General features: G+C 44.7%; 1 protein-coding gene across 1 annotated transcript; it reads right to left on the reverse strand.

Annotated features, from left to right (window-relative positions):
• Positions 1 to 8289: 8289 nt before the first annotated feature.
• On the reverse strand, positions 8290 to 112451 carry LOC121046904. The gene is made up of 4 exons (XM_042294593.1): positions 111816 to 112451; positions 8678 to 8851; positions 8379 to 8574; positions 8290 to 8297 (listed from the first exon to the last, which is right to left on the reverse strand). Exons 1-4 carry the CDS (start codon positions 112449 to 112451, stop codon positions 8290 to 8292), a joined length of 1014 nt encoding a protein of 337 aa, XP_042150527.1.
• Between the last annotated feature and the right edge of the window lie 31728 nt (positions 112452 to 144179).

Below are 144179 nucleotides of genomic sequence, written 5' to 3' on the forward strand. Positions count from 1 at the left end.
AAAAAAAAAAATCTAAAACAAATAGCACGTATATGTTTGTCAATGCATTATTTTTGGAAATTTACTTGGTATCTTTTATATAGATAAAAGGAACGCGTGCTGGAAGGCCTGAAATCCTAGTCCCTTTCGAAGTACTCCGCCTTGGATGACACATACTTGTTTGAGCATTTTTTTTTTTATCGAGTATGCTCGATGAAATGTGCCAAATGAGCCAGTGAAGGCGAATCATGTATCCCGAGAGAGAGAAATAGTGAAATACACGAACATGATCGCAGATATCTGTGTAGGTTCGTCCCGTCCGGCCTGAGTCGTGGTGTGCAACGCTTCATACTTCACTGCACTTGCAAGCAAAAACATTGGGTACGACAGGAGCGCAAGTTCGGCGGAACGGGCGGAACCGAGGAGGCCACTTGCAACTGAACTGCACGCAGAACTGACCGATCACACCTTTATTGAGAGCACGCTCTTTACTGAACCGCACAATAAAAGACGACAAGAGTATCTCGTCCGACGAACATTCAAGTCAACTCACGCCTGTGCGTAGCTTTCTGTGCTTTTCTAGAGATTTGGTTAAATTCCTCGAGCACGACGCCAGCTGCCAGCTGTTGTTTACTGTTGTACATCGTAAAACCCGCGACGGAACCAAAAAGGACAACCGCGATACTTTTTATCTGCCTCGGGTTTTAGTAGGTGCGTACCAATGTTGCCTGTACTTGTTTGTTTTTTGCCAGTTTAGGCGAAATGAGCCACACGCTTGTTTCGAGCGGTTTAAATTTGAATAAATAATAACCAACGCACAAAGAAAACAAGTTTTAAGTACTTTTTGAGATTTTTGAAGTGACTTTTACTATTAAACGACTGCATGCACTTGAATGTTCAATTCAAGAGTTTATAAAACGTGACTACCCCATGCTTGTCACCTTCCAACAGGGTGCTAACTCTCAATGGCTCGAGCCGAGTGTGTAGTTAGGTAAGCCTGTGGGGTAGTTACAGCCGTCAAAACGCACGATGACTAGGGGGGGTGCTCACTTTTTCTTAGAGTGTACACGAAAGGGGCTGCCGGTGACATTCCTGTGAAATTTGTTTGCCGGCAAATAATTACCAAGGACTGGTAAACTGGTTTGGGATGAAAACGGGTGAAAGTGCCCTCCTTTTTGGATCGTCAAAACAGTTCACTGCACGCACTTCTTGAGGATTGCAACGTCGTCCCGAGCTAAAACTCGCACTCACGAGAATGCCGCTCGAGTGGTCTCGTACCTGCGCTGGTCCAGACTTTTGCCTGTCGCAAATACCAAGTTGCGGTGATCGCTGCCCACCTCTTTGGGTCGTCAAAACAGTTCGCTGCACGTACTTCTTGCAGAATTGCAAAGTCATTTCGAGCTAAAACACGCACTCACGAAAATGCCGCTGCATTGGCGGCCGCCATTACATACACAGTCCCCCTGCTCGTTTTGGCTTCCTTGACTTTAGCAGTTCCCCTTGCGTCGGCTTCCAGTGATGTTCGGTGTCCGGCAAACGAGAGTGGCTTCCCATAGGATTCAGCGGCGGGTAATCGAAAGTGGTTCCGGTATAACTCCCAGCGAAAGTGGCTACGCTGGTTTCTGGTGAAAATGAGTGGAAACTAACCCGTTTCCGCCGAATGTCACGGGAAGTTTTTGCCGGATTTTAGCCGTAAGTGTCTCCGGTAAAAGGTCCAGCGAAATCTGGTTACTGGAAGTAACGGCCGGTAATATTTCCACAAAAAAACTGGTAATCTACGCTGGTTTCTGGTGAAAATGAGTGGAAGTTAACCCGCTTCCACCGAATGTCACTGGAAGTTTTCGCCGGATTTTTCAATAGGGTAGGACTGACAATACACCAAAACGTTTTAGTGCATTCAGTTTTTACTTTCCTGAGATCACCTTTGGAAAACGTTTGCCTTGCTCACTGAATTTCACGTTTGCATTCTCTGAAGAACGCTTGAAATGGAAGCCATACGTCGTCTGTGATTAAGTTTACAACTCAGCGGTATAAACGTCTCTTTTTAATTGGGGTTCGCTGTATTTTCACTGAGAACCATGGAGATGTGTCTCAAGTAAATATTTTTCTAGGAATAAATGAAATCGCCGAGCTAAGCGGTTTGTCATTGAAAACAATCCCATTGGCCTCGAGTGAACGATCATTTACAGAGTTTTCAAAAACCTGCGAATGCCCAAAGAAGCGAGGAATAGGACATTTTAAATGTTCGTTAAGGTAATCCCACATTGTTTTCGAAGACTTCTGCCTCTCTGTGACCTTTACCAAGAGTGATAAGAATTGTATGGAAGAGATATGTTCAGGATGGGTTATAAAATACAGGTATAATATTTTTTACCGTCACATGTAGGATCAGCAATTCTGTTATGAAGTCAAAGGTAGAAAGAAGGTTTACGAATTCCAGACACTCTAAAACGTTACTACACGTATGAAGAACAGTATCATCGACACAGTTTATACCAGGGGCCAGTTGAAAGTGCCTGCTTGAAGAAAAATGCTGTTGTAATAACTAAGAAACACTTTTGGCACCAAGTTTATCAACAAAATTTATCCCAGCGCGGGGGGAGGGGGGAGGGGCGCTAACATACACCCTAAACCAATTTTAAATGCAATATTTCAAATTTAACCCAAACAAGTTCAATATTAGTGGCGACGTCTACAGCGGCGGACTCGAAGCCTTTAATAGCGATCAAAACGCCTGCTCCTCTGCGTGCACCGCGATCTTTACAGAATACAAAATTACTTAACGCTGAGAGCAAGAAAGCGAGGTGGTGAGCACGGGAGGCACGATCGGTTGACCTTGTGAGATGTAGTCAAGGTTGCATGCCGCGTTCACTGCATTTCTCAATAACGCTTTCGCTCTGAAAGTCGTAAACAAAATACCTTATTGCCTACGTACAATTTGCCGTGCGCAAGTCTGGCTCTCACCCCGTCAGCTGGAAACGCAAAGCCGTATTCCCAAAGCTTGCTGCGTGCTATAAAAATCATCTTAGAATCATTTTTTAATTCACAACTTTCCGTTAAGGTTTTTCAACTTAAGAGCGTTTTTTAGCATTGCCATATTGTCCCGAAAGACTAAGAGCGTTATCATGATTGGTCAGTGGAAATTCTGACGCTTCCGGCCTAAACGGTGAATATGCTCAAAGACGCCAAGCGTGACTTCAATATTATACCGAGACCCCCCCGCCTCCTCTCTTTGTCGGGCTCTCCTTCCCCCTTTCCTCCCTCTCCCGAGCTCTTCGGAAAAGCAAGTACCATCGCCTCGGGAACCTCTGGGTGCACCTCCTTATCCCCATCTGTGCGTCCTCGCGACCGCACATATCGATAGCTGGCGCCCAGTGGATAAATAAAAATGTATCCGCTCACCAGCTCTGGTCACTAAGTGACCAGCGCGGGTGAGTAGATAAATTTCTCTAAATATTCGCGCACTCCTGTTCGAAGACCCTACATTGTATTACCAAATACGATAAAGGGTAGTGCGGGATATTCCTTCGAAAGCTATTCGAAGTAGTTGCGGATGACGACAGTGGTTCCTCTATAGCGTACCCTGCAGCCTACGGAAGTAGACGACATAATACGTTTTGTAAGCCCCATTTCGTTTTCCCAAACGTTGAAACAATTCATTATGTCAGTGCGCTCGAAGCCCGGAATTCATTGATTGCAACTGCAATGACAGCTAAATTATGGTTTTACAAAAAACTGACATTTGTTTAGGTAACATGCCGTCAGCACGCTTATCCTACGTTATCCAGGGGATTACACACGTTTAAAACGTCTCTTTTAAGCAAAAAAAAAAAAAAAATTAGGCGTTTAAAACGACAGCTTAGAAGGTTTTTTTTTTGTGTGTTCTCGGCACAACGCAATAGTCTTGTAATGATTTCTTGGCTGCATGCGAATATCGTCGGTTGTGAGAGGCTGTTCAGTGGCTCATGCCACTACCGTTACGGAAGTCGAAGTAACAAGAAAAATGAGCCTGCAGGCGATTCGAAAACGTTATAGAAGAGGCATTTGTGAGGGTCACTTCTAGACGAAAAAAAAAGAAATAGCAATAAGAAAAATGCACCTGATAGAAAGTACGCACAAAACGACTCCCTCGGCGCCGGCAATGGTTTAAGCGGTATTGCAAAAAAAAAAAAAAGAAGCTTGGGCACTCTACATTTATAATAATAATAATTTATTTTCCTTTTTTTTACAAAGGAGGGAGATAGGGCAAAAAGCTGCGTGGCTTGCAGCTTGACGAGGCCCTGCTCCGTGTAGCAAAGCAGCAGAGACATTTCAAAACAGGACACGCAAAAAACAAAGTACTACACCTTATTGCATCGATTATCTACAAAAAAAAGTCTTTAACACTGTTTTCCAATAGCATTTCGCGTAGCATACCCTTTGATTTTTTGTAATGTCAATATTTTCACCTTCGAGCTCATTTAAAAGTGACGGTAGTGTATGTTTTAAAGAAGTTAGTCCATAGTTCGTGCGGGAAGTAGTAACACACCAGCCCTCACTGTGTCTAGTTTCATACGTCTGGGTTGTTCTCTCCAGGCCCGACAGCACAGAAAGAAAAAAGTTGTTATTTTGTTTTACTGCCGTGCTGTAGACTCCCATCAAACGATAGTTGTACAAATGCTTAATTGTCACAGCTTTATGTTTACGAAAAAGCTCCTCAGAAGAATGCAAACAAGAAACATTTTCAATTATGCGAAATACTTTCTTCTGTGTTAGTAGCAGTGTTGTTAAGTTTTGTTTCGTTGTGGTTCCCCAAACCAGGTGACAGTACACGTAATGTGTGTAGATCAGAGAGTAATACGAGAGCAACCTCACTCGCGCGGGAAACATAAAACGAGTTTTTGATATTATTCCTATGGCTTTGCAAACCTTCCGGTGGATATACTCAACGTGTTCAGTCCAAGAGAGTGATTCGGTAAAAATGACACCAAGAATTTTAACTGATTTTGCAATCTCTAAGGGAGATGAATTCATCGTGATATTTAAAGGCAACGATATTTTACGATTCCGTGGTCTAAACAGTACGCATTTAGTTTTGTCTGTGTTTATTTTTAGTCCATTGACTTGCGTCCATAAGTTTAGATTTTCAAGAACAACTGCCGCGGTACTTTCGATCTCAGAAGTTGTTTGACCTTTAATAAAAAGAGTAGTATCATCTGCGTATGAAAAGAATTTGACGTTTGGTGCGCATTGTTTGATATCATTTATAAACAATACAAACAACAGCGGCCCAAGTACACTCCCCTGGGGGACTCCAGTCACAATTCTTTTGGTTGCTGAATTATAATTATTTATGCTAACAAACTGCGTACGATGTTCCAAATATGATTTAAAAAGTTTAAGTCCAATTCCTCGGATGCCATAGTGCTCCAACTTTTTAATTAGTAGTTTATGATTAATTAAATCAAATGCCTTAGAAAAGTCAACATACACACCTAGAATAAGCCCTTTATCCTCGATAGATTTGAGTATTTCTTCCTTTTGCATTAACAGCGCTGTTTCAGTTGAACGCTTCTTCCTAAAACCGTGTTGAAAATCGGAGAGTATGTGATGTTTTTCTAGATAACAAGAAAGTCTGTGATGCATTATTTTTTCAAGACCTTTAGAAAAGATTGATAACAAGGAAATCGGTCTATAATGTTTAAATGTGTTCTTGTCGCCGCCTTTGAATATAAGCACAACTTTCGCAACCTGCATAGCGTTTGGAAAGCAACCAGTTGACAGGGATACGTTAAATATATGCATTAATACAGGCGCAATTATCTCAATAGCATACTTGATTACTTTGATGTCAAAGCCGTTAACAACGCGACTCTTGCAATTTCTTAAGTTCCTGAACACGGCACAGACCTCTCTTTCGTCCGTCGGATATAAAAAGAAAGTATCTGTAAAATAACGATTTATATAACCACAAGGACCAAGCTCACTTTCCAGCACCGCAACATCATCTGCTATGCTAACTAAGTAATTATTAAAAGCATTCAACAGAGAACACCCAGAGAGAGTACCCTCTTCACAGGTCACTTCATCTAAAGTATCTTCATTCGTATACGGTTTAATTACGCTGTTAATTCTTTTCCAGAGTATTCCTGCCTCTTTATTATCATCTTTTTTGAAGAGGTTTATATAATAACTTGACTTTGAACGTCTCAGTAGATTAACAAGTTTATTTCGATACGTTTTAAAAGCCTTTAAATCATCTGGGTTTCTTGTTTTCAAGAAATGCTGAAACAGACTGTTTTTTTTATCTATTTTATTCAAAAGCTCCCTTGTCATCCAAGGCTTGCGAATTCTTTTACGCTGCTTAACCGTCCTGTATGGGAAACTCTCCTCGTACAGATTTTGAAATGTCTGTAGAAAGGTTTCGTACGCGAGGTTCGCGTTTGTTTGCAAATATACTTGGTTCCAGTCAGTTACGCTTAAGGACGCCTTAAAGTTTTCTAGAGTAGTGCTTGTTATGTTTTGAATTTGAAGAGTACGCTGCGCTGAACGTTTCTTATGTTTACGAGATTTGTGTATCAACATAAATATCGCCAGATGATCACTGATATCAGTAATAACAGCGTTAGCGGTGATGGAGGACACGTCATGGTTGCTAACAAAAAAATCAATGAGTGTGGACGTAGTACATGTAATTCTTGTTGCTCCGGTTGCCATAATTTTAAAACCATTAAGGGCAATGACTGAGTCAAGTGCTTGCCTATAAGTTGTATTTTCAAGCATGTTGATGTTGAAATCTCCGCCAAGAAAAAGAATGTACTTGTTTTCTACTACAAAGTTTAGGAAGCCGTCAAGGAAGTTAAAAAAAGTCGCCGCGATTCCAGATGGTGGACGATAAACCACAGCAAATACATATGTGCCAGAGCGCAAACACAAGAACTCAAAGTCACCCGTAACTTGAGTAAATTCTGATACAAGTTCGCATTTGTACTCATTTTGTACAAGCAATGAAACACCACCACCTCTTTTTTTATCTCGGCGAAGTGAATAATGCTGATACCCCGGCAAAGTAAAAATGCAAGACTCATCAGTGTACCAAGTTTCCGAAAACATAATAACCGAGAAAGAAAAACCAAGACGATCAAACAATAGATGCAGATCGTCATCCTTTTCTTTGGCTGATCGAACATTCAAGTGAAAAAAAGATAAAGAAACGGGTTGCTTCGATTCAATAAAGCGTGCAAAGTCAAGCGGGGCGATAGCAACTTGGGGCTGAGATACAAGGCGTCCAGTCATTGAAGTAGCTTTCCTTCCTGCAGCTTACCTAAAGATGGGCAATGTCGCCTTCGTTTTTTATATGAATCGCCCGTGCCCCTTCAGTTTTTCGCACAAGAACCTTTCCGCCTGTGTACTATGCGAAGGCATATCCTTTTTCTTTTGCCTGATCTTTCGCTTTTTGAAGAAGCTCCCTGTTGCGTCTTGTCAGGTTTTCTTGAATATAAACACGTGGCATACTGTTCTTTAAGGCATTTTTTTTCTTTAGCCACGCGTCTCGGTCCTGTTGCCTGGTAAAATGAACAATAATACCGGGGACGTTACCCTGCCTCGCGGGCAGCCTGTGAGCAGAAACAATATCGTTCTGTGTTATTTCGGGGACCTCAAGTTTATTAGCAACTTTGTTTAACAAGACCATCAGGTCCTCGCCCTGCTCCCCAGAGACCCCGTGGATTTCAAGATTCAGTCGTCCACTCCTGAATTCCAGTTCGTTCACCTCCTGCAGGAGCCGCTCCTGCGTTACTCTGTTCTCTTCGTCTCTCTCCTCCAGCTCTGTCACTCTTTTTTTAAGTTCTTTGATATCTGTTTTATGACGTTTGATCTTTTTCTCAAAGTCGTCGAACTGCTTAGACATGTACTGGATGGAATTTTCCATGGTCTCTACTTTTGCGTTTAGGAGGGGCAAGCATTCCAGCTTCTGGTTGATCGACGCTAGAACAGACGCTATATTAAGTTCAGATTGGTTGTCCTCACTGCAGCTAGCACGCGGGGACCCGCTCCTACACAATGGACACCGCCAGGTCTTTTTTGCGTCCGCTTTTTTTGCCTTGTAAGATTTCTCAGCGATACCTGCACATTTTCCGAAATGGTATGTGCTCGTACACTCCGTACACTTTAGGGACCCCTCCTCGTCCTCCACGATGGGTGACCGACATGCCGAACATATACTGGACATCCTAGCAAAGCACGAAAACACGGCACTAACAATTCGGCAGGGGCAGTGGCAGCGGCGGCAGCGGCAACATGGGTTACGCCAGAGTTGTAAAGAAGGAATGTTTACCGACCTGCAACAGTTGATGTAGTCAGATTAGCGAGGTTCTCCAGTTGCCGCCGCCGCTGCCAAATGACCACCGTGATGGAAACACCGCGCTTATCTGCTGTCGATGCCCAGAAGTGCGCCTGCGCCGGCAGAGTCCGTTGCAGTTTCAGGGTTTGCAGAGCAGCACAGTAGGACCGCCGACGAAAAAGCAGCAGAACTTGGGCGAGAGCAGTCGCCACAGCACCGGCAGCTTGGTTGAAGGAAGCGAGTATGGCAGAGTCCAGCGCGGTTTCAAGATGACACTGCAACAGTCGATGTAGTCAGATTAGCGAGGTTCTCCAGTTGCCGCCGCCGCTGCCAAATGACCACCGTGATGGAAACACCGCGCTTATCTGCTGTCGATGCCCAGAAGTGCGCCTGCGCCGGCAGAGTCCGTTGCAGTTTCAGGGTTCGCAGAGCAGCACAGTAGGACCGCCGACGAAAAAGCAGCAGAACGTGGGCGAGAGCAGTCGCCACAGCACCGGCAGCTTGGTTGAAGGCAGCGAGTATGGCAGAGTCCAGCGCGGTTTCAAGATGACACTGCAACAGTCGATGTCGTCAGATTAGCGAGGTTCTCCAGTTGCCGCCGCCGCTGCCAAAATGATGAAGGTGATGGTCGGGTATGATGCATAATGAAAGCAGAAGCAAGACGAACGCAATAATAATAAAAAAAGAGCTCAGCTAACTTGACTTGCCCAATGCACTGTATTGTATTATCTGTTTCTTTCAGTCGAGGCTCCGCTCCCGGTCGTCTTTGAGTTTGAGGACACCCGACTGCGATGGCTTTGCGTGCTTTGAAGGCGGCCTTTTTGATTGTCTCTAAGAAGCTCTTTCTTGATTGGTAAAGAGCGTGGTCTCTGGTCTTTACGGGCTCCGTGGATGCCATAAAAGGGCATATAATGAAGCGCTCCCCTTTCCTTTCCGTTCAAAGCCTACTGACCAGACTTGTGCTCGGTACTTGAAAAATGTAATGGATTACAATTAGAAATTGCCGTGCCTCGAATGTAATGGACGACCGTTACAAACTCTTTCGCTGAAAAGTAACGGACTACTTTACTCGTTACGTTACAAATTACTTTCACGTTACTTTTTCTGTACACTTATCCAGAGAACAATAAAAACCTGTTTGATATTTTTCAAGAAAATTCTGCAATACTACTTTTCATTCCTCATACGCCTTTATTATTTGTAAAAAAATTGTATTATAACTTACGTCCGAAAAAAGTAATGTGGCAAATACAAAATTACTTGAAGAAGTAACGGATTACAAGTAATTTGTTATTTGTAACGGATTATTTCCCAAGTCTGCTACTGACCGACTTCCTCGGCGAGTCCGCGTCGCGGTCCTCAGGAGACCGCTCAAAGCCGTCGAAAGTGCTCGCCTTGCAACTGGACCACCACCGGCTGGAATGACACCGTGGATCCTTATGTTACCAACCTTTTTTTGTTTTTTTTTTCCTGTCAAATCAATGCTCGGATTTCTTATACCGAAGATTCATCGGAATAATCTTAGTTAGGTGCCTGTTCCTCAACGGGTTATTAATATATAAGTGAATGCTATTTTAGCGAATGACACTTTAGCGAGTGAAGTCCTTTGGGTGAAGGGAAATTTTCGCGAATGAAGGTTTAGCAAATAGGCTGCTGTAGGCGGCGGCACACTGTAGGGCGTTTCGACAGGCGTGTGTCACTGGTATGCATTTTAACCCGTGCGGACCACCCGTTCACGCCGCTTCGTGGTGACAGACAAGGCGGCTCATTACAAAAAGAAGCTAAACCGAACTGTGAACAGTCAATCTAACTGCTGTTTGTACGTGGCAGCACGCTGTAGTGACATTTTGTCGCGGGTGTATCACTGAGACGCGTGTTAACCCAATTGCACCAGCTGTTCAAGCCGCTTCGCTACTACAGACAAGGCATCTCATTACAAATAGAAGCAAATCTGAGCTGTCGAGTTTCCTATAACCATGACGAGATAATGTTTATAGTTTAACATAATGTTTAACTATAGTTGATAGTTAGAAATCATGTTTAACTATAAACATTATAAGATATAGCAGTGCAAAAAATCCATTTGCGCTGTTTTAACTCATCATGCTTAACAACTACCAACAAACCAAGCTCTAAACCTTAATATAAATTTTACTATACAATTCGCTAATATGAACGCCGCCGTTGCGGTGGTCATAATAGCGGCGTGCGAATTCGCAGAGCGCGGTAAGTGGTGGTCTACAGTGCAGAGGAGCAGTAAATGCACGTTTTATAGCAGGCTGCATAAATTAATACCATTTTCTTTCACAGCGTGGTAAGCAAACAAAACTATCGCGTTTAGGAAGCTGTGGTTCTAACTGGTCCACCCCTTCGACGGATAAATGTCAGTTGGAACAGAACAAAACGAAACTCTGCACATTCACGGCTCAGGCAAATAAAACCAAATATGCGGCCTCCTTATTTCACGATGCGCTTCCTTATTTCGCGACGCCATACAACCACAACTATTTAAGTTAGCTTCTTGTTTGACGAAACATTTAACAAAATGACGTGTCAAAAAGATTAAAGACTAAATTTCTTCTACCTTTTTGTTTTTGATTTGCAGTGAGTGACCAAGACCAAGAAACGAAATGCTCTGGGCGAAGACGGCGACAAGAGCAGTTCCACATCCAGCGTCGCAAGCTCAGCCATGAAAGAGGCTCGTCGAAGCGCTGATAACACCACACCGAGCCTGTCGTCCACTACAGAAGCAGGACCTTCCGGCATTTGAACCGTCCATGAAGTTTCTGATATATCATGCTCAGAAAAACAAAGACCACGTTACCAGCCCATTTGGAAAAATACCGACACATAGACCTCCCGCAATGCCGAAAGTAACAAGGTGTTCTGCGAAACCTGTCGTGTGGCTTCCTAGAAAAAACTGCCGCTTTCTAACACTTCTCGCGACTAGGATACTCACCTAGCTTGTTTGTTACAAATGCCTTTTCCAAATGAAAAAAAGCTCTGCTCCGGTTTAAGAGTAATAACAGCTCTAACTTTCATTTAGAGGAATGCGGGGCCGTCGCACCTGCAAAAGGAGGCGTAAATGTCGTCTTTGCCTGTGTCAAGGGGAAGGTGAAACAAATTGCAGATGCGAGGCAGGTTCTCTGAGCAATATTGCCGTCTCTGCTCTACTTGTCAACCCCGGCGGTTGGCAATACGTGGCCCCGAAGACACAGAGAGTTTATACTTTCTGTTATCTAGTACATCTTACCAACACGCTCGTTAGGAATATAATTTGAATCAGTTGCTGAAACTCTGTGCTAATGACATGCCGTCGCTGCAATCGTTGCCTTAACGAAAAAAATACAAATAGATTTCCCATCAGACTCTAAACGATAACTTTGAACTCATGATACACGAGTTCAAAGTGCGTGAGGTATATCACTATTCGGTTATCCTGGACAAAACAGCACAAATTTCTGCCAAAGAACAGCTCTATTTGTTTTCGGGTCGTTGCCGATAGCTCTGAAGTCTGGGAGTTGTTTTCCGGATTATAAGCACGGCCGGCTGACACAATATCAGAGAGCCACTTTACTGTTTAAAAACATTCTTTGTCGGTTTAACTTGCAAGTGAACAAGTGCCGCGGCCAGTGCTATGACGGAGCAGCAAACATGGGAGTAAAACACTAGAGGAGTACAAGGTCTCATGCAAGAAGAAGAGCCACGGGTGCTGTATGTACACCGCCTAGCTCACGTCCTCAACTTGGGTTTGCAGGACGTCAGCCAGAAAGTGGATATGCGGCGTGACTTTTTGTACTTCGTGACCGAACTGATCATTTTCGTGACGTGCTCTCCAAAGCACGTGGACCTTTTTCAAACACTACAGACGGAGGAGGATGTGAACTTGCGAACATTTTGTCCCACGAAGTGAGCGTTAAAGGCCGCTTCCCTGCGATCACTTCTTTTCAATTAGGAAAGTTTTATCACATTGCTGCGGGAGGCAGCATCTGAAGAGTGAAATTAGCCTGGAGCAAAAGCAAGTGAACTTCTAAAATAGTTCTTCAAGTTTGACACTTTTTTGCACTCAAGCTTCTTACGATGGTTTGTTTCATGGATGGAAGCTCTGAACAGCGCCTAGCAGAAAAGGACGCTCAGATTTCACGAAACAGAGAAAATGGTGAAAGCCGTCCGCGAAAGCATCACTGAACTGCGGCAGGTCTTTGCCCACTTTCGGGAGTAAGCATTAAGAGAGGTTGACAAAGTGAACGTTGAGGATCCCTCTGTTACAGTACTGAGTCAAACAAGACCCCGCGCTGTTATAAGGAAGGCTCTGCTGCTCACGTATTTCCATCGGCGATGGACATGTACCGCCGGCGGTTTAACTAGGTGCTTGATACCATGCTGTCGTCATTGAGGGACAGGTATCCGCCTGGCGTATGAAAACATCTGGTACACATCCAACAGTTTGCCATAGGAAATGAAATATCACGAAATTCTCCGGGGACGATCTAGAACCAAGACGTTTGCTGCTACACAGTGACACGGCAATAGATATTGCAAAGCAGCACAACTCTGCACCCCTACAGACATTCCACGGCGTAGTGCAGATACTTTCGGGTGACAAAGGAATCTTGAGGAATCTTTTGAGGAATATTTTGCCGGAAATGGCAAAGTTAGTCAAAATTGCGTTGACTATATCCTTCACGTCATGCACCTCAGAGAGCTAATTTTCTTTTCTGCGGCGACTCAAAACCCATTTACGGTCGATGCTGGGGCAGACTCGATTGAACCACCAAGCAGTTCTTCACACTCACAAAGAGCTCTCCCGCAAAATAAATTTAAATGACGTGGGCCGCGAATTCATTAGCAGATGAAAGGCTCTAAACTCGTCAAACCCTAAATCGGGGCCAACTTTCACGGAGAGCACCGATTGGACCAATCTCGACGATGGCTTTGCACATTTGTCGCCAGCGTCCAGTCGGCGCACTCCGCGAGCTTTCGGCTCCAACTTTGTGTTTGACAAGTTTAGGGCCAAAAGTGTAAGAATGTTTACGCACTCCGCATCAGCGAAATCCTCACATTAAATAACGGACTGTCTGATGCGGCATTATGCTATCGAGTGTTTGTTTTGCGCTGTGTCGTTTGTTTGAACATAGTTTTAAATACTCACTTTTTGGACAATCTATTGATGAATGAAACAAGCTACCGTCCTGTGCTGTTAATTGGAAAGATATCGTGTCGTTCAACAAATAACTCGATGTTTTTTGTGCCTGAAATTATTACCCTTGTTGCGCTTTGTATTCAATTTTGTACCACTTTTGCCCTTGCCTAACGGCTATCAGAAACAATAAAAAAAACACGTTTTATCGATGATGTTACATAGTGCATCGGCAGATTAGTAATGCAGCTGAAGCAGTTTGCGTTTGTGTTTTGTTCGATCTCCAGTTCCTGTTTGTGTTATATTATTTATTAATTTACCTGAGTTAATATCATTCATTCTGTGTTTGTTTTATTCCCCCTAAAAATAAATGCACAACTTTTGCAGGTAGTCAAAGTATGCCGGTGTATTGGTTTATTTTATGTTATTACGTCAAGTCATAAATTACGCCGTTGTGCAATGCAAGAGGATGACCCATAAGTTTGACTGAGAATTGTGATATAATATATTTATATTGCTCTGGTAAACGCGGTGGTGGCGTAGGCTTTCACACAAAGGTGGTATTGAATATGATATATTGGAAGAATGTTTGGTAGCTACTAAATATTATGGTGTCTTTACTGTGAAACATGAACTCAATGTATTTTCGTTTTTTTACCGCCCACTAGAATGCAACATTACACAGTTCACTGAAATTATAAAGTCTATTTTTAGATTCATAGGTGGAACAATTTAAACTTTAGCTTTGGAGGACATTGTAATACCGATATGGTGAACAATTCTAAAGAAATGCCATAGTTTATTATGCTGATTGAACCTTTTGGACTTACTAATACTATTAAATACTAATAATTTTGGGCCTCTCCTTTTCCTAATATACATATATGATCTCCCACGTCACATTCTTTCCTCTCTTCGTCTCTTCGCTGATGACTGTGCTGTGTACAGAAAAATAACAACCCCTGATGACTCCCTAACTTTACAAACAGACATTGTTAAAATAGCTGTCTGGTGCGTTACGTGGCTGATGACTCTTAACATCGATAAATGTAAATACATGTGTTTCTCCGTCCTCCATCTTGCCCCCAGCCGAACCTCACTCTCCATGGTACAGCCCTTACTTATACTTATGAGTGTAAGTATCTAAGTGTTCACGTTACTTCTGATCTCTCCTAACATACTCATACGAATACTATCATAGCATCGTCTAACCGCAGTTTAGGATATTTACGCCACAAGTTCAAGTCTGCCCTTCTGTCCTTAAACGTCTTCTCCATACTACCTTTGTCCGCCCTAAATTAGAAAATGCATCTTCTATTTGGAGTCCTCATCAACTATTTTTAGGAAACAAAGAAGAGTCTGTCCAGAATTGCGGCTCTCGTTTCATCCTGTCTGATTACTCACGTTTCTCCAGCGTGTGCCATGAAAGCCCAGCTTGACGTCCCCAATCTTTCTGTTCGTCGTAACATTTCCCGTCTATTTCTTCTGCCCAAGATTTGTTACCGTTTAACCTTACATCACTCCCTGCTTCACCCGCCTACTTACAGCTCTCCGAAGTTTGATCATCCCTGCAAGATAGCCCGGCTCAAATGCAACTCAACGGCCTATCTTTATCCTGCCCTTCAGGACGCCATAGTGAGCTGGAACGACCTCCCGGAGAATATCTTCACCATCAGCGACGGCACATTGTTTCGGAACGTTAGATCTAATCGCCTTACTAACCTCCCCTCCCCTGTGTAATGCCAATTGACCTTCAGGGTATTCAAAATAAACAAATACCCTACCCACGTAACTTTAAAATGTGCTACACATATCGATATGTTTATTAGAAATACTGATTCATCGCTGTTACAGATTGATATCTTGTGCTGTTGAATTAGAAACCATCTACCCATATACACATTGGTTCAACGAATACTACCCAACGTACATATAAAAATGTAAGCCTATATATATTCCGAGAAATGTCAACTAACGCCTTGGAGATGTTTAAACAACAAATCCAACACGCGAAATTAATGTGGTGATCTCCAATAGTTCTGTTGATGAAGCGTATGATTGTTTTATTGAGAAATTTACTGACATTTACAAAACGATTTCTTAATATAAATCGCATCGGGCACCAAAAGTATTTCACAAACCTTGAATGAGGTCAAAATTTTGAAGAAAATAAACGCAGGAGATATTTTTATGGGACGTCGTAATGAGGTGACCAGTTTATTTTGGAGGGCTAAAATCATGTGAGAATTAAACTGTGACTGGAGTAAAAGAGAAAAAATCAAAACCTCTAATTTCTGTCCCTTGTAAGTTTTTTATGCTACTCTTCTACCTCAGACTCGGGTTAATTCAACATGGTTAATATTCACCCAAATTTATACTCAAATTCAAATTCTTTATTTCTCTATGCTTGGAGAAGGGAAGCAGGGAACAAAGCAAATAAGTGTTGCTTTTTTTTTTTGCTTCCCTTCCACAAGTGGAGAGAGGAAGCAGAGAACATCTGGCCTGCACCCTTACAATATTTTCTATTGGTTAAAATTGTATTTATTTTAATACCTACAATTTGTCACTGCATATAAATTGCAAACTATTTTGCAATTTAAATGCAGTGACATTATTTGAAAGAAACTAAACTTAATTTCAGGGTGGAAATCTACGACTTCTCTTATTGATGGTGAACTACAAATAAATAGAAAATTATTAGAACTGGCCAACACATGTAATTGTTATTAGAACTTAATGGCTAATAGCCAAGGTAGAGTTCGTAAAACACTGTTGCACGTGTCACGATATGTGAGAGAATATATCTTTTCACCTTACAGATTTTTATAAAATAATTTATCTGCCATATAACTTACTAATAGTAAAAGTTGACATATTAATAAATCCAAATAAAATTTGTTAAATACGTGATTAGAGAAGTCGCACCTCTATTAACTCATTTATTGAATCTCACTGAATCACAAGACATCTTTTTTGTAAAATGATGCAACTGGAAAAAGAATCGGTACTTTATAAATCCGGGATAAAAATAATTTGACAAATTATGAACCGGTGTTAGTAATGCGACATCTTCGAAAGATTTGGAAAAACGTATACACATTGCGGTAACCAGTTTCCCGAAACACAAACTTAAATTATCAGATTATCAGTTCGGACTCCAAAAAGGGCCATCTAACGAACTTGCATTGTTGAACATGAAATAAATAGTTTTGGGAGACGTAAAAACCAAATGTTAATCTTGTAAATTTTTAATTTTTAATAAATAAAAAAAACCTGAAATAGCTTCAAAATGGGAGAACTTCAAGAGCGGAAAAGGGAAGCATCAGCTTTAATACAGGCCGAAATTGGAAGTGCAGGAGTGCAATGGATGATGGAAGTAAATAAAAAAAATAGGAATGCGGCAAAAAGGTTTTGGGAGCGCATTAGAGCGCAGAGGAGAAAGACAGAGGGTATCCAACTTTTACTGATCAGACAGGAGGGGAGAAGAATAGAGGGGAAGAGGCATGTGAATATATTAGGGAGACAATGTAAGATGCTTTCTCCCAGGTTGAGCAGAGGGAGACAGTGAACAGCACGGTCAGCAGCAGTCTTGAGGAGGAACGGAATTCTGTAACGATGGAGACGATTACAAAAGAATGGGACAAGGCAGAAAGTAAGGTTCCAGCAGGTACAGCGACAGGCCCGGACAACATACCCATGGAACTCATAAAGACACTAGGAAAAACAAGCAAATTGAAGTTACGACAGGTAATTCACCAAGTAATTATGAGAGGGGAGGTACCTAATGATTGGAAACTAAGTAAAATGGGAGTAATATATAAAGGTAAAGAAAACAAAGACAGCATTAAGTCATATAGCCCGATAACGGTAACTTCCGTTCTATACAGATTAGCTATGCAGATAGTAGAGCGCAAAATGGAGCAATGGACAGAAGTTATGCAAATACTGGGCGAGCTCCAAAATGATTTCCGAAGAGATAGAAGACTGGAAGATAACTATTCGTCACCACTCAATGTATAGGAATAGCAATGAAAAACCCAATTCCTTTATGGTTAGCTTATTTAGACATCAAGGGAGCGTACGATGATGTGAACCAGGATCAAATATGGGGTCAGCTGAAGGAGTAAAATTTAGATACAAATTTGGTTAAGTTCCTTCAGCAGGTGTACACAGACAATAAGAAAGTGATAACATGGGAAGCAGAAACTACACAACTCGCAGCAATAAAAAGATGACTCAGGCAGGGCTGTCCACTGTCACCTCTGCTCTTCATGATATATCTCAGTAAAATGGAAAAGAACTTAGAGCAGTGCAACTTGGGTTTTGATGTGAGTTACATGGAAGGAGGGACAAATGTAGTACAGGTAATACCAGGACTGATGTATACAGACGACATAGTACTTAAGGCAGATCACCAGGATACATTAGAGGAACTAGCTGGAATATGTGGAGAGGAAGGGAACACCTTGGGCATGAGTTTTAGTAGTGGCTAGTCCGGAGTAACGGTGTTTAACGATGAAAAGAGGGAACCCCTGAGGATTTAAGACATTGTAATGGACCATGTAGGAAATTAAAAATATCTGGGAGTCTGGCTCAATGAGGGAAGGAAATATCGAGACGAACGCGAGGAGAGTATTATTAGAAAAGGGAAAAGAAATTCATTTATTATGAAGCTCAAGGCACTATGTAACTATAACAGATATGAAGTGGTCAGAGGTATATGGAAAGAAGTGATCGTACCAGGACTGTATTTTGGCAATGCAGCGCTGTGCATGAAATCAGAGGTTCAATTAGGATTAGAAATTCGACAAAGAAGCGTAGGCAGACAGAATGGCGCTGAGAGCTCATGGAAAAAACACCAAATGAGGGAGTACAGGGGGACAAGGGATGGGTCGCCTTTTGAGAGCAAGGAGGCAATTGGTAAGTGGAAATTTGAACAAAGGTTGACCGAAACGGATGATCCGCGCTGGGCACGGAAAGTATTCCTGTATTTATACATAAAACGTTTAAACACAGAATGAACAAATTGAACCTGAAAACTTAACATTTAAATACCTACACACTGGTGACGGGGCTGAACAGACTACTTCAGTGAAAAAGGGGGTGAAGGAGGAAGAGAGGAAAATGTGGGAGGGGAGAGTGCATGAGAAATCAGCTTTAACAGTATACGGGTCACGAAAGCAGGACATAAGAAAGAAAAAACTGTTTGACAATTCACTGGGAAGTGCTTTGCTGTTTGAGGCAAGAACAGGAGTTTGGAGGACGAGGACGTATAGGGGTAAATATCAGGAGACAGGCACATTATGTGTCGCCTGCCGTAATGATAGCGAGACACTAGAGCACTTGGTTTTGGAGTGCACGGGGCTTCGCCCGGCATTCCCTGAAGGGGTAACGTATTTGGCCGGGGCCCTGGGTTTTACTTGCGACGATGGAAGGACGGAAGAGAAAATGATTACAGTGACAAAGATACGATTAGAAGATTGGTGTAAATTATCTAGGGAAATTAAATGATGAACAACTAACTAGCACAGCTGGGGACAGGCGGGACAGAGGGAAATTGACTCCCTCCCGCGTGGCTCCGGCCCAGAGCCTCAGCCCCGTCTTCCACTGTGTTCAGTGCTGGGGTAACGTCGACAAAGTTTGACCAGAGGAAAATTGGCGACTCCTTTGCCGGGAGGAAAAGGCAGGGGGTAAAGTTTTTATTTATTTTTTTACCCGATCCTTCGAAGGTCATCCTGGTGATATCCCACACTGCCCGATGACTAGGGGGAGAAAATTTGTCTGAAAAGGGGGGAAGGAATCATGTTTTTGTCTTTTTAGACTTAGACTAGGTGGCACAAGCTACCGCCCGTTACAAAGTGCATAGCCACTAACATCCATCCATTCATCCATCCACCGTCACTGTGTCGTTTTTGGAAGGACTTGAAATTTTCTCTAGAGGTTACAACCGTAAATATGTTAATTTTGTTTACCGTAACACTTTTGGGATAAATAAGAGTCAATGCAGACGGACATTGCATTCCTATTGAACATTTTTGATCACGTAATTAGGATGGAGAAAGCCACATACAAGCATATTGCAGCATATCTTATTATGGAAGTCATAACGGATGGGGTGACATAACCGCGGTGGATCCATCAAGGATCTTTCATGCTTACGTCACCTTATCCATCATGATCCACCATGGATCCACTATGGTTGTCACATCACCGTAAGGACTTGCTTCATAGTACGATATGCCACGATAGGCTTGTATGCCACTTTTGCTATCCTGATTAAGTTATCCAGATTTCGCAATGTTGATGTGAGGTTTTCCCATAGGGAAAGCAAAGTGAGATTTCAAAATGCTATATGCCTATATGATATAGCGACCTACTGGTACAGCCCATTGGTTCGTGGTTATAGGCCACCGGTACGTGGTTAACAGCCACCCATACTCGATTCTGGTCTCTCGTATAAAGATGCTGAATGCTGCGGGAACGGATCGCCGATTACCTGGAAATGAATTGTGGAAGCTTGGGGAGCAGAAATGCCTGAAACGATGGCGCTCGCATGTTTTTTCCTCCTTTTTTGTTTGAGCAGTACACTTTAACTCTTGCCAGCCACTGTATTCAGGTGACCAAGCGTCGCAGCTGTACTGCAATGTCTTTTATGCCTTCACCTGACTGAAGCCTGTTTGACCTGCGAGCCTGGTCAGTTTCCAACTTCTTTTCGCCACTTTTCAGGCTATATTTATGCTCTATCCACAACGTTGATTTTCTGTAAATAAACGTTTTGTGCCAAACTCGCCGAAGTTTTGTAAACAAGGATTCCGAGTGAACTAACTTAGGTCTAGGACATTTATATATCTCTAGAAATAAAGCATGAATGAGCACTCAGAAAGAATTGCTAAGATGTGCACACTTCCTTTCATGCATCAGAAAGCAGATGTAATTACAACTCCCGTGCTGTTTTCTTCAAATTAAAAAAAAAAAATGCCGATAATACGATTGAGGTTGAGACAGTGTGAAACCAACGAATGCACTCGCTCCTCGAAACGACTGTCGTGAAATTATACGCGGCCTGTGCGACAGCGTCGGTGATACTGTGCATTCTGTGAGAAAGATGAATTAAGCAAAACTTGGTATAGTAAACTCTTCTAAACATTAAAAAAGCGTAATTCCGAAGCTCGCGGCGTGGAACCTCGAAAACAAGCGCCTCGATTTAAAATTGGTAGAAAAAGAGAAACATGTACATTCGCTACACTTTGCTGGCGTACATGACAAACAAAGAAGACCGATAATGCCATTCCCTCTGCCGAGAACGCCATGATAATGAATTCCCGATTGAATTTTACGTCAAGCCGACGCCGTAAACTTAATCGCTGCTTCCATAGTTCCGCGCAAAAGAGGTGGAAAGAGCGGAGGAACCAATAGTGAAGGTAATATTCAAAAGCAAACGCCCGCGTATTCAGCGGTAGGGTGCTTGGCGAGCTTTGCGGCTTGAGTCCCAGAGTGAGCTGACAAATTTCGCCGAGCAGGAAGTTCTGATGCCGATATATTTTTTAATGTCGAAATCTCACATAGACGAAAAAGAAAGAAAGAACGGGAGTTGGAGTGGCCAATTGATTATCTGAGCTTTTAATTCCCTGTCGTTCCACCAAAAGCGTTTTCTTTTACTTCTGATTCCGCAGAATGTCGAGCAAGCGCAGAGAACCACTGGGCTTGACACTTCATCGGAATGAACTTTGACGACTTAATTTTGCCGCTGTGACTTCGGCGGCCCGTTTCGTGAAGTGGTCCCACGAGCCGTTGCAGAAAACGTCTGCCAACCCGTTTATGAAGAGTATAGGACTATCTTATTTTATTGTCGAAAAGTTTAATGGAACGAATCAGCCCAGACAGGCATGATTGTTCAACGCTGTTACGTTAATAAAGAAAAAAAAAATCACTTGATTTTTGGTTGTTTTGTTTCTTCTCCTTCCCCGTGCTCATAACGCTTAATGAAACATTCAGTGTCGTATGACTAAAAAGCTCGATGCGAAAGATGCGAATTTACTCGGTAACGTACCTGTTAGACTAACTGATTTGCTTCGAAGAGTGAAAATGACTCGTCACATTATGTGGACTAAGTATTTAAACGCTCAGAGGTAACAAAAGAGTAGGAAGTTCAATAGAGTGAACCTGCTGTCACGAAGCAATGAACTTAGCACAGTGGTGTCGCTCTGCGGACGACATCGTGATAGTGGCTGCTGCGTGACGCAGAAAGTTAACGTGCGTCGAATCTATGTTCATTCGTTTATCATCACATAATCGCATCATAGCTTCAAGCCTTCACCGAATAACTTTGACATAGACTGTTTGCCCATACACCATTCACGGACGCAATTGCAAACTTTTGGCCAATTCATACTGGGGCTGCCATTCAGCACCAATGATAGTTGAGATGCACTAAGGTCAACCTCCCTTCAACTTCCTGCGATACGCCTCTTAAGATGAGTCGAAGATGGCTGTGTGTGCGTCATTGGTGTCATTGGCATAATTATTAACGACGACCACCGTTAGCAAAGCACTTACTGTTTTCGGGAGTGCTGAATAAAACCTTTAGAAAGTGAAATATACTTTGTTTCACTTTTAAGTTCGGTTCACGCATATCTTTATAAGTTAAATGAACACTAGGAACAGCTCTGGCGCAAGAATGACTTGTTTATTTTTTATATACATGGCATATGTGTCTTGCACAATATGCGAGCACAAATATTACCCTGGGCCGCAACAACACGTGTGTGCTTGTGGGCGAAACACTTGTAATCTGCAGGAATGGTGTTACTACTCCTACACACAAAAAAACGCACCGGCATGCTTCCGGCGAAACAAAACAAAACAGTTTTAAGCCCTGCAAAGTTGCAGTCAAGATCCAAGTTGCATGGTACAAAGTCCCAGATTTCACAAATAGTAAATTTTAGCTTTCAAAACACAAGATGCAGGCACTTTCACAGAACGACGTACCAAATTATTTTCGCGAAAAAAAAGAGACGAACGGAAATTACAAATATGACTATGAATCAAGGTTATTGCACCACTCTCCCAACTTTCTCTTAACAATCCTTAGTTAATGCAAATCCAAAAGTCGACTTTGCAACATGATATAATAATATGGAACATAAAAACGCCGTACCCTTTTACCGTAGTTTGCGAAAACCAATGGCAGGAACGAAACATTATATTCTTCTCTGGAGCCTTTTCTTCTTTAGTGACTGTTGAAACGTGTATTTGTAATACGTTTTACTAATATCGTATATATATGCGCTTCGCCAACTGGCAAGTTCAGTAGCAACCACATATTTAGGTCCGTTTTGAGTGCAGAAAATTTAGTTTCATACGCAATAATTCTTGCTGTGTTTCTCAGAATGATATCTATTTTTATTCTTTATAATTCGAGCTGGAACCATAAATCATTATAATGTATTGTAGAATTGACTCCCCAGTGTCTTATTTCTAGTACGCGCATTGGTGAGGAAAAGAAGGCTGTATACATAAACAGATACCGTTTGGTAGGCGCCTCGTCACTTAGTCTACATACGCTCAGCATGACAGATGTTCATCAAAAACCACGTTCAGATGCGTTGTAGATGGCACGTATTCTAGTGGTATGCAGCTGCAGTTCTCACAACTGGAAAAGTGAAGGACTAAAAGGGACGAAAATTTTATAATTATGTGCGAGTTGTGAGAGTACATTAGCTTTGTTTTATTGACCTTTTCAACAGTTTGGTTGCTAGTGAACGATGCCATTCGTTGAACTATGTAATTTTGAAATGATGATGTAGCTTCGTGTTCGCCATTTTTGGGATAAAACAAAGCGGTAACGTTCGCGTACTGAAATACCGGCGAGGAAAAATGAAGCTTCAAATTTCATTACAGTCAGTGTTGAAAAGGAAAGGTCCCAAAATTAACAAACCGTAAGTCACCAACTTACTTTTAGCATCATCAATCTTTAGTAGCTGTTGACTCCCGAATAGGTGGGTAGTCAGGACGTCAATAAACCTGCTTCTGACACCCATGGGCTCTTATTTATGTAGAAGCAACCGATGGCCAATTGTGTGAAATGAATTGTTGATATTTAAAAAAAGAGCACAAAATTGTTACGTCCTATTTTTTCGTGGGTGTGATCCGACAAGCCTTCGAATCATCATTGTGTGCCATTTTTTTTTTGGCGAAACCATACTGGGAACTACACAGTAAATAAAACTTCTCAGAGATTGATGTCATTTCTCAAAAAAAAAAAAAACTTTTTTTTTATGATTACAGATAGCACGGACAAAATAGAAATGGGCCTGTAGTTAAAAATGTCCTTTTTACATCAGTATTTAACGATAGGACTTACAACTGTAACTTCTAGGCCGCCGGGTATTCTGACCGTTGAAAATGATAAGTTAATTATTATCAGCAGAACTTCTTTGGGTTTGTAAAAGTTCGCAAATATATCTCTGAAGCAAATACCGTCATTCCCAGGGGGCTTGGCCGCGGGCATATTATTTATAATCAGCATTCCATCCTCTGCGTTATGTGCGGCAAATACGCTGAGCTGGCGCAGCCCCTCACAGAACCAGTGGAAATATTGGTGGAACGAAGCCCCGTCACTTGGAGATCCGTAATACAAACAAATATTTAACTGAAACCATCGAATAAAGACTGTATCCCGGTATCCGGAGGCTTTCTTGATTTTTTAATTAGCATTTTCTTTTTCCTTTCTCACAATCTAGATCATGCGTAATATCCGATGTTTTCCTGGGGTTTGCACTGTGACGCTCCAAACGAACATCGTAGTGCTTTTTTTCATCGTCTTACTTTGGCGGTAAGCCTATGACGCATACCTCTGAACTTTCTTTTTAAGTGCGCTATCCTCGGGACTGGCTTGACATCTATTCCAGAGTGCGTCTTTTTCAAGACAGAACTTTAGTATTGCAACGGTGACCCACACATCTTAGAGTTATCAATGCTTCAACCGAATTATTTACATACACTTGTTATATATACTGTTGAATTGTTCAGCAATATTTTTGATAGGCAGTGCTTTGATCCAGTGACGCCAAGATGCTCCAATCATAATAATTAATAAGGTATGTATACGTTTTTATAAAAAATGCAACATAGTCATCTAACCGCTCTCCGTTTAGGGCAGAACCAAACACAAAGGGAGATACAAAATAATTTGTTGCTACTTTTAGAATAGTTACCTCTTAGCCAAAAAAGAGTACATCTAGTCTAAAAATTATGTGATCAATGTGCGTCCTTGTAATTCGAGTTGCCAAGCACGACAACAGGTGAAGTTCTTCTGCAACACCACGTTTAGATACGTCCATAACATGGATATTGAGATCTGCAACTAAAACCAGCTGACTGTTATTGTTAAATCTGTTGAGGAAATATTATGTGACAGGTGCATTTTAAGCATCAATTCAGTATCCCTTTAACGTTGTGCTAAGGAAGGTTTCGTGACCACGTGCAACTGCACATGATCCATTTCAGCATGGTCAGCAATGAGGACAAAGAGCCAGCGTCCATTCTGCGTCAAACTCGGCAAATTTGGAACAGAAGAATTAAAAGTGATTCGCCAGGCTTCATAGAAAAGCAGTCAGTCCTGCTAGATTTTTTAGTGACTGGCACTTTGAGAACGACAGAATATCACTGGGTGACGAATAAAGCTCGGGCAAGACTCAGCTACATTTCTTTGTGTTTCGGTTGCGTTTTGCCATTCTCGCATGGCTACACGAAACACATTGGACGACTAAATACTTGTTCCCCAAAAGCCCGCCGAATCTTTTCAGGGGTTCGTGCTCTAGATTTACTGAGTCAGAAATAAAATTGATGCTAGGTTTTCGATCTCATTGAAGTCCATGCTGTAATCTCCAGTATGCTCGAGCACGTGGTCTAGGAAACGTGCGCTGCGAGGCAACCAAAGATCCCATACCGCCATTTGGCGTAACTACTTGCGAAGGTCATTGCCTTTGACAGCAGCCTGCACAACGATGTAAACTAGGCTGTCAAACCGGAACCAAACCAAATCGAAAACCGAAACGAAACCGTTATTTTGTAGCGTACTCCCTTCGTTTAGAATAAAAGAACATCATTGAGTTTGTTTTTTGAACGGTTATCCGGAAGGAGGGAACCATTCACCAATGTAGAGGCAATGACAGTCTTAGCGATCATTGTGGCTTTACTGCCGTACGTTTTATCATACAGATTATTCTCTATTTGCCACGTTTCTTCTGCCAAAAGCTACAGGCTTGAGCTGGTGTGAGAACCAGGTTGGGTTTTCACACCTACAACAGTAACAAAACGCCGTCACAATATCAAACGGAATACAAATATGTTCCGTTTTCACAAAAAGAAACTAAGTCTTCATTACCGAAAGAGTACCCAAATGGAAGCAACTCGTTACTTGTAGCGCTGCGCATTCCTCGTGCTGTTTCTTGTTCAGAATATCAAGTCAGAAACCTTCGTTAGCCAACTAAACAAGTAACACCGTGCTGCCAACAGCTGGAACAAACAGCAGAGTAAATCTCTGGGATTTGTGTCAGTTAGGGTCTCTCAAGATATTCCAGGTTTCTCTTCCCTTACCTTTCATCATGGTGCCTATTTAAGCACATTTTGGAAAATAAAAATTTCTGCTGTGTTTCAGGTTTTTCGGTGCATGTCTTTTTTTTACCTAGAGTATCAGGGTTTATGTTATGTTGCAGAGATAGTTTATTTTTGAAAATGCTTTATATTTAGAATGCGCTTTATTTTTAGAATGCAAACCGTTACTTGAAAAAGTAAAATGATATAAAAATATGTGTTGCAATATTTTATTCTCAAAAGTAAAAATGAACACTGACTAGAATACTACAACACAAATACTTGGACATTCTTAAATCAGATGTTATGTCAAACATTGATCTTTTATTGAACACGTTTTGCAGCACACTACCTCTAAGTTGTTTTCGTAACATATCTATTATTATACACGAAGGCCTGCCATATTCGGGTCAAGATTAAATGCAGCTAGACAATATTATATTGTAAGCGACCTATTTTTCGCGGGCTGAATATTTCGCGATTCGGGTTAAAGCTGAATTTTTGGAATAATATGCGGGTTCTAATTTTCGCGACCGCGGTGGGATCTCAACATAAATTTCAATGTGTTGACATCTTACCGGAATTGTTCGCTGGACCTATTCTTCGCGAACTGTAGCCCAACCGCGAAAATTAGGTCGTTTACAGCATATACAAAAAAGACGTGGCGAAGTTTACTACTGAGGTATTCCAGAGAAGATGAAAGTAGTTGCTGTTGCACGTTATGACTACACTGTAGGTCTCAAAAAAGGTGAGCGGCTGGCAAGTTTGTGAAAAGTGGACATACCTTGACCTGAGACAGGGAAGGAAAACAAAGGCACGTTTCCGAACACAGATATTTTTGGATACGCTGTGCTTTGACCGTCCCTCATACATATCTCGTTTCTTCCCTGTCTCAGGGTAAGTCATATCAATCGAATGTTTCTTGGGTTCAACAGAGCAAGTAGACGTTTTTTTCCAAGTCGTCTGCTTGCTTCCGTGCCTTCATTACGCGCCGGGACCGCAAAACGCTGGTAACGGGAGTTCTTTATGCGCAGCCCTCAACCGCGCGATTCTGGGTTGCTCCAAAACATTGCTTTAAAGAAGGCGCGAAGCGCGCATCCCGCATTCCTTGTAATTATGAAACAACTTTCTCTCCAATTAACTCTTAAATATATTGCAAAAGGACACAAAAAAGCGGTTAGTTTTAACAATGCCCAATAGATGTTCATTGTTGTTCAATACGTTTACCTGTACTAGAACAGATGTGACGGCCAGCGACGCACAGGATTGGTTGCCGTTCCTTCACTAAACACAGAAACTGCTCCCCGCGTCGTAGTAAATCCTACCCCGTATCCCGCGCGTAGGGACGCCTCGGGGAATGCGTAGCTCCTTCCGCTCGTCGGGGGTTGGCTCCGGACGTCGCTCAAACAGGTGACAGGTGTCAAGATTGCGATGACGTAGCGTCGTCAAAGTGGGCAGAGCCGCCACGTGAGTGTTGCTAGGATACGTTCCTCCTTTCCATTATGTCACTTCCATGTACCTTTTCTCCAATGTCGAACCTAGCTATTCAGGTGGAAAGTTACGACTGGTGCAAGAATGAACGCGAATCTTCTAGGAGTCGGTGACCGAGAGGTTGCTTTCTCGGCCCTGCGGGCGGCGTTACAAGAGAAGGCGAAGAACGAACTGAAAAATAAAGGTTTAATAGGCGAACATGTGCCAAACGAAAAATAAAAAAGCGAGCATGGAGACAGCAGAAAAGCGGGCAGCGATTCGGCGGCTTGACAGAGAGCGAGAGCGATACTGACTTGACAAGGTCGCGCCTATCTACAGTGCGGCACTACTATCTCGAAAGTTCGGCAATGAAGGCTCCAGCGTCGCGTGCTCGGGGCGAGAATGAACTGGCACTTTCGAGAACAAGAAAGCGGGGGGAACGTTACGTATGGTGCGGGAATAAAGATGAATCCTCTAGAGTCGGTGACCGAGCGTTGCTTTCCCTGCAGGCGGCATTACAGGAGAAGGTGAACAACGAACTGAAAAATAAAGGCCTAATAGGCAAAGTTCTGCCAAACAAAAAATAGAGAACGAGCGTCGAGGCAGCAGAAAAGCGGGCGGCGATTCGGAGGCGTGACAGAGAGCGAGAGCGAGATTGACTCGACAAGGTCGCGGGTAGCTGCCTATCTACAGTGCTGCACTACCATCTCGAAAGTTCGGCAAAGAATGTTCAAACGTCGCGCGCTCGGGCGAAGATGAACTGGCACTTTCGAGAACAAGAAAGCAGGTGGAAAGATACGTTTGGTGCGAGAATGAACGCGAATCTTTTAGAAGTCGGTGACCGAGCGTTGCTATCTCGGCCTTGTGGGCGGCAATATTCATATACATATTATATTCATTAAGTTAGAATTTTAGCTTCAGTACCGCAGTCCTAAAAGAAAGCGACTCCGTAAAGACAACGACGACGACGTTGAGAGGATGACTCACCGGGCGACGGCCGTGCTCTATATGAGCCCGGCGTCTCGAATCCTCGGAGGCGGCAGCTTCTACAGTGACTGGGCTACCTCCTTGGAGCCTGATACTTCGACCCCAGTGGACCCGAGTGAGCAACAGCGCCATCATGTTCCTGGGGCTCCTTCGTGCACAGATCGAACGGCGTGCCAGATCGCCATGACTCGCTGCTGACCCATCCAACCTGCCTCCTCGAAATTCGTACTTCTGCTAATCGGACTGCCATCCCCCCCAACACCAACAATCCATGTCGTTGTCATCATGCATGTATATAATCATCACATGACCATGCTCACCAGACGCGGGACTGCGGGCCTCCATGGTACGGCTGCTGCCTTCCCGCGCTGCCGCGGCTCTCCAGAGCCAAATAAAGACTAAATAAAAGAATAAAGACCCTATCGCGATATAAAAGTAAAATATGTTTTTACTGCAATTCTGTTTCTGATTACTTTTTTTAACTCGTTTAGCTGTCGATTTCTTCCTGGTTGCACCTCAATTTTGCACGAAACCCAGCTCGAATGAAAATAACTTATCTCACGGATGAAATGGGGCAGCGCCCAACCGAGATAAAGTGCCGGGGGGGGGGGGGGGGGGGGGGGGCTGCTTTCTAATCTAACCAGTTTAGCTGAGAGGCGAAAAGAAAAAAAATTTTTTTTGAAAAACGATGCCGCGGGCCGGCTGACTGGCAGCGGTGATTGATGTTCCGCCAGCTCCTTTATTAGCACTCTGATTGTTACAAGTGATGGAGCCCGATGGCTGCATTTAGGTGGCCTTTCGTGCCCAACATTTTCTCTTTAGATTTATGCGGCGTTTTGAACATCTGAACCCAGGCTAACAAGAGCGTGCGTGGACAGTTGCTTAGTTCGATCTAGGTGGGGCTTCTCTCATTGCTAGAGGGGGGACCATGAAACGCTTTTGATGTGAGTGCTTCCTGTCAAGTTTTGTTTCTTGAGATAGCGAACTGCATTTGCAGGCCATTTTATGTATTTTTGTACGGGACAGATTCAACCCTGTAAACCTGTAGTTTCTTGCAAAGTCAATGCCTGCAAGAGAGGCGCTCTGCCCTCACAGTAACAACTGCGCTTAGTACGCAGTGCGCCGATGCGCTCTAGGTTTTGTGCGAAGCCTCGTGTTATGAGGCGCCAAATTTGAAAAAAAAACGCAAACGGTTGCTCTACCTTTTCCGTGATATTAGAAAGGTGGTCTATTTATGCTGAGCGGCGTTGTGGCGCGGTTTACCTAATGGAATTAGAGGGCGGAGTTCAGTCTCTTGCTCTTAAGTTGCAGCAAACTAACTCTGAAAGTTTTCTATTGAATTTCAGGTCTTTGTTAGAATGTAAAACAATATGTTTTGTTTGTTAGAGCCATGAACTGCTACGTAATTGGTTTCGCAATGTTTGCATGTCAGCTTTGGACTATGTATTCAGGATTTTGTGTCGTTTAAGTGTGGATTTTAGGATACGTCAGTGGAGGCTGTTTGTCCATCAGTCATTCGATACAGAAAAGCTCAACGTCCGATGACCTCAGGAATCTTAGACACGGAGTAAAAAAGTCTTTGCTCCAACCTGTTATTTGGGTCTATCGGTTTGCTACATCTAATCTCGGCTCATGAGAGCTTCTTCACAATTGAAAATACGCACAACTATTCTACTTTCACCGCCACCATCTCGCACAGCTCTAAGCTTTATTCTTCCTCTTTTACATTTGTGTAACTTCATGTCACCTTTGACGTGTAACGTAAGCTCAGCACCAAGGATAGTTTTGTGCGACGTTACCTTGACTGTCCGTCGTACGCCCACTTGGGGCCCTCAAAACCCTCCACTCCTCAACCATTGAAACTGTCCGACATATTTTGGAAGTGAACCGTTGTTCTAGGTTTGATGAATGGCACTCGCTTCGCGTGGCTTCATTCTATCATTTTTGGAATTTTTTAGACGAGTCGAGCTACAATTGGCCGTTTTGTTGTGTTTACGAGCCATTATTTGACTCTCAAGGAAGAAGACGACAAAGAACAGAGGACGATGGACGGAGCGCGAAAACAACAGTTCATCATTCGCTGAGCCTAGCATTGGCTCCAGTATTAAAACGAAACAATTCGCGCAGCCGATATTGTCTTAATTTTAAAATCCAGGTCAATCCACCCCCGCCTTTTCTACCGTCGCCAGGCAAGTGTGGGACGAATAATTCGCCATCTTCGAAACCTGCGTGATTACTTCCAGCAGGTCGACTATGAATGACGGCAGACAAAAAGCCAGTCTACTCAGTGTCTATGGGGTTGAAAGTCTACGGACCTACCGCAGACTGCCGGAACCTTCACCCACTTTGCCAGCCATACCTGGAACACCTACAACCAGACTGTGGGCGACTCGTTCATCACGCGCTACAGCATGGCCCGTGTCAACTGCCTATAATGGATCAGTTAGGAAGTTTCGAATATTTTTCTTGCCTGCCTTTAACAAAACGGTTTAGAGATTCGTTTTTCGTCCCCGCGTTCAGGTTTCCGGCACGACAGTGCAAGAGTACGTCGCGGTGCACCGGGGACTTACGATCGACTTCAATTCGTAATAATGACAGATGAAATTATCGGCGATCAGCTCGTCGAGAAAACAATCCACCCCAAGTTTCGAAACCGCCCAGGACTAGAGTTCGAGCTTACTCTCGAATCACCTCTTGCTATAGCATCTCAGGTTTAGCCGAATTTGAACAAGAGGAAGCTATTCCCCGAACCATGATCTTGTTCTGAAGTGGCTAAAAATAAAGCCAAAGAAATACAGATGTGTCGGGTGAAAAACCCGAGGAAAGGCACTCCGGGGCTTGCTACAGATGCAGTTCACCACATTACATGGCGGCCTATCCTAAGTGCTTTCCGGAAAAACTTTCAACGTTTCCACTCTGGTGAAGAAGAAAGACCAGCGAAGCTGTACTATGGTGGGGATGAAGTAATATCCGGCCGCAAGTCGGCAAGCCAGAGTGGGGAAGCTGAAAAGGTTGCCGCCATCTATTAGCGAGAGCGGCAACCAGTCACCTGGCAAGCCGGTTGTATGGTTGTCGCCGTCGATCCTGATTGGCGGTAGCTGTCCACAGTTTATGTCATCATTTGTTTGCTGGCGGTCTCGATAGTGGGGAAACAAGCCCTTAAGAGCTCCGCTGTAAGACATACGTTTTCAACAAATATAACAAAACGGGACACTTCGCCTATGTATGCAAACAGAGACTTCCCCGGGAAAAATCTCACGAGCGTAGCATAGAGCAAGCTCAAATGTTTACAACTAAAATAAAAACAAAAAAACATTTCATTATTTACGAGAAACTTTCGCTTCACATCCCCGTCAACTTCCGGTCCGCACGTACTCCTCGGTTTTGATTTTTTCGAAAGATGTTTACAAACAACGATTTCATGTCTACAAAGCTCATTGACTGCTGTGAGCAAGAAATTCCCATTCTGGAAAAATTTGGCTTACCTGCACAGTTTGCGCAAAGACATGCCACCTGCACATTTCACGTCGCACGAGCAGAGGCAGCTTTGGAGGTCAAACTGATGACAAAAGATACTTAGTGTTTGAACAGCGCAAAGACGACAGGAAGATAGAAGAGAAGAGGACAGGACGAGCGCTGACTATCAACTGATGCTATTTATTCAGAAGAGGATGAAGTGCGCGAGACTCGAGAGTGCCAAATTGCACTTTTTTCATCAGACACACGCGCGGCAGCTTTTTGCACGGGAATGGCCTGTGCCAGCCGGCGTCACCTTTTCTTCAACCGAAAGCGCAACCAGAAAGCAAAAGAAAGAAAGATAGAAAATAAGGAAAGAAAAGAAAGGAAAGAAAAGAAAAAGGAAAAAGAAAAAGGAAAAAGAAGAAAAGAAAAAAGAAAAAGGAGAAAAAGCACGTGCTATAGTTTGCTGACCCAGGCGTGGTAACCTTCGCCACCTGGAGACCATTGAGCTTGCGATTGCCGCCTTTCTTCTTTTAGGAGCCTTTGTGTAGATTCTGCGCATTGTGATGTCCAGCGGTCTTCGCCTGATGGTGACCAATGATCTTGGAAAGTGTCAACTAAACTAAGGCCTTTCCCGCACATGCCTAGGTTGCTCTTCGAGGAATTCTATTTCTTTGGCAAGCAGGGTTATTGATGGAGAGCTGATGGCTCCTTCCCCTCTTTTGTATATCGAAAAGGCCTCCACGATCTCCCGCGTCCTAAAGTCGTGATGTCTTTTTAGGATGGTACATTGACCGAATAAAGGGGAGCACAAACAGTCGCTGCAGTGTCTAACCAAGTTACTGCCTGAGGTGTTTCCTATGGAGGCGGCATGTTCCCTCAGTCGATCATTGATGCATCTTCCGGTCTGCCCAATGTATGAACGACCGCAGGAGAGAGGTAAGTCATATACAGCACCTTCTGTACATTCCGTGAATTGTCTCGCGTGCTTCTTCCCGCATGGTGTTTGGGAGATGGAGAGGGATGTAGAATTCACCTTTTTGCACATCCGGCCAAGCTTGTTGGGTGCCGAAAACAAAAGATACGTCTGTATCCTTTGTCATTATGTCAAGCAAGAACCAGCCACAACCTGTGTTAACCTTATTGCCTACTTGCCAGTTTTGTTTCCTAATAGATTGCAGCAAAACGAATTCCTGCTTCTGGAAGTGCGCGCTTTTTTACCTTGGGGAGCCATCATCGGGTCATGCCAGAAGAGTGTGAAAGATTGTGAAGTCTGGGACTCTGAGACAAGTTTGAATGTATCAGGACTCTTTGCAGGTTTTGATTCACGAGGAGAGTTAACATTGATTCGTAGAACGTCAGCTTGGTTGGTACAAGAGGTTGGCGGCCACCCGAGAAAATGTCTGTGGCAGGGCATACGCGTGGAGCACCAAAGTAAAGGCTCGGCCACTTGTGCAAACCACTTCACTGCTTCGGGCTATGTCTCCTTGCCGGAAAACGTTCGGATGAATCTGGAGAATGGTTCGAAGTACGGCTACAAATATTTTTCAAAGCGGCATAAGCTACTGGACATTGTGCGGCGGGTTGCCGACCGCGTCAGTTAACAGAAAACAGAGCAAGGTGGAGGAGTGGGCTGCTTCAAACAGACAGGAAAACCTCGTTTGAAAATAATTGACGACTTTACGAAGGAGATCAGCCTTACCGAGATACAAGCCTACAAAACGTGCGGTTCTGTTGTGATGAAGGAATACCTTTTCCGAAACAAGGCATTAGCGGCTTTTGAAATTAATTTCAACGCTGTCAAGCTTCTCCCGAAGAAGTAAAAAACCACTGCGCTCAGGTTGCTCAAATATGTGAACCTTGATGGTGTAAGAAAGGCTGTTAAAAGGGGAGAGTAAGGTTTTTCGAAAATCTTCTTGACCGACAAGACTCATAAGTCAGGCTGTCCCTTACAAGCCCCTGTCTAGGAAGGAGATTGCCCGGTAGGTTTGGGTCAGCAGGTACTTACAACGTCACCTAAAGGCGTTCGTGATTGACGACCTCTTTTTAGTTTGATGCTCCGCAAAACGTTTTCAAATTTTGAAGAGGTTTCTGAATGCGGCCACAGCGTTTTTGTGGATGAAGTAGAGTTCTTATACTTGGTTCCTCGTGATGGAACTTTCACCGCTGTTCGTGAGAGCATTACGCTGTACGGTACGGGGGGGGGGAGGTCCAGAATTCTATGCATATTAATTGCGACCATTTTATAGTGCTGCTAGAACTTCACTTGAAGTCCACGGCCGCTGTGTTTGATGAACAGTTTTATGTACAGAAGTATGTAATTTGCATTGGTTCTACGGTAGCACCCATTTTAAGTGTCAGTCATTTTTCTACTATAGACAAGCGCACATCAGTGGCTCTTGAAAGGATCAATGCAGTCAAGGTTTTTCCACTATGTGGATGGTTTTTTGGTTATTTTATGGGAATTTACAGTGAATTGTATGAAACTTGCGGTTGCAGAAATTGTTAATTTGTTTATATCACTGCCAGGTGGGCTAAATTTTATTTGGGAAATACCTAATGATGGCAGTATTCAGTTTCTGGACGTGCTGCTCATTTTTATCGTGGATCATTTGTGCAGGAGGATAATCCTCCATCCTAAAAAGGCCTCCTTTTTTCAATAGTTTTCACTCGAAGCTTGTTAAACACGGGATTGCATCCACCGGGCTTTAAGCTGCCATTAAAAAAAAGCTGCCAGCTTAGACTGCCGATCAGCTTTGATCATCAAGTTACATTCTTGATGCGTGTGGGTTACCCGAAGTGCTTATTGTAAAGTGTGTCTGAAAGGCTCATGCAAAAAATTAAGCGAGAGGGCGGCAACAAATGTCGTGAAAAGACAGACAGGATATCAGTGCAGGTGGTCCCGTATTTTCACCAGGTGTCGCCCATTTGAAAAAAAGGAAACTTCTAGGCACAGGGTTAAGGCGCTGTTTTCAGCCCCGTGCAAACTTTCAGCGGTATGCTCCGTTATGTCAAAACAAAAATTTGCTTCTCGCTCAAAAAAAGAAAAAAAAAACATGCAACAAGATACACCGAATGCATGACTCCTGTGGTATATGAGATTCCTTTCAGTTACGGAAATGTTTACATCGGTATGACGGGCCGATGTTTTAAGGAAAGAGCTCGGGAAGACAAGTTTGCCGTACACAATAATTCAGGTGGGCATCTTGCAGAGCACTGAAAACGATGCGGGTGTAAAGAAATGTTACAGCTGGAAAGGTTTCTTAAGAGAGGGAATAAGAAGATAGAATGGCAAATAATCGAAACTTTCTGTATCAAAACGCGACTCGCAAATGCGCAAATATGCCATCCCTTTATCTGCTGAACAAAGAAGTTGTGTTCCTTGTGAACTTTTATCTTGTTGCTTGCTGTTGTTTCTATTTACAGAAAAAACCTGCAGCGCCGGTAACTTCGGCATTATAGCAGGTACAGCCCATGGATTATTACGCTCAATAAAATAACAACAGAACACTTGAATATACAACATGGGCTGTCTATGAAGAAAATACATAAACAGTAATCATAAACAACATTAAAAATCAAAGACTATCTCCAAAGATAAATTGTTCCACATCATCACGAATAAAAAAGACTGCTAAGAGATTCCACTGAGCGATTGTGCGAGGAAAAACTGAAAACGTCTTATAATCTGTTCTACAAGAAATTTCTTTTATTTTTCTAGTATGATCCAGACGATTTGAAATGTAGTTAGGTAATTTTATGTAATTGCTTTTATCAATACCAGTCATATCATTAAAAATTGCGAGCAAAAACCTCAATTGAAAATCTTTGCGCCTTGACAATAAAGTTTCCCAACCAAGTACATTTTTAGTTTCCGTTACGCCATTGTTCATACTATAATTTCCTGTTGCAAGTCTCGCCGCACGGTTTTGAAGTTTTTCTAACTTATCTGCAAGGTACTTCTGATGAGGATCCAACAAAACACATGTGTACTCCAGTGTAGGTCTTACCAAACAGCAATAGGCAGTCTCTTTTAGTTTTTGTGCAGCACCGCGTAAATTTCGAATAAAAAAATATAAAGTGCGGCTGGCTTTCTTAGCAGTTTCAGTAACATTAACATTAAAAGAAAGGGTGCTTGACAGAGTAATCGCCAAATATTTAACATCAGCGTTATTACGTAATCTATGATCATCAATAAAGTAGCATGATGAGACACGGTTACGTTTCCTCTCAAAAGTGACTTGCACACATTTTTCCACAGTTGAGCCCAACTCCCAAATCCTGCTTGGGAGAAGAGCGTGTTGGTTTAAGTCATGGATGAAGAAAGAATAAAACAATTAAAACAGGGACAACACAACCACATCTTTCATGATGTAGTTGTGTTGTCCCTGTTTTAATTGTTTTATTCTTTCTTCATTCATGTCCCAAATCCTGCACCAATCCTATTTTTTATCTAGGTCCGAGTGCAAAAAATCTGAATCACCAACACTGTCTAGACTGCTGTACAAAACACAATCGTCCGCAAACAGCCTTATGGGCGAGTTAATGGTCGATGATATCTCATTAATAAATACAAGAACTAAAAGGGGTCCCAGCACCGAACCCTGCGGCACGCCAGAAGTCACATCAATAAGATCTGAGCTTGCACCGTTTATGACGACTCACAGCTTTCTCCCAGAAAGATAATTTTCAATCCAACGGTATATGTTTTCATCAAGGCTAATGGAGCTCAGTTTGTGTAGCAGCAAAGCGTGAGACGCTTTATCGAAAGCCTTGCGTAAATCAAGAAAGATGACGTGCGTTTCTCCTCCCCCCTCAGCAGTTGAAACCAAGTCATGATAAAGTTCTACGAGCTGTGTGGCGCATGAGAGGCCTTTTCTAAAAGCATGTTGAGTAGAAGAGAAATATCTATTTGTATTGAAATGCCTCCCAACATTACTATAAACAATATGCTCTAAAATCTTGCAACATATGCAGCTCAGTGATACGGGGCGATAATTTTGTACATTGAGTTTTGATCCGTGCTTATGGATTGGCGTAATACACGTCATGGTCCATTGACCTGGGAGTATACTTTGTTCTAGCGATTTACAAAAAAATAATCCCTAAGTAGCGAGACACAACAAATGAGCATAATTTGAAAACTCTCGGTGACAAACCACCGGGACCTACGGCCTTTTGAATATCCATCTGATTTGAGCACTTCTCTGTCCCTCCGACACTGATGACGACCGGAGGCATTTGATTCACAATTTGTTCATTGAGAGGGGGGTAACAATGAGTTCTGACGCTGGAGGCAGAAACAGACTGGAGGTATGTATTAAAACAGCTTGACTTTTTGTAACTTTCTTCAATTACTTCCTCAAGGTATAATATATTTGGAATTCCCATGTTCTCCTTAACGCGTTTTTCTGAGGTATTTCTGAAATTCCTAGCTACTAAGTCGGATGCCATCGGAACGTTTATCAAAATACTCGCGTTTTGCAGTGTTAATAGCTTCCTTAAAGGTTACATTCAGTTTCTCTAGCTCTACGGCTGCCAATATGCATGGGTGTAATTTATCATTTTTATACCCACGTCTGCGTTTTTTAACACCTCTTTTACGGCAGCTGTCATCCAGGGCTTATCAATGCTTTTGCACGTATTATTATAACGGGAACGTATTTTCCTATTAATTTCAACAAACGATTTTTGAAAAATTCCCATCTAGCGTCAACACTGTTTTCTAGAGCGAAACGCTAGAAATCCTCAAAAAATTCAGTAAGCCCTTTCTCTATAGCTTCAAAATTACCTTTATCGTACATACAGACTTTTTTGTCATTATCCTGGGCACGGAAAGGCTGAGGAAACGTCAAGCTGGCAGTGACTATCTTGTGGTCGCTAATTCCTGGTAGAACGGCTACATCGTGAACAATTTGACTATTACACAACAGTAGATCCCGTATTTTTTCGGCTCTAGTTGGGACCTGGACAAATTGCTCGAAACCATAAGTTGTCAAAATATCATCAAATTCAGCATAAACAGCCCCACTTCGCACAGTGGTGTCATCACCATGCCATTTTAGTTCTAGGAGAATAAAATCTCCAGCAAGAAATATCTGCTCATCAGGTAAGACAGAAACAACATCGTTCAAAGCCTGAAGGGTCGCGACACCAGTTCCAGAGGGACGGTAGAAGATCTCAATAGCCATATATCCTTTATTAGGGGTTCGTATCTGGCACCATATCGTTTCAAGCTGTTTTGTTCCCACATCAGTCACCACGCTATTTAGAGACTTGCTAACTAAGAGGAACACCCCACCCCCCTGTCCATTTCTGTCCCTTCTGTACACGTCAAATTTCAGGGGGAAAAGCTCAGCATTCTGTATTGTTTCTTCTAACCGTGATTAGGTATCAAAAATAAGGTCAGGATGAAATACTTGAATTAATTACTCTTCAATCTTATTTTTTACGCTGCGACAGTTCACTAACAAAGCAGTATGTGCCTTTTCAGGAAAAACCCTTTCAGAAACAACACTTCGTTTACCATTACATTTTTCTTAATCACGACTTCTCTTTTTATCGCTAGTTACCAGTTGGCTATGAGGGAAAATAGATGACGTCAGAGTGTTTTCACGCTGTCACGTAGACGCGGTTTCGGAGTCCGGACAATCACCTATTTTTACAAGGCATTTTTTTTCATCATCCCACGCGTAGGTGTCATCATTGACTCTCAGCTTATCATGAACACGTTTTATTTTAGCACCCTCTTCTTTTTCTGCTATTGCACTGTTCCACAGCAGTTTCCGTTTGCGAAAGGTCACCTGTGAGTAGTCATTTCACACTGATATTTTTGTGCCCTTGAGTTGCATACAATTTCTAAACAAGTCGCCCCTTTCATTGTAATCATAAACTTTCATAATAATTGGCCAAGTTTTTTTGTTTTTTTGTTTTTCGCACTAAGCCTATATATACGTTCTACCGACTGTAGTACATCAACGCCCAGGCGGCCACGAAATAAATCCTGTATTACCTCTTTCCTAATTATTTCATCGGTTTCTCTTTCTTGTTCTTGTCCCGGAATACCAAATACAATGTTGTTCCTACGGCTTCTGTCTTCCAGGTCGACAAGTTTTTCCTGCTGAGAACAGGTGACTTGGTTAATACTCTTAACGGTATCCTGGGGACCTATGTTGGACTTTCGAGAAACTAGAAACAGAAGTGACGTACCGGCAGGAGGAGCGTAACCAAGCAACGGCGCGCACCGCGAAACCGCCTTCTTTGACGCCGTGACGACACTGCAAGATTGGCGTCTGTCACTCACTTGAGAGGCGTCAAGAGCCAACCCCCGCAGAGCGGAAGTAGCTACGCTGTCCCCCTGCCGTACCTACGCTTTCTCGGCGGTACCTATCTGGAACCTAGTCCCTACGCAAGCGTCCGTTTCTCTGGCAACCGGAGGAGCATTTTCTGCTTTTAGTCAAGTGATGGCAGCCAATCCCTTGCGGCGGCGACCTTCACATCGGCTCTATTTGAAAGAAACTTGTCAAACTAAAAAGATACACGTGTTCTATTGAAATAAACAACTGATTTTGTAGCGGTTCCAGAAAATATTAGATAGAGTAAACTCGCATAAAAGGCTAGAACAATATGCGGGACGCGGATGAGCGCCTAGTTCAAATTACTGGCGCTAATGACTGCTCAAGAAACAGGAGGATGTGGCCTCTCTGGTACGCGGCGCAACTAAGCTGAGCCCGGCGCTGTCCAGAGACGACAAAGTTCGTCTCTGGAACGAGCTAACCTCCCGGCTCAACTTCCTCGGGCCTCCAAGGAAGGAGCCGGAAGGTTGGAAACGCTACTGGGCCATGCGGGTGTCGAAGGCGCGGGCGCGGGTTACGGAGCTGGCGAAACAGGCGAGGTAATTTGCGTAGTTTACCAAGTTATTGAATTACTTCCTCTACCCGCAGGCAAACAGGGGGCGGAGGCGCCCGGGTGCGCTCGCTGGCGTCATCAACTCACGTATTTTGGCGCTGGTGGGCGAGGACTCGGCCCTGGGCGCTCCCGGGTTTTTATTTATTTGAAACCAAGAGGTCTGCACTCTAGCCACAACTTGCCACCCACCTGAAACTGGCCTCCGGGTTTGCCATTTTTCTTTTATCGAAATAAAGTGGAGATTTGGGCCAGTTCGTTCATTGCAAACAAAAAAAGTGCCGAAAAAAACACAGGGACGCAGCCGAAGGGAAACAGGACAAGGTGCACTCTCAACTGAAGTTAAATTTTCAATAAACTTCAGTTAAGAGTGCATTTTGTCCTGTTTCCTTTGTCTGTGTCCCTGTGTTTTTCGTTTGTTTGTTTTCTTATATCATTGTTGATCTCAACATTCCTCTACTATGGAATCTGTCATGCTTCCATGTGTGACAAAACACACACGAAATGGCAGTGTGCTGAATTAAGTGAAGTGTAGTGTGAAATAATGTCTGTGATATATCCTGGATAATGACAAAGAATTTATATGGTGTTTAATAGTCCATGCTCAATTTTAAAGAAAGTATTGTAACCTGTGCTTTCAAACATGTTTATTTTTCATGTTACGGCATTGTTGTAAAAAAAAGAGCACTTTCAAAGACACTGCTTGTTGTCTTCTTTATACATTCAAACTGACACAAATCCAATATGCGATTATCGAGTAATACGCCTGGCCCTGTGGTAACCATAATAGATTGTAAAATGGAACAGGGCAATGGAAGTGTAGAGAAAATGAATCGATGTCCAAACCCGATACGAACAATATATTGCAGTAAAAGAAGCAAAACGGGTCTCACCAGTAGCCTCATTGAGTTATACGTTTCCTGCAAGGGCGAGCCAGATGCCCTGTTGGCTAGCTACATAACCCACAAAACATTTTGTTATTGTTCCAGGCATTTTATGCACCCTGCTTGCAAATTAAAAAAAGCTCTATCAACATCACCATGATGCACCAAATAGCATTTCGGAGGCGGTACATGTCCGTAAAGGTAACACGGTGGTTGTGCGACGAACTGTGCAAAGCATAGGAGTTGACACTGTGGAGCTTATGGACGGCCTTGACTGTGGAGCAACACGTGAGGCACATACTGCCACGGGGGGCTTCTCTGGTGGCGAGGGCGTCAGTCGAGGTGAGGACGACGAGGGGTGCGCTGTCGCCGGTGGTGTCCCTGGTGTGCGGGAGTGCCACCGTGGCGAGGACGATGAGGGGCTCCCTGTCGCCGATGGTGTCCCTGATGGGCGGGACCTCCATTGTGGCGACGGACTCCTTGGCACTGGTAGTGTCCCTGGTGGGCGCGACTGCCATCGTGGCTTGCGTGGGGCTCAGGGGAGGCACGGCTGTGGCGGGTTCGGAACTGGGCAACAAGGCGCTGCCTCAGAGCCCTCCCCCTGTCCGAGAGGCTGACCCGAGGGTGGGCAGGAGCTAGCCTCTCGTCATCCGCCACTGACCCCTCCGAGCTCTGCCCAGACTCCAACCCTGGCTCGTGAGGGTCCGGTTCTGCCTCCCTCGATGAAAGGCACATATTGTGGAGCACTGCACAAGACGATATAATGACGGTGGCTGTTGTTGGATGATAATACAGAGTCCGGTGTCTTTGCAGACACTGGAATCTGCTTTTCAACAGCCCAATGCAGCGCTCCACAATGGACCTTATCGAAGAATGTGCCTTATTAAACCGGCCGCAAGCGGTGGAGATCGCGTGGAATTCAGGGACAGGGGTGATGATCCAAGGTTCCAAAGCATAGCCGCTGTCACCTGCAGAGTCGGAGAAGGAAATGTATGATATTAATGCTGTTTTTTTCTTTTAAAGAATACTTCAACGACAGTTGAAATATACCCGTCGTGTTCAGAAATAGGCTGAATATGATCCACAGTACCCGTAAATAATCGCACATTTGTATTTTGAGCCTGATGGCTGTATTTTTCGTTATAAACAGCCCACTGTGGCAAGCGCTCGGAGAGCAGCCAGCTGAGAGCACGTCACATCCAGTGCAATTGTGATGTAGTTTATCTCGGGATGAGCAAAGCTGCGGCGAGGCAGACGTCGTCAGGATGCCCTAGCTGTTCCAGCAACCAAAGCGGTCGAAGCACGCCAGCAATCGGGCCACCGCAACTAACCCCAAAGCTGCTTTTGTGTGAATTTTGAGTGACGGTTAATCTTCTATCATCTTGGGACACACAAAAGAGAGTCCCGTCGAGTGTGGAATTCCTCCCTCCCCTTTTCTCTTCTGCTGGCCGTAGAGCTGTCGGGATGGCGTCAGGTTCAAAGCATGTATAGTTCTAGGTAAGACAGTTATCATCCCTACCTGTCAAGGTTCCTAGACGGGCATTACAGCTTTAGCGGCATCTAGAAAATGCTCTTTGCTAATTGCCTAATTTATTTAAATGCCTTTTAGTGCCTTTTTTAACAAGATATTGATGAGTTCGATGTGATACTGCTCTTTTTGGAACACGTATAGACCAAAAAATAAGCACCGAAATTTCGTTGTAGTATCCCTTTAAAATTTCTCACAACTACACAGGTATAACTGCTGTTTGCAACCTCTCCCCCCTGTAGTTGACAGCTGCGTCGGAGTGTTTCCAAGGAGACGTGTCACAGGTATGGCCAGAGCGCATGCCAGTTATCCATGCTCGGAACAATATGTGTGATATTGTAGCTTATAAGTGGTGCAGAGCCATCATGTACAGAACCAACAAATGGAGTATGCTTACCGAGCACGAGCCTGCCATCGTCTATCAGCCGGCCTTGCTCGAAGTTGCTCCGAAGCCACGAGTAGCACCACGCGAAGGAGTTGTGCACCGACCCAGGATACCATGGGTCGATGCTCATCACCCGGCAGTCGGCGTTACACACCTGCAATAGTGAGACATATGTAGACATTAATTCAACTGAATCCACAAACAGTTGATCGCACTCATTGTCATGGGGCCCTGTCAAACACTATTTACATGTTGAACAACACACCACCATAAATTATGTGGTTTACAAACTTAAAATATTAAGACAGCGCAAAAAAAACGACGGAATATTGGATGAAGGAGGACACAGACAGAGCGCTGCCTGTGTTACAAAGATCAAAATTATATGTTAAATAGCCACTACCTTTGATCCACGTAATAGTTTAGGCAAATTTGTTTTTTTTCTTCAAAGGAGAGTTTACACTTTATCAAGCAGGACAGGGACTAATGCTTAAAAGCCTAACACGACATGAAAACAAACAGAGATCGAAAGCTTTTCAGCTAACAAACCCTCCCTTCTTTCGTCGAACAAACGCTTGTGCGGAGGATAAACGAGTACTAACAATTCATAACTCTCTAAAATGGCATATCCACACCGTATTAGCGTTACGCTCTTTTTCAAACCCATTCAGAACGGGCATTGACCTATAACTAAAAGCGCGAGCTAGCTGCTTTGAATAAAGCCCCGGTGGCTGCACGAGCGCTCGTGCAGCGAGTGCTCCAGTCAAGCCGTTCGCGCTTACAGTCTTCTTAGTTCATGCTAAGGTGAGACGTAGTATATATGTGATCATACGTACCTGCATCGCGTTCAGAGTGTAGAATTGTTTGCGGCACCAATACGCCGCCTTCGTGACGGTGGGGTCGTTCTGTGACGGACCGACGATGGCGATCATCGTCCCGTCGACGCAACCGATGACGCCGGGTATCCTGCCGAGCCGTTGGAAGCCCCTCTCGACGTCTTCCCTCTTGCCGGTTGTCTGGGAAAAGTCGATCCAGCCGCGCCGGATCCCCAGAGGCTGCACAATAGCGAGGGACACAGCCCGCACAACAATGCCGACTGTAGCCTGATTCCTCGCTATGTGCTCGTCGCTCGCCACCATGCTCTGAAAGCTCCCCGCACAGTTTGCTCCCCGTGGCGTAAAAGCGAAGTGCGCACAACACTTGCTGTTCCACAGACATCACCGTCCACGAACCTCGCAGCCTCAACTCTGGCTCCTCGCGCAGTTCGTCGCACAATCAACGGACCACATTCTTGGTGAGACGGTACTGCCTCCGAAAAGCCTCCTCCGGTAGTTCAAAGGCATCGCGGTGCCGCTGTGCAGCCGGTGGAGCCTTTCCGGAGGGAAAAAAGAAGTTGAACAATAGAAAGACTGTCGCTTTGCCTCCGAGACGCCGTGTTTCCAATTTCGCTACCGCGAAGAGACCATCGACAGACTCGTTCCCTTTTCAGACGAAACACCGACGAAACGATACGTCAAAGTGTTGTCACTTCCGGTGGGGGCGGTTCGCCGTCTCCGCCCACATTTTCGTAGGGAACTTTCGTCATTCGAGCCTCAACCAATCAGACGCGATGTCGTCACTTCCGTTTCTTTTAGGAGAAACGAAACATTTGTCCAACATAGGTCCCCTGGAGTGGTAAGACAAGTTCCGCATCTGTACCGTGCTTTTTTGTAATGATCTCAAGCTGCTTAAACATGGGCTCGATGCGCTCACTTAGTCGATTATGCTTTTATTTTATCGATAGCACATCGGTCGAAATACGCTCCTGTGCATCGTGAACCTTTTGAATTAGGGCTTCTGTTTTTGTTTGTTTTTCCGGATCTCCCTCCAATTCTTCAGGTAGAAACCCGCTTTGATTTTTTTTTTATCAACCGTACGTCGGCGGCGATAAGTTCTTGAGCATCAAGCACTTCTTGAACCAGATCTGTAGTTTTGGTATGTGGTAAAGGATTTTGTTCTACTGCACCGGACAGGAGCAGCAACATTTTACAGCACTCGGACATCGAACGACACAACGCTATTAGGATCGGCACGACGATAATGCCCGTGTCATTACTTCGAAAACAATTGCACTTTATGCGTGCGCTAACCAGTTGGACGACAAAGAACGGTGGCATGTCAGACGATGCTGCCGTGGCGGTTGCACTGAGCCCACTGAAGGAAGCGTCCGATGGTCCAGTGTTCCCGAGCTTTCCGCTTGGTGGCGCTGTCTTCATCCCGATGCCACCGATGTCGTGCCAACCGCCGATAACATGCGGCAAGCTGGTGTTGGTGCCAAAATCAGGCAGTGGCGAGGCCCCGGCAAGTGACGACGATGAAAGCAAGCCCAGCGATCCCAGAAGGAGCGCCTGTTGGACGACAAAGAGCGGTGGCATGTCAGACGATGTTGCCGTGGCGGGTCCGCCGAGCCCACTCATCTCGATGATGGTGATCGACAGTTTGGCGACGTTTGGTGTTATAATAAATCAGTTGGAAGCTGGAGATTGTCCTTTTCGTACCTGAATCTTATTTCTTCCTGTATCAGTTCGCGCCGTTTAACCTTGTAATGGGCTTTGCTTCTCTGAATGGTGAAGGTGTGCCAACTGTCCGTGCAAGAGCTCTTCCAGATCTCGTCAAAGAGTTCCCCGGCCTGTTCTCGCAAAGCCTAGGCCACGCCCAAGTATTTGTGCACACGTAAAGACGAAAGCTTCCGTGAGTCCGGTGCAATAAGCTTTACGTTGGCTACCTTTCGCAGTGCGCAAGAAGGTTTCTGAAAAACAAGCAAAGATGTAAGGTTCTTGTGTGATTGCGCGCATCGATGAGTCAGAGTGGATAGCCCCCATCGTGGTGGCTTTCAAGAACACTGGGGAAATTCGATTTTCTCTGCATTTACGGAGGCCAAACACTTCAGTTGTTTTGGATGAGTTCTTTTATCAGCTTTCCGTTGCCGGCGTCTTTAGCGAGCTTGACCACTTGTCAGCATACTACCGTTATATTTTGAAACGCAAGGTGTGCTTCCGACTCCCCTAAGTTTCAAAAGTTGATGGACTGGACCCCTCCAGCACTCGACGTACCGTCGTTCGCCTGGATGACGTGCTAACCTTCGGGCGCACAAGTGAAAAGCATGAGACCCCCCTGAGACAGTACTTTTTGGCCTGCAAGACGCAGGTATGAAATCAAACCAATACAAATTAATCATCTTGGTGAAACAACTTAAATTACTTGGGCGTGAACTGACGCCCCAGGGAATAAGTCCTTGAAAAAATAATGTTGAAGCTTATATGCCAGTATCTACTCTTACTGATGCAACGTCATTGCGCTCGTTGCTTGGACTGCTTACTTATACCGGGAATAAAATTTCATATTTGCAACCATCGTAGTGCTCCTTTATGCGCTCATATGGATGTATGCCCCCTCCAATGGCAGAAAACGCAAGAGAAGGCATGTACAGACTCCGGCGATATGAAAGACCCACTGGGAGTGCGTGGCCGAGGCGGTGGCTGGCGGGGGCGCTGCGAGCGCTCCGGGCAGTTCCGTTCTGCTTCGAGGGGAGGACGCTCACTCGGGGCTCAGCTAAAGAACGCGCTTATCAGTTTGTGCTGAGCCCCGAATGAGCGTCCTCCCCTCGAAGCAGAATGGAATTGCCCGGAGCGCTCGTAGCGCCCCCGCCAGCCACTGCCTCGGCCACGCGCTCCGAGTGGGTCTTTCATATCGCCGGAGACTGTACTTCCGTAAAACACCTCACCCGGGACTGTGTCGAGCTCACAGTTCTCGACTTTAAACTGCCTACCATTATCACAACTGGCTTGTCAAGTTAGGGCATGGGTGCAATTCTACAGCACGTACATCGAGAACAAATACGGGCCGTCTGATTCTCATCCCGAAGACTCGCCAACGCCGAGGGTAAATATTCTGGAAGAGAGTACTCACTAGCGTGCCTCTGGGCTTGTAAAAATTGCACTTTTCTTTTTGTCGCCATTTCCCACTCGTGGCGGACCACGAGGCTCTTGTCACTCTGCTTTCCAAGCTAGAAAGCGTCCGACAAGCGATGAGAATAGCAAGGGGGGCCATGCAACACCTCAAATATAACTGGCAAATACAATACCAGAAGGGTAACGAGTATTTCGTGGCAGACGCACTTTCTCTTTTTTCTGCGCTGAATTTTCCACACGCCAACGAACCACAAGACGACGAGAAAAAGTTTACTTGCCTTGAACACAACCTCTGCTCAATTGATTTAAAAAAAGGTCAATAGAAAAACAGATCGAGATCCACATTTGCCCTGAATGCTGAAGTGCATCAGCGCGTAAATTCGAAAACAGTCCAAGATAAACAAGGGCACCAGAATAAATTTGACGAAACAATGCTCTACTCTCAACTTTCAGCTCGGCAGTGGCGCGCAAGCAGTGCATACACTAACCTTCTGTTATTGCAGTTCCCGTGGCCATACAAGGATCCAATCGCTTCAAGAATCACCTCGTCATCATCCGACCCTGATAACACCTCGTGACGCAACCATCAAACACCAGGGCGACACCAGTGACGGACTTTTCCGTAAAAGGAAGCCAGTCTACCGGCCTGTTCTTCAGTTCGGCAGTGGCGCGCAAGCAGTGCATGCACTAACCGTCTGTTATTGCAGGTGAGCATTCCTTTTCTGCCTAAAAGAGAATATACATACACCTGTTTTGTGCTCTGCTGCCGAACACAGCACATTGTTATTTTTTTTTTGTTTTGTTTTTGTGATTGGTCTTCTGCTGTGTAGTCTACGTAACTTCGCCTTCCTAGTCTGAAATATGAACAAAGAAACCGGTAAAGAAATCGCAAAGGCTGTTGATGACTTAAGACGTGAACTCAGAGTTGATTTTCGAAATATCAAGGATAGTGTCAAGAACTGGAGTGACACCTGCGATAGTGTGAATGAAATTAAAAGAGAGGTGCAAGAAATTCGGAAGGAAATGCAAAAGCTGACTAAACAAGATAAAGAATTGTCCTCCGAGAACCGAAAGCTGAGCGAGAAGACCGAGGAGCTTGAGCAGCACTAGCGATCAAACAGTCTTGAAATTAAAGGCGTCCCCGATGAAGGTGACCCGTGCGACATTGTAAAACGTATTGGAACTATTCTAAACGAGCCGATCTCAGATTCAGGTATCGACGTGTGTCACAGAGTCCCGTCTTTCAAAATATCAGATAAGAATATAATGGTCCGATTCGTGCAGCACACAAAACAAGATAAGGTCCTACAGAAAAGCAAAAAGTACCAATTCACGACCAAACATATTCACTACGGGAGGAGCAATTACCCCGTGTACCTCAACGAACACCTAACTGACTCAAAAAAATTACTAATTGGTGCTGCGATCTCAAAGAAAATTAGCGTAGTATGGAAGTTCGTGTGGTCATTTGGGGGCAAGTGTTTTGCAAAAAAACCAAGAATGAGAACGCAATCAGGACCGTTTGCCTGTCGGATGTTGAAAAGATAGCAAACTAATCACAGTGGCAGCCCTTCAGAGAGACGTAGCGATGATGACCGAAGAACCTCTCCCCCAACTGTAATGAGTACGACTGCCTGTCATTTAACAAAACATACAGAAGTGATGATATACAGTTTTTCGCAATACATTTTAATACAAGTGTCAAAAATAAGGTTGACAATCTTGAAATCCTTTTACACTCTTTAAATATAGACGTCGATACAATCGGACTCACAGAAACGTGGTTAAAAAACGAGGATTTGCCGCCATTTCTGCGTGGTTATAGATGTGGAAAAGTGTTCAGAGTTAGCAAAAAAGGAGGAGGGCGGTATAGCCATTTATGTGAAAGATAACCTACAATATCAAATTATAAACAAGTTAACAACAATAAATGGTGATGTACAATGTTTTGTTGTTAAGTTCCCACATAACTGTAGTCGCAGCTGTGCATACGCCGCCAAACGGCAACGCGCTTGCATTTATGTCATTCATTGAAAACGTATTTTGTGCTCTGGGGCCTAACCTACCATTTATAATTCTTGGTGATATGAATATAGACACTGCTCTGGGTTGCGAACACGCAAGCCAATTCCGAGATCTTATTTAACAATACGCCTGTAACAGCGCCATAACATTGTCTACTAGGGTCACCTCAGCCACTGCAACATCACTTGACGCTCGCCTAAAAAACATAGCATGTGACCAGATCTCAGCTGGCGTTATCTTGCAAGACATAAGTGACCATTTACTTATCCTCTGCATTGCAACTGTTTGAACCACGAAAAGTAATATAAATAAAAAACAACAACCTTGGCACCGCAAAATAAACGAAGAAATGCCCAGAACTTTTGGCTACTTAATAGATCAAGAAAACTGGAAAGACGTTTATAATGAACATGATCCGACAAAATCCTATATTTACTTCCTGTCTAAATTCGAACGCTGCTATTATGTAGCATTTCCTCTATGTGGAACTAAAGCCATGCCTAAAAAATAAGAAAACAGTGGATTACAAATGATTTATATACAAGAATAAAAATAAAAGACCGCAAGTACCATGCTTCATGCATGATCGCGATCTAAGTTTACTGTCTGTTTTAAAAATTTAGAAACAAGTTGAACTCTGATCTCAAAGAAGCAAAACTTTGAGTATTATCAAAATAAATTTCAGCATATTCACAATGACCATCGAAAAGTTTGAAATACAGTAAACGATCTCACAAACAAAAAGCAAAAACGCTGCAGTGTCACGGAACTGGTAATCGATAATGTAAGTGTGGCAGGGAAATTGCTCGCAGACGCAGTGAATTCGCATTTTATCAATATCGGCACGTGCGCGGTTATAGATACAACAAATTATGACTGTAGAAGATAAAAAAAAAATCAACACAATTTGATTATGCTTGCTCCAACGACTTATGAAGAAATTTTCAAAATAATAAAAAGTTCATATATCAATGTAGCTGCAGGTGAAGATGAAATTAAAGCTTTACCAATTAAATGCACCACTTCCATAATAACTCCAGCATTATCGAATATAATAAATAAGATGCCAGAGACTGGTGAGTTCCCGATGAGCTAAAAGTTGCAAAAGTAATCCCTGTGTATAAGGGCGCACTAGAAACTGAAGTTAATAATTACAGGCTGATATCTGTTCTCTCTTTGTTTTCAAAGATATTTGAACGCGTTGTCAATAAGAGGCTTAATATTTTCTTTTCAAAAATTTCAAACGTTTTTTATATTCCAATATGGATTTGAGAAAAACAAGTATGACGTAATAGCCCTGATTGAAATAAAGAATAAAAACGTTGAGAATATTGGGAGAATACTTGTCGCTTTAGGTTTATTTTTAGACCTAAAGAAAGCTTTCGACACCGTACAACACGGTATCTTACTTAAAGAGTTGAAATGTACGGAGTACGTGGAGTGCCGTTAAGATTAATTAAAACATATCTTACAAATCGGTACCAATAGGTGTGCGTGACTGATACGATATCTAGTAAAATGAAAATACGTTACGGTGTTCCTCAAGGCTCTAGTTTAGGGCCGACGCTATTTCTAGTGTATATAAATGATATAACGGATATACTAGATTGCCCCGAGATGAAAATGTATGCAGATGACACAAATGTGTTTTTTCCAGGTTTAACAAAAAAGAGTGTAAAAAATTAGCCAATGAATATCTTACAAAACTATCCAAATGGTTACAAATAAATAGTTTAAGCCTCAATACCAGTAAAACTAAATATCTGATTTTTAATGAAACGGGGAACCGAGATCACAGCATTATTAACATCAAATTTGAAGGAAAAGTACTTGAGCAGGTGGTTTAACAAGAATTTCTAGGTGTTTGGTTCACTGAGGGCCTTTCATGGAATACGCACGTCAACAAACTAAAAGCCGACTGGTCCCAAGTTACTGGCATTATTTATAAAATTCAAAATAAATTTCTGCCTGGCTTAAACTAACGTTATATCAGTCCCTATTTTATTCTAGGATAAGTAACGGCATCATAGTGTGGGACACAACAACAGCTACAAGCTACAATACAGTTTTCATTGTACGAAAAATACTACGGATATGTGAACATTATTGAGACGACATAAGGATTTTAAGAACGCAGCCAATCTTTATCAAGTATGATATTCTCAAGGCAAATCGAATTTATTATTTGAAACTGTTGCGATTTATACATAAAAATAGGCTCCACTCGACGCCCATTACCAGTTCTAATCCATACTTATTATCTAACCCAATTCGAAAAACACCATACGTAAGAACAAACTATGGTCGACAAGCATAATATCTTCGGATCACTAAAATGCTTAATAGAACAGATATGAACATAAACTTTGGCCAGCCGTTTGGTTCTTTCAAACATTTTGGAGAAAGATTCTAGTGGCAAGTGACGTGCATTTTTTTGGTATAAAACCTTGTTTAACTTGGTATAACGTTGTGTAATTTTCTTCTAGAGTATTCCAAAATTCAAAGTTGCATTTCAGTATCTGTTTGCCCTTTCAAAAATTTTGTTATTTGCCCACCTACAGAATGTGCAGATGTTTTTATCTTCGAATAGTTGTTGGACCTGTTTTATATACGCTTCATTTCGTGTTTATTCCTGACACCATCATTAATTTTTTCTGTTCTCAGCGCGTTTTATTTCGTGACAGCGTGTTTTTTTAAATGTAACTTCTCCTGTGCTCAACTGTACGATTTGGGGGGGAGGGGGGGCAGAGGCTATGTAAGGCATTATGCCTTTATCTCTGCCCCCTCTGCAGAAACAAATCCGCAAAATGAATAAAGAAAAAAATATTATTTGGAAACAACGAACACGTTGCACTCCCAAGCGACACATCGTATAACAATCAAACTTCTCGGGTTATGAATTCACATTCCTTACCTGATAAAAGGATGGACGATGCGCAGATACATGCTTCATCGGCCGTCACACTGATTTTTGAAGCTTCGAAGGTTTCTCTTTCTGTTTTTGTTTTGTTTTTCACAAAATCCGCGTTTCGTCGAGTACAGAAGAACATGGGCACCTGTCAGAATGAACGGCGATGTTTCCCGAGTGTGACCTCTTTACTAAAAGGTCATGTTCCCTGGACCTCTAGTTTATCCATCTCCTCGTCTTCCCGGTATACGCACTTTCGCACGTCGTTAATATCTCGCAAACCACCGATATTTCGCATTTTACAGACTTGTTTATAAGCTTTTTGTGCACAATTCCCCCTTGTGTGCTTTAGTATTCGTCCTTGGGCATAATCTAGATAAATTTGATGGTGCGTTGGAAATGGCAAAAACCACGAAACGACCGGAATTATTTTTAATATTGTGGGACAATCTATGAATGTACGGAAAAACCCTCACTTTCTGTTTATTGTTCGGGATGCCTTCTAATTAACGTTCTTTTGTTTCAACTTTGACACGTGGGTTTCTCAGATTTTGAGAAGATTGACTTTTGGATTATACTCCTTCTGCAGGTGGCGGACTTGTTTGCGGAAGCTTGATTCAGTAACGTGTTCAAACAACCTCCTGGCGCGGCCAGAAGCAATGAGGCTGCCGCTGCTCTCTTCGACAGTTTTTGAGTGTGCGGATTCAAACGGAAGCACACATTTTCTAGATCTTAGCTTATATTTTCAAGAAACACAATTTTATTCAAACTTGAAATTTACATCCCGAAACTGTAGTAGGAGCTCGTTCTTTTATAGTCTTATCGTAAAATTCATCCTATTGGGGCATTGTTCCACAACACTTGTATAACATATTATGTGGATTTTTCATTTGAAAATATAGGCGAAGTCACTACCATCAAAATATCGTCCACATATCTGGAAATATTAAAGCCCCCATTTTCTCTAGCGTTTTGCTAAACGCCCTTGACACTCCGCCAAAAATATCACGCAAGACCGGGAAAGTCGGGACCCAATACATATCCCTCGCTTCTGTGCACGCAAAATGTTACTAAGGAAACCACCGTTGCCTCTCTGTACCATAGTAAGCAGTTCGATAAAAAAAAAAAAAAAAAAAAAAACTCAGCACTTGTTTCACATACATTCCTAAAAGCAGTTTCTCTCGATTCCTTATCAATACACATCTTTAACTGCGGAAAACAGCTGTTCGTGCGGAGTGGAATAAAAAGATATTTTATATCGTCGGAGATGAAAGAACTATACCCGATTCCCCTTTCGCAAACATGTTCTTAGGTTTCATGAAAATTCCAGACCAAGATATCTTTCAGCACAGGCCCCGGCAAATGTAGGCTAAGAAAACCACCCACTTCCTTCTGCCACAGTATTTCTTTGTCACTATGGTCCCGAGCGGGCACTCAACCTCGTCAGTCTGAGCTAAAAAAAATCATCTAAATTCCACTTTTTTGCACCCTTCAGTTTCCTGACCATGTTGGAAGTTCCATATTTTCACAGATCTCCCCTGCTGTTTTCTTGATTTTCTAGAGAGATACGACCACTTGCCTGTAGTTCTTAAATGATGGCTGTTGTGATCTTCTCATCGTAGAGTCCTTCAGGAAGTGCCATGAAACCCCCTTGCGTGTAACTGTGAGAAGCTTCAGATTGTTCTCCTGAAGGTGCTACGCTACGCTGCTGACCCTCGGTCCCCTTCTCCAACCTGTCGTCCTGATCCGGAGGGTGTTCACCGCTTCGGAAAGGCACTTTTATTTTTCTTAGTGCACAACATTTTTTGCTAGATTCCTAACTAGGGCAATGCTCTCAATAGGGTACCGTCTTGTTGCATGCAAAACTTGGGCGCATGTTCAAGTACTTTTTTCATATCAAGTGGAAATAAGGCATCCCAAGGAGCGTAACCTCGCTTGGAGCAGGAGTGCACTGTTTCTTCATCACGGTGTGATCTTCCCACAGGACTTTCCCGTAGGGAATGCAAACCGGAGTTGCTCCTCGTACATTCTGTCGCACGCTCTTCTGCTGGAAGCCATGCGAAAACTCCACGCTCTATAGGAGTCTGGAATCTGTTTAATTGTATCCACATTTCTTACCTTAAAATTGTGAAGATCCTGTTGAGGCAGCAGGAGCTTCTTTTTAATAACACTTTTAATGTACAGTCATGCCTATACTAAAAAGATCAACTTGACTGGGCGTTTTTTTTTTCGAGGAGCGCTTCTCTGGTGGCTTACGTTTGAGCTTGTGGTGACATCAGTACTCATCCTTGTGAAGCAGGTAAGGAGAAGCCCAACAACGCAAACTGCCGTTATCATATACAACTGTGTCACCGCGGCCTGACTGAAAGGAACAGGGGATGATCGAAACGGCAAGCTCGGCGACTGGCGGCTATGCGTTTGAGGGCGAGAACAGAAATATGAATTAAAATAACTATGAGTCCTTTTCAATTAGACCGCGTTGACACAGGCGCAGGTACTAACGGCAGTTCGCGTGGATTTGCTTCACCCTATCTACTCCACTTAGACGAGTCCTGACGTCAGCGATAGTTTGAAGGTAAGCCACCAGTCAAGCGCTCTTCAGTATAAAACCCCGGCTGAGCTATTCGTATCTGCATGACTGTACGAAAACGAGGGATATGTATTGGGTCACAAGTTACCCCGGTCTTGTGAGAGATTATTTTTTGTTGCATAGTGTGACAGAGCGATCACCAAGGCGGTGGTGGAAGCGGAGGGCTTTAATATCTTCAGGTATGTAAACGAATTTTAGCGTTAGTTAATCTACTCATGGTAGCTAATGAAGATTACATAACATATGTGCTGGAAGTGTTCTCGAACAATGCAAATGGGTTGAAGCTCATGCATGTGGAAATGTATAACGGACGGCCAGAGTTTCTGGATATAAATTTCAAGTTTGAAGAAACTCTTGTTTACTGAAAATGTGAGACGATATCTTTGAAAAGGTGTGCTTCTCTTCGATTCTGCGCACTCAAAACTGGTGAAGAGAGGAGTGGTTGCGTGCGAGTGAAGCTTCCTACACACTATTGTGGAGACCACGTGTGCAAGTGCAAAAAGCATCAAGGCCAAGCACCCTGGTCTCTTCAGGAGGAGGGTGCTGTAATTCATTGAGACTCTTTCGAGTCTATCCATTACAATAACATTTCCAAGAAGAAAACGCAGCTACTGGAGAAACTGAAACAGTTGGAAATAAACCCCTTCCACCCCTACAAAGGTCCAACAGAAACATGAAATCTCCGAACAGGATGTCCCGTTTCCTCTTTCCGATAAAAAAATGTGTTTCCTTATTTATGCATGTTAAAGACCGACTTGGACACATCACTGTATAATCTAACTAGTAAGATTCTGAGACTGCATGTAGTTTTCTGTATTTTCTTTGACACTCTGTTTATTTGGCTGTTTCCTATGGGTGTATATGTTTGAAGTGGTGGGAATTAGCTTTCAGTTGATAGTAAGTGCGGTCGTTTTTCTAGTCTTTACTCTGTTCTTGTCTTATCACGCTATTTATATCAAGATCATCATCAACCAACTATACAAAACATGCCTTTTAGCAGGAAGTCGCCCTAGGAAACGTTTCTATGAGTGGGGAGTGTGTTCTACCTGCGAGCTGTTCTTCGCCGCTGGAAGAATCAACGACGAATGAAGAATGATGGATGGAGCGCGAGGACAGGAACAGTTGGTTTCTCGCTGCGTCCTGCATAGACTCCAGTGTTATAACATAACAGGAAGCACACATTGCCTCAACGTCCTCGCTCGCGCTCGTCAGCTCTTGTGAGTATATACGGACAATGTTATGGGGAACAGAGTTTTCTGGTTATCAAGGTTGGGCAGTATCGCGATACAAATATATCAAGATATTTTCTTGGAGACATTTTCTGTATCTCTTTCTTTGTGACGATATTTTTTAATGTATTTGTATCTCAGCAGTGAAATAGGTTTACGATGTATCGAATATGTGGCGGTATTCTGCCGGGTTTTGATTCCTCGTTAAATTCGCTGTAAAATATTAAAAAAAGCACATAGCACAATGCGCTCCTTCAACAAATCCCTTCACTATTTCCACTTTAACTGAGTGAACACTGATAAGTAAGCAAGTGGAGATAAGGAACCCACCAATTATGGACAGTAGATATTTATAAGATGAGCTTTTATATTACTTATAATGCCATAGGTTCCGTTCATAGCAAGTCTATACCTTACTGCATACAAGTTTTTATTTGTTTTTCAACCTACATTTCCTGTTTGACTCAGATGCATTTCATACCAGAACTCGGTTATACATCCATATAAAAACAAGGTTCACTTTCGGCAGACGCCGTTTTGAAAGCATGGCAGCCAGTTGTTGGGCTCCAGTACGTAGGTAGATTACTAGGGGCGTGAATGTTTTTAGGGGCATTCGGGGCAGTAGTTGTAGGAAGATGAAAAGTGCATAAATCGGTACGAAGAGAGGAACACAATCAATATCTCTTGCATTCGCTACGAAATCTACCCTACGTTTCTTCCACCGTTTATAAAATGAAGTATATATGTATGTACATGTATATTCATTTCGGGATACTTCTTGACCTCCTCGATGAAGTATCTTGTGGAAATCCTCGCTAAATAAAATATAAATGTATCTCACTATTGTTATCTTGTCCTTAAATTGCATCTCCATTGTATTCGAGATTACTTTTTGGAGTTTCTGTGCTCCCAACAATGCTGGTGCTCTGATCGAGTTACTTTGCTACCGCTGCACCGGTTAGGCTGCGTACCGGTGCTTTTTTCAATGCCTCTTGCTTCAATGCTTCAATGTCAATGCATCTTGTAGTCATTTGTTCAGCTCGTCTGCGAATGTGTGAAGGATAAGGTACGAAGTGTCTGTGTCCTGAGCACATCTTAAGTTTTAAAAGGTGCGGAGCTCACGATTGCAGCAAAGGTACGCTGTAATTTAGGCGGTCACCACAATCTTGCGCATGCCAATACCGTAAAAAACATCCCAATAGCAATGGGTCTCACAGTATGCGTTTATGACTTGCATAATAGCTGCGTTCTGTCATCTTACGAATTTTTGAGACGGTCGGTATCTTCTTGTTTGCCGGTCCATGAAAACAAACTTGCGTAGAACACCCATCTACAGGTATTCACAAAGATTTTTTTTGTCACTTATATGCTGCGTGATGCTTCGTGCTGAAGAAGTCCCATATATTCATTTTTCCATAATGTTGGAAGGGATGGGGTGGTTAAATTTATAAGCGTATTTGACCTGTAAGTTACAACGAGTATGTGCTTGTGATGCATAGCCGATTTTAAAAGGGGCTCATAAAGAATAATACTGAATTGCTGATGAGCTCAGTTGTCGGACCATTCTTCATCTGATCATTCGGTCTTTGCCTCCTTGGCTTCAGTGTTTTGGAGTGGGACTCAAGATGTGCTCAGGACGCAGACACCTCCTTTATTACGTTAGTGCTACCCCGAACAATTCGTTTTAGTTGAAGCAAGAACACTATAAAGACGCTCGTGGGCTCGCAGATAATGTCTAGAATTATCATCTCAGATGCGTAGGCTTCTGTGGCACTGTACTTTCTCCATTGATGCACAGTGCTAACGAAACTTCAATAAAATACGCGAAAGGTGGGAGTGCTGTTCTGCCAAGAGTCCAAAATTGATTCCTAATATTGGGGAAAGAATAGAATAGTCTGAACCTTAGCGGTACGCTTCAACTGTGGGGTCAAAAAAATGATTTTTTTTTGTTTTTGATGAGAGTAATTGAAGACGATTCGAAGGCCACTCCTCGTGCAAACAGAGCACTGGTCAAAGTGAATATCTCGTTCCCAGACGGTACTAAGCGAGATTCATTTTCTTCGTTATGCTGTGTTCGTAAAAATCGGGCTGTCGGGACAACAGGCTTGATAAAGCACCTTCTACAGTTTGAACTCCGGCCCATTAGCACTCCGGACTGTTCCACTCACTGTTACACTACAAAGTCATTGCCCTGTTTTCGCCCTGAATAAGCTGCCTCGAAAAATATTGGCTGCAGAAACCAATATTGTTGGGTTTCTATGAATGGCGATAGCATTCGTCTAGGACAACCTCAAGGACAACGTCTAGGGCGATGTCGAGGGCAACGTGTAAGACGACCTATGGGGTGATATTAAGAACGACCTCTAGGATGACCTCAAGGACGACTTCAAGGACGATGTCAGGGACGACATCGAGGACGACGTCTAGGACGACCTCCTGGACGACTTCTAGGACAATTTCAAGGGCAAACTTTAGGACAACCCCAAGAACGACGTCGAGAACAACGTCCTGGAGGACCACGTCAAAGGCGATGTCTAGTACGACCTCAAAGACGACCTCAGGGATGACCTCTAAGACTAAGTCAAGGTCGTTAGACCTTTTGAATTGGTGCGAATGTAAGAAGTGGGAGAATGTGAGCTTCAATGGTCAACTGCGGAATCCTACTGCGCATTAGGAGGACGGAAAACCCCAAATATACGACGCTACTGCATTAAATACAAAATGTTGATGTGTTCCTCACACAATTGTTTGAGCTTTACATTACCATTTCAATATTGTCGATTTCACGATCGTTGGCTAAGAGTTGCACCTGTCGTTTTTAACGCGAGAGACTTCATGGGCTCGTGTCTCAGAAAAGCCAGTTTCGGTGGCGTGGCAGAAAAGCCAGTGTCAGTGGCGTGACGCGAAAATCCTGATTGGTCGATAGGGTCATGACGTCACAGCCACATGACCTCGCGCGGGACTTTTAAACAACCCACAACGCTCCCGAGAAGCATGATTTCACACGGGGAGTGAAAGTGATTAAAAAACAACATATGCAATACGAATTAAAGGTCGCCGCATGTGTCAAATTATTTCACTTCATGAAGTGATTCATTAGCCTTAGAGAACAATTTGAAGAATTTGAGGCGGGATTCGAGCTCACGACCCTTCGATTGCGGGCCAGACACGCTACGGACTAGGCCATGTCTGGTTTTTTTTCTTTATTGCCTGCCTTGACACTTACAAAAAAAAATAAAATAAACTTTTACAGCACAACTGCTAAAACGCGTCTTCCACTCCATGTCAAACGTGGTTACATTAAAATCGCCTCAAACACACAAGTTCATCAAGGATTGGCAACCAATCGGGCGGTCCCGGTTGTGCCCTAGACTAGGCCATGTCTGCCGCGCTTTTTGCTCACTGGCAGGAAGTGCATGAGAAGCGAATGAGAAGGCGATGCGAACGGGACCCGATCACCCTATCGCGTTCCACTCATAATGGCGAGGCTTAAGTGTCCCCCGAGTTTTTTTTATCAATATCATCTGTTAGACATTATTTTTTAGGTATCCAAGTTTATTGCTCATTGGCAGACGGTGGTCCTGTAGTTGACGTGCAGCCACTCACCTGCTGTCATTAGGTGGGGAAAGGTGATCCCGGTGTTTCATTAAATATTATCGAACTGTACCATCATAATGTATTCCTTCTTTTTCTCTTCATTACGACATTAATCTTCCTCGACACACGAAGAGGTGATATTGGCACCCAGAACCAATAATCAGGGCCGAGCATCGACAAGGTAATTGTTTTTTTTGTTTTTTTTTAACGCTTCGTGGTACAACTGAAGGCGTCGTGGACTTTTTTTTATGAATCTGAGCTATCTTTGTATATTTCTTGTCATTGTCTTTTATAATATAACTTACGTTTATTAGTTTGATCGTCCGAATTTATCAAGTGGTGTAAAAAATAATTTCGGTTTCCCGGGTTGCTTCTGCCTCAATTCTACAAATAAGCCAATATAGATAATTGAGAACAAACTATTGTATTCAGGGAGAAATGGCGATGTAGACCGGACTTCATAGGAGAAGCCAGGGCGTCAAATATTGCCCCAAGAGCGGCGCATAATGACGTCAGTCAAGCAAATCATCGGATAGCATCTGGCGTCCGTTATTATGCTCAGATTATCGTAGGATGGCACACCTCAGGAGCTCTAGCGTCACCTATTACACCGTGTTTGGCTTTCTAAGTTTTCAGAAGTATGCCTACACAGCATGTTCTCTATGCTACTGCATGTCGTACTGCAGACGAGAGTTGGAAGGAATTGTTTGCATCCTCGATTGGTTGAGCCTCGCCAACATACGATTGTTAAATGACGATCTGGAAATGCATTCTCCGTTCATCCAGAAGATTGCTTATCCGCTTGCAGAACGAAGACGAGACGGCTGGAAATATACTAAATCTAATAGTGAAAAGACGGTGAGTGTGCAGGCAAGCTGGTGGTAGCTAATCATGTCGTATTACACCTGAGACTGCGGTGGAAGAAATCGGAAGAACTTTCAGTAGAAGGAACAGACACAGAGAACGTCTCAAGAACAAGACACAGAGACGTTCCCTGTGTCTGTTCCTTCTACTGAAAGTTCTTCCGATTTCTTCCACCGCAGTTTCAGGTGTTTTACGACATGACTAAATCTAAATTGATTTTGCGTAAGTACAGTGCTAATCAGACTTGTCTATAACGCGCGAGCGTGCGGCTTTCTCCGGGCAGCGCTAGACTGGTGGCATTCGCGGAAACTAAGCCAGTCACGTGGAGCAACATGGAACGACCCGCTCGAGGGGTGTTGTCCTGCCTACTCTATCAGCTTGATAAGCGATAAAAGTAGAGTGTTTTATGATATATTTTTGTTTTTTGATGGCGACATCGTTGATACGCCTTCATGCTTGGTTTATTGTTCGAGCAATGATGTTTGTAAAAAGCGTGCGAGCAGCCTTCCGCGTTCTTCGCCAGCTGATAGAGTGGGCAGGACACCCCATGTTGCGCCACGTGACTAGCTTAGTTTCTGCGAATGCCACCAGTCTAGCGCTCCGCGGCGAAAGCCGCACGCTCGCGCGTTATAGACAAGTCTGATTAGCACTGTACATGAGGATAAGTTTGTAGATAAACTACCCACAACTAATGTGCATATAGTCGAGATGCCCAATAACGAAAATAAAATAGTCGAAAGGTAACGCGCGAACGTCCTTCCGAGGTACTGACGTCGCGAAAGTCTGCGTTCTAATCATCTTTTTATTCTAATTTTCAATGGCTTTAAGTTATGTTTTCTTTCGACATTTAATTCATTATTAGGGTCCACAATCGCATTCCAAAGCGAATGCGAGCCCAGGGGGGACGAGCAATATGGTTACGATGGTTACTAAGCGGCAGAAACCCCGGATGTGGTTGGAACCGAAACTGTATCACAGTCGTGTGATTTAATAATGTGGTTTGATGCATGAAATCCGAAAAACAGGTATGTTGATTGCTCCTAATTTATTATTTAGAAATTAAATGAAGTTGCACGGTCATGCGTCGTTAATATGGATTCCGTCAATATGAATACACCGCTATATAGACCCCATTTTCGGGGACAAACTGGAAAAATGAATGCATTTTTGTCTCGATAATATGGACAACTCACATTATGAACGATTTTTTTGGGGAGAAGGAGGCATCCATATTAACGAGGCACCCCTGTATAACTATTCAAATTTTTTCCATGACTACTGTGAAGTTTTGCTGCTCATGCTGCTGAGGGGTGTGCCATGATCTCTAGAAGGGTATGCACTTGGGCTAGTTTGTGATCCATGCTTTTGAAGGTAAAAGCGCTAAAAACAACGGACAAGTAAAAGAAACGAACAACACAAAGTGCTCTGTGTTATTCGTTCTTTTAGTTGTCGGTTGTTTTTAGCGCTTTTACCCTCAAAAATGTGAGATGATCGTTTTAGGGAGTAAAAGCGTTTTTTAAACACTGTTTTTAAAAGACGCAATACCTCGCCGTAGCGGTCAGGAATTTCCCATGTTGAAATAATATAGTAGAATCGAGATCTGGCAGATACATTCTTTCGTGACCATTTTAAAGCCTTGGAGGCAGGCCAGAACGTCCCGTTCCACTAAACGTCTGCTGAGTACAAGCGGGTCTTGACGGTTATACGTCGTCCTAGTGGATGTCACACGGGGAAAACTCAATCTAGGCACGAAACCTCCCCAGCTTCCAGACGACTGCAAATCTCCCCACCCTTATACCAAGGGACGGCCATACACCATCAAGCGCCCTTGGCGAAGTCCGACCCTGGCACTCTCCCCCTCCCTTTTCGTTCGCATATATCTACTAGGTATGGCATCATGTTGTTAGTAAACATGCGAGTCGTTGCCCAACTTGAACATTTTGTCAGCGGAGAGCCGCATTCTAAAAACGAATGGCGATCAAGCGTGTCGGGCGCTGTATCGAAATCAACAAAAGAAGTTATAAAACGAAATTCAATAAATGGGGCAAGGGGCGACGTCCTCCTCTATTGTTGTCGCCCTGTGCGACCGCCCAGGTCACCCATCCCTAAGCCCGGTACTGCTTGTACCGAACGATTCCGCTCTGCCGAGTTCAGATTCCGTCTATCCATTGAGATGGGCCTGAGCTTCTCTTGAAAGTTTTCTGTAACTCAGGGGCAATGGCCACGCTTCTGGCAACTGTCTTGATGACAAGATGCTTGTTAAGGTCTGTGAGATCAACCAGCGCATTTGTCTGCCAGTGGGACTTTTCAATAGTCAAAAGCCGCTTCTTGATATAATTTACCGATTCATTCAACATCCTTCATAACCAGTCATTTGAGGCTAGGCCATGTCCGATAATTATGAAGTGAATTTCTGTTAATATGTAACCACTCTGGGAGGTAGACCCCGACACTTCTCTGCCTCAAACTTTCCTCTGGGAACGCCATGATTGCTTTAACCTTCTCCGGATTTGCTCGACACTCTGCAGGTTATTTAAACAAACCAAAATCTTCAGGAAACGCTTGACGCATGAGAAAGTAATTACGTCAATAGCACTCTCATCAGTGTCCATCGAGGGACTCCCAGTAGGCAGACATCGTTGAAACAAACCATGTACAATGCAAGATTTAAATCTAAAAGCGTTTTAGGTAAAGACCTGAAACGTTGCCAGATGCCTGGCCCCCAGCTGGTCCACGCAAGAAACATAACTTAATGACTCAGGTTATGTCGTTTTGTGATTATAATTTCTAATCTTTGGGATTCACAATACCCTTAAATTAGGCTCAAGCTTCGGAACCACTCGGTATGCCCAGTTTAGTCAGTGCTCTGTACAACTTAGAAATTAAATACACTTAAGCGTGTGTGTGAGATGTTGAAATAAAATCAAACCGCGAGAGTAATGTTAACCAAGAAGAGGATCGGTGACACAAAAACTGCTTTTATTTGTTTGTTAACAGCCGTAATAAAACACATTTCCACTTCGACGTCCCCAATAATTTGTGTTGTTTATTCTTGTGACACATCTTTGGAAAGATTTTAGTCGCGTCTATATCGATTTAAAGTTTAGAAATAAATAGCGCGAAGCTCAAGTACACGCTAACGGAACAAGCTATAACTCATAACTGTCGTTTTAATATTCATACAGGACACCAGAAAGAGGTAGAGTTTCTCTCTCGTCTTTCTTTCCGAAAAAAAAAGAGGCTTCCAAGCATTTGTTTATTTAGGGCGAAAAGAAAGACGAAAGAGAAGCGTCACGTATTTCTCGTCTTCTGTATGAATATTAAAACGGCAGTTGTGAGTTATCGTTTGTTCCGTCAGTGTGAACTTGACCATCGCGCTATATATTTATAAAAGAATATTCAGCTAGCCCACCTTAATATTTTATTATATCTTCGACTGCGAGATTGGTCGCTTTCGACGTTATTTATTTTATGAACATAGAACGGAATAACAGGCTGAAATGTTTGGAGGTGGGCTAGTCGGTGGTGCATAGTAAACATTTAATGAAAACAGCGCTTAAAGCACAAGAAAAAGTAGATGAAGTTACACAGCCACAGCGCGGACTCACGACTTACTCTTTTTTGTCTTATTAAATCACATCAACACAAGAAGACAAGGAAAGGAAAGAGAACAATCCCGCATGTAGGATACCTTCACTGCCATGTGGCACCCGAAAAATGTCAAAAAGAAAGTACCATTAAAAATACAAAAAAAAATGGAAAGTAAAAAGTATAAAAATGTATAACTTTACGTCGTTTCACCTCAGCTCTGAGCGAAGCTAAAAATACAACGGGAGCCCCAAAGCACTGCGCGTCCCTGTCTTGCACGTGGCCTCGTGAAGCCTGGACACCATTGTGGGCTGCATGTACGCGCTGGTAGCCATTAGATCGTTCCCAAGGAAGCTGAAACAAAGCAATAAACAAACGTGCCCAAACCATGAACAAATTCAAATTCTTCAATGTATAGCGTGACTGACTCTGAACTCACGCAGAGATCGGGACCATGTAGCCGAATGTAAAATGCTTCATGAATTTCCCTAAGGTAATTCATGGAGCATTTTACATTCAGCAACACGGTCCCCATCCGCGTTCTGGAATTAACGGTGCCGACCGTCATAATTTCAAAAAGGCTAACTAGGCAGCACGTTTCAGAATCACCGCCATCACACTCAGTGATTTCAATCTCAATGTCCGCATAGCAGGTTTACTCATTCTCTTCCATGTTTAAGAAGTCTGTGAACCTCATGCCAACCGACTCACTGTCAGTCCTTAATGCGGGAGCAAAGCCCTTCTTCCTCGTCATCAATCCCAGGGACAATACTGGCACTAGCACTCGCGGTACCCTCCTTCTCCACGGCCGGTCGCATCCAAGCGATTTGTCGAGCGACGAGACAAGCGACGGCAACCCGCTTCACTGGGGCTCAGTCAATGGCATGACGAGGCAAACCGCATGAAAGTGACAGAATCAAGCGGCCAAGACGATGAGCGACGCGACCGGCGACAATAAAAAATCTCGTTGCCATCGCCGCAGCTCACCTCACCGCTCGCTAAATCGCTTACACGCGGTTCAGTAACGGCCCGAACCACAGCGGCGCGGCGTCAAGAATATTGATTACTGACACCGATCATCAACTCACGTGAGGCGAGAGTGACTAAGCCTACCCGACGCTTGCCCAAGCCCCCAAAAAACAAAGAAACTACTAAGCGCATAGGCCAACAGACAGGAAACAGATGTGCGAAGACGCGCGCCATCTTTGCTTTTGCTGCCGATTCTGGATGCCCCCAGCAACTAAAAATAGACCCTGGAAGACCAAATCGGCGAATTAAACGGGTAGGAACGGGCAGAGCGCTTATATTATCCGGTCATATTTTCATGAGAAGTCACGGGACAGTGGAAATGTGGCGAATTATCCGGGATTCCCAATAAACCGAGGTCGAATTATTGAGGTTCCATTGTACTTTGAAATATCTTTTTTGTGTGATAAGGAACTCACTTGTCACTATTTGATATGATCGCTTACGTCCACAGCTGACTGCGCCCGGGTTTGAACAAACGTTGGATTTATCGTCTTTTTAAGTTACAATTAGCATGTAAAACTAGATGTCTGAAATAAATTTCCAATAATGTTTTGAACTGCATTTTTCTATGATCTAATATCATTTAGGTGCTGTAAGGATTGATGGGCTAAGGGGTTTGGGATGAAGGTTCTGACGGGCTGACGGGTTGAAGTGCTGTACGGCTGAATGTTTTTTTTTGTGGGGTATTCCTGAAGGTTTTTTCTGTAGGGTATACCTAAAGGGTTTGTGAAATCCTGTGAGGGCCCATAATCCTTCAAGGCTGATGGGCCCTTTAGAGTTATTTTCAATAGGATTATTCTGCGACAAGAACTCGGTGGCTCCTATTTGATCTGATCGCTTTTGTCTACAGCTGCTTGCGCCCGCGTTTGAGTAAACCTTGCTCCTTATTATCCTTTTAGTTACAACGTGCATGTAAAACTACATCTCTCAAATAAACGTTAAATAACGTTATAACGCTTTCAACTGCATTTTCCGTCTATGGTACATAGCAATTTCGGAGCGTGAATGTTTGAAGGACTGAGGAACCCTAAAAGGCCGAAATGTCTGAAGGGCTAAAGGGGTTTGAATAAAAGGCTGAAGTGGTTCAAAGGGCTGAAGGGGTCGAAAGGCTAAAAGGGTCCCATAACACATCATGGCAGAAGTCTTATTTTCAATAAAGTCTCCTTGTGCCGGGCATTATCAAGATAAAGATTGTCCTAACGCATCAAGCACCTGGCATAGCATTCCTTGGGGTTCCAACAATCCAGTCTGGCGGTTGAATTATGAAGTCAAATAATCGGGTAACACGGGATGTCAGAATGCAACTCCTAGAACATAAACTGTCATAATTCGTTGGACATAAACGCCACTGGCAGCCCTTGTTGTTACAGCTCGAGAGCAATTTTCATCAACTGCAGAAGTGTGGTAAGCTGCGCGAGTTGGTATGATGACATCGTGAACAAAATAACGCACAAAAATACACGGAGAGAAAGAAAAAGGTGCATCCACGACACACAAGGGCCGACTCGGAACTATATTTATACACGAACACGCTCAACCATCTACATAGAGAAAATGTATAACAGCATGGACCTATTCGTCGGGGACTTGAACCTTCACCTAATCTCGCTTCCGTAATAAAAAAGGCCTTTCAGCTCCGATGTGTAATCGGACTCTACTGTAGCTTGAAGACGTCAGTGTTGTACACCTGCAGCCTCGGCACATCAGACTTCAAACTTTAACACAGTACATACAATTAGCGCGACTGGGGACGAACACACGAAAGAAAGGGAAGACAGGACAGAGCGCTACTTACAACTGACGCTTTATGAGAGGAAAGAGGAAGACAAAGATACAATCAAGACTAAAATCACAAAAATAAGAAAAGAAAGAAAAAAAGAGTAGCAGTAAGAATAACCATAGAAAAATTATTTACAAAAATCGACAAAACTATTTAAACATTTTACGTGACTAGCTGGTGGAAAATAAAAGTTACATTAAGGCAGAAGAAAGGAAATGGAAGAAAATGAAGACGACAAAATCAGAAAAAACTATAAATATTCAACGAAAAGAATAGAAAGGAAAGGAAGAGAAAGATTAAAACAAAAAGAAGATCTGAAGCGTTTCGCACAAAAGCAAAAAAGAAAAAGAAAGAAAGAGAAAATAAAAAAGTAGAAAGAGAAAAGTAAAAAAAGAAAAATGCCTATAAAAAATGACAGTAGTGAAGTTCTTTCGCTGACAAGTTTACCGATGGAGCACTGACGCACACATCCCCTCTGGTGCCTATAACTTGGGTTTCCATTATTTCTCGTGTTCTTTTGTCAACGGATCGTCGCTAGATCAATGTTGAATCAAACCGCGGATGACGCCCACAATCCCTTGCATGTACGGCGCAATGCCCCGACGGAGCAGATTTGAGAGAGAGAGCATATTCTCTTAGCCTAACATTAATGTACCGTCCTGATTGCCCCACACATGACTTCCCACAAGATAATGGGATATTGTAGACGACACCGCAGCAGCAGTTAACGTATTGTTGTGATTCTTCACGCTACATTGGTCGTTCCGGTCTTGCGGGTTATTTATCCAGGGGCACAGCCATCTTAACTTGTCAGGAGCAGAGAGGACCACCGGTACTTGGTATTTGGCGGCGACTCTCTTGAAGGTATGCGAGATGCGGTGGACGTAAGGTACGACCGCTGGTCGGCGTCTTTGCTCCACACTGTTCTTTCGAGTACGCTTTGATTTCAGCAACCCTTCCCCAACTTCTGACATGACGGTGGCGGGGTACCCTGAATTCTGTAACCGTAACACTTGGGTATTGAAGCTCTGTCCTGCTGAATGCACACATGACTTTTTTTCAGGGCCGCGGTCAGAGAGTTGGAAACAATTCCTCTTTTAATGGACAGAACAGAGCTTAAATGCCCAAGTGTTCATGTTAGGCTAAGAGAACATGCTCTCTCTCTCTCTCAAATCTGCTCCATCAGGGCATTTAGCTGTACATGCAAGGGATTGTGGGTGTCATCCATTGTTTGATAGAACATTGATTTTGCGATGATCCGTTGACAAAAGAATACGAGAAAGAATGGAAGCCAAATTTCTAGCCACCAGAGGGGATCTCTGCGTCAGTGCTCCATCGGTAAACTTGACAGCGAAAGAACTTCACTACTTGCATTTTTATAGGCGTTTTTCCTTTTTTCTTTTCTCTTTCTTCTTTTTTTTCTCTGTCTTTCTTTTTATTTTTTTGCTTTTGTCCGAAACACTTCAGATCTTTTTGTTTTAATCTTTCTCTTCCTTTTCTTTCTATTCTTTTCTTTGAATGTTTAGTAGTTTTTTTTTGTCTTCTTCATTTTCTTTCCTTTCCTTTCCTCTGCCTTAATGTAATTTTTATTTTCCACCAGCTACACACTTAATATTTTTAAATAAATTTGTCGATTTTTGTATATACTTTCTCTCTGGTTGTTCTTAGTGCTGCTCTTTTTTCTCTTTATTTTCCTATTTTTGTGATTTTAGTCTTAATTCTATCTTTGCCTTCCTCTTTCCTCTAATAAAACGTCAGTTGTAAGTAGCGCTCTGTCCTGTCTTCTTTTTCTTTCCTGTGCTCGTCCCCAGTCGCGCTAATTCTGTGTACTATGCTCAACCAACTAGGCCATCAAATTATTTTGCTTCAAACTTTAACACTTCAGACGTAAGCACTTCAGATTCAGCCTAATACCCCTTAGCGAACATACCTTAGAAATGCAACCTTCCGCAAAGCCGCGAAAGACACAAATGGCAGTAAAGCATTTACTCAAACGCGCGCTCAAGCAGCTGTAGACCAAAGAATCACAAATAGGGATAACAAAGTGCTTCATCGCAAAAATATATTTTTAGGTTCTCACAATGCCGCTTGGTAAATTCCTGAGATGCGCAGTACCTTAAATAATAAAACCTAGCAGGTACACTAGCCCAACTTGATTAAAGCCTCGGGAGCACGAAACACAGAATTGCCCCGACAACAGACAGACAGATGGTGAATGGATTCCTCGGAGAGCGCTTCATTGGATGGGTGTGTAGCGATAGCCACTGGGAAAAGACGAAGGTCACGTGGGATTAAAAATAACATTTTCACCTAAGCTCGGAGTCGGTCGCACCATCTCTTCCGTGCTCAACATCGAACGCGCTACAAATTAATGACCCGCACGCGATCTGGGGCATAGAAATTCACGGCACACCACTCTGTTCATAAGACACATCGGCGACCAAGGGCCCTTCATCACTACTAGGCCAGGCATCTGCTCTCCACTCGTACGCCATATCCGGAAATTACACTGCATCGGTCCCACAGCTGCCCGCCCTCTCCCCTGGAGCCCGAGTGGGGATAGAGCCCGCTAAACTTTAGAGCTAGACACTACCCGATCATTGTCCCCGCTGTCCCCACTTCTTGTGGGAGGGGTGCGTAGACCCTGACGCACGCACAGCGACAGCCACTTCAGTGTCAACAAGCTTTGGAGCACGAGCAGCAGAGCGCCTCTCTTTTGCATCCTCGACGACGGCCGATCTCGCGGTGCAGTACCGGGTGCTGTCCTTGGCTGAAGCAGTGAGTCCGCCCGAGCACATGGTAACTCTGATATGCACGTCCCACCAGAGTGGCAAACAACAACAAACGACAGCGACATAAAGCAACAAGCGACACACGACACCGAGAGACAGCCTGCTTCTCGGAGTCCGCTGTCTCAACTGGCAGACACGACGCAGAGCACGGGGACAAATAAATTTGTTTCCTAGTGGGACTTGAACCGTCAACAAAACACTTCAAAATAGACAAACAAGCAGTCTTGTGACGCGGTTTTTTGTGTTTTACCTTTTGGGAGTAAAACGCCCCGAAAAACACGGCGAAAGTGCAGATGATTAATTAATTTTTAATTAAAGCTTCCGCTATTCTTCATTTGTCGTTGGCGGCTTTCCGCAAACAGTCGTGACAATCGACACGAAACGTTTTCTGAATTAAAATTTCCGAATCATCTCTTATTTGGGTCGTTCGAGGAATTCTAAGTGAACGCCGCGGAATTTCATGCCACTTTTGAGGATGTTTATGACCTTATATCCAAATAATCGGTGGTAAAGGTTTTTGAGGCGACATATGGCATCCCGATTACCACAGAACGTGATGTAATTGCTCTCGCCTGTCTGAATGGTTTGCAGGAATGTCGTGTCGTTCTTCGCGGTGAGCGGTCATACCTTTTTGAGTCCTGGAACGTCGGTGTATCCATCCTGACGCAGGGATATCGACCTCGGCGTCTTGAAGCACGACCTCGCGCACGAGGGTTTCGCGAGCAAAACTACGCAGAGCCAATTCCTTTTCGCTACACGACCGCCAGCAAGCAGGCCACAACCACTACGAGCAATCGATGGACGGCTACTGCGGAAACGATCAGTCGCCGCTAACGCCTTTTCTGAATGTCGAGCGGCGGAGCGAGCCACGCGAGTAGCGGGAGGAAGGGTAAAAGGGTGGGAAGAGACGCAACAGAGGGTGCAAGCGGATGAGGTGGATAAGGCCGTTTCCGAGTGACGTTCCTCGGTACTGCTTGTGGCGCTTCAAGTCCAACGACACAGGGACGCGGGGAAGCCACGGTGATTCTAGGTAATTCAGGGTGCCCTTGTCAATCACGAGCTGGGAAAACCAAACTACTCTGCTTCTCAGGGCACCGCACATTCTGGAGGTCATCATCACCAACCACCTCCTTCCCCAGAGAGAAGGCGCGATCCGCAAAAGTGATTGTGATACACTTATACAGACCCAGCGAACCATGGACGTCCATTGGACGTCTGACGGACATCCGTATCGGATATATCTGACGTTCATGGGACATCCGTGAATGTCCGACGGATGTCCATCGGATGTCCGACGGACGTTCAAAAGAATTCGTATCTTTGGATGTCCCTTTTGTACCATTTCGTACATTTATCGTACGTCCAAAAGTAAAATCCCCTAGCGGACATACTTCGGACGTAATTCAGATAGTTGTATTCGGGCATACATTTCTTTTGTGAACATCTGGTTGATACAAATTGACCAAGAAATGTCCATCACTCAATGATTGCGGCCAGGATTTCATTCTGGCCATCAACGCTTCTGGCAACATTTTCTTCAACAGCACTTTCGGAGGATGTGCAAGAACACCCCGAAATATATGTGTATTGCCTATGCACATGGCATCTAGTGGCTAGCTGTCTTGCCCTTGCCAGACTCGTGCTCTCTATAGTCAAAAACGACTCAAGAAGGGCGAGGGAAAGGAAAGTGGGAGAGGAGGAAGACGCAACACTGGCGAGGGGAGGGGAATTCTCTCCTCGCCAGCCCTCTTTACGCTTTTTCCCTCCACCCTTCTTTTCCATCGCCCTTTGTTCTTGAGCTGTCACCTAGTATAGAGAGTTTCAGCAAAGAGCCTCTTGCAGGTACCATCATAAGAATTTGTGCATAAGGGGCGTGTATTGTTTGCTCTGCGAAGCTACAAACACAGGTGGTGGGCTGGGGTGATAGCACGCTTGGCGGTGCTCTGGAACGGTGTATAGTGAACCTGAAAAAATAAAGTATGCATATTAATGCATTGATGGCGTGTGCTTTCTGCCACACGCGGTAAGTGTCTCTGAGCTGCTTTTCCTCGCCGCGATGAGGCGCTGGTCTACCTGCCGGTCGGGGTAAAGTCCCTCGATACTTACTTTACGAGTAACGACAACCAATACAAAGGACAAAGCACCTTTCGCTGGAACAAAATGAGAGCATTCAGTTCAAGCCTCTGCTGTGCGCCGCCATTCGCTTCCTAAAAAGTCAAATTTGGGGTTTTACGTGCCAAACCTACGACGGGCATCTGGCAGGCCCCAGCGGAGGACTGAGGATTAATTTGGACCACATGGGGGTCTTCTGACGTGCAACCGAAAGCTCGGTTACACGGCGCTTTCTCCGCAACAAGCCTCCGTCATATTGCGGGCACCTCGGTCGGGATTCGAACCCGCCACCTGGGGATCCGTAGGCCGGCGCTCTCGCCTCGGAGCCACCGAGGCGGCTATTCGCTTCCTAAAACCTGCACCGTCATACAGTCCGTACTTTAAAGAATGTCGCTGCTTGTAGAAAGCTCGTACCTAGGGACTTTAGGCCGGGGTTCGCGCGATATTGTTAAAACTTCTGGAGGCTCCACATGTCACATATTAGGAACTTCATGTAGCACCATCCATAGCTGCCTTGTCTTCGGAAAGCCTTGTTTGCTCCGAGGTATCTCCGACGCCAGGCAACGATGCCACTGCCCTCGATGTGTACCAGTCTCCGTTTCCGCTTCTCAAAAGTAAAACGATGTCTTTCAGCAACCTACACAAGGCCGTCATAGACCCGTTCGGTAGCTGGTCGTCTTCATTGACAGCCTCCAGTACGCTATCAAGAGTAGGATTCTCCCTCATGGAGTACTTGCGATGCACATTCAGGCGAACCGCGTTGAGAGTGAAGCCGTCATTTTTGACGGTCCCCGTGTTCGACACTATCACGTTGAGAGGTCTTCGCTTCGGGAACAGCGGCTGGCTAGTGCGACATTCTGCTTTACAGTTCGCGACAGAACAGACGGACACTCCGGTGTTGTTTTTCTGCAGGACTTTACGGCCCGACTTCTCTGGGAAACGCAATCTCGTACTCTTGTGCACGTTGAAGATCACCTGCATGTAACCCTTCGAAATCTTTCAACAACGAATCTTCGGAAATATTCGAGCAGGAGAGGTGATTGACGTCGCTGCAGAAAACGCCATTTTTTCAAAACGGCCGAGGTAGTCGAAAAACCCGAAGACCTAGTGACTGTCGCACGGATGGTGAAAACCCGACAGACAATAAAATATAAAAAAGTAGTATATTTTATTTTTACGTTTTATTGAAAAATAATTTCAAACCCCTGAACCTCACTGGGACGCGAAGTCCCAGTGAGGTTCAGGGGCTGCAGCGGCTACCTTTCTGGGGTGCCAATAGGTCAAAGCCTTGCTGGAACTCTGAGTTGCTCGATGACAGCAACTCTTTGAGGTTCCCTTCGTGTCGCTACGTTTCGCGAAAACGACCTACGGAAGGTTTTATTGATTTGTCGTTTGCAAACCCAATCTATAGAATGTTATATAGTGCATATCCAGGTAAAGACGTAGTTTATCTCGTAGAGAAAATGATAATCCTGGCAAACATCAATACCTTATTCATTAAATTATAGAGTGGGACGCCCTTGCTCAAAACATGGCTCTTTAAAAAGGGTGTGTTTGTCCCATGGGCCATGAATTCTTTGTTGTGTGTGCAACCATAAATTATCGAGCATGTGTCCTTGGATGGCTGGGACGCTGTGCTTTTTGGTATGTTCTCCAGTGAACCTAGCAAAAAGACTTCTCATGAAGTGCATACGGGGTACGCTTCCTGCCGTTTAGTACACTGACCTTGTTACTTATTATGTAATTACGGTCATCGGGCTCTGCATAATTCGCTTGAGTCATATAGCTGTACGGCATGCAGACGTAAACGCACGACGAGAGTGTCGCTATTGTTTCAATGCATTCGTGATATTCGTGAATGTCACAGAACCTTTCAAAAAATGCCTGATTGACTGCGAGTCCTGGACGCCCTCGTTACTTTAGAGTGTGTTTCATCACTCCTCGCCACTCAAGGTTTAGCTGGCGTGCATGTATAGGTCTCTGTACGATTCAGAGATTTTATTTTGTATTTATAACTCACACGCATAATCTTTATTGCCAATTAAAAATTAATCAGCGCAAGGACACGGACAAAAAAAAAAGAAGGTAGACGAACCAGGCGCTGACTTGCAACTAAAGTTTATTTCTGCCAAAACATCAAGTATGAATACTGTAGCGTCATGACACACAAATAGAGATAAAATACATGTAATGGACGCCACGTGCTTTTAGCCACCGTTATGCGCTGTGACTGTGTGTCTAGAAAGCAACATTTCTTTTGGGATAAACATATCCTCTACTTTCTTGTTCTTGTCCATGTTTTTTCGCTGTTTTAATTTTTAAGCATGAAATACCAACTAGCCCAAACTTCTACGTTAGTCAACTTTATTGTCAACCCGGCAGTAAATAAAGAAAACGTGCGCAGCTAGACTAGTAGGCAGCGCGTTTGGTTCCTACGCAAATGGCCGGGGTTTAAATCCCGCTACTGCTTGTCGTTGTATCTTTCTTTATGTAAGTAGAAGATTTTAGAACGTTGGAGAGCCACGTAGCTTGTTCATGCTAAGAATATATACCTCCGGAACGAACGAGGAAGAATGTTCTAGGATCCTAGGGAATGCTGAAAAGAAGCCGCGCCGCGCCCTGCCGGGTGAGTATCGCCCCAGCGTTCGATCCTGCTGTTAAGCCGTTATCGACGCCTGTGACGCTAGCCTTATCCTATTTTGACTTGGGCACACGTTCGCCCCGTTAGATGCTGAGTTTCCTTCAGGCATTCGTCGCCTTATGAGTTGTCAGCGCAGACAATAAAACATTCACAAAACTAAAATTAAGAACTTAACGGTGTAAGAGACGAAGCCAAATAGCTTGATTCGAATAACCAATATCATCTCAAAGAGTACACTTTTCTTTTAACATAGTGTCATAAAATAATTCAATAAATCTCATTCTCGGCATATCAAAAATACTATCTTTGTGTTTTAGTTCAAATTTACATAACGTGCATAGTATAATTAAATTTATTATCAGTGTATCTATAATCACCAGGTTTCTAGAAATTAATCCGAGCAAAAAACCTAAAGTAACAAGCTATCACACATAAACATCAATAAAATACACCAGATTTCTTTTAATGAAGGCGCATGACATAGAAGTATAGTCTCCCAAAGTGAAAGTTGAACCGAAATTGTTCTAGATGTCACTCTACAGGCTTCTTGAGCTAGCAAAGCTACGACTTTTTCGCGCAGAGATTTTGGGTAGTTTTCCGTCATAGAAATAAGAGATGTTTAAGAGGAACAGCCAATTTTCATTTGTAATAAGAAAATAGGAAGCTTTCGTACACGAAACTCGAGATACGGTTATTTACAAACAGCATCAAAAAGTAAAATGAATATATGAACAATCAAACTCTTAACCTCAAGGTCGTGAACACACAATACCTTTTGTTTCAAAGCAAACGGGCTGACGATATGGTTGCAGTTTCACGCCTACAATCGTAAACCTTATAATGAAAAGAGCGGCTTTTGTCAAGGCTCTATTTTGGTTATTGACTTTTTTTATACAGGTAAAGCGTGCACGTACAGAACGCGTACCTATCATCCCAGCATTCTCCATTGTGCCTGAGTAAATTGTAAAATATGGGCTCATTATACTCAAATCTAAGGCATTCGAAATTACATAACCAAATCAATGCGCACGAAATAGTGTCCCAGACAAATGAGACAGTCGAATAAAACACAGAACTGTCTTAACAAAAATAAGAAGCCCTTTGTCCATCGAACAGTTCGGTTGCCACATCCTCGCCATATCTGTAGCTTAGGTGATTATTATTAAAGGTATCTACGTAATCATAAAATGCTTAAAGGCTCACCACTATACCGGGAGCAACAAGGACTCAAAATAATCTGGCAAATAACACACTAATAAAGCAATGCACAGCCGAGTAAACAGCCAGCGTTTACTCGGCTATGTTCGGGTAAACAGGTGTATCGTGCCGATGCCCCCGACGGCTTCACTCGACAACCTAACCACATTTAGGACACGCATCACTCGAAGAAGCGTGCCGAAGGTGAACGGACTACTCGGACATTTTCCAGTCCGTCTCCAGAGCTCATATAACCGCGCTACACACCCAACGTAAAATTCAGAGCAGATATTTCAATATCTCACTACGCCAATTTTTCAGACATGTAGGGTGAAAGAGGAGCAAATTTCTAACCTTAAGTCTTGAAGGTAGGAATCTCCGCTATGTGGACGCGTATACTTGGAACAAGTATAAGCGCGATAACTATGTAAAAAAAAAAGTTTTTCGTGACCTTATTTATTGTTTCGAAATCTTTCCTCACTTCAAGGCTTTCGAATGAATCCCTATTGAATGCGTTCAATACTCGTATCGGATATGGACACAGTAAATCCAATTTAAAGGTGCTTGTTTTATGATATCACAATAAACCTATTTTTATTGCGTTCCATAAACTCATAGAATTAGGATCTAAAAGCCCCAATCTTATTGGATTGAGAGAGGGGTATTTATTGTATTATTAGATACTGGTAATTCAACAAGCAAGTGTTATCGTAACGTCTTCAAAGACATAGTACTCTTTAATATTTTTTTTAGCCTTTGAAGACACAAAATATATGCTGATGTTGCATAGTATCTCATCGAAAGTCAAGTGGTTGACTATTTAAAATATCACTAATGAGTACGCGAAAAAAAAATCAAACAGGTCCTGGGTTTCGGCCACCGACTCACCACCACCTGTGTAATATAAGTATATAATTGCAGAACAAAAGTCACGAGCGATCTGGCTTAAGTGGTTCACAAGGTCAGTGTACCGCTGTTTTATCGCAGGCCGTCTGAGCCAAGTACAAAGGCGAACGTGAAACAGCATCATGAACGCAAAACTAACTACGAAATGCGACTTAACTATTTTTCTGTCGAGCAAGTCAAAAATAAAAACTTGGTCGGTCGTATCATGCGCATTTGAGGCCTGCTTATTTTGCGCTCAAAGTGACGGCACGAGCTTCCGCCAGCAACACTAATCTCTAGCGTGCAATATACGCTCCTACAAACCCCGCAGTGGTCTAACCGCCACGGCGATTGTCGAGAGATACGGGCAAGAACAGAGCAAATATCAGTTCTCAAAAGCATAGGGACAACGTACGATCAAAACAGCCATATCCGTAGCCTAATAATTGGAAACTGGGCGGGTATTCAACGCAGTCACAATGAATTCGGGAAGCTGCTCGACTTCGCGCGTATAAGCGCATCACACAACGTAGTCTCCCGAAACTCAATGAACTTTCTTCAAATACAAATCGGCGCAGAATCACTATATACTTGTAGCCATCGTCGAACACTCTAAACTAACTATTGCCCTGCTGCAGGCAGCAAACCTGCAGGTCTAACCAGTACAGCCAACACAGAGTCTATAGCTTTGTTCGATACCCAGTTTCTTAAGTTTCTATTTTGACTATCCCCCAAAATACTATTCAAATATTTTGCAAAGCAACATTTCGTTGTCTTTTCTGGTAATTTAATTCTTAAGCAGTGATTTATCGTGTTAGAATAATAACACGAACTTAGTTTTCTAAGCCTATATTTCAATTATCAAAAGGATTATGGGGCCTAGTCTTTTTAATGCTTCGCTCCTTCTCTCGTTCTGCTCTCCTGCCTTTCGCCGCAACGGTGACCCGCCTGCCGCCTTTTTTTTTTGTGCGTGTGTTCGTTTCGCGCGCGACGCGCTTGGCCACTGGCTAAGCGGCCGAGACGAGACGGGGGAGATCGCCGTCGCTCGTAATGCTCGCAAATAAAGCGCCTGGGGCAACCTTGGGAAGGTAAAGAATCGAATTTTTTGTGTAGCATTCTTTGCGTTATATCAAAACTTTTAACGCCTATGATATGATGAACATGGGGATCATAATAACGAAAGGCGCAAGAATGCCGCTGACGGGTACAAAAAGTAATAAAGGTTTATTTTATCTTGCAGATAATGTATATACACACCTGTACCAACATGCTCAACTGAATAATACACTTTAAATTTCTATTCACACTAAAAACCGCACAAATAGGGAAGTTAATCGGACGTGGCATAGGCTTTTGCATGCCCTCCCCAAAAAGGTATCAGTCATTCCATTATGCCGTCGCAAGACCATCACCGCCAAGAATGTGTAATGTGCATGAAGCTTCAGAAATGAGAGGCGAACTTCCTTGTATAGTGAGGCTGAGAAAAGAACGTCTGTGGGTACACACACTCTCGTTAAACTCGTTATGGAATGACTGAGGAGAGTCAACGGTTTTGAGGAGAGCATCCACTAGTCTGTGCCACGTCATAATAACTGCTTAAACCCGCTTTAAGACAGTGAGTGTGCTGGCGAGCGGGTGATAGCCAATCAATGTCTGCGTAGATTGTGGTTGGGAAGGGTTTCGTGAGTATATATAGGATGGTCGAGAAATCAACCAGTTAACTGAGTTTGAGACGTCCCTCTCTATGTCTGGTCCTTCTACTAAAATGTTTCCAATTTCTTCACGAGAGTCTCAGGTGTTATATGACATGATAAACCTGTGTGTTGATTATGCATCTAATTACCTGAAGTATGTACGAGGGATGGCTAAAAATGGGTAAACATTTATGACATGTTTCAACCTCAACCGAGTTTCTACTCCCGTTCCCGCTGTATATATATACAACGGTCGCGCGCGACCCTCCTGCCGCTTTCCCATTGGTCAATGCGGGTTCAGGATGCGGGAGAGTCATGAGGGAGCGTCGGCAGGGCTTGCTAGAGTGGAAGCCCAGCGCCGTTCAGAGGCGTTTATTAACGAACAAAAGCGTAAAAGCTGCAGTGATGGCCATCACCACGGCCTTGTTTCACTTAGGCTGATGGTACGAGTTGGAACCAGCAGTGCTGCCATGCAAATGGTCGTGGCCTCTTTAGCCTAGATGTTGGCGGCTGGCTTTAGTCAGAATGGCTACGTTCCCCTGGCGTTTATCAACTCAAATGCCTACGGAGCTCGCGTCGGCTGCGAACATTTCTTGCGGTGGTGGAATGGTTTATGGGACTCTGTATGGCATTACTGTCTATATGTTGTGGACAACCTGGACGTAGCCCGGGTGAAGGGGGATGCCACATGAAACTTGCTAGAAGAGGGCGCAAGTAAGTAGTAATGGGCTTTATATTAAAAAAAATTAAGGTTCCCCACGAATTTTTGAAAGGTTTTGGTTGGGAGGGCTAGTTGGAGCTGTTCCAGCATGGTGCCGAGACTTCTAATGCGATCCGGTCTGTGGCCGATCATGGAGTCATCGACTCTAGAAGATATCCCACGAAGTGCATGGTGCAGTATGGTAGTGTCTGCGGGTCTCTGGCGTTTATACGGATGCCGCAGGTGGTGAGGTCCTGAAAAAAAAAATTGGGGGTTTGTTTCTTGAGGAAGGCTCGGTCGGCGTGTGAAAACAGAGAGTTGTCAAAGTGGCTCCACACCCAAATTACACGTGCACGGAGGAGGTGTCTGATGATAGCCGCTACCCATTGTTACATCGCAAAGTGTCTACGTTGCAGCCAAAAGAGCAGTCAGTTGAAGCAACAATACCGGCCGTCAAGTCGGAATGTAGTGAGCTCTTATGTTTTTCTTTGCAAGGAGGCAGATGGGCAACGGTTTCGGTAGAGTCGGTGGAGGCTATACATCCACGTTTCTGAACCTGAAGTTGCACCGTCAACGCGTTTAGCGTTCTCACACGGCAAGTAAATGCACTCCGTACGTCTCGTCGAGGTAGATGAAAAAAAAATGTGACTGAAAATGTTTGGAAAAGGTTCGTGCTCAAAATTTTAAATTTTAGTTATCTGTATTTTTATTCATTGCCACTTCTTATTGTAATCATGGTAATATTTGCCATTACATAATAAAATACGTTTAAATGAATATAATCGTTGAAAAGGTTCAACATGAACTTGTCTGTTATTTTAATTTTCCTTGTATTGTTTCTTGTTTCAATATTGCAAACTGCCAAAACTTTTTAGCAGCACTTTTAGTAATGTTTTCTTTATTTCTACAGATTGAGGAGAGTAATTTCACTGTCCTGCGCTGCATACAAGGATTGTACGCTTAAGAGGGTTGCACTTGTTTTTGATTGTTTTCTTCTGTAAATAAACTTTACTATTATCCCTCTTACAATAAACAATTGGGCAAGTTGGTTTGAGTTTATTGTGAAAAACAACGCGAAATAGTCAATGATAAAAGGAGAGGACTACTCAAGACAAGCACTGAAAAACAATTGATTTTTTATTTGAATGTATTAACGGCATTGTGTTCGCGAAGGCACAGGGCGTACCATGGATTTTGCACTTCTTCCTTTTTTTGTTTCTCATTCAAAGTGGTAACCGAGATACATTATTTAAATATTACTGTTCGTTCGAGTCGATGAATGTTGGCTCACGCACTAAATTCAGTTTTTTTTTCTTTTTTGTAGTAGGCTTTTTTTATTTCCTAAACGTTTGTTGCTGGTGTCCAAACAGTACGGTAGCATTTGAGAACCGCGGTTTACAACCGCAATCACGACAGTGCACCGCTAAATGCAAGTATGCAATCTCTTTCAAGGAGCTGTGGTGTTTGATGAGTCGGATATTCAGCCATCGTCCCGTCTACCCAATATAGGAGCGCCCGCAGGAAACAAGGGATCGAGTAAAACGTAGCTTTTACGCAGGTTACGGACTTGATGCGGTGATTGACGTTTGTAGTTGTTATAATCCGCTCGTTTTTTTTTGTGTAGGTTATCTATGGAGCATAATTGGCTTAGTGTATTGCGGGTAGAAAAAAAAGAAAACTTTAACTCCGTATTTGCCACAGCCTTCTCGGAAAAGGCTTGAGCAAAAAAAAATTGTGTTCATGTTTCAGCAAATTCATTTAAGGCCAGTAAACGAACCATTCATTTACATCCCCAACTCAGCCTTACAAAGGTCGCAACAGGATCAAATAAAGGATCTAATCTTACGCTAACAGCATTCTTCTCGGTAAAATTTCACAAGCCTGGTTCCATTACGTATCATTGTTTCTGAAAAAGGCACTTGGCAGCATGAAATATCAAGATATCTGCAAAAACATCTACACTTCCTATTATTAGTTGACCCTTCTCATATCCCCAAATAATGGCGGTGGTCAATTTTTTGAAGGATTAGAACCCATGGGTGTGCCGTGATTTCAGCATTGATGTAAAGGTTTTATACTACTCTATACCTCACTGTGATCTCATGTTGTGAGTTTAAGAGTGCATTTTAGAGCACAACGACGAATATAAGTTCAAAGCACAATGATGAATCCCCGCCGTAGCATTTCTCAAACCTTTGTTTGTTTATTTAATATTCACCTTTGTAGGGTGGCAGGTTAATGTATTCACACAAAAATCAGCGGTGTATTGAGAATCAAGGTGCCACCCGTACTAAGCTGTATTTTCATCGAAAAGGTCGGCATGGCTCTGGAATTATATTTGAAAAATAACTCCGCAAAACGTTTTAGATATGTCGGGGATTTTTTTTTGTCGTTATTGAGAGCTCAAATTTAAAAAAAGACGGTAAATGAAATATTTAAAGTATTCTTTAAATACTTTAAATATTTCTAGGTCTAGGTCTAGGTCTAGGCTTTCGCTTCGCGTGCCAGATCCCAAACGACAACCATATTCAGTTTCCCTCTCTTGTAGAAATAAAAATATACCATAGAGGACTGTGCACCACCCTAGATCATCAAGAAGTTTGCCAGACTACCAGTCAGCACATTCCAAACTCATCAAAAAAGGCACAGCCTTTTCCTGTTTGAGATCCGCATTAAGTCGCGCATTCGCAAAATGACCATGGGCTTCAAATTGGAGATTCAAAGGATTGGAGATTTAGGGTTTCAAGACTGAGTAATTTTGGCAACTTGCGAGAAGTTAGTCGAAAACGTTAAGCGAAAACGCTAGCTCGAGGTGAATGGCTGAAGAAAGAAAAGAAGAAAGTCTTGATCATTTCGTATGATGAGTTTTTTTATGGGTTTCGAATGTGCTGACTGGTAGTCTGGCAAACCTGGTGCAACGTGCTGTCACCCAAACGTGCAACAAAAAATTAAACATGTCATGTCACCCATTGAAATAACATATAATGGTATAGCCTCGCTGTTGCGAGAACTTGATGTCCAGAAATCAATCGGACCGGATAACATCTCTCCGGTTATATTGAAAAACCGTTCTGAAGAGTTGGCAAATTACTTGTGTGTTCTTTTTAATTAATCTCTACTGGAACAAAAGCTTCCATCTGATTGGAAAATGGCAAATGTGGTGCCTATCCACTAGACAGGAGCAAAAAACTGTGTGGAAAACTATGGACCTATTTCTTTGACGTGCATTTGCTGCAAGCTAATGGAACATGCCATTTATAGTAATCTCATTGCTCATCTAAACGTCGAAAAGTTTCTTATTCAAGATCAACACGGATTTCGTACTGGAGCATCCTGTGACACAGTACTTGTTGATGTCTTTCATTTTCTTGCTGGAGCCATTGACGCTAGAGACGAAGTGGATTGTTTGTTTTTGGATTTTCGAAAGGCATTTGACCTTGTAGATCATGATTTGTTATTTTATAAACTTAGCTTACTGTCACTGCATAGCAACGTACTGGCTTGGATTAAAGATTACCTAAGTGGACGGGGGCAATGTGTCGTGCTCGGTGGGGAAAAATCTGAGTATGTAAAAGTCGAGTCTGGTGTCCCCCAGGGCTCGGTACTGGGTCCTCTGCTCTTCCTGATCTATATAAACGACATTTCTGGCATGCAATCGTATATTCGATTATTTGTGGATGATTGTGTTATTTATAGATTAATTAATGATTCTAACGATATTAATACTTTACAGAGTGATCTAGATAAAATTTCTGTATGGTGTAAAAATTGGAGAATGAACCTAAATGTTAAAAGGTGCGTGCATGTTAAATTTACTAAGAAAAAAAATCCCACTACTTCCGTGTACATGATAAATAATGAAATAATTAAACCTAGCTCGAATGTCAAATACCTAGGTGTTATGTTATCTAATGATTTAACGTGGACGGGACATGTTTAAATGATAGCCTTGAGGGCAATACGAATGCTTAATTTTGTACGGAGAAATTTTCGGCAAGCCCCGAGGAAAGTTAGAGAAACTTTATACTTTACATATATCCGTCCGTGTATGGAATTCGCCTCAGTTGTCTGGGACCCACACCAAAATTATTTAATAGACAAACAAGAAAATATACAAAATCAATGTGCTAGATTTGTACTAAACTATTACGAACTTGGAGTGAGTGTCACTAACATGAAACATGCCCTACATTGGGAGAAACTCAGTGAGCGTAGAAAATTGTTTAGGATGAAATTTTAGATGATATCTACAACAATAGTCTATTAATTAACAGAGGTGTGTTTTTACATGAACCGTTTTATGTGTCCGAAAGAGCAGATTACCCCAAGAAGATTAGACCGTACTCTTGCAGCACCGACACCTTTGCTTTTTCCTTCTTTCCGAAAACCATTGAAGAATGGAATAGGTTGCCGAAAGATGTGCTTGCGGCAAATTTGTTTTTTTGAATTTTCAATTGTGTAGTGTTTTTATAGACAGTATGTTTTTATTTAATTTCATTATTGATCCATAGAAAGTGTTTTGCTTTTTGTTTGTTTATTTGTCTATTACTTATGTTCTAAAACAAAAGTGTTTGTATGAAACCCACCCCCTGCAATAATGCCTCACGGCGAAGCAGGTTTTTTCCTGTAAATAAAAAAAAATATTTACCGCATGCCACCTGGACTTGAAAAGGTAGCATCCTGATACGGAGTGAATGTGTATTTTAGAGCGCAGCTCTTATGCGTCCTTTTCCGGCTTGAGTGGCGTCGCCGTCGTCGTCGGCGTCGCCGTCGGCGTTACCGCGCGGTGCATTAGGGGTAAATTTTCCCGAAGGAACCTGGGGTCCTCGCGAAGGACCTCGGGTTCCTTCGGGAGGACCTCGGGTTTCTTCGGGAGAACCTCGGGAAGACCTCGGGTGCCTTCGGGATGACCTCGGAAGGATCTCGGGTTCTTTCGGGAGGACCTCGGCTACCTTCGGGAGGACCTCAGGAGGACCTCGTGTTCCTTCGGGAGGACCTCAGGTTTCTTCGGGAGGACCCCGGAAGGACCTCGGGTACCTTCTGTGACCTCGGGGAGGGAGGGTCACATGACCCCCCCCCCCCCCTCCGAAGTCGCGTGTCCACGTGACCCCCCCCCCCCCCTCGAGGTCACGTGGTCCAGTGAGGGTTCCTCGGGTTCCTCCGGGAGGATCTCGATCGGGTACCTTCTGTGACCTCGGGGAGGGGGTTCACGTGACCCCCTTCCCTGAAGTCACGTGACCCCCAGAGGGCCCCTAGAGGGCACGTGACCCCCCCCCCCCCCCCCCCGAGGTCACATCACCCCCCCCACCCTCAGTACGCTTCCCTCCTCGTCCTCAAGAGCTGCGCTCTAACTCGGCGTTACAGGGAGTTGTAAACGGCTTTCACTTTTTTTCTGCCTGCAACAAACTAACCCGATTATGCTCTGTGGTGAGCCTACACAAAGGCAAAGAGAAGTGAAACACCTTCGTTTTCAGAAACGTAAGGTGTTTCAGCAGGATTGCCAAATCGATGACGGCTTCTAGGTCGAGAAATAAAGAGTTTACAAAAATATTTCAACGTCTTTGGTTGTGTAATTATTTATCGAAACGTGTTATACGTTCCGGAAAAGGAGCAAGAACATAAGTGAAGGTGATTACCTGCTAAAACCGCCAAGGCGTTTTTAATTCCTTAACAAATCAAATCGCGCAGGTCGTCGTTGACGCACAGTGAATCTCAAGTCCTGTGATCAGAAAAACAACAGACATCTAAAATATAGGTTCACGCAATAATATTGTTGCCTTCCATTTGGTAAAACACCTTACAGAGATAAAACAATTTAGGAATTGGTAACTATTTCGTTTTATTAAACTCCAAAAAAGCAAATGCAAAATAAATAAGACAAAAACCTTTCCAGTGAAAAAATTTAACGAGGCGTATGCACTAATTAGCGACTGCACTAAAGGACGATATATTTTTTTCAATAATGTGCCCCCGTACGTAGGTCAGACGCGTCGCCACATACTGGACCAGTTTACTTCGCCAAAAGTAAAACGTAGCTTTATTCATCGAATTAGACACCGTTAGCTCGTTTTAGCAAAGATATCGTGCAATAAATGCACGGATGCTTCAGAACATTATCTGGATTTAGTCGGAAGAAAGTTCCAATTAACGAAACGCACATCGTTACGTGTTTGTTTTTCTTTCTTTTTAAGAACGTCCTTCTCTGTAAGTAAACACTACATATATCACTGTACTTGATCCTCTCTTTGCTTCTCTCCGTCTAGGATACGCAAAAACACAGGAATGCGATCTCAAGAAAAAACATTGTTCAATCGTTAGTTATACATTAAAAGAAAACACAAATAACTATGAAATTTAGAAGCAAGAAAATGTGTCTACAAGTTCCCTGTCACGTGAAGTGTGAGAGTGAAAACGAAAGCAAGACAAGATAAACTAATCTACTCCTGTGACACTATCGTAAAAAAGGTTTATTTTGGACGTTAGTAGTACCTAGAGGATACTGATAAAACATGCGAACAACAACTGTAAAGTTAAAGTTCAGGATTTTTACCCGACAAAGCAATGAAGGGCTTCCGGTACGCGCGATCATAGGGCAAGCTATGGGTTTTTGCCACCAGGCGATCTTTTCACGTGCAACAGAAAGCTCAGTTAAAGAACATCATCTTCACAATAAGCCTCCGCCAGATTGAGCACAGCAGAAAGTTTGCGCCTTAAAAAGTGCCGCGTGCAATGTGCATGTTTTGGTACAAACAAAATAATTCAATATTCATTCATTCAATCATTCAGCTGTTTATTTTCTGTGCTCATAAACAGCTTGACGCCTTGATAATGATGCACAACGAAATGTTCACAGGTTAGCTATAAAAAAATTAAAAGCTGCGAAATGTGGGTTAAAAACATCAATATCTGCTGCACTGAGGGTATTGTAGAAATGCTGAATACGGGTCATGGGACTAATTGGGATGATATGATTAACATGGAGAGTCGGCGAAAACCGCAAAACTCGACTCGGAACGTGAATATCAACAATACACCATACAATATACAGTATTATATGTATAACAATATACATTATATACTACACAATGTATACATTAACGATATATACAATATAAGACAAGATTCCGCGCGTGTGCCATCCTCTGCGTTATAGCGATTCGTGAGAAGGATTGTAAGCACCGTGAAACCAGTCTGCCCTTGTTTTGCATGCCTAAGCCCCCAGCCACTTTTCTAAAAATTAGGGCACACGTTCTGCTCTATTGCATTTTTTAAAGAACACTGCTAACCAGTCCTTGAGCTCTCCTTGAATGTATGAATTTTTCTAGTCAAAGTAACTGTGATCGCTTATGCCACGACGTGCACACTTGGTTTCAGCGCACGAGTGCACACTCGCTAGCTGCAACCAAACAACTATGATATCTAACAGTTAGTGAAGATAAGACAACTGTAGAAAACTTAAAGGGACCATGAAATGACCTTTTTACTTTTTCCAGATAACTTTTACATTAAACCGTCAATGTTCACTGAATGCCGAACAGGCATCCGTTTTCGTCTCGGTTTATTAACTTCTACACAAAAAATTATTGAAATATCGACTTTTTCATTCTCTCCAACTGACCGCAAAAGAAGCCGTGACGTAGGCCGTTTCCGGAACCGGAAGTTCTCTCGGCAGTAGGAGAATGGGAGTGTTAGCGGCAACGAGTTGGGGTGCGCCGGTAGGTTGTACTGCGCTGATGTCACCGACGTATTTCCTGAATCGGCGCCTCTCATCGCCGCATCGCAGCTGAGCGAAATTCAGTGAGATATGTTGCGCTACAGCGACAGCATGGAACTGGTCCCATACGCCGGTATGCCTGTTGGGAAGTGCAGCGAGTCTTCCAGTGAAGACTCCAGAAGTCAACCACCCCGTCATTGTTGGCAGAAGGGCCGGCCCGTGTCAGTCGTTTGCAAAGCGACGTAGATGGCGTTTTTCGCGGCCTCGGAGATGCAGGAGCGAGCCGACGTTAAAAAAGATACGTTTGAACTACGAGTGTCAGCAAGAGCCACGTAAATACCTGTTTACACTCGGAGCGGACGCGCGCGCTTCATGGAAGTCTTGTATTCGCGCTGTTTGTAAGCGCTTCGGGACCGTTCTTTTACGATTGCAACTCGATACTGTCGCGACACTCGGCAAAGAAAGGTTGGACCGGGGTTGTACGTATACCTCCCACGAATTGTTATAGCTCGACAGTGACGTGCAGTCTGTCAGAATAAAAATGGCATAACAATAACAAAGTGTACATACCGTGTTACGAAGGTAATCCATACGGCGTTTATTACAGCTCTATATCACACAAAACAAGATAGAATCGACGAGAGTCCCTTTTCGACGAGTGTTCGTTAACACTGCCTCGGAAAACAAGGGGAAGAGATTGACCTCACCTCTTAATCTAGAATTGAGGTCAGTGATCAAACTATAATACGGGAAGGGTCCGCAAGGGTCGCGCGGGCATATTCCATTTAGCACGCCAGCCGATCGTAGGCAGACGGTCTTGCGACGAAGCAACGCAGCGCCGAGTCGGAATGCCTGCTAGGCCTATACGCTTCGTCGGAGTCGGTGGATCCAGCGTTCTTGTTCGTCGTGATCTGTTTTAAGTACTGTTTTCTTGCTGCTTGAAGTCGGCACGCGCGGGAAGAACACGTAGAAAAATAAACGTTCAGTCAGTCAGAGTTTTGAGAGGAAGGAAAACAAAGAAAATAAACGTTCGTCGCTGGCCGCCACCCAAGTAACTGTCGGCCCTGCCCTACTGCGCACGCGCAGTAGTTGCTTCGTTTACCACACGATAGATGGCGCCTGGCTCTCAGCATTATTAAATTTGGCAATTTTCGCCACACATCTCTAATTATGCTACAAAATGTGGACCTGAATATTATTTAACAAAACTTTTAGGAAACATTCGCCGGCTATTTATTGTTTACGATCGCGGTGCTGGTGAGGTAGGCTCTTACCCAATAGGCGACCTGGATTTGGCTGACGTGCTCCATTTCCGCGGATGCATCGTAGTGAACAGGCGAAGGAAGGAAGGCGCAAAAGAGTCCAGTTTTCTTTTAAAAGTTCTATAGGAAATAAATTTTTTTTGGCTCTCTATTTTTGTGTTTTTCTGTTTCTTTTCACACCTTTTACGACGTGCGGTGGATGAAACTCGATTTTAAAATTATTTCATGGTCCCTTTAAAATGTCGTAAAAATTATTTATTCGTTCCTCACTAGTATGAATTGCTAGCGAATCTTATTGATATTACAAAAATATTGAGCGAGAACAGAGTTTGATGGAATATTTTAGGCGAATTCTTAAAAATGACAAGGACTGTATAAGGAAAAGAAATGCACAAACCTGCGACACGAGCTACTGTCAGCCTACACAGAAGTATGAATGACACGTCTTTTAAAAAGCCGTTCCTGTTGCTAATCCACTTCTCCGCTCGAAGTCATAGCACTGGAGCCCACAGCAAGCTAGAGAAATAGTCCATAGACACTCAATACAGTAGTCTCGACGGATGCTCGCGCTCTACGTGAAATATGTGGTTCGCTCTCAATAATAGCTTCTACAGAGTAACTTCCTCGCTCGAAGACGAGAAGGTTTCTTTGCCTTCGAGCTATATTCCGCTTCACTCTATGGTGAACCGCAACGGACGCTACGACCCACCACAGCCAATCCAACGCTCAGGGGGTGTCACGTGCCCTTTCGGTTGTGCGGAGCGACGCGCGGAGCGTAAAGTCTCCTGTCACTCGTGGAGCGCTGGATTGGAAAAAATTGCTCGTATCGTGCCTCGCATTACCGTCGTAGGGCGGTACCGAAAATTTATCACTTCCCCATCCCGCGGTCTTTCTCCTTTCCCTCTTTCACATTTTTTTTTTTTTATTGGGAGGAGAGGACTTTGCATACCTTTGAAGACACCACAATGGGCCTCGCTCAAGGGCAGGGGAATTGTGTCACTCTGGAGCGCCCTCCCGGATGCAGAGCGTCAATTCTTTTCCCCACCCTGTTGAGTAGAATAATATTTATGCAAATAGATCCCAAAACAAAAACCACCGGACAAGCACGCCACATTTACAGCGCGATCCCACCGAGAAATTTGAAATTTATTCGGGACCATTGAAATGCGCGGTAATCTTTGACACGCCCGTCTAGCTTGGCTGGCAGAATTATCGGGTCCAACGAGTTTAATAATTAGCGAGCAAACTTTACTCTACCAATATACCCCGCCATAAGACTTTGTGGTATAACCTTCATTAATAACCAGCATTTAACGATCATTCACACAGGCACCAATTACATCAATTCTTCCAGCGTTCGATTTGATTAATTTCCTTGTTTTGGGTCAAATACTACATTAGTGTGCGTTCAAAGTTTTGAGACCGTCTCGTGATTTCGGAGTTTTGCTCGTAAAACGTCTTCACAGATGTGAACCAACCCGAGTGCATAGCGCGGCTCTCTTAGCGCAAAAAAAAAAACAAAAAAAAAAAAACGATTGCATTTGCTCAATTAAATAATTGCAAAAAAAAAGAAGAAAAAACATAATAATGCGGCGAAAAGGGCTTTTTTAAGTGACAGACCTGTGTGGTAAAAATTAACACCTGTCAACGCGCCTTCGAGCTAAAATGGAAAATAGAGGTGTGGTGTGTTCACGCTCAAAGTGGCGCGCAGCGTACACACGAAGCCAACGGCGGAGTGCGAGCAAGAAGCAGAGTGGTCGCCAGGGTCTAAGGTTTGCCCTTGTATGGCGGCAATGGTGCGCGCTGTATATGAAATGTATGTTCATGCTACCTTGTCCGGTGTGGCGTAGCTTCCGGATGAGACGCAAGAAAAAGCCACGTGCCCTTGCGGCCGATCGGAGCATCAGCACCGTTATGCTTCGCTATAGCGTAACTGCACCTACTTGCAGAAAAGGTTACGTGGGTTTCGATACAAAGGTTTCCCCGTCATCCTTCGGCGGCATCATTCTGGCGAATGATGCCGCCGAAGGATGACGTGTCTAGCGGAGCTCTGCCGAAGGACGTGTGCGGCTCTTGTGCTGCACGCTTCTACTCGAAGCAGCAATTCCTTGTGTGTTTGGCAGGCTGCAGCCGAAAATTCCACTGTAAGTGCCTCAACTTGGGGCTCGTGGAGTACAACACGTATATGGGAACCGGGACAAGCACTTTCAAGTGCTCTGGCTGCACTCGGCGTTGCAGCTTGTCGCCAAAAGCTGCTCGCGCTTCAACGTCCGTCAACAACGAAAACTTGAACGTCATGGACGGTGAGTCGGCTTCTGCGCAAGAGAGCCTACCTTTTCCTGCAAGTTTCATGCGTGTCTTGGAAACGTTGAGCGGCAAACTGGACATACTGACGGCGGAATTCCAGTGCCTCCGCGCTGAGAACCGAAGTCTTCGTTCTGAAGTTCTGCAACTCCGCAAGAACGTCTTGGACAGAATCCCTCTAATTCCTTCATCGCGGCCGCTATACGCTACTGTCACTCGACTGCCGCCAGCTACGCCTACACCTGTACCCAACAGTCCTCCTCGGTCAGCATGGCTGCCCCAGAACGTGCAACATCAACCCTCGTCCACCCTCCGTCAAGAAAAGCACCCTGGCCAAACGACTTCACATCCAGACGAAGTGAGTGCTGTTGAACGTGATTTCCCAATGCCGAACTTTGGTTTGAATGGACTACAATCAGCGAATACGGTGGATGACGGTTTCGTCCCTGTCAAGTCTCGGCGACGTGTGAAACCTTCGTCGGGCACCGCTAAACCTGATAAGGTAAATGCTGCGCCACCGCCCGTACGCCATATGGCGCTATTTGTGTCTAGACTAGACCCAGAAACGTCTGTGAATGATATCGAAGCTCTGATAGAGCCTTTTCTGGAGGGACGAACACCTGTCTGTTCAAAGATGAAAACTAGATTTCCTTCATACTCTTCTTTTCACTTGGCTTGTGACGAGGCAGTTTTCACAGCGCTAAACAAACCCGAAGTCTGGCCGGAGGGTAGCATCTTCCACCAGTTTTTTGGCCACCTTGACAGTACGCGTGTTTATAACGTGGAAACAGTAGCACCCGATAATGGCGTCAACGCTTAGCGTTTTCTACCAAAACGTGAGGGGCCTTCGTACAAAGGCCGACGAGTTTATGTCTAACTTGATAACAACTAAGCTTGATATTGTCTGCATTACAGAAACATGGCTGTGCGATGGGATACCTACCTCAAACTATTTTACACCTAATTACAAAGTGTATCGAAAGGACCGAGATTATCAAACCACTGGTCAAAAACTTGGTGGTGGTGTTTTAATCGCTGCCGAGGTATCTCTTTGTTCTCATCGTCGTATCGACTTAGAATCCTATTCTGAGTGTGTATGGTTAGAAATAAAATCTCGTGACGGTTTCAACTATCTAGTTGGTAACTACTATTTCCCACCACTGTTTGATCAAATGGTCTTCGTTGAGCATCTGGAGGCACTTAAGATTCATATAGATTTCAGCAAGTATAGAGTACAGATTTATGGCGATTTCAACCTTCCAGGAGTAGACTGGACACTTGGTCTTGTAAAGAGCAACAATCTGATAACACGCTATAAGGCCACATGCTTGTTGGAGTTTATGAACTTTTGTGGGTTGAATCAACTGAACACAACTGAGAACACCGCTGGAAATACCCTTGATCTTGTTTTATCTAACGTGTCTGTTGACTACGTAACTCCTTCTTTGAGTCCAATGGTACAAATGGATCTGTTTCACACACCTTTCACAGTTGGGCTCTTTCTTCCTCGTAAGATGCCAGTTTCAAATCCCTACACTACGTACTGCTATCATAAAGGCGATTACCTGAACATGTACAAATACTTCCAAAACTTTGACTGGAGTGAACTTCTTGTCATAAATGATGTTGAGCTGGTGACCGAGACGTTTTCGTCCATAGTTAAAAACGCAATTGATGCATTTGTACCACGGCGCATTTCCAAGCCTTCAATTCACCCTGAATGGTTCTCCAAAGAGTTGAAAATCTACCTTTGTAAAAAAGACCATTTTCATAGACTCTTCAAACGTACTGGTTTGTCTCTATTTTATACTGAGTTTAGCATTTACAGGGCTCTAGTTAAAAAGCTGTACGCTAGGGACAAACGCTTGCACCTTGAACAAGTGGAGTGTAGCCTAAACCGGTGCCCTAAAACCTTTTGGCGCTATGCCAAGAAACACACGCGCAACTTTAACCAAGGTCTTTGTCTGCGCACAGATAACAACGCTAACTATGTATCTTCGCCTACAGAAGTTGCCAATATTTTTGCTGATTACTTCAGCAGTTGTTATTCAACCTTTCAGCAAAGCACTCAGCCGCAAGAAATAAAAACCAACTGCCATGATTTCTTGTCTGGTATTAGAGTAGATGCCGTTGAAATTGCGGAAGCAATAAAAAAATTAAAACCGAAGCTATCTATAGGAGCTGACTCTATTCCATCATTTATTATTAAGGGATGTAGCGAATTATTTATACCTATTTTGTTGCACATATTCAACCTCTCTCTTACTTCTGGTGTTTTTCCCTCCCTTTGGAAAAAAGCGGTTGTTGTACCAGTTTTGAAAAAAGGTGACAGCTCTGTGAAAAGCAACTACCGCCCAATATCTTTGCTATCTGGATTTTCTAAAGTTTTTGAACGGGTTATGTATTCCCGGATTCTTTTTTATTTTCGGCATAAGTTTGTAGAGTGTCAGCATGGTTTTTTGAAGGGACGTTCGGTTGAAACAAATCTTTGCTCTTTTTTAAATTACTCTGCCCCTGTTGTTACAAACAGAGGACAAGTTGATTGTATCTTTTTTGACATGTCTAAAGCCTTCGATAAAGTAAACCATGAATTGCTGTTACACAAATTATCGTCATATGGTTGTTGCCCAGAGCTATGTAACTGGTTCCGTAGTTATTTGTCATCTCGACGGAACTCAGTTCGTGTAGATAACAGTCATTCCGACCACTTCTTTTCCTCATCTGGTGTCCCTCAAGGCTCCATCCTTGGCCCGTTGTTGTTTTTGATATTCATCAACGACTTGCCGTCATATGTTGATAACGCTCAAATTTTGTTGTTTGCCGATGACATCAAGCTTTTTATGAATATTCACTCTTCTATCGAATGCAACGCTCTACAGCATGATGTTTCACAGATTGCTATTTGGTGTACAGCGAATAACTTATCTCTGAATCCATTGAAAACAAAAGTCGTATCTTTCTCAAGGCGTCACACCATAATAGACTGCGATTATGTTTTAGAGGGGATGCCTATCAAACGTCTTTCTGTCATAAAAGACCTTGGCGTATACCTTGATAATAATCTAACGTTTACTGCCCATGTGTCATTTGTCGTTGGCAGTGCAACAAGAATGCTTGGTGTTATATCTCGTATTACGAAGCACTTTAATAACCCGGCTTCCTTGGTTCGGTTATTTTGTGCCCTAGTCAGGTCTAGACTTGAATTTGCTTCAGTAGTTTGGAATGCGTTAAATAAAACTCAGGCATTGAACATTGAAAGTGTACAGAAGAGGTTAATACGCATCGTGTATGATCGATACTCTCATCGTCGCTTCTATTTTGAATATGAATTTCTTCTTAAAAAAGTTTCGTTGACAAACTTGTCCGATAGAAGAGCGGAACGTGACTTAGTCTTTTTTCATAAGTTAGTAAACGGTGTATCTGATAGTGGCTCGCTTTTAAGTGATGTTAATTTACATGTTTCCTCCCGACCCACTAGAAATCATAGTACTTTTTACATTAATACTGTCTGTGATCTCTCGCCTTTATCACGCTGCCAACTGCTTTTTAACCGCATCAACAATGCTGAAGTGGATATATTTAGCGACTCTCGGGTGTTCGCGATGAAAATGAAAGTGCTTGTCGCCAATTTGTAACGTTTGCGTATTTTTGCCATGTCTCTGTTATTGTAATTCCTCATTTATTATGTGTACCAAAGAAAAGACCTGTTGGTTGTTTTTGGGCACTTGAAAATAAATATTTATTATTATTATTATTATTATTAAAGGTTTGGGCGCACGCGCGCTTGCTCATCTTGAGCGCCCATCAAAGCTGTGCACGCGCAGTCTTCACTTCTGAAATGCCACCGAAGGTGATAAGGCAAAAAATATGCTCCACCTCGAGAGCGAGCTTTCTAACTTTAATGAGACTTCGTCGCACACGCAGCCAAAGTGCGGAGAAAGGCGCCAAGTCGCGGCATTTGAAAAATCGCTGATCCTGCCGGAGTAGAGAAAGCGCGCAGTCAGAGCAAGAATGAAGAATTTAACGCCAACTAGCCTGAGCCTATCGCCACGTAAAAATGACAAGTATTACGGTGTTGGAGTGAATTTTAAGATGCATTGCAACTCGCTGCACAGAATCGCATGAGCGATGCTCACGCGATTGTGCCATCGGTCAAAATGCGTGAGCGACGGCGCAGCTACCTTGGTGTTTAAGCCACGAGTATCCGAAAAAAATATTATGGTGTCTTACCTAATTTTGTCGTAAATTAGAGCAAAAAATTGACGCGGTATTCAACTGAAACGTTTCGAGCAATTTCTGATGTAAATCTTGAAAGGCAACTAAAACGCCGAGATCCCGGTCGTCTTGTGAATTTGTATTATCCTGGAACCTTATAAAAATATTTCAACAAATAATCAATATTACCAAAAATATTCGAATGTATTTCAGCATTTAGAGGCAATTAGAAAAAAGTGATTCATTTTTTATGTGATCGATCAATTTCGTACAATTATAAAAAATCCTTTGATAGCGCATAGAATATGGTATCTAGTTTATCATATTTAAAGTGAATGTCTCCCCGATAGCGAGCGAGATTAGAAACCAATACAAACTTTATTAAAATGTTATCCAATTTATTAAAAAGAATGCCAACGACTCTTCTATATCGTCCAATATTGAAAACCTATTAGAATTGAGTATCCAGTTTATCCAGTGGGGTGCCACGAACTGCTCATTATTGGACAGCATTGGAAGCTCATTAGCGCTCCATGGGAAGTGGTATCTAAGTTATCGAATGGGGCGCCGACGGCCACCCAATATTTGACAATATTGGAATTTCATTGGCAGTTTACTGGAAGTAGGATCCATTTTATGCAATAAGATGCCAATGACTAACCAATGTTTAACAACATTGGAAACTTGTTAGCACCCCGTTGGGAGTGGTTTTATATTTATCCAATGGGCTGCCAATGACTGCCTAATAATTTACAATATTAGATGCCCATTGGCCCAATATTAAAAATTGTTTCTAATTTATTCAATGGGTTGCCAATGACAGCAGACTATTTGAAAATATGGAAAGACCATTGACATTATATTCAAAGTTGTATCCAAGTTATCCAAAAGGGTGCCACTGACTGCCCAATCTAAAACAACATTGAAATCCCATTGGAACTGAATTAGAAGTGGTATCCTATTTATCCGTTGGGATGCCAATGACCGGCAAATATTGGGCGACATTGGAAGCGGTTTCTCATTTATTTTATGGGATTCCTACCGGGAGAAACATGGCCCAATTCGTCCAATACATTTCCAATATTGGTTAAAAGAGGACACAATGGGTCGATTACGGCCATATTTTTCCTGTACATTCCCAATATTGGTCGAATGGCCTTTGCTTCCTGGGACTCCTTATCTTTCGCTAGGGCCGCGTCACTCGCCAAAAGGTGGGCGAAAGTTCGCGATGCAGTTACAGACCTCGCGACTGAAGTTTTCATACTAAGGTTTCAAAATGAAGGGACACTTTCCAGGTGGACATATGTAAACTATCTGTGGATAGTGAAGCTGGTACTGTGTTTTCACAGCTGATACTTAAGAACGAACGTCAAGGCAGACTAATTTCTAGCTGTCTAATTTTCATAAAAAAAGAAAACTGATTACTTTCTTAACCTTTTTTTTCGAGTGCAAGCATACGCCGTGTCACGTTGTTGGTGGAAAACCGCGAATCCAACTTCCCAAATTTAACATGAATTCATTTTTATTTTCGTCGTGAGTAAAATAGATGAGTGCTTTTATAATCTGGCAACTAAATCTGAATGTTGATAAATGCGTCCATATCACTTTTTTTGCGGTAATGTAGTTGCACCAGGTTGTGTTATTTAGGATAAAAAAAAAATAAACGAAAGCGCTGACGTTAAGCAGCTTTCGAATCACTTTTTTTTTTTAAATATGCATGCTATAGAGACGCTGGAGAGGGCAGTTGCGCGTAAAATATTTTTTTCATTTAAAACTTCCGCGGTTTCGAAATATAAGCAAACCACTTATTGCTCGTTATTCAAACATGCATTTCATTAAGCGTCTGGTTCATAAGACCTGCACACCAATATTTTGATATAAGCTAGAAAACCTTCGAATTTAGAATCATTTGCAAGCGAGTCCACTACCCCCACCCACGTACAAAAAGAAAAAAAAGCAACCTCGCAGTTGTTTTGGCCATGCACGAGAGAGAGAGGGATTACAGTGTCCTCCTTGCGTGCCAAGTACATCGCTCAACTGGGGCGCTGCGTGAATGATCTTCTTCATGAATACTCCCATGGCATGTCCCTTCCTTCAAAAGCCTCCGTGCGTGGCTTACGCCAAAATCTGCCCCTCGTCACCCCTGAATTGTCGGAAACGAAAGTCCCCGGGAAACAAATCTCGATGCTGCAGGGAACTAATACAATCCCCACACATTAAATATTTTATCATTTACCTCTCGAGCCCTTCCCTTTCATTTTTCGGATCAAGAAATATGGTTCCTGCGAGGCGAGAGGATTTTTTCCCAAGACAAAAACGACAAAATAAGGTTTCTTCTTCCCCACTTCTTAGCAGCCTTTTTCTCTCGTCTCTCCCTTCACATAGAAGGAACCGCCGGATCTTAGCCCTCCCTGTAACGGCGACGTATGGATTGACACTCAGCAGACCCCACCTTCTGCCATGCACGCAAAGCTGCTGGCAGCATGGCCCCTGCTTTTTTTCCTTCTGAGTGCTTCCCGTCGAGCTTCGTGAGGCAAGTGGCAGCCAGTAAACGCCCTGTTGCATGTCGAAAGGCTGTGTCGTCTATTGTCTCCCACGCCACTCCTTCTTTATTGTAATTTCGACACCAAAACGCTCAGCCACCCACACTGGTCTTCAAGGTTTCTGTTAGGTGAGTACGTGTAGTAAAAATGGCGGTGTAACACAGATTACAAAAATACTGATGTCGAAACTCAATGTTAATCTTAAGGCGCAAAACTCTTTGCCTAAATTTACTTTCGAGCGTTTTTCGATGTTATGACGGGAATCAATAAACGTAAGTGCTTCGGAGTTTTGGACAAGGCCATAAGTCGCTTGGATAATTAAAGTGGGATAAAACAATGATCATTTTATACTCGTTCGCTATGTACCATATTCAATTTTCCCTTGCACAAGACCCTTGAAGTTTGTTGCATGATCCTGCCATTACAGGTAATAAATTTGCCTGGCACACTTTGATTAAGGTTGATTGTTTTAGATTCTCGTGTTGGAGCGTTTTCTATGGCATACTCTACATTACAGAAACTTCATGCTATATACAGGGTGCTTAATTTTATGTCGAAAAATCTAATTTTTTTAAAGGGATGCCGTCGTCACCATACATTTATCTGGCTCTGCGGATATTATATGAGAGAATAAACGTTAAACGAACGCAAAATATTAACTAGAATTCGGTAAATAACGTTTTAAATATTGGATGTAGGGGTCATCTTGACACTGCAGTATTGACAGCAAGTGCATTTAAATGTCGTAACAATTTAAATAATTTGCAAAAAAACAATATTTTATAAGATTTAAATAAACAAATTTTTTTTGGAAGTTCTCGCCCGATTTAAACATTTTTCACATACAAACTAGCGGCAAGCACTACTCACAGTCACTCCGAGAAAAGTAAAATAGTCGTTTCTCTTACGTCTTCCTTGTGTAGACGACTCACCAATCTAGGGCACGCTGCCGAGATAGTGAAGACATGATAGCAATGACTAAGTTAACCAACACAAGAGTCATTGTCTGCAGAGGATATGGCTCTCTCCTTGAGCGCAACTTCTAGGCCGAGCGAAAAATTCAAAACTTATTCGATTAATCTCGAAAACTATTACCATCTCCTAATGTGTAAAATAATGTGTACTTTACTTGATTTGTTTACCTGATTTTTACCTTAAAGTACGCATTTGTTTCTTTTGAAGGGGATATATTTGTGCAAAAGGGGGACATCTGCATCGGCTCTTGTGGGGCGCCGGTTTTGTGCAATATTCATTTTAGTGTCTGCGGAAAAGCCTTTTTGAAGAAGCTACGGGGCACGAACAAATTCAGTCTTAAGATATGCGAATCATATCGTCATTCTGAGTAAACAGGCTAACGCACTAACTACTGACGCTACGTAGGTGTTGGTAATGTTCGGGTTATGTTGTAATGGCTTAAAATTCATCTATGAGGAGCCAAGAAAAGGACGATTGCAGTTCCTGGAGCTATTGTTAAGTTTACAGAAGGACCACATTGCCGCGAGCGTGGCCGAGTTGTTGTCGCACTTGGATTCTACGCGAAGTGTCCCAGGATCAATACCTAGGAGGTGCACATCATTTTTTTTTTTCAATTTGTTAGAAAGTGTTTTTAGTTTATTCGAGAAGCTTCTCGATAGTTCTCGGTAGTTCCGGGTCAGATTATTTTATGGCCGAACATTCTAGCTCAATCTTCGCGACACTTCCTTTCTCGATAAAACGTGCTCCGCGTGGCTGTAGGCGGCGAGTCTTTCGCCAGCGTTTGATCCTGCCACTTCGCCGTAATCAACGCTCGCCTTTGGCGCCTGTTATTACTCTTTTGTATTGGCACAACTTCGCCTTATTCACTCCCCGTCTCGCCAATCAATCGGTGACATACTAATGGAGGTGCTGGGTACCGCATGTTCGTGCAGCATACCCCTCCGAGGGCCCGCAGCGCAAACCCGACCTTGAACACACGAGGGAGACCAGTGGAGGAACCCGAGATCCCAGCAAGCCGCCGTCACCAGGGGGAGTCTCCAGAGTTCGGACTACCGCCGGACACTCATCGACAGATGTCGGCGAATCCACCGATGACTACCACACGTTAGCAAAACGAGACCGCCGCCGCCGCTCCAGTCATATTCTTTCCCGTCGCCCCTCGATCGCCGACGCACTTCCATGGCGAAATCTATGAAGACGTCGAGAACTGGATCCTTCCTTACGAGCGCGTGGCCTGCCACAACGGATGGAACGCTGACCAATGTCTCCAAAACCTCTACTTCTCGCTGGAAGGCACCGCGTGGAACTGGTTCAAAAACCACGACGCTTCGCTCACTTCGTGGGACATCTGAGCCACCGAGTTGAGGCGGACCTTCTCCAGGCAATACCAGTCACATAAGGCGTAGGACTTGCTCCAGACGCGAACTCAAGCGCCCAACGAAAGCGTGCCCAGCTTGGTTGAAGACGGGCTACGACTGTGTACACGCGCCGACCCGCAGGCCAGCGAGGTGAAGTAGCGCGAAATATTCGGTGGCCTTGTCCGCAACGCCCCGACGACGGTTGACGGCTTCGTGGCCAAGGCGACCAACATCGAGCGAGCGCGGTTGGCCAGAGCTCCCCATTCTCAACGACTGGCCGGTATGTCAACTGTTTCGGCTGTTTCACCACCACGCTCCGATGTCGATGGTGTTGGCATCGAACTCCTGCGACAGATCATCAGCTACGTCGTCCAGGACGAGTTCAAGAAGTTACTGCGGTCTCCCAACTGCCCGGCTTCGCTCTCGAATGCCGAGGTGGTTCGAGAGGAAGTGCGGCGAGCTCTTCAGCCGGAGACTCCCATCACCGTTCCAGCTACCCAAGAACCGGCGCTGAGCTACACCGAAATGACCCGACGACCAACGCCCGTTGCGCCGCAGCCGCGACGTGGGCCTCCAGCACCTAGGCAACCGCCGTACGTCCACCCACTGCAACCTGCGCCGATGGAAACGGACGTCTGCAGGACGGCCGACCGACGCCCGCTGTGTAACTACTGCGGGGAAGCCGACCATATGTACCGGCGATGCCCCTACCGGCAGATCCTGCTTCGCGGGTTCGAGCCGGACGCCCCACGCTCAAGGAGCGGAGGACGACCGCGAGACATCGAAGAATACCTGCATCGTGCACCGTCTTCAGCTCCCACTCCTTCCCGAGGATATAGTTCGCCATCACCACGACGCCCAGCTTCACCGATGCACACGCCCCGCCGTTAAAGCCTGTCGCCCCCCGCTCCTCTTCGGGAAAACTAAGCGCAGCAATCCCTGGAGGTGGTGTTGCCGTAGATAATCGACGCAGACATCTTTTACGAACGTCGGAGGGCCCTCACCCTAAGGACGCCGCGCGTAAAAATGACGCTCCTGCGCCGGTATTAAGCAATATTAGTATTGCTGTCAACGTCCACGACGCGTCTGCTCTAGTCGGCACCGGAGCAGATTACTTCGTTTTGAGTGGGAGGCTCTCCCACCGCCTTCGGAAAGTGACGACGCCATTGGATGGTTCACAGTTACGAACATCCGGTGAGCATTTCATCACACCAGTCGGGAGGTGCACCGCTCCCGTCGAGATTCACGGTGAGGCATTCCCGGTGAAGTTCGTTGTTCTACAAGACTGTGCAAGAGACGTTATACTCGGCATGGATTTTCTCTGCGAATACGACGCCGTCATCGATCATCGATCCTGGGACACTTTGCGTCGAGGCCGAGTGCGTTAACCATGCTCATGGCCATGCTCGCGGCCATGCTCACGGCGACAGTTGCTGGATGTATGAGCCACGTTCAAAAGAAGGCATATACTCCTGTTAAACTACGCCCAGTCAAAAATAGTAAAAATAAGTATTGCCTCTGCCTGTCTAGAGGCGGTTCCCAAGAAGTCTTGAAGGCACAGTCCCCAAGAAAGCTTCGGGAAGCAAGTAGCGCCGCTGGAGAGAGCGGGTTTCCCCGATGGCACTCTGGTTGACGTGGCAGACTGGTGGAAAAAAATTGAAAGACGTTTACAAGTCTCTGTAATGCGAAATTAGAGCAGAGCTCTTGAGGTATTTTGATTTTGCGATATGCCTTGACGGGAGGGTACGGAGGAGGAGGGGAAGGTATGGAGGACCCTCTACTCCTTTTCCTCCTTCTCCCTTCCTCGTCCTTCTTTCCCCTCCTATTCCTCCTCCACTCTTCCTCCTCATTCTCCCCTCCTCCCCATCCTCTCCTCCCCCTCCCCTCCTCGCCCTCATCCTCCTCCTTCATAGCCTTCCCTCCTCCGACAGCTTCCCTGCTAAATTGAACTGGGAAATTGACGTCACGTGACCTCAACACCAATTTAGTTTCCCGCTAAAATTAGCGGGGAAAATGACGGCACAGGATTTGGCATCACGTCACGTACAAACAGATTGCTTCACCGCTAGATTTAACGGGGACATTGACGTCTCGTGATCTCAACACCAATTAAATTCTCCGCTAACTTTAATGGGGAATCTGAATTGGTGTTGAGGTCATGTGACGTCAGTTTTACCGCCAAATGTAGTGTGGAAACTGAATGCGCAATGTTGTATTATGGGTCGTCACAGACCTACGCGCCAGTTCAATTTCTTCGCTAAATTTAGCGGGGAATCGAGTTGGCGTATAAAGGTCTGCGACGTCCCATAATGAAACGCGCGCGGTTACGCCAACAGCGACGCCGACGGCGACGGCGACGACGCGAAACATGACAACGAGCGCCTAAGAGCTGCGCTGTTAAACATTAATGGGACACAGAGACAACCCCGCGACAGGAATACGGCTAGACCGGTTTTGATTCCGTATATGCCCAGCGTCACGCACAATCTTACAAAAGTGGTCGCTTGGTACACATTGTACCCGTTTTTTTCACTGTACCCAATAGGCTATCACGGTTGTGCCGTAGGATCAACAATCCCAAGGGTTCTACATATCCTTGCAAAATCAGACACCGCACCAAATACATAGAGTGCACTAAGAACTCGTGCATGAAATACCCTCGTCATACGGACCTTCTCATATCGGCCAGACAGTCAGGCGCTTCAATGATCGTGCGAGCGAACATTTCGCGGAAGTATTGAAGTATTATGTGAGAACTAAAAAGGTGATTTCACACAGAGCTGTCCAGATGTGCCTTTCTTTCTGCTTTGTCGTATGGAGTTCCTTTATCGATCCAAGGCGGCCTAATATTAAAGTCCTGTAGCAAGCTTGACATGGTGGGTGTAACAGCTTCAAAACACGAGGACGATAAGAGGAACAGACACGACAGGACAACAGCTGAACTCGCAACTGAAAGGCGAGCCTTTAGGAAGCATACTCTACATTCACGTAAAGTCATCACGCTATAGCCAGTCTCACCGTAACTTGTAAAACGGCCTATGTATGGTACCAGTGAGCCCGTCAGCAAGTCGGAGTGAGACACATGACTATTTCAGCTTCTGGACAAAGCCCGATTTTTATGGCGCGAGCATGGGCGGAACCGCTGTGGCCTATTGGCGACCTGCGCGACCGAAAGCGTCGCTGTGGTCGGCCTTTCACGATTGGCCCAAAAGCTGACTATGACGTCGGAAAGGGTATACCATCGACGGAAATAAGAAGAATGAAGGAACTTTAATTTCGACGGTGCTGGCAGTGTTCCTTTGAGAGCGCAATTATTTCAGGCTTCCACCATGCTATTTACAAACACCATCGAACTTGTTGTTCTCAAGGTAATGACGTCACAAGTGGGAACCATAGGAGGGCGCCACCAAAATATCTCACCGCTAATACAGTAGCGCTCTCCTGGTTGTGGGTATCCGATTAATAAAATAAATAAAGAAAACCAGCTCATAAAAAAACTTACGTAAGTTCAGCCGAGACATTATTTTATTCTAGCATAAGTAAGTATTTATGCCAAAAGTTTTATTAGGAACTTTTAGCAAACCCTTACCTTGTTCCACGTACCTGAGCCTCTGAAGCATGCTTTTAAGCGTGCGCCCCGCGGTGACGGTGTCACCCGGGCGCGCGCTTAAAAGCATGCTTCGAATGCTCCGGGGATGGCGGTACTCGGAACACGGTAACGATTTGCTAAAAGTTCCTGCTATCTCACAACTCCGCGTACTTTTTCTGTGTTCAAATCTTGCTAAATATAGTGCTGCCTCCGCGCGCTGGACCGTTGGGGCTCCATGTGGTTGTGCGTTGAGCGCAGGCGCCAGTGCGTGTGCTCCTTATTCACTCGCTGAGCTCCGTGGCTTGGCGCGAGCTCCGGACTTGTTTTGGGAAAATGAAATGGTCTGATTTTCTGCTAACCATTCATCAGAATCTTTTATTGGGAAGGGTTGGGCTCCTGTGTGCTGTTGCACAACAAACTAATGACCTGCCAAGTCCTGTGATGCATGAAATACTGTATTTAAGAAGCGATCGTTTTAACCTGTTTCGACTACTGCAAACAGTCTCAAATAGGTCACGTGGCATCATCATGTATACTACATATATCGTATATATTTAGTACATTGAGCGAGCCTTTCTGCTTTTCTCTTGGCTCACCAGGCTCCGCTACAGGCGCATAGGTCACCTGACGTCAGGTCACGTGTGAATCATTTTTCCTCCAAATTTAGAGAGGAAACTGAATAGGTAGTTAGGTCACATGACGTAAATTTTTCCGCTAAATTAAGCAGCGAAAGCAAATTGGTGTGTAGGTCCCGTGACGTCACATAACTTGACCTCAATTTTTCTGCTAAATTTATCTGGGAAACAAAGTTCATTCATTGGTCACGTGAAATCATTTGGCTTGATAAATTTTGCGGCAAATTCACGGATTGGCGGACTAAACTTCTAGACTGTGAGGGTAGCGTTAAAAAGCATTTTAGGATTTAAATGCTACGGGCAAAGTGTAGGGAAGAAGAGGCGCCGGTACTTACGGATTCCAACGTACGACAGGTGAGCTCGAAGATTTAAACCACGACTAAAACCTCCATAAACTAGCTTTATGGATGCAAATTTCACTATTCGGGGGTTCTGATGCAGTATATGTTCAGTAACCATATCGCATGATTGTTTACAAACGGAAATGACGACTAGATAATATAGCTCGCACTCTGAGCCAAAGTCCGTGTGTTAGTGGTTGTGTGTATAAAGACCATCCCGTATCATTTGACGCTAAACAATTCAGGCCTAAATTTGGCGCTCACAGATTCGGTCTAAAAACATCTTATGTGTTATTAATGATCTGAACGCACATTTTACGATGCATATTTATATTGTCGCGGGTGGTGACGAAAAGAACAATAAATAAACGGGAAGAAATAAACGTTTAGGGCTCATTCACACTGGAAGCTGATCCGCGTTCGCAAAGCGGTTGCGAACGCGGTTGTATAAGGATTCAGTACAATTGCACGCGCACACGATGACATCACATGCGCGTGCAATTGCACTGGATCTTTATACAACCGCTTTCGCAACCGCTTCGCGAACGCGGATCCGCTTCCAGTGTGAATGGGGGGTTAATGCGTCCGAACTTGTGCTTAAAACTAAAAATCAAACAGAAGATAACGGCAGAGCGTCGCGGACGTCGAAGTTGGCGTAACAGCCCAGTCGGACGCTGGGGCGACAGTAGAGAGTTTTAGGGAACCGGAACAAAACACGATCGATAAACAAAAAGGATCGATACCTTGGATCGGGCGTGCGGACCGATCGTGTGCCCTGAAACGGCTTTGGGGGACCCGTATTTGCAGACGATAGCAGACGATCGGTACAGGTCGCGCCCCCTGGCAACGGAAACCTGCATCCGCCTCATCGTGAAAAGACGAATTTGTGTGCGTTTGTACAAATCGCAGAAACTCAAGTAAATAAAGATCGCACCCTAAATATATAGAGAACCTAAAATATTGTATACCTACTTATAGTTCGTCTCGTGTTTTTACTGGAACGAATGCGCTTCCGTAATACAAAACCTGGAGCACCACGGCGTGTCGTCCCTAGCTCAGCGAAGTTCTAAAATATTCGTCTGCTAAAGAAGCAGACGAGCTTTCTGACAACAATGGCGCTCGATCTTTTTGACGATGACTTGGAGTTGGCTCTATTCGGCGAAAACAATTTAGAAAAAGTGATTTTTTACGACTGTCTGCGCACTAACCGCTCATTCACACTGGAAGCGGATCCGCGTTCGCAAAGCGATTGCGAACGCGGTTGTATAAAGACCCAGTACAATTGCACGCGCACTTGATGTCATCGAGTGCGCGTGCAATTGTACTGGAGCTTCATACAACCGCGTTCGCAACCGCTTTGCGAACGCGGATCCGCTTCCAGTGTGAATGAGCGGTAAGTGTGGCGTGAGCCTCTTCTGAACTTCCCGTTTTCTATAGGCGAGGCACGCACGCGCGTGCCGTGGTGCCCGTGACTTGTGCAGGGGCACGAGGGAATAAACATTCTTTTTGGTTTGCCGTGACACGGAGTCAGTCGCATTTCTTTCGGGTGCCACCGAGCACCGATACACTAAGAGAAGGCGCTTGTTGGCGGCAAGGCATAGAACGTTCAACTTGGCGTAGCTTTTGAGTAAACAAAAAAGTTGTGATACCAGGAATGATGTGCGGATACCACGAATGATGTGCCAGCGTATTTGTTTTGTTTTTTCTTTCAGTTTACCAGATTTATATACTTGGGGAATAAAATAATGCCTCGACCGTACATGGTAGCTTGTATTCTAATAAATCATGAGTTCTCAGCGGGCAAGCTTTGGTGTTTTACATCAACCAAATATGATGTTTACACCAACCACGTCCTGATATGCTGAAACGGTGCCGAGAGCAAACTCAATTTGGCACAAGAACAGGCTCGCGCGCGCTTATCATCAACATTCGAAGTCGTTTGCTAGCGATCCTGTCTCTTTCCCTCGAGGCCCAATGCAGGATCGAGTATTAAGAAAGCTATGGACAAATAAAACTAGAAATATTAAATCTCGAAGAAAATACAAAAATAACCAAAATACACACACTTTCTCAAGTTGATGCGGTCATCTTTCTTGTACAAAGTTAATTCAATTCAAATTTTCAATTCAATTTTCAATTTAATTAAATTTTTATTTTCAGATCAAGTCATGCAAAATAAAGAGCTGGCCCACAAAAGCAGCACTCTGCTTGAATGTGGGGCCAGGCGACCAACTAGAATACATGTTGTTACAAAAAAACAAAAACAAAACGAAAATACTCCGCAGCACAAAAAGAAAAAAAAATGAAAGGAACACAAAATTAGCATCACAAATAAATACAAAAAGGAACACTTTAGAACATGAAATATAGGTGTTTATAGCCAAGTCTACTCACGCAACCATGAAATAAAAGTACGAAATATCTCCAACGGTTAGGCTACGATATCTACAGCTCAGATGCTTGACACCAATTCCTTAGTTTCCTGTTTAGTACCCTGGTGGATTCTATATTCATAAGGGTCTCTGGGGGTTCGTTAAATAAGGAAGGAATGTAACGATTTCTGTTTTTCTTTCCATACAGTGTGTATATTTTTGGAATGACGTATCTTTCAGTACGTGTCAAATCTCTATTTTTATTTACGAGGAGATCAATCCATTCCTTCGCTCCTCGCAACGAGAAGTTCTTTTTCAATGCTGGGTCATTCCAAAGGGCTGGAGTGAAAAAGGAGTAGCGCCTAGCACCTCCCGAAGTAGAAAGATGTTGTCTTCTGCTGTAAACCGCTTGCGAGGAGGAGGCGGAGGGACGGAGGTAGATGCGGCGCTCATATTATTCACACAGTGGAAAGACGCGCGTCGTGGGGGGAATTTTTCGCTTATTTTTGTATTGAAAAAAGTCGCGCGCCGAGGAGGACGACGCAGGGAGACGACGCCTCGGAACCCAATTTCTCCCTCGACGCGCGCGCTTGAGCCAATCAGCGAGCGTCCGGACGTGACGTATCGCCCTCTTCCGGTTAGGACATGTTTTTGCTGTTTTTTTTTATTTTCGACTCACAACGAAGGCAAAAAGGCAGAGAGCTCGGGGGATTCGTGCACTCGCCAAACGTGGCTGGAAGTATTCCAGCGTGGAAAGAAGCAAGCCGATTGGAACATCTGACTGTGAGCAGTGCTTTATGTGCGCGTACGACGCTGTGAAGCTACTCTTCATCGTTTGCGTGAAGCTGCCGCGAAAGCTGCCACCGAAGTTCGCAGTGTGTTCCGACCTCCGACTGTGCGGGAGCGATCACTCCCATTGTGTTGTGTAATTTTGTGTACACCCATCACTACGGAATACAACAGTCCTCCGTCGAAAACACTCTCGCACGGGCTGCGTGCAGTGTTGAAGGTACGGACGCGAAGGCTCTGGGACGCGCCGGCGTAGCACCGTGCTTTGTTTGCACAAAAACGCGGCAAAAGAGCACCTGAAGCTGCCCGTTCGAGTCCGTGCCTTTCGCCAATGCTGCATATAACCGGAGTGTAAACGTATATATAATCATCACCGTTGTCCATTCAGTGAAGGCGGTTGTCTCCCACCGCATATGCAATCGCGAAGGCAAGGCAACAACAATCGTGCGAAGCAGACGAATAAAACATTCCGTGTTCTCTCGACAAACGTGACATTCCCCGAGACGACGCCGCCGTCGGGTGGACCTGTGTGACTGCTTCGTATTTTACGACGCCGCCGTCGACGTCGACCGCAACGCGCGTTTTTTGCTCAGTGTGAATGCGCCTTTACGGTACAGATAACACGATCACGGTCGTACGCCCGCGTACCGATCGTTGCACCGTGTACGGTACGACCGCGAAGAAAATATAAAGGAAAACCTGTAACTTTACTGCTGTGCACTTATTAAAACTATCACCCAATATTCAAAGGGCTCGTTTTGTAGGATATATGTGATTAGCATTTGTACAGAAATGTTTAATTCATGAAACATTTTTAAACAAAAAAGTATTCAGAGCCTTGATGCAGAAGGCTGTTGCTCACTCTGTTGCCACTACAGATAATCCTCAGTCATAACATCAGCTGTAAAAAACGGATGATAAGTGCTCGAAATGCACATTCAATGTTTGTATAAAAAAACAACAACCTCTAATAAAAAAAATAATAAAAAAAAGTGTGTGGGCATGGGGATTCGAACTCTCCACTACCGCGCCCTTACGAGCTCAAGAAATCGGCGCTCCAATCAACTGAGCTATAGAGTGGACGACATTTGGCTACGCTAAACACCGATTTATTTCTGTTGAAAAAGTCCGATTGCGTTTTGTTTTTTATTCTTTTTCTTATTTGCTGACTCAAACTTTACGGACTTGCTGTCACACATGGCGCTCCTGCCAGGCACTGCCACAATTTATTTTCTTCATGTTTGGAGCCATGGCAGGCTCTCTCCGCCAGCGAAATAGCCGTTTTGCTAACCAAGCGAGACTGTCCATGTCGGCCATTGGTCGTGCCGGTCGTGCCTTACGGTTCGACCAGCGCATTACGGTAAGATCGCAGAAGACAAGCGCATGCGCAGTTCGTATACCGGAGGGCCCATCGTACCTTATTGGATGTGCAAGGACGGTTCCCTAAAACTCTCTTGTGTCTCCGGCTCGCCGCTCGGAGCACCTTTTGTACCGGCGAGGATTTCTGGAACATTCGGCCTAAAACATTCGGCGTGTAGAATATCCGTAACTCGGTGAGACGAGAAGGTTCTCGAACTTGCGAGAATAACAAGTAGAAAGAATAAAAAAAAGACACGGTCGCTCCCAGGAATCGAACCCTGGCTTTTCGCGCGGGGGACAAGAACGATAACAGTTAGGCCACAGTCCCGCTGCCTACTTCGCCAGCTGCGCGCGCGGCAATCTAGCTTTTTTTCTTTCTTTTTAACGACATTTTTTTTTTTTGCGAAAATAGGTCCCAAGGGTAAAAAAGCACTTTTCTCTTTTTTTTTTCTTTTTCTGTTTATTTTTTTTCTTTCTTTTTTTTTTTCTGAAAGTTATGAAACGAGACGGGTAAATAAACACCTTTTTGAGTAGGTGAATATATTTTAAATTGCCGAAGAGGTTTTTTCACGGATTTCCAAGTGTCTGAATGCGGCACCGCAAGGAAAAATAAGAGTGTTTCTAAAGGGCACGAATGGGACACGTATTTCTTAAAAGAAAGTTTCCAAAAATGATAATTTTTTTCGCGCAATGTTTTTCCAGTTACATGAAATATAGCTGGGTGTCACAACCCGCTCTAAACGACAACTACAAATTAAGGGCCCCACAATTACTACTGGACTAACTGCGCTTGTCGACCGAACAGGTTAACAAACGTAGTTTCTTTCTTTCGTGTCATCCTATTCGCCTAGCATGAAAGCCTAATACCATCTGGTAGTCGTGTAAGCAGACGAGCGGCACCCTCCGGCATCGTCTGCTATTTCACCGCCGTCTATCGTCATCTGGAGTGCCGCAAGGCGTGGACACAAAAGCTTGGCTTCGGCGACCGTTTTCTCCTCCGACCGGTTGCTATTCATCCGCCGCCTAAAAAAATTCTGCAGCGCTCACAAGAGGCCACCGTGAAAGCGGCGTTCTGCCGTTCCATCATGCACGAGCCACAGTCCAATGCAAGCGTTTGTCAGCGTCTATCGATGTGCGTAATAACTAACCGAGAAATAAAAGAAAAGGCGATCTTTTTAGCTTTATTGTTCTTGTTTGTTTTTTCATATGGCATAGGCGAGCAGGGTGGGTGAGCGCCATGACGCACAATTAAAACGCGGCGTAAACATATTAGCTTCGGGAAGCCAAATGCAGTGCAAAACTTATAACCTTGACATTTGGTGCACGATGAAGGAAACATACCTAGACAAACTTCATGCGAGACCAACGCCCGATTTCCTCCAACCAAATGGCTAGCAGATTCTTACCTGTATGTGTGTCTTCTCCGTATTGAAACCATGGTCGCCATCACGATGGTTTCAGAATTCACAGAGCAGCGGGGCCGCTTTTGCGGCAACCAAGATCTTTATTCAGCGTCAACAAACGCAAAGAAAGCAATGAAGCCAGATTGAGCAAACTAGTTGATGTTGTTGTTGACATTGGGAGGCCCAGAGTTCAAATCCTGGCTCCGTTTGGAGGACGAATGGAGCATTGAGATTAGGAAGCCACAGAGATGCAGTATCCGCAATAGCAGTCGCTAACGCTTTAAACGCTTGTTCCTGAGCGGAAGACCAGGTCCATGGAACCTCCCGGCGTAATAGCTGGTGAAGGGGCCGGGCCAAATCAGCGCAGTTAGCAATAAACTCGCGGTAGAATCCCACCATGCCAAGGTACCGTTGTAAACCTTTTTTTGTCTCGTGGCTGGGGAAATTCTATAATTGCTCTGAGCTTCTCTGCTTGCGGCTGGAATGATCCTTGGTCGACCACGAAGCCAAGAAGCTCCACTTTGGGTGATGCAAGTTGCACTTTTGACGGGTTAATTGTGAGACCAGCTTCACTTATACGCTTCAGGACGACCTGCAAATGGTGAAGGTGGTCTTCGATAGTATTAGAAAACACTACTACGTCGTCCATGTAGGCCATTGCATAGTTAAACTTTGCATCACCCAAGACTGTATCCATGAGCCTCTAGAAGCTCGCAGGGGAGTTAGATAGGCCGAAGGGGAGTTGGACAAATTCGAACAGACCCCTGGGGGAACAAATGCTGTCTTAGGGACGTCATCTCTTGCTACGGGAATTTGCAAAAATCCTCTACTACAGGCGAGGGTTGTGAATATCCACGCAGACCCCAGTGCATATAAAACAGACGAGACTGATTGAAAGGAGTATGCATCTCGCTTCTTGACCGCATTCAAAGGACGGTAATCTACGCAGAGGCGTGCGGTGCCATCTTTCTTGGGTGCTAACAAAACCGGAAAAGTCCATGGACTTTTTGAGGGACGGACGGCTCCGGTCCGGATCATCTCATTCAGTGCTCCGTCCAGGAGTGTGCGTTTATGAACACTTAGGGGCCGCGCGTTAAATCGGAAAGGCGGAGTGTCTCCAGGATCAATTCGGTGTTCAAGGATGTTAGTCTTCCCAGGTGTTTCTGTAAACATGTGTGAAAAATTCTCCAAAAGCTTCGCTATACGTGAACGGTCCGAGTCGGTGCCAGAAAATGACCTCATTGCCACGTGCTGATACCCCGATGAGGGGAACTTCTCACATAGTGTACTCTCTAGAGGAGGAGCTTCCGTAGGCATTGGTTTGACTGCAAACTTGAAAGTAGCGGACTGCGATCCATATCGATATTCTTCTGCTGACAAATCTAGGACTATTTTTTCCCTGCAGATGAAATCTCGACCGAGAAGAATAGGGCAGGCGAGACCCGGCAGATATGCGAAATGTTGTCGACATTGCCGTCCATCAAAGCTCAGCTTCAGTCGAGCTCCTTCAGTGGCGCAGCTCTCTCTGAGAACGCAGCATTGAGATGTTCCGATCTTTGCACAATTTCCTAACGAAGTCTCCAAAAAGTGAAATTGCAGCTCCGGTATCCAAGAGAGCTGCGATCTGTTGACCGGCAATGTTAACCACAATGTAGGGCTCTGCTGTGCCTCTACTTTCGTGACGCTTAGCGTCAAAGGATGGTATAAAGTAGGTGACTGGACGGAACCTATAAATTCGAAGTAGCTTGTCATAGACTTTCAGCCGACTCACCCATGATACCATTGTCGCTAGGATTCCCATGGTCAATGAAATGCTGAGGATTGTCACGTCTCGCAGACCCGCCCAGGTCACCGTTCGGTGGTGGGCACAGGGGTCCGGTTGGATTGCACGTGCCATACACTTGTCTACTGGTTCTCCAGCAGGCCGCGCTGGTGTGGTCGCGTCAGCCGTTTTTCTGGCATGTGGATGGACGACGGGCGGCCACGCCGCTGCCACTTCCTGCGAGCAGCCGTTGTCGTCACGTCTGTTCTCCGGAGTCGTCTCGTCGGGGACCAGGACGCCACTAAGAACCACTCCGTGGGAAGCTTCGAGGAAAGCACTGGTGCTGGTACTACCGGGGGCATCTCCGCGAGCGCCGCCGAGAGCTTCACCGCATAATCCGTGAGCGGGAGCATCATCGGGCCCTCGAGCGGGCGCCACGCCGGGACCTGGGACATCTCCGCGAGCGCCTCCGAGAGCGTCACCGCGTAATCCGTGAGCGGGAGCATCATCGCGCGCTCGAGCGGGCGCCACACCAGATGCTGCGACATCGGGCTCATCAGAGGAGGCTTCCAGCGGGGCTACTAGTGAGGCTGGGCCGGGACTGCTGAAGAACCGAGACGGTGGGGTGACCGAGGGCCTGTAGCGAGGAGAAGCCACCGACAGACAGGGCCCTGCTATCGGCGGTCTACCTCGTTTCCCGAGTTGTCGTTCGAAACCCGCCGGGTGCAGTCCCGGCGAAAGTGGCCGAGACTTCCGCACCGGAAGCAGCGGAGCGGAGCTGAAATGGCACTTGGGTATCGCTCTTTGGGTGGGGCTTGGTATTGGCGGCCACGCGCGCGGACTTGAGCGCCATCGCCCAGTCCGTGGGTGTAAGAGTCCAGCGCTCGGGGTACCCTTCCGGGGAGAACTGGACGTGAGCCATGCTCATCCATGGATTGCCTGGTCGTGCCTATCCAGGCGCAGGACGGTTCCAGGCAAGCCTCCGGCGGTGGCGGAGGCCGATATCTTAGTTCGGCCAGGACGTCCGCCTGGATCTGGTGGGCTGCTTGGGCCAACTCGTCCAAACTCCGGAACACCCGCCCACGCAGGTAGGGGTGAAACTGCGGGTGGCTTTGCCGCATAGCCCGCGACACCTTGTCTGAGTCGGACGCGCTAGGGTCAGCCCTGTCATACAGAGTTTGGAGCGCCCGAACAAATTCGACTAGGGACTCGTCGCGGTGCTGAGTGCGCGCCCTAAGCTCATCGAGCATTCGCGCGCTGTAATCGGGAGGCAGAAATTCATTTTTGAACTGCTTCGAAAAGTCTTGTAGCGTCGAAAAGGGTGGTTGTCTCCGACGCCATGTCGCGGCGCTTCCCGTGAGGGCGATCGGTAGTACGCGTGATAGAAGTTCAACCTCAGACATTTCAGACACCGCCCGGTATTCACGCAATTCGTCAAGAAAATCGGCAACCCATTTTTTATCCGCGTTGCCTGAATATTTCGGAATCTCGGCATGTAAACGCAATGTCCCCGTCCGAGGTGTTGGAACGGGGGGTGGTAGCGGACGGCGTTGTTCCTGCAGGAGCCGCGACATCTCCGCCAGGAACAATGCCATTTGTTCTGGCAATGGGCCCAACGCGGTGAGAGGTGCAAGCGGCACCGGTGGGGAAGGGCCCTCAGCGGGCAACGAAACCTCCGAGTCTGCCGTAGGTATATCAGAGCCCGGTCGCGAGTCCTCCGCTCTATCACCAGTCGCGGTAGCCCGAGCTGTGTTCGCTGCATTGGAGCGGCTATGGGATCGCGTAAGCGGGGGCAAATTTGACATTCTAACGGTCACAATAACAACCTCGGCAGTGAAGTACTCCAATGTCCGTATAGGCTCAGCGACTCCGAAGGCCAGCCAAACGTACCTGGCTGTACTGGAACCTGGGTTCGGGCCCCACGTTGGGCGCCAATCTGGAGACTCAAGAACAGACAACCGTTTCGCTGGTGTCCATACCCCTTCTAACCCGCGCTCGTCCTGAGCGCGCGCTAGCTTGACCCGCTTAACGAGCCATCTTTACTCTCGTCCTTTTCAATTCCCACAAACTCTAGGCTTAGTCCAGTCCCAATACGAGAACAAGCATCCACACAGGGTTCCCGAAGACGCGTACTTACGGCAGTTGTTTGTTGCAAACTACGTCGGTTGAGGAGATCTTCCTCTATCTGTGAACTCAATATCACTCGCACTTACATCAATTGACGAGCTCAACGAGCTTCGCTCGTTCAGCGCTCTGCAGACGCTGGCAGCAATGTTTGATAACGTTTCAAACGAAAGCGGGAGAGGCAATCTCAGAATATACATGAAAAAAATTATGACTCTATTTTGATTATTTCCCTCCCTGACATAAAAAATAATTAATTAATAAATATTACGGCCCGGCGATGCAAATTTATAACCAACTTTTCACATCTCTCCAGCCAGTGAGAGATGTATGCACCTTGCAAGCAAGCAAGGGGCATGGCTGGCTGTGACCTCCACCTTCGTCATCTAAATTGCGTCTAATGGCGTATATACTCCACGATCTTTTTTTTTTTTTTGGGGGGGGGCGGGGGGGGGGGGGGGGGAAGGGTAAACGTTATTTAAGTTTTAATCCACGCTGTGAAGGTGGTAGGACATGACGCTGTGGCATCACCTGCAACAATTTCCCGCTGTACTGTCGGCCCTTTATCTGGCAAACGCCAACAGGCGTTGGTGTTTGCTAGATAAACTACTGATTTTTAGAAAGAATGAAAGAAGGCCATCTAAGCACAGCTGCTTGAAATGAAGGTGAAACGTTTAACCACCAATTTGTTTGGTGAACGCCCAAAGGACGAAGGTTTGCGAGTTCTGTTAAAATATTTCTAGTGTTCTTGTAAACCAACTTGGTCTCCTCCAAGATGTAATATTGTACAGCCGGAGGCCCTCATATATCTCCAACTTTATTGCCCGTGTAGCATTTATGCTTTTGTAGCACTGGTAACGACCTCTACAGGCTTGCAAAGACGGTGCGACCGGAAGTCGCTTCGGACGCAAGCGGCAGTTCTTGTATGTAAAAAACAAAAGGGTCTGTACCCTTTTGTTTGTATGTAAAAACAAAAGGGTCTGTACTAGCGAAAGAAAAGTAAATGCACAGTACCAAAACCTTTTTATACGTATATGAAAGAATTCGTACGCTGCCACTGCCGCGGTAGCTTATGCAACCGCGATATTTACTGCGAAACACATGCGGAGAGCGCTACGTGCTTCGCATTGTTAGCGGGATAGTGAAGTCACTCCCCACTTTGTACTCTGCCGTTGTCGGGGCAGCTTATGCAACTGGAATCTTTACCGTGAAACGCATGTAAGAAGCGCAACGTGCTAATCATCTATCACGTGGTTTAGACACTTTTTTGTGGTTTTCTTATTGAAACGAGTGTCCCACATGATAAGAGATAATGCGCTCACGAATGGTAATAAGCCGCTCGCCTGGCTTTTCTGTCGACTATTTTATCGGTCGACTACTGTTTTGTCGACCGAGATGAAAACACCCGACCAACGAGTCATATATAGCGTCGCTGTAAAAATACTTATCCCAATTATGCCCTTTTAAAAAACTTTTTTTTCTTGCTGTGTTACTTTAAGGGCGCGGAAGCGTTAAAAATGTCCCAAAAAGCTAACATTATTTTTTTCTTTTCGCTGTGTCCAAAGGTACGTCGAACGTACCCGGAACGAGGAGCCTTAAGGTACATGCGGACGTTCGCAGAAGCGGAAGATACGTCGGCCGTAGCCGCGATGGGGAAGGGTCGTATCACAGCGGGTCTTACCGTGCCTTACTGAGATACCCCCTGGAAATTTTCATTCCATTTTTATTTCTCATTGCTGCCGTATTAGTCCATTCTAAGCACTCCTTTCTTTTCACACCCGCGATGCTCAAGGTGTGTGTGTGTGTGTGTGGGGGGGGGGGGGTATTTACATTCGGGAAATGCTCCAAAATTACATGATCTGAGCAATAAATATCAATTTATTATAGGAAAATGATAATATAAATGCGCCAGAGGAAATAAAACCATGCCCTGCAGCGAATTAGCCCAGCTCACCATCAATTCTTACCGCGCACCACGGTCAACCAGTTGCCCGTACAACGACTGGACGAGTCGTCGGTGGCCCCGTCCAGATAGCTGCATACAAATTAGTGGATATTCTTCTCGAGTTCCGGATGTCAACTTTTGCATTATTGCGCGGTCCCGTGCACTTTTTGCGGGTCGCGGCGCCCTCGAATACTTACTCCCGCTGTCTTCTTCACCGTATCACACGGTATCGCAGATGCTCTGCAGTGCCGTGGTTCCCGTTGTATTTCGTATACGCGATCACCGTTCGCTCTAACTTCACTGTGTATACAAGGTCCTCTTCGCGCGCATCGTAGACAGCAATGTTCTGAACGCCTTAACAAATTGCCTGAACCAAGTAAACAAAAAAGAGGCAAGTCTGCAAGTTAGACGACGCAGTCGAAGGAACGGTGATGAAACAGAAACAGAGCACACAACGCCTTACTTCTGCCTATATTCCAACGCTCCTGCGCGGTAGCGCAAGTGCCGTTGTGAAATTGGGAATTTTTTTTTTCCTTTATTTGTTCGCGGATCTTTTCCGCGTAGGGGGGCAGAGATAAAGGCATGGTGCCTGACGGAGCCTCTGCCCCCCTTTCAGTTCAGCAACACAATATATACAGTTTACAAAATAAGAAACTATTTAACAAATATAAAACAACTGTGGAACAAATATGACAAAGCTCTGGAACAACTATGGAACAAATAAAAAGCAACACTAGACATACAGAACATCAGTCACGCCACTGTTACGAGATTACCAAAATGCACAAAATCTTTAGGATCAAACTCTCTAGGTATTGCTTTAAAAAAAAAAAGCCTGTTCTATCAACAACAACAAAAAGAACAAATTCAACAGTTTACAAAAAGGACATTTGATCGAATAAACTATATGTTGGGCAATCCTAAACCGCAGAGCACATTATACAATTGAATATGTAATGTAATTCAACACCAGCATCTTTCTGCAATGTTTTTTGAAAGTATATAGCGCTTGATCAAAATCCAAGTCTATATCTGTTCTGTTTAATGTTCTAGTTATCTGATAAGTTAAGGTTTGCCGACCGTAGTTCGCCCTTATAGCTGGCATATTTCGTTTTGGATCTCGTAATGTGTATGGATTCAAACTATTAGTTGGTGCGGCGTGAAGCTTGTTTACCTGTATCCATTGGAAGAGTTTGAAATAATAGATCTGGTCTGCCTTCAGCATATTATATTTGATAAATAGTGGTTGTGTGGGTAGATCCCCTTTGGGCTTGGGAGTGGGCTTGGCGGCAGCACAACCGGCAGCATGCTCAGCAACCCATTTTGTTTCCTGGTACAGGTCGTATCAGTTCTACTCGGACACCAAACGGCATCGTATGGCTGCTTTCAAGCGACAAGTCCCGATAGGTACGACGGGCTTGGCTCCGAATCTTCTGCTCTGGGCGATCGCTGCGTCATCGTCGAGCCTTTCGTGCCCCTCATCAGCGAGTCTTCGTTTGTGTCGACATCGGTGACGTCCCATCACGTGGTTCGCCTGAAAGCTACAAGAGCGCCAGCGACACCGGACTCTCTCAGTGGGCTTGGCGGCAGCACAACCGGCAGCATGCACAGCAACCCATTTGTTTCCTGGTACAGGTTAGTGAATATTTACCTTGTGGCGGTTATCGAAGTGATAACCGTTTTTTAGTGCTGCTGCCTTGCCAACCTTGCCAACTTACTGTAAAACGCTTGATAAATTTTGCTACTTCTGTTATTTCTTGGCCGCGAAATTTGTTGGTCTGTGGTGATGTGGAGGCAAATCCAGGATCCACCGATAGAGAGCTTTTGTTGGAACTTCTTGCCGGCCAGAGCAAGATGAATGATACTTTTCTAAATGTTCTTGCCTCTCAAAATGAAATTAACAAAAAACTGACTGCGTTAACTGAACGAATTGATGGGCTGGAGCGACAGGTAACCGGTTTAAACGCGGTGACCAAGCAAATAAAAGACATGGAAGCAGCAGTATCAGGATTTGACGCACAATTATCTTCACTCAATGCTAAAGTAGATGATTTAGAAAACACAAGCCGCAGAAATAATTTGATATTTTTATGGTATAGACGAGTCTAATACTGAGACAGTTGAAGAGCTTGAAGAGAAGGTAAAAAACGAGGTTTTTCTACAAAAACTAGGAATAACAATCACCGGAATTGAGAGATGCCATCGGCTTGGCCGAAAAGTTGAAAACAAGCCCCGTCCAACTATCCTCAAGTTCATCGATTACCGGGAAAAATTAGCAATATTAAGGTCATCTTATAAATTAAAAGGCACTAAGGTATTAATATCTGAGGATTTCTCAATCAGAGTTCGCGAAATTCGAAAGCATTTATGGAAAAGTGCGGTTATAGAGAAAGAAAACGGAGCAAAAGTGAAACTAGTTTATGATAAGCTGAATGTGGACGGTGTGCTGTTTGGATGGATGAAGGGAAGGGTTCACGCTTCAAGATAAGCAAAACAGATAAATGACGGTGTAGAAGTGCTTCTCGGTCATTGCGCTTGTTGAATGTAAATTGTAGAAGCGTCCTTAACAAGGCCACAGAGTTGGAAGGAATTTTGCTCTGTCATGATCCTGATATCGCCGTTCTGACTGAGACTTGTTTAAATGCTACGAAATATGACAGTGAATTTGTCCCTGCTGGCTACAGTGCACTCAGGAAAGACCGTGGTGGTAAGGGTGGTGGTGTGTGTATTCTTTTTGAGAACTTCCTAAATAGAGTGAACATGCCTGAAATACCTGATACCGAGTGTATTTTTTTCAAAGCGTATGATGGTAAATGTAAATACATTATTGGGGCATTTTATAGACCCCCTGCATCTTCTACGGCTGTTCTTGATAATTTAGAAATATATCTTGATACACATGTGAAGCCTGGCGATCGAGGAATTTTGGTAGGAGATTTTAATTTGCCAAACGTTGACTGGTCAAATTTTTCACTGAAACATCAAAATGATAACTTAGGCGAAGCAATGTTAGACATGGCCTTTAAATATGACTTACTGCAGGTCGTCGAGGATTTCACGAGAATCCAAGGAAACTCTGCATCTATACTTGACCTTGTTTTTGTAAGCGGTACAATTTAGTCTAAATCTAGATGTGAAGTAATCCCTGGTATTTCTGATCACAAAGCAGTATTGTTAACCTTAGAAGATGTTTCTGTAAATAGAAAAACCAAGTCGAAGTGTTATCCAAATTTTTCTCGTGCAGATGATGTCTCTATTCTAGACATGCTTTCATTTAATTTAGACGATTTCGTAAACAGTACTGGTGATGTAAATTATCTTTTGGAATTTGTTTGAAGTTATTGTAAGTGAATGTATTGACCGTTTTGTGCCACTAATTGTAAAAAAGCAGAATAAAAAGAACCCCTGGATTTCTAGAAAGGCCTGACAGTTAAAAAGACAATTGAAACGATTGAAAAAGAAAAAGAAAACAAGCGCCGACTCGTCTGAACTGTCCGAAAATTTTCTTGAACTTTCTTTGCAACTTAAAACCCAAGTTACAGTTGATAAAATTCGGTATTTCGGCGAATCTTTGCCAAACTTCATATCTACTTCACCGGAGAAATTTTGGCGATTAATATCTCCACATTCTAGAGATCGTGATGTTTTCGAAATTGGCGGTATCTTAACCCATGACGAAAAAAATAATTTCAAACTCATTTATTAAACATTTTAAATCGGTGTTTACTCAAGACGATGATGTGTCACCAATTTTTTACTTTGACTATCCGCTAGTAATGCTTGGAGTTGGGCTAGTTGGTTTGACATTAGTGGTGTGCTGCGCTGCGTAGTTACGCGGAAAAAAACACTGGAGAAAATGAAGCTAAAGCAGAAGGACATACAATGCATGAATTGGCGCAGACTAACAACTGTTTAATTTCTTTCACTTTTTTCTCCCCCCGACCCGTATTTCCGATATTGCGGCTGAGAAAACGAATGGTTGATGTCATGAATTTGTTGGCTTCTGAACTTGATGGTGTTTGCCGTAGCTGCCTCTTTGATATAGGAACTGGATGGTGTGTTTTCGTAGCGTTTACCTGGGCCTGATGTTTGCTCCGACATGTTTGGTATCTTATTGAGTAGATCTATTTCTTCTTGTCGCAAAGCTAGTGATGGCTCACTGACGCACGCTCGTGTCTACCCGAGGCCATGTGAAAGGCCTCGATTATTTCACGCTTAGTTTTGAGCGTACCTTGTCTGTTAGTTTGTGTATTGGAAAACACACCAGAAAATCGTCAACATATCTAAAGCACTTGCTGACTCCATTTTCCTCGAAATACCCGGTAGTGTCTACCGCGTATTTCGAGTGGAAATGTCTACCCGAAATACCGGGTAGACACGGAGCGTGCGTCAGTGAGCCATCACTAGCTTTGCGACAAGAAGAAATAGATCTATTCAATAAGATACCAAACATGTCGGAGCAAACATCAGGCCCCAGGTAAACGCTACAAAAACACACCATCCAGTTCATATATCAATATAAATCCCCTGGGCCTGATGGTATCCCCAATGCATTTTTGTCCAGGTAAGCTCAATGGGTCTCAAAATATTTGTTTGTTTTGTTTTCACAATCGCTCTCCGAAGGTCAGGTTCCCGACGACTGGAGAACTGCCAGAGTCAAACCATTTTATAAGAACGGAAACAAGCACTGCATTCAAAATTACCGTCCAATTTCATTGACTTCAACTACTTGTAAACTTCTTTAACATATAATATATAATCATTTATCAAAATTCCTAGACGAACACAACATCTTGACTAAAATCAGCATGGATTTCGACAAGGTTTTTCAACATGTACTCAATTAATTGAAACTGTTCACGATTTCTCGTGGGCAATAAACAATAGAAAACAAATTGATGCTATTTTTATGGATTTTCCGAAGGCAATCGATAAGGTCTCGCACAAAAAGTTACTATACAAATTGGAAAAAATATGTAAGAACACACAGTTAGTTAAATGGATTTCAGCATACCTTTCAAATCGTCGACAATTTGTAGTTTATGGTGAATATTGCTCTGAACGACTTTCGGTTGACTCTGGCGTTCCCCAGGGCTATGTGCTCGGACCTCTCCTTTTCTTGTTGTTTATTAATGATATAGTAGAAGATGTTCCGGTAAAAATCCGGTTATACGTTGATGATTGTATAATTTACTCAGAAATAGCTAGTACTTCCGATCAGCTTTTGTTGAATAGAGCTTTTCAAAAAATCACGGAATGGTGTACGCTGTGGCAAATGACTGTTAACTATGAAAAAACTGTTTTTATGATAATTACTCATAAAAGAAATCCTTTGAAATTTGTTTGCAATACTAATAATATTCTTCTATCAGAAGTAACACAATATAAATACCTTGGACTATGGATCACTCATAATCTTACCTGGACAAAACAGCTTGATTACGTAACTTCAAATGCTCTTCGAAAGTTATTCTTTCTTAGAAGGACTCTAAGACTTTCTACCCCTTCTTTGTGTCTTCTAACATAGAAAGCCATAGTCTTGACAACATTAGATTACGCGGCTATATTTTGGGATCCCTTCACCAAACTAAACATTAACAAGCTCGATCGTGTGCTGAAAAAGGCAATTCGCTACATTTACAATAGCTTTGGACGTACTTCTATAACCGAACTTTTAACCAGAGCTAACTTAAAGTCATTATCTCTCAGAAATCAGCATTCTCGACTAAAATGTTTGTATCAATTAATAAATAGACATTATAGGATAGATCTGTCTCACTTAATAAACTTCTCATCAGGCTACGTTACTCGACAGAGGCATGCGCTAACAATAACTCATTTTAAATTGCATAATAATTGCTTCAAGTACTCTTTTTTTCCGCGAACGGTAACTGAATGGAATAGCCTTTTGAAAGTGTCGTTATGCAGCCATCATTGTCTTTATTTGAATCCCTTCTAAATTAGTTTTGTCCCTCTGAAAAATATTTGTTCTTTTGTTTCTGCGACTTGTTTGCTATTTTGTATGCCTGCATGTCTTGTCAATCAAGCGTATACCCACTTGCTAAAACCCCTTTCAGGGATTGCAGTATCAATAAATAAACAATAAATAAATAAATCATAATTTTCACATATACGTAAATTTTTTTCTGTAGTAGGATTAACTTATTTTAGTTTGTACCAGTCGTTGTACCCCAGACCATAATGCCATAGCTCATTTTGGAGTAAAAAAGTTAGTAGTACAAGATCTGTTTAAGCCTACTAGGCAGTATATGTTGCAATTTAAAGTACACCCAGTCACTCGAAATAAGTCAGCTTTGAGTGTATTGATATGTGTTGTTCATGAAAGGTCCTCACTGAACCATACACCCAAAAACTTTTGATTTGTTACTTGCTCCAGTACCTTGCCTTCAAATGTAATGTCGACAGTGCTGTCATCTCGTTTATTTACCGGCTTAAAAATTACATACTTTGTTTTATTTGTATTTAAATATAAGCGAGTGAGTTCTAACCACTTGGATAGCTTCAACAGATATTCATTAGCTAGTGTCTCTATACCTTTTTTTGTTACACCAGAAAAGAAAAGGTTTGTGTCGTCGGCATACATTATTAGTTCCTGCCAACCTGGTATTTCCGTTAAATCATTTATATATACAAGGAATAACAGGGGTCCTAAAATAGAACCTTGGGAAACACCATGGTGAATTTTCATCTTGCTATACTCCGCGACAACTTTTCTTGGCAATGCAGTGGAAGGTACAGGCCCGCGTCCCCTCTCCCATTTTGACTGTGCGCGGGCTCTCCTCCTCTCCCCGGAAATGGGGGAGGAGGACAGCCTGCGTACACTTAAAATGGGAGAGGGGACGGGGGCCTGTACCTTCCACTGCATTGCCAAGAAAAGTTGTCGCGGAGTATAGATGACTGATCACTTATGCATACGTATTGGTACCGATCTGAAAGATACGTTTTAATTAATTGCAAGGCAACACCGCGTAGTCCGTTTATTTCAAGCTTTTTAAGTAAGATATCATGTTGCACGGTATCAAATGCTTTTCTCAGATCGAAAAATAAACCAAGTGTGAAGAGTTGGCTTTCAATATTCTCAATTATATTATCTTTTATGTTGATTAGTGCTAGTTCGGCAGACCTCTTTTTCTAAAATCCATTTTGAACCTGAGTTCTGATATTGTATTTTTGAAAAAAAAATACTTAGCCTATTATTGACGACACGCTCGAAAATCTTTGAGAACACCGGTAGTACTGATATTGGCCTATAATTATTAATTTTGTTTTTTCCCCCACCTTTATATACAGGGATTACTTTAGCTATCATCGGGGAAATCGCCGGACTCGTGCATCTTATTTATTATGTGGGATAAAACTGGACTTTTCATGCAAACGGTACGCTTAATTGGTAAGGCTTTTATTCCATCATCACCAGCTGCGACGTCGGTTTTTAGATTAGTGATAATTTTATCAATTTCAAGCGGAGACGTTGACATTAGCATGATAGATCCTGGTTGATTTCTTATCAGTAATCGGTCATCTGCGTGAGCATTGTTTCCCGTGAACGTACCTAGATCAATAAAATAACGATTCATTTCGTCTGAAAGTTCTTTTCCGGTGACACTTTAATTATTAATTATTAGTTCCTTCACATTACAACGCGGTTGCTTTCGGGACGTTAGATTGTTTACTGTCTCCCATAATTTCCTATAGTAATTCCGGAGATGCCTAAATTTATTTTGGTAGTAATCCCTTTTTGCTTGTTTAGGATCGGAGTTCAACTTGTTCCTACATTTCTTGAATTCATCCAGTAAGCGGGGATCACGGTGCTTTATGAAGGCATGGTACTTGCGGTCTTTTTGTTTAATTCGTTTATATAGATCGCCAGTTACCCACGGTTTTTTGATTTTTTTTAGGTTGTAGTCTAGGTTCACAAAGAGGAAAAGCTGCATCATAAGAGTGTTTAAATTTAACCAGAAATTTTCTGTAGGCAAGCAATGGATAATTTGCCGTATAAACGTCATCCCAGTTTTCTTACCCTATTAAGTCGCTGAAAGTTCCTAGAGTTTGTTCGTTTATTTTGCGGTGCAAACCCCTTTCCGTGCATCGTTTATCTTTGCTAGTCAAAACGATCCAAAGCAGAATATCGGCAGATGATCGCTAATGTCATATATGATTGTTCTGGCAGTGATACGATTGCTTTCTATATTTGTAAAACAGACATCTAATGACGTTGCAGTATCTGTGGTTATCCTGGTTGGCAGACTTATCATATTTTAAGAGGCACACTGGTGAATGACGTCTCGAAATTCTCTTGCGTGGGGTTCGTCCGAAACAGTATCTGTATTTGCATCACCGAGAATTATAAACTGTTTAGACCCAAACACACAAAACGCTTTTTCAATAAAATACATATACTGTAGCATATTGCCTGAAGGCGGCCTGTACAAGGCAGCTACAATGGTGTTAGATATCTTGACAAATAAGCTTTCAACATGCTCGTCCATTCTAGTGAAGTCATCAATGATCTGGCTCTGCAGGTTATCTTTTAGATAAATAGCTATACCGCCACCCCTTTTCTCCTCTCTGCACACAGTTTCGCATTTATAACCAAGAAGGTTCGGTGGTATGTCCTCTTTTGTTAGCCAAGCTTCTGTGAGTATGATAACACTAAATTGTGCGGTTAAAGGTTGTAAGAATATTTCAAGAGTGTAAGCTTTATTTTTTATGCTTCTCACGTTTAGGTGTATAGCTGAAAACTCTCCTTCGCCTTTTTTATATTTCTAATTGAATGACTGGCGATCGTAGTAGCAACAATTGGGCTGCATTTCTTCGGCCATCCTGATCTTGGGTGCCTTGAGGGCCTAGTCGCTTCGATTAGATAGTTATTTTTTCGACATCCTCCATGCACGTGATTCTAATGACGTTTGCGCCTTCATCCTTTCGCGCGAAGACTTTGGCCCTCGAGCACCAGACGAATTTTTAGCCTTCTACGGTTATTTTCTTAGCAATCGCTGCTCCCAGTAGCCTTTTTTTTTTAGCTGGTCAGGTGCTCATTTACGTATACCACGGGGCTGCTTTGCCCTCCGTAGTCAAGGTCTCTGGTCGTGATCATCTGTTTTTTACATTTTTGAAAGATTTTGTCACGTTTTGTGCGTTGCACAAAGCGAACAATTATGTTTTTGTCCGATGGCCTGAAAGTAGGGACGCGGTGGCATACATCAATATCAGAGTCTGAAATCGGCTCGTTTACAAGACTCCAAATTCGTTGGACAATGACGTACGCGTCTCCTTCCTCCTTTTATTCCCAGGTTGTTTGACCTCTGATATTGTTCGAGTTCTTCAATCTTTTCGCTTAATTTACGGTTCTCATCGGTTAGCTCTTTGTTTCTTGTGGTTAGTTTTTGAACCTCTTGTCGAAGTTCCTTCATCTCATTTTTTTATTTCATTTACTCCGTCACAGGTATCATTGCAGTTTTTTACACTGTCTTTTATTGTTCGAACCTGAGCCCTGACCTCTCGCCTGAGATCATCGATGGCTTTCCCGATAACATCTTTACCTTCTTTACTCATGTCTGGGAACAGGCAAGCGGGTTATAGTGCGCGACCACACAGTGCCACGGCATAAAAAGGGGCAAATGAACAAAACAGTAAGAATTGCTGTGTTCGGCAGCAGTGCACGGACAATTTGATGGGTACAAAATACGTACTTGGTTCTCACCTGCGGAAACACAGGCCATTAGTTTTGCCTCCAATGCGCACTGCTGCCGAACTGTGGTCCGGGTCGGTGTGCTGGCTCCTCTTGTAGGTATAATCCGCCGTAGGTAGCGCCCTGGGCTCCTTTGACAGCGTCACGTGTTGGTGTCCGTGACGGGCGATGATAAGCGATAACGGGGTGGTGTTTAGAGTGATATCCACTTGGCCAGGGAACTGCGGAAACACAGGCGATTAGTTTTGCCTCCAATGCGCACTGCTGCCGAACTGTGGTCCGGGTCGGTGTGCTGGCTCCTCTTGTAGGTATAATCCGCCGTAGGTGGCGCCCTGGGCTCCCTTGACAGCGTCACGTGTTGGTGTCCGTGACGGGCGATGATGGGCGATGACGGGGTGGTGTTTAGGGTGATATCAACTTGGCCAGGGAACTGCGGAAACACAGGCGATTAGTTTTGCCTCCAATGCGCACTGCTGCCGAACTGTGGTCCGGGTCGGTGTGCTGGCTCCTCTTGTAGGTGTAATCTGCCGTAGGTGGCGCCCTGGGCTCCTTTGACAGCGTCACGTGTTGGTGTCCGTGGCGGGCGATGATGGGCGATGACGGGGTGGTGTTTAGAGTGATATCCACTTGGCCAGAGAACTGCGGAAACACAGGCGATTAGTTGTGCCTCCAATGCGCACTGCTGCCGAACTGTTATCCGGGTCGGTGTGCTGGCTCCTCTTGTAGGTGTAATCCGCCGTAGGTGGCACCCTGGGCTCCTTTGACAGCGTCACGTGTTGGTGTCCGTGACGGGCGATGATGGGCGATGACGGGGTTGGTGTTTATAGTGGTATCCACTTGGCCAGAGAACTGCGGAAACACAGGCGATTAGTTTTGCCTCCAATGCGCACTGCTGCCGAACTGTGGTCCTGGTCGGTGTGCTGGCTCCTCTTGTAGGTGTAATCCGCCGTAGGTAGCGCCCTGGGCTCCTTTGACAGCGTCACGTGTTGGTGTCCGTGACGGGCGATGATAAGCGATAACGGGGTGGTGTTTAGAGTGATATCCACTTGGCCAGGGAACTGCGAAAACACAGGCGATTAGTTTTGCCTCCAATGCGCACTGCTGCCGAACTGTGGTCCGGGTCGGTGTGCTGGCTCCTCTTGTAGGTGTGATCCGCCGTAGGTGGCGCCCTGGGCTCCTTTGACACAGAGCCGTATATTGGGAGAGTTTGGCCAGTGGGTGTGGCGACCAAGGCGCCGGAGAGGAGACAGAAAATGAAAGAGAGGAGAGCGCCGAAGGAGCGAGAGAGAAAGAAGGGAGCGGAGAGGAGACGACCGCCATATTTGAGAAACGCTGTCGGAGAAAAGTACTGCTTAGGCTACGCGTCGTCTGCTACGGGCCAACTTCTTTTTCGCCTGAATTAAAGCTTGTGGCCATACGCCGAAAAAATCTTAATTTATTAGCTTTTTAACCCACCGAGGAATAGCAGAATGTCAATTTCTTGCCAGAGCCAGCGATATAAAAGGCAATAATTGAGATTTAGATGCCGATCCTACGCATTCCGCCGGGAGAATGATCGAAGACGGCGGCCCTCCATACTCAGGTGGGAGCAGCCGGGAGTTCACGCGCATGCGCTCATGCCTCTCGCTCTACGCCGCGTGCTGATTGGCTCACTTAAGAGGAGAGCGTCACGGCGGCGAGATCAGAGACTGACCAAACTCTCCCCAGATATGGCTCTGCTTTGACAGCGTCACGTGTTGGTGTCCGTGACGGACGATGAAAGGCGATGACGGGGTGGTGTTTAGAGTGATATCCACTTGGCCAGAGAACTGCGGAAACACAGGCGATTAGTTTTGCCTCCAATGCGAACTGCTGCCGAACTGTGGTCCGGGTCGGTGTGCTGGCTCCTCTTGTAGGTGTAATCCGCCGTAGGTGGCGCCCTGGGCTCTTTTGACAGCGTGACGTGTTGGTGTCCGTGACGGGCAATGATAGGCGATGACGGGGTGGTGTTTAGGGTGATATCTACTTGGCCAGAGAACTGCGGAAACACAGGTGATTAGTTTTGCCTCCAATGCGCACTGCTGCCGAACTGTGGTCCGGGTCGGTGTGCTGGCTCCTCTTGTAGGTGTAATCCGCCGTAGGTGGCGCCTTGGGCTCCTTTGACGGCGTCACGTGTTGGTGTCCGTGACGGGCGATGATGGGCGATGACGGGGTGGTGTTTAGAGCGATATCCACTTGGCCAGAGAACTGCAGAAACACAGGCGATTAGTTTTGCCTCCAATGCGCACTGCTGCCGAACTGTGGTCCGGGTCGGTGTGCTGGCTCCTCTTGTAGGTGTAATCCGCCGTAGGTGGCGCCTTGGCCTCCTTTGACAGCGTCACGTGTTGGTGTCCGTGACGGGCGATGATGGGCGATGACGGGGTGGTGTTTAGAGCGATATCCACTTGGCCAGAGAACTGCAGAAACACAGGCGATTAGTTTTGCCTCCAATGCGCACTGCTGCTGAACTGTGGTCCGGGTCGGTGTGCTGGCTCCTCTTGTAGGTGTAATCCGCCGTAGGTGGCGCCCTGGGCTCCTTTGACAGCGTCACGTGTTGGTGTCCGTGACGGGCGATGATGGGCGATGACGGGGTGGTGTTTAGAGTGATATCCACTTGGCCAGGGAACTGCGGAAACGCAGGCGATTAGTTTTTGCCTCCAATGGGCACTGCTGCCGAACTGTGGTCCGGGTCGGTGTGCTGGCTCCTCTTGTAGGTGTAATCCGCCGTAGGTGGCGCCCTTGGCTCCTTTGACAGCGTCATGTGTTAGTGTCCGTGACGGGCGATGATGGGCGATGTCGGGGTGGTGTTTAGAGTGATATCCCCTTGACCAGAGAACTGCGGAAACACAGGCGATTAGTTTTGCCTCCAATGGGCACTGCTGCCGAACTGTGGTCCGGGTCGGTGTGCTGGCTCCTCTTGTAGGTGTAATCCGCCGTAGGTGGCGCCCTGGGCTCCTTTGACAGCGTCACGTGTTGGTGTCCGTGACGGGCGATGATGGGCGATGTCGGGGTGGTGTTTAGAGTGATATCCCCTTGACCAGAGAACTGCGGAAACACAGGCGATTAGTTTTGCCTCCAATGGGCACTGCTGCCGAACTGTGGTCCGGGTCGGTGTGCTGGCTCCTCTTGTAGGTGTAATCCGCCGTAGGTGGCGCCCTGGGCTCCTTCGACAGCGTCATGTGTTAGTGTCCGTGACGGGCGATGATGGGCGATGTCGGGGTGGTGTTTAGAGTGATATCCCCTTGACCAGAGAACTGCGGAAACACAGGCGATTAGTTTTGCCTCCAATGGGCACTGCTGCCGAACTGTGGTCCGGGTCGGTGTGCTGGCTCCTCTTGTAGGTGTAATCCGCCGTAGGTGGCGCCCTTGGCTCCTTCGACAGCGTCATGTGTTAGTGTCCGTGACGGGCGATGATGGGCGATGTCGGGGTGGTGTTTAGAGTGATATCCCCTTGACCAGAGAACTGCAGAAACACAGGCGATTAGTTTTGCCTCCAATGCGCACTGCTGCTGAACTGTGGTCCGGGTCGGTGTGCTGGCTCCTCTTGTAGGTGTAATCCGCCGTAGGTGGCGCCCTGGGCTCCTTTGACAGCGTCACGTGTTGGTGTCCGTGACGGGCGATGATGGGCGATGACGGGGTGGTGTTTAGAGTGATATCCACTTGGCCAGGGAACTGCGGAAACACAGGCGATTAGTTTTGCCTCCAATGGGCACTGCTGCCGAACTGTGGTCCGGGTCGGTGTGCTGGCTCCTCTTGTAGGTGTAATCCGCCGTAGGTGGCGCCCTGGGCTCCTTTGACAGCGTCACGTGTTGGTGTCCGTGACGGGCGATGATGGGCGATGTCGGGGTGGTGTTTAGAGTGATATCCCCTTGACCAGAGAACTGCGGAAACACAGGCGATTAGTTTTGCCTCCAATGGGCACTGCTGCCGAACTGTGGTCCGGGTCGGTGTGCTGGCTCCTCTTGTAGGTGTAATCCGCCGTAGGTGGCGCCCTGGGCTCCTTCGACAGCGTCATGTGTTAGTGTCCGTGACGGGCGATGATGGGCGATGTCGGGGTGGTGTTTAGAGTGATATCCCCTTGACCAGAGAACTGCGGAAACACAGGCGATTAGTTTTGCCTCCAATGGGCACTGCTGCCGAACTGTGGTCCGGGTCGGTGTGCTGGCTCCTCTTGTAGGTGTAATCCGCCGTAGGTGGCGCCCTTGGCTCCTTCGACAGCGTCATGTGTTAGTGTCCGTGACGGGCGATGATGGGCGATGTCGGGGTGGTGTTTAGAGTGATATCCCCTTGACCAGAGAACTGCAGAAACACAGGCGATTAGTTTTGCCTCCAATGCGCACTGCTGCTGAACTGTGGTCCGGGTCGGTGTGCTGGCTCCTCTTGTAGGTGTAATCCGCCGTAGGTGGCGCCCTGGGCTCCTTTGACAGCGTCACGTGTTGGTGTCCGTGACGGGCGATGATGGGCGATGACGGGGTGGTGTTTAGAGTGATATCCACTTGGCCAGGGAACTGCGGAAACGCAGGCGATTAGTTTTGCCTCCAATGGGCACTGCTGCCGAACTGTGGTCCGGGTCGGTGTGCTGGCTCCTCTTGTAGGTGTAATCCGCCGTAGGTGGCGCCCTTGGCTCCTTTGACAGCGTCATGTGTTAGTGTCCGTGACGGGCGATGATGGGCGATGTCGGGGTGGTGTTTAGAGTGATATCCCCTTGACCAGAGAACTGCGGAAACACAGGCGATTAGTTTTGCCTTCAATGCGCACTGCTGCCGAACTGTTTTCCGGGTCGGTGTGCTGGCTCCTCTTGTAGGTGTAATCCGCCGTAGGTGGCGCCCTTGGCTCCTTCGACAGCGTCATGTGTTAGTGTCCGTGACGGGCGATGATGGGCGATGTCGGGGTGGTGTTTAGAGTGATATCCCCTTGACCAGAGAACTGCGGAAACACAGGCGATTAGTTTTGCCTTCAATGCGCACTGCTGCCGAACTGTTTTCCGGGTCGGTGTGCTGGCTCCTCTTGTAGGTGTAATCCGCCGTAGGTGGCGCCCTTGGCTCCTTCGACAGCGTCATGTGTTAGTGTCCGTGACGGGCGATGATGGGCGATGTCGGGGTGGTGTTTAGAGTGATATCCCCTTGACCAGAGAACTGCGGAAACACAGGCGATTAGTTTTGCCTCCAATGGGCACTGCTGCCGAACTGTGGTCCGGGTCGGTGTGCTGGCTCCTCTTGTAGGTGTAATCCGCCGTAGGTGGCGCCCTTGGCTCCTTCGACAGCGTCACGTGTTAGTGTCCGTGACGGGCGATGATGGGCGATGACGGGGTGGTGTTTAGAGTGATATCAATAATAAATGGGTTGTGGGGATATTTATACAGCGTGTAGTTGGTCTGCCATTAAAGTTGCGACAAGTCACACCCTAGAGTGATATCAACTTGGCCAGAGAACTGCGGAAACGCAGGCGATTAGTTTTGCCTCCAACGAGAACTGCTGCCGAATGCCGAACCGTGGTCCGGGTCGGTGTGCTGGCTCCTCTTGTAGGTGTAATCCGCCGTAGGTGGCGCCCTGGGCTCCTTTGACAGCGTCACGTGTTGGTGTCCGTGACGGGCGATGATGGGCGATGACGGGGTGGTGTTTAGAGTGATATTTACTTGGCCAGAGAACTGCGGAAACACAGGCGATTAGGTTTGCCTCCAATGCGAACTGCTGCCGAACTGTGGTCCGGGTCGGTGTGCTGGCTCGTCTTGTAGGTGTAATCCGCCGTAGGGGGCGCCCTGGGCTCCTTTGACAGCGTCACGTGTTGGTGTCCGTGACGGGTGATGATGGGCGATGACGGGGTGGTGTTTAGAGTGATATCCACTTGGCCAGGGAACTGCGGAAACGCAGGCGATTAGTTTTGCCTCCAATGCGAACTGCTGCCGAACTGTGGTCCGGGTCGGTGTGCTGGCTCGTCTTGTAGGTGTAATCCGCTGTAGGGGGCGCCCTGGGCTCCTTTGACAGCGTCACGTGTTGGTGTCCGTGACGGGTGATGATGGGCGGTGACGGGGTGGTTTTTAGAGTGACATCCACTTGGCCTGAGAACTGCGGAAACACAGGCGATTAGTTTTGCCTCCAATGCGCACTGCTGCCGAACTGTGGTCCGGGTCGGTGTGCTTGCTCCTTTTGTAGGTGTAATCCGCCATAGGGGGCGCCCTGGGCTCCTTTGACAGCGTCACGTGTTGGTGTCCGTGACGGGCGATGATGGGCGATGACGGGGTGGTGTTTAGAATGATATCCAATTGGCCAGAGAACTGCGGAAACACAGGTGATTAGTTTTGCCTCCAATGCGAACTGCTGCCGAACTGTCCGGTGTGTGCTATCCGGTGTGTGCTTCGCACTCTTATACTCTTATGACAAGTAATGATCGCGACGTCTTATTGATTTCTGCACTTACTTCCCGTGCCCGAGTCGGTGTGAAATTGAGTGGATCATTCAGCATGTTCCCTGTGGAAGCATCGACCTTTTCGCGCCGCGCGCAAGCCGCAGGTGTCCACAGGGCGACGGTGCGACGACACAAAAGCACCCCGAGTGACGGCGCATACAGCGCGCTACCGACGAAACGCGGATGTACCAGACGCGCCGCGCGGCAATCGAGCACACCTAAGTAGGACCCGCACTCTCGCAACCCGGCGCATTTTCATTAGTTCTTAGGGGCCCTCCAGGCGGAGCAGCGCTTTCGATAAATGTTAATGTGTTCGCAACGCAGAAAGTTTGTGTTTTGTCTATATCTAGCTGCAATATCGTTCTCTCTCGTCTTGCCGTATGGTAACTCCTGTTGTTTCACAATCGCATTCACGCAATGTCGTATATGTCAACATACCGATATCCACATGTTGCTACAGGAACGCTCAATATCGTGTTATGTTTCATTTTAGTCCGCGTTATATGCCGACGTAATTCATGTCGTTAACTTGGTATCCGTTCTGAGATATGTGCACGCGCTATCATATTCTCCTTTGGGACCGTGATCGACAACCGATATTTATATATCAAGTGGCCGTACAGCATGTCCATGTCGGTCACCAATATACACGCGATGTCGTATTCTATTCCAATAACCGCGCATTATATTGGGGTATTGTGCTCCAATATCCTGTTGTATACACCTTTGCAAGTGGGATCCCGGCTTAACCTCGAACCGCGCGCCAAGGTGAGGCGGACCTACTCTCCAGCCAGGACGTTCGCTGGTTGTCGTACAATGTTGCCAAGCGTCTCTCGCCGAAGCGCACACCACTGAGCGCAGAAAAAAATAAAAAAAATAACTATAAAACATACACGTGTCGTCTTCGACCGTGAAAGAGCATGGATAATTAAATAAAATGCCTAAACCGGTAACAAATCGAAAAATTTCAAAAAGATCTAAAGTTTTAAGGCGCTCCTCAGAATCCGCCACAAGTCGCATGGCCTTTGCATCAACGATGGCTGCGCTCGAGGCAGCTCTGGCTTCCACAACATGCAGGAACAGAGGCTGCGATCGTTATAGAGTCAGCTCCAACCCTTAAAGATGCCCCGTCCTACAATATGTGATGCTACGATTCTGTGTAGATACCTCTTCCTGCGTTTCGAGACAGTAAGTGTGCCGCTAACGTAAGCCATCGGCGATGCAGCAAACGGCACCATCTTGTCATCGCGCACCCCACTGACGTGCCCCTGGTGCACCCCAGCATGGCGGAAACGGTACGGGGCGCCAGCATCGCTCTAAATAGCAGCGCACAGGAGCCTTTCTTGCAAACGTGTATACCAATAACCGCATATTATGTCGGGATATGGTACTCCGACATGAATTCACATCGCGCGTATTGGGTTAATTGGATAACAATAAGTTTTTATTGGTTTCCATCAACTTTATTGGAATGCAATATTTCCAATAAGCCGAGATTTTATTGGCCTTTTTCTATAGGGTCGTTTCGTGTGGCCAGGGGTGAACGCTGATGTGAAGTGTTCTGCGCACACATGTACTGAGTGCCAAAGAGCAAAGATTCACCGGCACACGAGAACACCACTTGGAACGTTTCGCCGTCCAGATGCCAGGTTCAGCTATGTCCTTTTGGATATTGTTGGCTCTCTGCCACTTGCACAGGAACATCGCTACATCTTGACGTGTGTTGACCGTTTTTCTCGCTGGCCAGAAGCCATGCCTATAAGGAAATCACCTCCGAAACCGTATCACAAATCTTCATTAACATGTGGGTGAGCCGGATCAGTGTACCAGCAACCACCACCACCGTCAGAAGGCGGCTGTCTGAACCTTCACTTTTCCGGCAGCTGTCTTCTCTGCCGAGGAAGACACCTGGGGAAGAACAACGGCTTACCAACCTGCTTCAAATTGCATGGTGGGAAACTTCACCGCCAGTTGAAGGTAGCCATCGAGGCACACAGTCCTTCTACATCCTGGCTCGAAGTCCTTCTCATCGTGGTGCTAGGCATTAGAACTTCCGTCAAGAGTGACCTAAACTGCAGCGTAGCAGAAATGGTATACGGGAAGAAATTGCGTCCTCCAGGCGAACTCGTTCAAAGCAGCTATCATTAAGAAGGCATCGATCCAGAGGATTACGCTAGTCGTCTCAGAGTTACATTACAAAAGGTCAAGCCGTGTCCAACAAGACCATAGTCGCGTGATGTATCCGTGAGCAAAGGCCTGGCCGACTTCACATATGTCTTCGTTTGCAACGACAGCGTCAGGGGACCACTCCAACCACCGTACGACGGACCTTACAAAGACATCAGCCGTACCTACATGACCATGACGTTGGCTGCAAAATGTAGTACCGACGTCATCTCCATGGACCGAGTGAAGCCCAGCACATTGGAACAATTCTAATTTAAACAATGAAGGCAGCCTTGCAACTGCTTCTACAAAAAAAAACATCAACAGTAAAAGGTCCTAGGATAGTGCGTTTTACCGAAAACAAGCCAACCCGCTCGTCTCCCTGACTCCTCGCTAAAGGGGGGGGGGGGGGGGGGGGGGGCGGGGGGACTATGTAACGGCTAGCGGAGCAGCAGTGAAGACAACGACGGGCGACACGGACACACGGCACTAGACAGACGGTTCAGCAGAAGGAACCGGCACGCTCCTTCTCCAGCCGACACCATCACGGTTACGAGAACATTTGTAAATATGTAAATAAATTAAGAACGCTAACCCCTTTCAGGTGTAACGGGTTGTTTATATTAATAATTTGAAATAAACGCCATAAACACATCTGGCAGCACGCTGTGATGAAAATAGTGTCTTTCCTTTGCAGTCGCGGCGACGATAAGACATGACTCAAAAACTCGATCTTGAGTTTCGGAGTGTCAACGATGAACCTCAACGAGTCGTACAGCGATTTCCACCTCGTCGTGCTAGGAACTAGAAAGTACCTTCCTTATTTCTCCTTGATGGATTCAGTTGCAAGTACAGACTGTCCTTGCTTGTCCCAAATAGATTTAAGTGTAGCAAGAGCGGCACTTGCAATGCTGCAGTAGAAACGATCACTGCACCACTTCTCAACGTCCACAGTTGCAAGATTCAGAGCGTGGGCGGCGGACCTTCGGTGAGCTGGCAAGTGAATTACATTCATAGAAGAACCCCCTGCAGGATATCCGTTTAGTACCTCCGTGATGCTGAAGTGGGCCATCACATGGCCTTCATCTTCACTGTCCTGTGAACTGTCTCCGAAGTGCTTGTAAAACAGGGGCAAGCCACAAGCGCAAAATATATCGCACAAAAAAAAAATCACACTTTCTGCTTGCAACTTCAACCTACCTGTACGCCTTAATAAAATTAGAGCCCTTATCGGTGACGAGCGCACAGATCTTGTCTGTGAGCTTATATTCTGCAAAATATCACGCAGAGAAGCTAGGTTGTAGTATCACGCAGGGAATTAAGTTGTAGAATGAAGGGCGCACACGCCCTTCATTCTCGAGCTGGCGCTCGACAATGAAGGACGTATGCGGTGTCTGCTCTGCTCCGATATCTCGCCAGCGATTTATCGTCTGCTCGGGTACGTGCGCTCGCAGTTTCCATTGCGTATGCGTCAATGTTCTTGAGGCCGACTTCGATCTGCTCGTAACGAAAGGTGTTAGCGCATTCAAGTGCGGCTTATGCACAAAGCGTTGGAGCGAGGAGACGTCGATCGTCAGCACCGGGTCGTCTGCTTCGTCGGTTCAGGACAGCGACAGGCGATTGGGAGAGTGGCCACTGGATGACTGCAGTCTCCGCGAGCTGGTGCAGGAGCTCTGTCGCAAGATAGAAGACCTGACTCAAGAAGTGCGGTCCTTACGGAGCGACAACGAGTCTCTGCGTACTCAGCTAGCGCGGAATACTGACCTTTTTCGGAGTTCCCTTGTTGCTCGCGAGCCTCGTCAAGTGCAACAGAATAAACCAGCACCAACGTACTCTGAAGCATTGCAGCGCAGTGCACTCGACTTGTCGGCGACCACAGGTTGGCCGTCTTTCTCCGAGGCCTTTCTGCGTCCATCGAGAGGCGAACTCCACCAGCGTCCATTATCTTCGAAAACGACGAGACTTCCTCGGATTCATGAACGTCGCGTGGAACTGTCTGGTGAACGTCACGGTTTGCGTGGTTTTGAAAGGGGCAGTCTGCCAGCGCTCTCGAACCAGCGATGATACACAGGTGCCGACGGCTCTAAGACGACCGTCAACCAACCGTGGGCGCTGACGGATTCTTGCAGGTCGTGCCACGCCGACGCGTGAAAGCTTCAGTCGGCTCGGCCAAAGAGAACAAGTTACATGTTAATAAAACCCAAAACTCAGGAACACAGACCATGAATCCTCACCAGCTCGCTTGTGTTTTAAGTATTATTGAAGTTACATGGTGTGACTAAGCCTCCGAGGAAGAAGGCTCTTTTCGTCTCTCGGCTACACCCCGAGACAACTTGTGAAGAAGTATCCGAAATCGTGGGAAGTGTGTTGGACAGCCAAGGTTTCGAGTGGACGAAGCTGGCCTCAAGGTACGACACCTACGCTTCGTTTCATGTTTCTGTTAACGATGAAGATTTTGAAAAACTGGTCTGCCCTGACTTGTGGCCGGAGGGCTGCCTTTTACGGCCGTTCTTAGGCAGACTTAGGCTGGACAATGCGCGTAGCGCTCCGAAGCTTCAGCCAAAGCAAGGGGAAGATCTTATTGCCCCTTCAAACTGCTAAAGCTTAATGCACGAAGTGCTGCCAATAAGGCGGTGGAGCTGGAAGGTGCTCTATTGGCATTTGATCCTGATGTTGTAGTTATAACAGGTGGTCGAAAATTGGTGGTCAAAACCTGGTGGTCGAAAATTGGACTGGCCATCGTCGAGTCACGAAAGGGCGGTGCGTACTGCCCCGTCAGAGAACAGATTCCGCGTGCACAACCGGTGGTGCTCTTGAAGTGAAGATGATCCCCCGACGTGTCGGTGGATTTTCCATGAGGCAGCAGCTGGAACTAAACGAAAAAGAGGAACAACTTGTCAGGCATTTCGGCTGCGCTGCTGCCAACCTGCCCACTGAAAAAGTTGTCGAGAGAACACGCGTTTATAGTCCTGGACAGCAAAGCCAATCTCCCACGTGGTCATCCGGCTTCCATTGAAACCTGGTGGTCGAAAATGGGACACGCCATCGTCGAGTCACAAAAGGGCAGTGCGTACTGCCCCGTCAGAGCACAGATTTCGCGTGCACGACCGGTGGTGCTCTTGAAGTGAAGACGATCCACCGACGTGTCGGTGGATTTTTCATGAGGCAGCAGCAGGAAATGAACGAAAATGAGGAACAACTTGTCAGGCATTTCGGCCGCGCGGCTGCCAACCTGCCCACTGGAGAAGTTGTCGAGACAACACGCGTTTATAGTCCTGGACAGGAAAGCCGATGTCCCACGTGGTCTCCCGGCTTCCCATGAAACCTGGTGGTCGAAAATGGGACTGGCCATCGTCGAGTCACGAAAGGGCGGTGTGTGCTGCCCCGTCAGAAGCACACATTCCGCGTGCACAACTTGTAGTGCTCTTGAAGTGTAGACTATCCCCCGACGTGTCGGTGGATTTTCCATTAGGCAGCAGCAGGAATTGAAAGAAAAAGAGGAACAACTTCTCAGGCATTTCGGCCGCGCTGCTGCCAACCTTGAGGTCGTCGTTGATGCCAGAGTTGGAGTCATCCTCGGATGTTTTCCGGGACTTCGCCTTCACGGTTGTCGTCTTCGGAGTTATTGCGTTCACAGATGCATGGTAATCATCGTGGGCAAAGATCGTGCTACCTAGCACTTCTTGCAAGATATTACGAGTAAAAACATAATCTTGATCAATAAAACTTAAAATGAACGTTTCATCCGGCGACCTTTTGCCAAGAAACATGAAATATTTGACGACGGCAGAAGGACGACTGCCTCAAACAGCCATACGAAGGTGCTCTGTAAGCACGTGGGTATCTAGAAGTTTCCGAGCTTGAACAAACAACAAGGTTCTTGAGTCATCCGGAATATTCCGATCATGGAAACAAAATAAAGATAAAAAGGACGAGCGCTGGTGGGTATCAAACCTCAGCCAGCGGCGTGGGAGCCGAGCACGTTGCTGACTGAACTATTCGAACTTTTCGAAATAGAACGCCCGAGGAACAGGTAACAAAAGGGCGCGGAAGTTTTTGGGGCTTTGTGTTTTGTAGATTGCTTTTCGGTTTCGCGCGATCCTTACAAAAAGTTGGTCACTATTTTTTGGGGTATGATAGTACTAAAGGCACACCAAATTTAATTGCCACTTGTTTTAGATTATGTGATAACTTGTGTAAATCTTGAAAACAACCACCACTTTTTTGTCAACAGGTGCGTTGTTATTTCATCCCATTTTACCTTTTTCACCAACGTTCCTATCACTTCTATTAAGACCTGATTTGGGAACCCTAAAAACATTAGTTTAGTGATTTAACCCAAGAAACTACCATTAATGGTATGAAAGCATGATTTTTAGAGCTGAAGTTAGGCAGGAGACAGCTATGCCTCTCTTCCCTACCTTAAAGTGCGAAGACGTGTAGTGAAAAATACCTTATTTGGGACGGTGGGAATGACCAGCACCAGTAATCGGCAAGCAATGAGAGGTTCATGTCTAATAGTTGCAACACCCCTTCCTTAGCATTTTCAAACGTAGACGTAAGGCGAAAATCTTACGTATGAAAATTGTACATGATTGCACTAACTACATCTTGGCACTTAGTCTTTTTGTACAGTAAAAGAGAATCATCCACATATCGGAACATGTTGAAAACTGGCGCGGATTCCACAGGTACACCAATAGCACGGTCAATTTTTGCAAGAAAGATATCACTCAGGTCGGGCGCGACACAGGACCCAATGCACACCCCCGGTCTTTGTAAAAATACCCCGCTTGGCCATCGGACGAATGTGGAATAAAGATAAAATTGTAGTAGCCCAAGCAAGCTGTCTCTGGACACCCCGTTTGACTTCTGGAAAAAAAGTTAGTATTAGGATTTAACGCAGGCCATGACATGAGGAAGGAAATAAAGAAATGCATTGCGCATGTACGCCAAATACGCGATGATTGGAAAATACAGTTGTCATTAAGGACTCAACATTTTCAGAATATCGAACCAAAATTGGGTTCTCTGTCCGCAGACCGGATAGGTGTTTTTGGAAACATGCCGACATTTGCCGTTGCCACGTAAACGCCTTAGTGACTATAGCCCGTAAAGGACTGGCTTTCTTGTGCGGTTTGGCCCATAAAAAAGACCTACAGGTGCAGTCCGTCAGCTTTTTTTTATTTTGTCGGCCAACTTTGTCAACGAAAAACGCTCGGAATGCCCTAGGGTTTTTTTTCCTAACCTTCGTTTTGTCTGCCAGCAGCGGTTCGAAGTTCGTTTGTATGGCTGTACAGGCGTGTTCATCATAGATGCCCTCAAGCATTATAAAAAAAAAAAAAAAAAAATTTTTTATCAAATTCCAAACACGTAGTTGATGGTCCATCAAAAAGTTAACCAAGGGTATAGGATCCGGGGACTGAACTCGTCTTGAGGCAGTAAGACTGTCAACACATTCGGACACACAACGTGGTTCAACCTCTTAATTGGTGTTGTGCGTCATCTTTCCTGGCGAGGTTAGCAGCCCTAGAGGACGTAGGTCCGGTTGAAGGCGAAGCTTTGGGCCTATACCAAAGTTTTTTGTTCCTTTAAAGTTTCAGGGAAACATTAATATCGCCATGCTCGGTCAATCGCCCATGCGCTCTATCAGCTTTTTTTTTTCTTTTTTAGCAAGGTTTTTCCGAACTCTCCGCCACAAAGTCTTGGTGCCGTCACCTAGGGTCTGGCAAATCTCTGAAAACAGCCTCCGTTATTTCTCAAAATTGCTTTCACTGACACCACAGACAACCCAGAAGTAGTACTCGAAGAACCGCGCCTGTAGCCAATAGTTGGATTTTAAAATTTTCCACACCTGTCATGAATGCTCCAGCGAATGTGTAAGAAAGCCACTCAAACCAAAACGATCAGTGGACGGGTACCTTTTTTTATATAGTACGTTGCTACCTGGGTGCTGCACACACTTTGGGCTGTTAGGTTGAACGGAAGAATAGGGTTACTGAATGGAAGAGTACCTTTCTTTCTTTTTCTAAAACCCTAATAATAATCATAAGCGGGAAGCTTTCTTCATCCACGTTTTTCACTTGTAACCCAAACTTATTTGTTTCCTAATGTGGGCAAGACAGATATTGCGAAGAAAGGAAAGTTTTTCTGTTCCGTACAAACTACAGTTACCAGTCTTTAAAACATAATATACTCCCATTTCTCAACCTACATCATGCAGATGACGTGGACATTTATAATATCAACCCTAAATCAATGTACTTATTTTTTGTATAAAATTTTTATTTTATATACAATTTTTATTTTATACCAGCCTTTTAAAATGTATTTTTGACATTTATTTTGGTGAGTATGACTTTAGCTTCCTTCAAGGCATGCAACCTTTCAGCGATGCTTCTCCGGAGAGCCATATCTTACTGGAGGGCCATGTTGCATATTGTATCGTTGGTTTTCTCTTCAAGACATTCGTAAGTAGTGATTTAATGGAAAGGCACAGGAAGACCACGTCTTTACACCAGTATATGAAAGAAGCCAGGACGCATCTCAAGTTCACTCCTGCTTTTGCTTCTACCGCCAGTCTACGAGGACTGCCGCAGGCACCGTGGCTCCAGAGCATCAATCAAAGCTACAACTAGCAAGGTTACCGCTCGAGCCCAATTTGCTATTACTGCGGCGTCCTCGGACACGTTGCTTGGTTTTGCCGGCCTCGACGAGAAGACGACAAATCTCGCTGCATGTGCAATGACGTCCTGCGTTCCTTCGCAAATTCCACGAGGGACGCCGTGATCAGTCGACCTCATCGGACACCTATGGGGTGCATCCTGTGGACCCGTCCCGACGCCATTCACGTTCTCCCTACCGCCGCTCACTGTCTCAAATGCTTAAGAGGTCTGATGAATGTATCCAAGTGGGAAACTAGGTGCCGCAGTTCTAAGAGGGGCATCTGCGGCACGTAAGACGGCCATACACCCCACGCCTGGGCCACTTACTCTTATACAAAACTTGAAAGTATAAAACAGCGAGGACGAGGACGGATGTCCCGTTCCCGTCCTCGTCCTCGCTGCTTTATACTTTCAGGTTTTGTATCTATTAACCAACACGCTCGTTTTCAATCGTTAATCGTATAGAAGTTAATTTTGAAGGACGACAATTACATTCTTTTGTAGACATGGACGCGGCCATCTCTGCCATTGAAGAGAATATCTCAATCAAATTATGAAAGGTTTAAACACTTCCATCAGGACCAGCACCACGTGGTGCTGGATCTGAAATCATTCGCCCCATTAGAATTTGTAAAGATCGCATTAAGATTCCGGGCTCCCGTTATTATATTTTACTGAGGGGTTATTCTTAATGCGCCTATAGATTAATACTTGGTTGGTACGTGTTTCAGTCTGTCAATACTGTAGTTGAGTGTGGTGCACCATGGCTACTTGAAAATCCACAAGTTTTATTGGCGTCTTTAGCAATTTCAAATAAAATATTGCGAGTCTTAGAAGATGTTCTCATACCTCCTCAGTCTTCCGATATATTCTAGTTGGTTGCTCTAAATTCGCTCAGGGAAAATATCGTCGTCACACCTCTCTCGGAGGTCTTGTTAGTTCGTGATTTATGGTTGCCCCACCGCGTTGCCACCTTCTTCCAAGGTATGACACTTATTGCAGCTTCTTACGTGGCATTTTAAAATATTGTGTTTTTTTTTCAGCCGGCATGGAAATCGCGAAAGCGGAGCTGGAGAAATTCGTGGATATCGCTCCTATTTATGTCTGATAACCCTCGCATTACTTGTGATCCCCTCTCCTCTCTTTGACTTTAATGCAAACTATTGACAGACATCCAAAAAGTGACAAAACGTCAAGACCTGGTGACCTTCCTTCTACATTTCGGTCTTCCTTAGATATTCAGACGAAATGTTTAGGCAAAACCAAGCCTGTTACACACATCATATAAGCAACTGAAGGAGAGTGTGTTCCACACCGGCCTTACCGCGTGTCTCCATCCGAACGACGCGCTATTGATAGGAAATGAACAGCTATGTCAGAAGAAGGCGCCGTTTGACAATCCTCTAGCCCGCTCTCCTCTCCAGTTTTATTTGCAAGAAAGAGAGACGACGGCATTTGCTTTTCCATTGATTACTGCGGGCTCAGCGCTATAAGACGAATGGATCGCTACCCCTTACCCGGAATTGACGATGCGCTCGACACATTGCAAAGAACAGACTTGTTTTTGTTGCTTGATCTCAAACCGGGCTACTGGCAAATTCCTATGGATGAGAAACACAAGAAAAAAAAAAACCTTTATTACTCCTGATAGCCTTTACGATTTAATCTTATACAATAATATTTAGACTATAGTATGAAATTCTCCCGTCTTTGGACGAATACTTGAACTGACTCCGCGAGATTTTTTATGTCTAAAAAGGGCCGGATATCAACAGAACGTGGAACAAACTTTACTTTCCCGCTCGTGAAATCCGAATTCTGCGACACCGCCTCAGCAAAGACGACATTTGACCCGAGCCCGAAAGGGTACGCGCTGCTTCAGCCTTACCGACAGCAGGCAACCTCAAGCAGCTCAGGAGCTTTCTCGGTATCTGTACTTATTTTTGACGTTTTATTTCTCACTTTTCTCATTTTGTGACTCTCCTTACGGGACCTCTTCAAATTCATATCACGCTTGCGTGGTCGTTCGATTGTGCACGAGCATTACTCTTTCTGGAAACAGCAGTGCAGTCCGACCACATAGTCGGTCATTTCGTTGAAGCAGCACCAACAGAGTAAACACATGCATACGCAAGTGGTTACATTATCGACGTTGTATTTTTTCAGCGTCATTCCAAAACCGAGAAAGGTATGTTTTCGCGTATGGCAGCCATTCGCAATCCAAAGCCGAGAGAAACTCCGGCATAAGGGAGAAGAGTGCCAGGTTGTAGTTCGGGATAACAAATGTCTGCCATACTTATATGGACGACATTTCACAATTGTCACAGACCCTCACTGTATGCCATCTGCCTTCGCTTAAAAAGGTAACGGGACGTCTTGGTCACTGGAAACTAGCCCTACAAAGCTACATGCCAAATTTTTTTTCTTTTTTTTTTACAAATCGGTTAGAAAACACCTAAATACAGATGCGCTTCGTCGGCGTCCTATAGATGCTCCAAGCAAAAAATTGAAACATAATCACAAAGTTTTTGGTCTAGCTAAATTCAGTTTCTGTCGATTCCTGCTGAACAACGCCAGTACCCTTAGATCCTGGACGTCGTTAGCTATAATGAAAGACCAAACAGCCTCTTTAATAAGGCACTACTCCGAAGACAAATGCAGTGTTTTTTATTGCGTGATGACACACTTTATCCATTAAACGTCTCGCCTTCTGGTAACCGCTAGCTTCTCGTCGTTCTTGCACACTTGCATGCCAACCTTTTCCAGGCTTTTCATAACGCACCTACGACTGGTCACATGAAATGTTTCAAAACATATGCTCATCTCAAACAACCTTATTTTTTGGCCCAAGCTTTATGGCAGTGTCTTTAAAAATGTACAATATTGTTTCGATTCTGCAAATATTTTATTCGAACGGGTTGCAACAGAATTAAGTGTTCGGCCCATTTCCAATATCGTCGCAAGGAAATCGTGCAATCGCCACTGCCGTTGGCTCCTTCACTTTATACGCAGAAACAGCTGCACTTCTTAATCCGTCGGCTGATGCTGGTGGCATTTTTTTAATGCCAACATTCTACTACGTCATGGTGCACCAAAGGTATGTTTAAACGACAGGGGCCGTCCATTCTTATCTAAAACCGTTCAATCTGTCCAGAAAGCTTGCAAAGTCGATTATCAGCCTACATCCGCCTGTCATCCTAAAAAAACGACCTGTTTGAACGCTACCATATACCTCTCGCTGATATGATCACGATGTACATTGCTTCTGATCATAAAAATTAGGACACATGCTGTCACATTCGTGTACAACACAGTACTGTGTAGCACCTCTGGTTTCCCCCCTCCTATTTCTTCTTATTGAACGAGATGTACCCTGTACTACCGACACCATATTCCAATATCCCGTGATGACTCGCTATTACGGAAACCTCGGTTTCTTTTTCAAAATAGGCAATTATGCGAGTTGTCTTCAATAAGGAGGCGAAACGGTACTTATTTATGCAGTTCGTTCACAGAATATTCTCATGCATAGTGGGGTATCTATCGGGTGTCCCAAGTGGCGTCCAGGCTATTTAAATCGATCGCGAAATCCGGTTTCCAAACCTATCGCGCTACAATTTTGTGCAGCGTTGCGCACAGGTGGTGCATTTTTTTTTCATGAAATTTGCAAGGAGCTAGCTTACCTGAAAAAAAAGTAAAGAAATGCAGCGAAGCTACCAGCCTTGAAACAATGGGGTGCCTTATTGTTTGAAGACCGGTGGCGTCGCTGCATTTCCATAGAAGTTAAGACTTTTTCTTTTTTTTACTTTTTCCTCAGGTAAGTTTGTTCTTTGCGAATTCTATAGAAATTATGCGTCACATGTGGGCACGCTGCACAATATTGTAGCGCGATATGTTAAGAAGCCGAATTTTGCGGTTGTTTTAAAGAGTCTGGCCACTCATTGGGACACCCGTTATATTAAAGGGGCTCACATTAACGAGGGACATCCCTGTACAACGACTGATGCAGGCGACTTGATCATTAACTATAAATGCCGCCCGGAAGAGTGCCGCCCGCTCGCTCAAGTTCGCACTGCTCACTGACAGCACACCGCAAAAACTCGCTATGATCAGAAACATGCTGTTAAAACTGACGCGCTAGGAGACGTTGCAGGGGTTTCGATGCCTATTTAGAAATAACTTGCAGCAGATAGGTTTACGCGTAAAATATTCAGCGCTGTATCTCTGCTGTCCCGTCTTTTTTGCGCTGTTTTAATATCATTTGAACATGAACGACCAACTAGCCCAA

The sequence above is a fragment of the Ixodes scapularis genome, unplaced genomic scaffold (assembly GCF_016920785.2).
Source record: "Ixodes scapularis isolate PalLabHiFi unplaced genomic scaffold, ASM1692078v2 PGA_scaffold0__279_contigs__length_252992795, whole genome shotgun sequence".
Taxonomy (NCBI): domain Eukaryota; kingdom Metazoa; phylum Arthropoda; class Arachnida; order Ixodida; family Ixodidae; genus Ixodes; species Ixodes scapularis.

Coding starts and splice junctions, on each gene's coding strand:
- LOC121046904 (XM_042294593.1), bottom strand. CDS start 112,451: ATGGCATTGTTCCTGGCGGAGATGTCGCGGCTCCTGCAGGAACAACGC. Junction 8,852..111,815: donor CTTGCCTGGAACCGTCCTGC/GCCTGGATAGGC, acceptor CGACTGTTGCAG/TGTCATCTTGAAACCGCGCT. Junction 8,575..8,677: donor CGGCGCAGGCGCACTTCTGG/GCATCGACAGCA, acceptor CGACTGTTGCAG/TGTCATCTTGAAACCGCGCT.